Source organism: Corythoichthys intestinalis, chromosome 21 (genome assembly GCF_030265065.1).
Source record: "Corythoichthys intestinalis isolate RoL2023-P3 chromosome 21, ASM3026506v1, whole genome shotgun sequence".
Lineage (NCBI taxonomy): Eukaryota > Metazoa > Chordata > Actinopteri > Syngnathiformes > Syngnathidae > Corythoichthys > Corythoichthys intestinalis.
The window spans coordinates 10,503,765-10,647,773 of record NC_080415.1 but is presented as its reverse complement, the minus strand read 5'-3'; the positions used below and the strand labels follow the sequence as shown (position 1 = coordinate 10,647,773).

The window sequence follows — 144,009 nt, the reverse complement described above, 5'->3', positions numbered from 1 at the left end:
GGTTACATCACCAGCGTAGAAACGGAACTCGGTCATAATCTGGTGACTACCTGTATAAATAAATAATGTCAAATAAAATAAACTTTTACACTTAAAATTACACACTTTCATGAAATATGCAGGGTCCAATGACAGCGTCAAATGCAGGTTGCTATGGCAAAGGGGTTGGAGCCCCACAAGGGGGGTTGGCTACTGCGGTGTCATTGCAAATAGCCAATTCCTGTTGTTTCTGTGCAGTACATTTTTGCAGCCCTCAGGGGCCCCTGTATTGGCTGGGGCCCCAAGCAATTGCCTGGCATGCCTGTCCGCTAGCTCCGGCTCTGTGAATATGTTTGAATGTCTGTACTTTTCACTGAACCATTTTAAGGTTTGGGACACGCGTTCTCATAATATAGAATGAGAATTGACCAAATTTTGGTTATGTATATATGAAGCCATTAATTGACTAGCAATTGCAATTAGTTCAAGTTCCAGTTTGCATGTTTCCTTTTGTCACCAGGTATACGCTCCAGCTTCCCATGACTGAACTGGAGAAGTAGTATAGAAACTGGATGGATGGCTCAAAAATTGTCAATACAACTGTCTGTCTATCAATAGTGCCTTTTGAAGTATCTTTGCATGACAGTAAAAACATGGACGACAACCTCAACAAGTGTCATTCAGCAATAACGGTATGGTACGTTAATTGATTATGTTGAAAGCTGTGCTAAGAAGTGATGGATGAAGAACTCAATTTTTTTTTTTTTTACTTAAGTAAAAGTACAGATACAGGGGCAAAAAAGGGAAGTGAGTGAGAGTTTGAGCCAATACTCAAAGAAAGAACCAGAAAATTCTTTGACCGCTCACTTTTATTTAAAACTGTGCAAAATGGAAAAAACAAGCAATAAAATTGACAGCACTGTAAATATAAGCATAACAAGCTAAAAAAAAAAACCCTCTGAAATGTATCTTAACCACAGATTGCAAGCAACTATTGGGTGCTTACATACCATCACCTTTTGTACAAGAGTGTGCAACACCCATCTGAAGGCGCTTTGGTCTCATTGTTGGTTTTTAACTGGACGATATCTTGTTCACCTGCCTAATCTTAATTGTACAATAGTGTTGCTGCCTCTAGTGCTCAATTGCGGTATAGTTGCACGAGGCTTATCGATTGCGCCGTAGACATGAAAACAATACAAAACATAATGAAAACAAAACATACAAACAAATGTAACGTGTCACGCAGGCGACAATTTGAAAACTAGTGGATGAAAAAGTACAGATACATGTTGTCAAATGTAATGAAGTAACAGTAAAAAGTACCACTTCATATTTGTACTCAAGTAATGTGCAAATACAAAAATATGTAATTAACTACAGTTAAGAAGTACTTTTACTTCCTTTACATTCCACCAATGCTAAGAACAAACAAATCTTTTAAACATATTGACCGAATTACAGTATCTCAGGCAGAGACGATAAAAATTAAATACACTCATCTAACTGCATCTCCATACAAAGCAGTCTGTAAATATCTATCCATCCATCTTCTAAAGTAACTTAGATTTGAACTCAGAACCTTTTCAACTCTAAAATAAATGGACTAACCACTAGTCCAATAAACTGCTAATACATACAGTGGTATAAAAAAAGTATCTGAACCTTTTGAAATTTCTCACATTTCTGCATAAAATCACTATCAAATGTGATCTGATCTTTATCAAAATCACACAGATGAAAAAAATGTCTGCTTTAATATGCAAACAATGACAGAAGGGGTAAAAATCAGTAAGTGAATAATCACATTTAATATTTAGTGCCCCCCCCCCATCCCCCATGGCAGCAATAACTTCAACCAGACGCTACCTGTAGCTGCAGAACATTCTGGCACATTAATCACTAATCTTGGCCCATTCTTCCCTACAAAACTGATGTAGTTCAGTCAGATTCCTGGGATGTCTGGCATGAATCGCTGTCTTTAGGTCATGCCACAGCATCTCAATGGGGTTCAAGTCTGCACTTTGACTTGGCCACTCCAGAACGTGTATTTTGTTCTTCTGAAACCATTCTGAAGTTGAATTACTTCTGTGTTTTGGATCATTGTCTTGTTGCAGCATCCATCCTCTTTTTAGCTTCAACTCTCTGACAGACGGTCTCAAGTTTTCCTGCAAAAATCCTGATAAACCTTTGAATTCATTCTACCATTATTGTTTGCAAGTTGTCCAGGCAGCAAAACAGCCCAAAATCATGATGCTTCCTCTACCATGCTTGACGGTGGGGACGAGGTGTTGATTTTGGTGAGGTGTTCCATTTTTCCTCCACGCATAACATTGTGTGTTACTCCCAAACAATTCAACTTTGGTTTCATCAGTCCACAAAATATTTTGCCAAAACTTCTGTGGAGTGTCCAAGGGCCTTTTTGCCAACATTAAACGTGCAACCACGTTTTTTGAGACAGCAGTGGCTTTCTCTGTGGAGTCCTCCCATGAACACCATTCTTGGCCATAGTTTTACATATAGTTGATGGGTGCACAGAGATATTGGTCTGTGCCAGTCTATAGCAGACACTTTAGGTTTCTTTTCTACCTCTCTAAGTATTCTGCGCTGAACTCTTGGCGTCATCTTTGGTGGACGGCCACTCCTTGAGAAAGAAGCAACAGTGCCAAACTGTCTCCATTTGTAGACAACTTCTCTGGCCGTCGATTGATAAACATCCAGACTTTTAGAGATGGTTTTGTCTACCTTCCTAGCTTTATACAAATCAACAATCCTTGATCGCAGGTCTTCAGACAGCTCTTTTGCCATGATGCACATCAGACAATGCTTCTCATTAAGACAACTCTTACCAGGTGTGTGTTTTAGAGTGGGCAGGGCAGCTTCAAACCAATCATCAGTGATTGGGCACACACCTGACTAAAATTGTTTGGTGAAAATTGGTTTCAATTGCTCTTTAAGGCCATGTCCACGCGTTGCAGGGTACTTGGCAAAAAGAAGATAGTTTCTACTGTTTGAACTACCATCCACAAGCGCACACAGATTTAAACCAGGGTTCTTAAAAACGACGGGGAAGGTGAAGATTTGCAAATTCTGCGTTTGTGGCTTCATCATGTGGACACTGAAGATTTACGTCACTGGCTGTGACAAATTTTGTCCTCACGTCACACATGAGACCAATTTTTACATTTGGAGTATATTTAATAGGCGCTTTTTTGCTTCCATTTTTTTTTTTTTTTTACAAACTGTTGCTGTGCTTCTTATTGAATCATGGGTATTTTTTTGACAATTATTTTATTGTTTTGAAAGTACTTAAAAATGAATGAAAGCGATTGGGTGTGGTTTTTTCTTTTTTTTTCTATACAAACATGCAGATGTGGACGCAATTATTTTTCCCCGATGTATTAGGGCAGAATCCTTGTTTTAAAAAAAAAAAAAAAAAAACTGCTACGTGTGGACATGGCCTAAGTCTCCTTGGGCAGAGAGTTCACTTACTTATTTTTGCCCCTTTTGCCATTGTTTGCATGCTATCTTCATTAAAATATGAAAACCTATAAATGTTTGGGTGGTTTTAGTTAAAGCAGACACTGTTTTTACATCTGTGAGATTTTGACAAATATCAGATCACATTTGTTGGTGATTTTATGCAGAAGTGTGAGAAATTCCAAAAGGTTTGGATACTTTTTCATACCACTGTATTTGAATCAATACTTGGCTTTTTTGCCAGATGGAACTTCACAGTACTCTGGAATGCAGTAAAACATGCAGAAAAGTAGCTGAAAATTAGCATGTAACGTGCAACCGGACATGACGGCGGCCTCCCTACCTCCTTCCTAATTTCTTTCTTTGTCACTGACCTTTGGGAATCCTGATTGACTGACACTTAAATTCTAATCCAGCGGTTCCTTATTATACCACATTATATGCACCTTCTCGCTAATGAAAAAAGCAAACAAAAACAGGTCTGGCAAACACATATTTCCTGCGTGAGGGAGATCAATCATACTTGTGTGCTGCTGAAGGGACATTTTTCAATTTAACCTTTATATAATGTGTTGACTACATCAGAGAACACACTTAACATGAGTGGCATTTAATATAGCATAACACTTGCAAGGTGAAGCCCAGATGTGACCCTATTTAAATAGCGAGGGGGGGTTGTGGCTGAGCTTGAACAGAGCTGTCCCCCCACTCTTTTCATACACACACCCACAAACCCCTGACGCTATTCTAATTAAACACACCTTATGCCTCCTTTGCAAATGCCCCTCATTGATCGAGGTGCCCCCCAGCAAACGTCTGCAGCGGCGCCAGCGTTTATGGATCAGCAAGTTTCCATTAAGAAAGTTGTTGATGTCGAATGGCGGGCCATGCCGTGGATATATTTGGGTAAATTAACTTAGCATAAAGTGCTCCGAGGCTGCAGGGACCGGTAGCAACTAGAAAAGCAGAGGCCTGAAAAGTCAATATGAGAAGGAGAGGGAGATCGTAAAGCTACTGGCCTATTAAATAGCAGTATTCCTTTCAAATTTTGCAGTATCTTGAGCCAGCGGTTCATAATTGCTGACACCGACCGCACTTTCCATTTAATAGATGTTGATAAGTTCATTTAATGTGTAAAATGAGCTTAGGGCAAAAGGAAGTAGCGTTGCAGGTTGGATCACATTGGGAAAGCCACTGATGTGAGACGTTCATAAAATCATAAACACAAACGGGTCATTTAGTTTGAAGTGGCTGTGTAGAAGAAGGATACATATTTGACAATTATTTGTATTAGTTCTGAAAAGGCTGTTGAATTATGCGCAATCATGACAACATTTATTCAATGTTATTGTTAGCCATCTTTAGACGGAATTGAATCGAATTCAATTCAAACGCAAAGCATTGGTTGCAAAGGCTTAGGTTTGGTCTCAATATTGGTCGGGACAATATAACAGCATAACCTGGCATGACCTGCATGTACACTTTTTGTTGAGGACGGGAAATTAATAAGACCAAACAGATTGGATGAAAGTACTACATTTCTCACCAATGAGAACAATGAGAAAAATGATTAATGCAAAAAAAAAAAAAAACAAAAAAAAAAAATCTGTATTGATTTATACTAATGTTCACAGTGCAAATTTATAACGTCTTAATCTTTTCTTAAATCTAGTCGAACAATTTTCTTCACCTTGTTTTGCGTTTTAAAGGCTAGTTAGCATATTAACGCGTCCGATTCTTCCACTTACTTTTAGTAAATATTACCATTTGTTCTTATTAAGTCCATACATCTAAGGTCTGTCATTTTTCAGCTAAATCAAGAAAAAAATACCTTCAAATAATATTTTAAACAATATCTATTCTTGAAGAAAATTTCTGACATGTTAGTTTTAAAATTAAATATATATTGCTTAGAATAAATCTGTTAAGCTTATTTTCAGCTAGCTATTTTTCTTATTTTAAGAAATCTGAGTAAAATCTACTTGAAGCACTGGCAGATAATTTCGCTTATTTCTAGTAGATTTACACCGAAAACAAGGGAAGTTATTCATTCATTTATTTTCAGTTTTGAGGAGGTGGCTTTTTGCAGTGCATATGTATTGGTTCAGGGGATACACCATTCGATTCAAACCTTTGTTTTCAAAAACTACTAAAGATTTTGAAAAATTCCAAAATAAATAATCATTAGCAAATTTAAATTGCATTATTTGAACACAATTTATATTAACATACCTTACAAAAGAAATACAAACTTGTTAATCATCTGTTAAGTTACCAGGAATGCATTAAAAAAAAAAAAATCTTATTACCACTCAAAATTGTCTGTCTAAATAATTCTATCTAAAAAAAAAAACTTCTTAGTCATGTAATAACAAAAATAAATAAAAATGGAGCCTTCCTTCAGGATTAACACTACAGTTTTTGTCCACAAGTACAGCCAAACTCAACAAAAATGAAAGCTCCCTTGGGCTGCTTTAATAAAACAAAAATTAAAACTGGGGAGAAGGGGGTAAACCTTGGTTCACTACATTTCTTACAGCTGAGCAGAGTTCACTGTATTTCTCACAGTTTAATTAACGTTAACATAGTATTAGACAACACATACAGGAGGACACTTCTCCCGAACCAGCTTCCTACTCAGGTAAGCAAGTTCACACAGTTTATTGTAATAGTAATGCTAACTCAGATGCAGATCCGACTTTCAGTAGCAAAATTAGTTGTGCGTTTCCTTTTCCACCTTTACAACAATTACTTTTTATTTCACATACGGCGGATGCTAGCCGGGAGGGCAAGTCATCAGCCAATCAAAGGTGTGTTTAAGGGGAAAAAATGTACTGGCACATTCAGCAAGTGAAAAGGGAAAATGTAAGTCTGAACATAATGAAAATAATTCACTTAATAATGGTAGGGTCAATTCTATCCTTACAACTAATGACAAGACAATATAAATGTCCCATATACAGTAACTGAACACATTATATAACGCAAACAAGGTTGCCTAAAAGTTGGTGGGGACAATTTGACCATCCTAAAAAGTTGGTAGTGTTTTGTCCCTACCGTCTCTATGCAAAGCTACGCTCTTGGGTTGATATGTCATCTTTAAGATCCCTTCCCAACACCTGGAGTACCTCAGCACCCCACTCCTCGCACCACTGTTGGCACTGGCATTTTTGCCAGTACTATTTAATGAAGCTGCCAGATGAGGACCTGTGAGGCAACTAATTCTAAAACTAGAGGCTCTAATCTACTTGTCTTCTTGCTCAGTTGTCCAGCAGGGCCTCCCACTTCTCCTTCTACGCTGGTTAAAGCCTGTTTGTGCTGCTCTCTGAAGGGGGTAGTACACATCGTTGTTGGAAATCTTCATTTTCTGGCCATTTCTCTAATGGTATAGCCTTCATTTCTAAGAACACGAATAGATTATCGAATTTCACCTGAAGTTTCTCTTTTTATGGCCATTTTGAGAGTTTAATCGAACCCACAAATGTAATGCTCCAGATACTCAATCAACTCAAAGGAAGGTCAGTTTTACAGCTTCTTTGACCAGCTAAACTGTTTTCAACTGTGCCAGTCCAATTGCACGAGGGTTTTTCTAATAATCTATTATCCTTCTAACGTAATTAGCAAACACAATCTACCATTAGAACACTGGAGTGATGGTTACTGGAAATGGGCCTCTATAGACCCTACCCACCGACGTCACAAAATCACACAATCGCTGTATTGTTCCGCCCCACTGTCCGTCATTTTGTGTCTGTATTATCAATGGTCTCAATTGATCGAGCAATTTATAATGCATTTCATGGAAGACCCGGTGCTTTCGGATGCCGTAAACTCAATGGATGCGTTGCATAAAAGGCGTTATGTGGAAAAGCTTCAGTTTATCCATTCGCCAGATCCATATTTGATGCCTAAATCGATGTTTTTCGACCCGCTGTCTTCGCCGTCTTTGCCTGACATCTGCTAGCTACCCTGATATTTACAACTATCTTGTCCACACAAAATCAGCCTATTCTCACGAAAGTTTGAAAAACTTTAAGAGCTTGGAGGCTTATAAATACTTCGTTGCTGGTTGGGTGAAACAGGTCCTCGTCCACGAAAATTCGGCAGAAATCTATCTTGTGCTTCGAAAGGTGAGTTACGAAATTTTCAATTCAAAATCTTTTGTTCTTGCTAACATCCACTGTCAAGTCTAATGTATTTCATGTCATTTGTCAATGGAGCTAGGGCTTTTAATGTTTATATGGTTTAGCAATAGCACTCTCACTACATACAAACGCGTATGTTGTCGGCGATTAGCCTAGCAATGATCTTAATTGTGGTTGTCAGCCCAAAACCCTCTAAATATATATTAAATGCATCTTACCAGATATAAAATGACTACTACATAATCTGTGGTAATCGTTTGGAGCCCAATTTTCTCGTCGAATTGCAGCAGCCCATCTCGCTCTCCTCACCAGTGTTCGGCCATTTCTTACTACGCGGCGAAACACAATGCTCAGGGCGCTTGCGCATGCATCCACACGCATGCGCACATCGGTTAGAAGCGGCGAGTACTCACTATTTTTGTTTTTATTTAGTTATTTAGAACCTTTTCACTGCCTCAAAGATACTTTTTGCATGTACTACCCTCTCATACTTTTAACCATTGTGTTATTTTGTGTTAGCTTTGAAGCAGTTGACCACATTAGTCACGTAGTGTATTTAAACCGCCCTTATTTAATATAACTACATTTAAGTATTTTCTGCAGGCATTTTTTTAGTACGTTATTCCTATATGCATCTAAACAAAACAAGTTTAGAGCGCACGGTAGTACTTTAGGTGTCAAATTCGACTAATGTAGGACGTTTCGCCGATGTAGATAATTTGGCTGAACACCGGGTCTCTCGGAATCCGGTAGAACTTCAAGTCTCTCCGTCTATCTTCTCTGTTATTGCAACCGACCGCCACACACGCCTTCACCATTTTGATTATTAATGTTAACGAGCAGAAAAACACGCCGTAAATAGGAGGAATGTACGTAGCCGTAACAGGTAAACACAATGTGTTGACGGACAATTGGGCGGCACCAGTCAGGAGGGCGGAGTTGTGACGCCCCTGCAATTCTGTCAGCTAATGCTCAATTTCTCCCAGAAAATGATTGCTATTACAAATACTTTGGTAGTAATGAATTTATTTTGCTTGCAATGAAAAAACACAAAAGAGAATGGAAAAAAATTAAATCATAATCGTTTTAACCCTTTAACACCGAACATGTCGGCAGCGACGCGTTTACGCATGTCGTCTTTGAAGCTTCGTCACGCTGTAATTACGTCACCCACATGCCGCTGGTTGGTCTCATTTGAAAGTGCGGAAGTTGATGTCCACACCAGTTTTTATTTGAAGTCAATCCACCAAGAAAAAGATAGTGTCATTTGAGTTTTATAGTTTTATTGCACTTATAAATATGCATTAAAACGCTGCATGGACCATGTATCTATCTCCATATTTCCATCATTTCTTGTCCTTTTTCAAAACCGAAAGCAGCACAAAAGACTACATATCCCAAGATACGTTGTGATGTCAAGAAGGACGAACCGAATGTGAACATTTTTAATAAATTGCCGAGCTAGGCGCCAACTAAGGAAAAGGAGGCATGAACACCGGTTGGATTGCGCGAGCGACATTGAAACGTGCAGAAGGAATCGAAAACTAAATTTAGCACAAGCTAATGCATTTTTCATCAACTCAAGGAATATGATGAGCTATATTTGTCGTTTTCCTCGGATTAGTTGGCGTCTCGGCGACTAGAAGTGACAGCAGCGCTCAAATGGCAGAAGAGTAGGCTGTGTGACGTTCTACGTGACGCAGCTCAGTTCAAAAACAAACTTTATTGAGTGCGCAAAAAAACTTTATCAGGTCGCATGCCTGAAAAAATTTAATTGAACTGGACTACCTGTCAATATTTTTGAAAATACTTTTTTTTCCATGTTATATATATATTTTTCTTCACTATGAATCTTTTCAATTTTTATATAGATGTGTGTTCGAGAAGCTTGATTGCATGTACGTATACTTTAGATAAGGTGATGGGTATAATACCTAACTTCACAAAGAGATATCCTCCAAACCCTTTTTGTGATAGATGATATATATCATTTTTTTCTCACTATTTTGCACTGTATATAACCTGTTTTGACCATAGTATGTGTAAAGGCCAAAAACGCCTATGACCATACCCGCTGTTTGTGTTGAATAGTCAAACATAAAACTATTCAATCTTATTTTTTTCTATTGAATGTTTATCATAACAAGTTGAATAAGTATTATCAAGCTTCAAAACGGTTGGTCGAGCATGTTTGGTTGTCAATGGGACACCAACATTACAAATTTTGAAAAAATATTTTGGGATTTTTTTTGTCTTTTTGGGTCCAAAATGTGGATTATAATTGGTCAGTGAAGAAAACAACAGTTTGGACATGAAGTTCAAAGTGTCCTGAAAAAAGGGACCCAACTTGGCCATTGTGAACAATTTTTTCTTTGAAATATAAAGGCAACATCAAATGCATGCAAATTCGGCCAAAATAGGCTTAGGTGTTAAAGGGTTAAACAAAACTCAAAAAATTGGGCAGACAAAAGTATTGGCACCCTTTGGAAAAAATCATGTGATGCTTCTCTAATTTGTTTAATTAACAGCACCTGTTCCTTACCTGTAGCACATAACAGGTGGTGGCAATAGCTAAATCACACTTGCAGCCAGTTAAAATGGATTAAAGTTGACTCAAACTCTGTCCTGTGTTCTTGTGTATACCACATTGAGCATGAAGAAAAGAAAGAAGACCAAAGAACTGTCTGAGGACTTGAGAAACAAAATTGTGAGGAAGCACTGACAAGCTCAAGGCTACAAGTCCATCTCCAAACACCTGAATGTTCATGTGTCTACCGTGAGCAGTGTCATGAATAAGTGCAAAGCCCATGGCACTGTGGCTAACCTCCCTAGATTTGGACGGTAAAGAAAATTTGACGAGAGATTTCAACGAAATATTGTGCGGATGGTGGATAAAGAACCTCGACTAACATCCAAACAACTTCAAGCTGTCCTGCAGTCCGAGGGTACAACAGTGTCAATCCGTACTATCCATCGGCGTCTGAATAAAAAGGGACTTTATGGTAGGATACCCAAGAAGACCCCACTTCTGACCCAGAGACATAAAAAAGCCAGGCTGGAGTTTTCCTAAACTTACCTGAGAAAGCCAAAACGTTTTGGAAGAATGTTCTCTGGTCAGATGAGAGCATTTTGGGAAAAGGCATCAACATAGAGTTTACAGGGGGAAAAAAAAACGAGGCCTTCAAAGAAAAGAACACGGTCCCCACAGTCAAACATGGCGGAGGTTCCCTGATGTTTTGGGGTTTCTTTGCTACCTCCGGCACTGGACTGCTTGACCGTGTGCATGGCATTATGAAGTCTGAAGACTACCAGCAAATTTGGCAGCATAATGTAGGGCCCAGTGTGAGAAAACTGGGTCTCCCTCAGAGGTCATGGGTCTTCCAGCAGGACAATGACCCAAAACACACTTCAAAAAGAGCTAGAAAATGGTTGGAGAGAAAGCACTGGAGACTTCCAAAGTGGCCAGCAATGAGTCCAGACCTTAATCCCATAGAACACTTGTGGAGAGATTGTAAAATGGATGTTAAGAGAAGGCACCCTTCAATTCTCAGAGACTTGGAGCAGTTGGCCAAAGAAGAATGGTCTAAAATTCCAGCATAGCATTATAAGAAAGACATTGATGGATACTGGAAGCGGTTGTTCGTAGTTATTTTGTATAAAGGTTTTGCTACCAAGTATTAGGCTGAGGGTACCAATACTTTTGTCTGGGCCATTTTTGGAGTTTTGTGTAGAATTTAATTTATTTGTTTTTTATTTGTATTTATTTATTTATGATTTAATATTTTTTCATTCTCTTTTGTGGTTTTTTTCATTGCAAGCTAAATAAATTCAGATATTACTACCAAAGCATTTGTAATTGCAATCATTTTCTGGGAGAAATTGAGCATTATGTGACAGAATTGCAGGGGTGCCAATACTTTTGCCCAGCAGTGTATGTAGATATTGCATTAAAAACATTTGCTGCTAAACTGGCATTTGTTCATAGATAAACCGCGCTGGACTATAAGCCGCAGCTGTCGTCACTGTATTTCGGGTATTTACACCAAAAGGTATTAACTGGTAACACTATTTGACAGCAGCATCATAAGACCAAAAGAACCACCATTAAGCTTTGCAGTCAATTGGTTCAAAGCTACATGGTTGTTCATTGTTTCAAGAAGCTTAATTCGGCTATCAGTGCTCCCTTGAGGGAGGCAGTCAACCTCTGCTGCCACGTGCTGTCAACACTGTTGTCTTCCAACATACCTCCTAGCATGCATTGCAGCACTACAGATGTAAATGACAATCAAAATTCATGTTCTGTGCTACTTATTTCTTCAGTTACTGTTCCACTTGTTTCATGCATTGCTAGTTATGGTATTTGGTAACACTTTACTTGACATTGGCGCAATAAAACTGTCATAAGACCATCATAAATATGACATGACACTGCCATGAGCATTAATCAACGCTTATGACAGATATCATTTTGTGTTAGCGGGCTAATTATCTCACTTTTGAATGGATGTAAAAGATCCAAGCTGGACATAAATGGATTTGGTGACATAATTTGCCAGATAACACTTAATGACATCCGTCATATGCATTCATGCCCATAATAATGTCATGTTATAATTATAGGGTCTAAGAAGTGTTACCTATTAACCCAATTAATCAACAAATAAGCCGCACTGGACTATAAGCCACAGGATTGAAATTGAGGGGGAAAAAGTAGTGGCTTATATTTAGAAAATTACGGTAGTTATTTACCACATTAATAATGTATAGAGTGTATTTCTGATTAGTTTATGTTATTTTTATTGAAATAAAAACCAGTGCTTTTCTTTCAAAAATGAGGAAACTTCTAAGGGACCGAAAACTTTTGAACAGTAGTGTATACCGTCAGGATATTGATGATTTACAACCCTAGTTCCTGATTTGACAAATACAAAATTGTCCTACTCATGAGGATTAAGTGTGTGTTCCTACATCAAGAATATTGAATACATGCTCATTTCTTTCTATGGAAGTGAAAAGAAATCATATCTGCCCCAAGCTAACAAGCATCATTGAAATAGCCTCAGGTCATTCTCACACATGTGCACGGGCATGCAAACACATTGAGTAAGTTAGGGCACCAAGAAGTGTGTGCGCATGTCAGTAATGAGTAAATCAACACAGCATGTCAATCATCGGCCGCTGGGCGACGTGCTTCCATTTTTTCCCCTTAGATTTGTAATTGAGATCCTGCGGTGGTTGGTTGACTACAGAGTAAAAATGTGACTGGGAATGACTGGAAGCATTTTTATATGAGTTTAATAATGGGAAAAATAAGTGTGACATTTAAAATCAAAATACAGCTTGAATATCTGCCAGAATTCTGTTTAAATTTGCCACTTGTCATTTGGTAAACAGGTAAACAGTGTTGCTTTACAAATTCATCCTCAACTCAAACATTTACGAATAAACACGAAATAACGTATTTAGGATTTAGAACATACATGTTTCTAATATGCATGGGTTTACATTTTTGTAAGGTATTGTGTTTTTTTTTTTTTTAATCTTTATGTAGTTTAGAACAAGCATTCAAAAGGTGGTCAATCATATTGAGTAGCAGACCAAGTTGTGGGTCAATAGGGTTGCCAACTGTCCCTTGAAAAACGGAATCCCATATTCAGAAACAAAAGTATGCGTCCCGTATTGAGCTTTCAAGCAGGGCCAGCCCTGGGCATAGGCGAGCTAGGTGGTTGCCTCGGGTGCCATCTAGTGGACGGGGCGCCAAATTGCTTTGCGGGGAAAAAATACATAGAAAAAAATTCTCATGCTATGCGTTCCAAACGTTTTCTAACATGTGAAGTCCAGTTCAATATGCTACATATTAAAAACATTTGCTGTTTGCGAGCTGCTATTTTGTGACACAGACGAGGCAGGGAGGAACAATTACAACATGTAAAAATATCCACTTCATATACTATGCCAATTAATGGCAGGTGATTAAAGCTAACTCAAGGTTTCAGAACAAAACTAAAGCTATCACATAAAAACAGACAAAGTAGCATCATTAGCAATTAAAGAAGGAAATGAAACAGTAACTGAAGAAATGATTTGCACAGATCATGAACTTTGAACGATATTTACAGCGCCACATCACATCCTTGGAGGCATGAGACTATAGACCCTACTCACCAATGTCACAGAACGACATGTCGCTGTATCCGGCCGCCATATTGTCCGTCTTTGTTTATCCGTATTCTCAATGGTTTCAATTTGTCGTGCAATTTATAGTGCAATTCATGGAAGCCCCGGTGCTTTCAGACGCTGTAAGCTCATTGGATGCGTTGCATAAAAGGCGTTATGTGGAAAATCTTCAGTCTATCCATTCGCCAGATCCATATTTGATGCCTAAATCGATATTTTACGACCCGCTGTCTTCGCCCTCTCTGCCTGACATCTGCTACCCTGATATCTAAAACTATCTTGTCCACACAAAATCAGCCTATTCTCACGAAAGTTTGAAAAACTAAGAGCAGCACTCTAAGCAACATTACCCCGTGTGACTCTTTACTTCCAATTTTCTAAAATGGTTGACTGCGATGGCCGACGCTTCAAGGATAGGTGGATATTGGACTATTTCTTCAATAAAACACGCAACAACTGTGTCTGCCTCATTTGCAAAGAGACAGTCGCTGTTTTCAAAGAGTTCGATGTGACGCGATAATGATATTACCGAACAAGACACGCTGACATGTACGACAACATTACAGGGAAGATACGCAGATACGCAGCGAGAAATTATAGCAACTTGAAGCTAGTTTAATTTCACAGCAGCAGTATTTCGCAAGAGCCTGAGTGTCGAAAGAGAACGCCACAAAGACGAGACTGTTGAAATTATGAATTAAAAAAAATAATAAAGCAAATGTGACACACAGAACGGCTTGCTAAAATTTGTTTAAATATATTGTTCTATGTAAATCAGCCAAGGTAGCCCCCCGCATTTTTACCACACCAAATCTGGCCCCCTTTGCAAAAGGTTTGGACACACCTGTTTAACTGATGATCCGTAGACGAGGCCAGCTTCTTTCACTTGGTACCAGCTAAATATTATTCAAAATGTAATGATGGTGGTAGAAATAAGCATCTTGAATTTGAAACTGTATGTTGTCTGCGATTAGCCTCACAATGATCTTAATTGTGGTTGTCAGCCCAAAACCCTCTAAATATATATCAAATGCATCTTACCAGATATAAAATGACTACTACATAATCTGTGGTAATCGTTTGGAGCCCAGTTTTCTCGTCGAATTGCAGCAGTCCATCTCGCTCTCCTCTCCGGGTCTCTCGGAATACGGTAGAACTTCAAGTCTCTCCGTCTATCTTCACCACCACACACGCCTTCACCATTTTGATTATTAATGTTAACGAGCAGAAAAACACGCCATAATAGGAGGAATTTACGTAGCGGTAATTCGTCAACACGACGAGTAGACGGACAATATGGCGCGGAGGCGTGGTCGTGACGTTATGTGATTAGGGTCTATAGCAGCATTATGTTGCACGACAACAGTGTTGGCAGCAGGTGGCAGCAGAGCTTGTATCTCACTCCCCTAAGTGAAGTGAGAGTTTACATTGAACAGTGATGGCCAAATGAAGCCTCTTGATGAATGAAGCTTTGTAGCCAATTGATTCAAAGCTTCATGATGGTTCATTTGCTGTATGCTGCTATCAAATGGTCTTGAAACCCAAGAGGTGAACAGTGTTGGAAATTCGATGGCTATTTGTCTAAGAAAATGATATGGATGTGCTTGTGTTACTATATGAGCAACATTCAACAAGTGGAAGGTTCACCAAATCCGGACCTCGAGGCCACCTAGCTTGTCGTGTTTTCCATGCAAGGGCCTAGGTTTGCATAGGGACGGTAGGGACATAACACTACTAATGTTTTAAGGTTGCTCAAAGTGTCCCCACCCACTTTTACGCAACCTTATTTGCATGACATAATGAATTCAGTTATATAGGTAATTTAGCTTGTCTTCCCATGTTGTAAGGATAGAAATAACACTACCAGTATTAAGTGAATTACAGTACTTACAAAATGTTCAGACTTACATTGACCCCTTTTCCCTTGTTGAATGTGCTAGTCCATTTTTCCCCTCAAACGCAAGTTTGATTGGCTGATGACACGACCCCTCCCCTCCCTACACACACATGCGTTCACAGCCAGTGTTCTGTCCAGGGGTGCACATAAGTGGTCCACATGCGCGCATGCGTACTGGACGTAGACAAATGCGCTGGCCCTCAACGGCTTCCATACGCTTTTGCGTACCGATGGCTGACCACTGTATTTGCGGCGGACACGAGAAAATAACTTCTCAAAATTTTGAAGAGGCAGGCCACACTGAGTAATTACTTTAGTGATGGGACGAAATGAGCCGAGGTTCCGAAGCTTGTGTCGAGTAATGGGAGGGGGGTTTCCAAGAAGCTTGTAGCGAGGCGCGCTTCATTTCGGCAAAACCCGGAAATGATGACGTGGGAAGCCTCGCCGGCGGCCGGCCGGCGGCCGGCTGAATCTCGTGAGTGCTTCGGAAGTGATCCAATGTTTGGCGCACATTGCAAAAACAGGACAGACTACGGTATAAATTGGTTGCAAAATGCAATGGCGATCGCCTGTTATCTCACATTTTGTGGATTTCGGGCTCCTGTACTTGTTACATCTGTGCGCAACAGTGTTCCCCCACCCCCGTCAAAAGACAGACAGACGACAGAGACGTCACCGGACCTACTGAAAAAAGGACTTTTGCTGAAAAGTGGCTACAGGAGGTACCATGGCTAGAAGCAAATGATGCTCGCACGGAAATGCGGTACAAAATGTGCCGTGAGAATCCCAATGTCGCCGATAAGAGCAGCGCATTTTATGTAGGGTCAAAGAATTTCAGCCATCCAAACTTTGAAAAGCACGAAAAAAACAGAGAGCATGTGGCAATTAAGCAAACTATCGATGTCAAACAGGACCCCACTCGCCCTATGGACAAGTGGAGGAATAAAGGTAATGAACAGCGACATGCACTGACAAACGTGTTTTTGCTCGCATTTTACAAAGCTAAACATGCACGTTCAATGAGGTCTTATGAGGAGGATATCCCACTTTTAAAAAGGCTTGGAGTTAATGTGTGAGCCGCATAATGCCCTTTATTTTGAATTGGTGCTTCTTATTTCTTTACATTTCACTTCAAAGTAATGGCAATTTTGTTGTGCCAGTTGATGTTAATCAACCATTAATTGTTAATATAATTAATTAAAGTTAATTGGCTCTAAGTAAAGCTTGTCATAAATTTATCGCATCAGGCGGGTCAGCTCTCAAGCTCAATGAGGACCAAGTCACATCTCCAGGTCCTCCTCTGAGAACCTGGGCAAAAAAATTATGTGCACCCCTGGTTCTGTCAAAATTTTAACCCTCATAATATTTTACTCCCGAAGCGTTTATGGTGGTGGATAAACCCTTTCTTTACATTCAGTTGGACTCTCAATGTTATTCAAAGATACTAAATAAACAACTTACATCATAAACATAGACGTGCAACATGAATATGGCATAAATAAATGCTTAAAGACACGGCGAAGACGTTAACAGTGAGAGAGCGGCGTGCAATTGAGTTGTGGGCAGCCACATGGCAGGATGTGTCTGAGAAGAACTTCCATAATCAAACGTAAGTAAATATGCCTTTCTTTATCGAAAGTTTGTAGTGTTTACTTTGGAACCGCTGCATTTGCGGCCATTTTCCTGGATAGTTAAGAGATGATGAACAAGTTTGTATTTCTTGTGTTTGCTAATATAGTTTGTGTTAAAATTTGGTTATAATATACAGACACTTATTCTGGAAGTTTTCAAAATGTTTCTTTAATGTTTTTTGAAAAAAAAAAAAAAAAAAAAAAGGTTTGAATCAAATGGTGTATCACCTCCACCAATACATATGCACTGCACAAACCCACCTCCTTAAAACTTTTTTTTTGGGGGGGGGGGGGGGGGGGGTGATTCCCTTGTTTTCAGTGTAAATCTACTAAAAATAAGTGAAATTATCTTTTATTTCTCAAGTAAGCGGCACTGTAGCTGAGTGGTTAGCATGTCCGCCGCACAGTTCTAAGATCAAGGGTTCAATCCCGGGCTTCGGCCTTCCTGTGTGGAGTTTGCATGTTCTCCCCGTGTCTGTGTGGGTTTCCTCCCACGTCCCAAAGACATAAATGGTAGGCTGAATAAACACTCTAAATTGTTTGTAGGTAGGAGTGTGTGCATGAATGGTTGTGTGTTTCCTTGTGCCCTTCGATTGGCTGGCAACCAGTTCAGGGTGTACCCTGCCTACTGCCCATAGTTAGCTGGGATAGGCTCCAGCACCTCCGTGACCCTCGTGAGGAAAAAGTGGCATGGAAAATGAATGCTTCAAGTAAATTTTACTCAGATTTCTTGAAATAAGAAAAATAGCTAACTGAAAATAAACTTATTTTGAGAAAAAAAAACAGTTTTTATATTTCATATTAAAAAAAACTTGTTTGTCAGAAATGTTCTTTAAGAATGGATATTGTTTAAAAGTCCAAACGTTATTTGAAAGCATTTTTTTCTTGACACGTTAATTTATTAACTACCCTTTAACACTCAAAACAATTATTACACTAGATTTAAGAAAAATTATCAGATAAAGATGTTATAAATTTGCAGTGTGAAAGTTATTATAAGTCAATACAGATTTATTTTTGCATCAATCACTTAGCCTATCAATTAATTAGGTTAATATTGGTGAGAAATGTAGCCCTGACCCCTGTTCACCCAATCTGTTTGGCAGACCCGTGCCATCCATAAGGCGAGCTGGGCAAATGCCTAGGGGCGTTGCAGCGTCCAAAAGGGCGTCAAGAAAAATGTTCAAATAATATTTGATGATAGCAGTATTCAAAAAATTATACAAAACAATAAAACAAAAGAACAAAACATATCGCAATAAGTCTTTAAATAATAATGAAATCATTTTTCCAGTGGGCCTTCTGCCCGTTTCACTGTTTCCTGTGATGCGGTAATTTTACCACAGACCCTAGTCCCAATCACCACCCAGCAGACCAGCGAGCTACCTGAGGGTGCCATTTTTAGCCTCCACAATTGAGCGACGTTACGTTGACAAGTCAACCTCATGAAAAGACAAAAGCCCTCTGGGTTGCATTTTAGAGAGAAGAAAAAGAAGAGGAGCATAAATGTAAAAAAAAGACAGAGGTTTGTTGTGATGAAAAAAACTTTTCAATAGCATAAGCACGTATACTTAGCGCAACTCCAAGCTAGCGGTTATTTACATAGCGTTTATATGACATACTGCTAAAGCTAAATTATACTGTATCATGAGCCAGGCTGTTGTTTTAGAAACATTTTCAGTATTCAGCCAGCTGTGGATTAGTTTCAGTTAAGTTTACTCTCCCTCCCATTTTAGAGAAAGTTGGACAAAGTGTATGGGGGACTAAATTTGCCTTGCTGATTTTCATGTGATGTGAAGCACTTTTACCTTGTTTTAAATGGTCCATTCAAATAAATTTGCCTTGCCCAAAAGTGCCACGGTTAATTAAATAAATGCACCAATAAATATGCAAGTAATAATTTCACAGTTCTGTGGTATGGGGGACTAAAGGTGCCATGGATTTAATGGATAAAATGTGTCATTAATCCATTAAAATGGCAATCCCGTTCATGTTAAAAAGTAGTCAATTTATATTTTTTTGCTACCATATATTATTTAATTCATAATTATTGGATAGTCCTGTGTAATTGCAGTGCTTCAAGAATTTCTTTTCACTACGCCCGTCAAAGATAAGTGGCCAGATCCAGTATACGGGTACAGTAGGCTGCAAGAATTTAGGTGTTATTATCGTGATGTCATGCTGGTTTCACGATCAACAGCTATTTCACTAATATCATGTAACATTCCACTCTCTTCGCTTTGTAGATGCTCTTCTGAAATATTTTTCTTCCACCTCTGTACATCCTGGGCCATCTTTTACAGCCAACTTATCCACATCAGCACCAAGTCCAAGCCCACCAAGTCCAGTACCTTTCCACACACAAACTGCCAGTGGAGAAAGAAGTGCACCTTCCAAAACAATTGTCATATGACAGTGCAATAAATGCTTTTGCATCAGTGAAGAAAAGGTGAGTAAGGTTATAGGTCAAGGTGAAAAAAAAAAAAAAAAGAAGTTAAAAGTTAAAAAAAAGTTACATGTTCTGTGTGTCTTATAGGTTTGTGCGGGTGGGTGTTAATCAAATTGTAATAACAATTGTAATTTATTTTGTTATGTTTTTTAAGTGTTTTTGAATAGTTATTAGAGCATTTTTCTTTTAATCTTTTAATTTCTGCATTTGTTCATTGTTGTCTTTTTTATATACTAAATTACAAAAGAGATAATGTGCTTTTTCAGTGTGAGTGTTTAAATATACGTGGTGAAAATGGAGGGGGGGGGGGGGGGGCGCCAACAAATACGTTGCCTAGGGTACCAAATCTGTCGGAATGGCCCTGTTGTTTGGTCTTATTAATGTCCCGTCCCAAGCAAAAAGTGTACATGCAGGTTATGCTGTTCTATCATCCCTACCAAATTTAGAGACCAAACCTACGCCCTTGTTTCCATGTCTCTCTCCTCTAACACACCTGAATGAAATGATTACGTCATCAGCAAGCTCTCCAGAAGCCTGATAATGATCCTGATTATTTGATACAGTGGTGGTGGAGGAGGGATACGTGGAAAACACGACAGGGTAGATGGCCTCGAAGTCCTGTGCTATAAGGATAATTTGCTATTTATTTATATTTAGAAATAATAACTTTCCCATAGTGTTTTCATTGTAAACTGTACACCCTTTAAGTTAGGGATGGGAAAACCGGTCCCCAAGAGCCACAGTGGGTCCTGGTCTTTGTTAGAACTGATCCAGCACAGGGAGTTTAACCAATGAGGGGTCAGGGGAAGCAAGAAGCCCCTGACTGCAATCAACTGATTGCACTTGTAAGACACCAGATTGGTGAAAAGGTGTCCTCTTGGTGGGTTGCAACGAAAACCCGCACCCACTTTGGCCCTTTGTGGAATAGTTTGGCCAGCCCTGCTTTAAGTAGTGGGGGGGCTTCTAGCAACACTTTTGCCAAGGGAACCTAGTCACCCAGTGCCAGCCATGCTTTCAAGGGACGCACTTTGTCCCGGATTATCATGATACTCGAAAATAGAATCTTATTTGTAGAACGAATCCTGGCATGATGCTTTACAAGTATATGCAGGGAAATGCCATCCACCGCCTCTACTGCTTTTTGACCAATGAGCTGATGAAACAATGACAATACGAAAGCCATCTCATCTCCCTGGTCAATGTACTGTCGCTTGCCACGATGATAACGGAAGATAAGAAGTTTGAGTGACGTTTGATTAAAAAGCTTGTTCAAATGATGATCATGTGTTGTGTTGTTCTTCTCTGTGTACTTTAACTAATTGTATTGTATTTTTATATTCTGTCAATTTCATTCATATTTCCACATATTGAGTGATCATTTGTGAAAACATGATTGCTGAGGGGACTTTGAACACACCTAAGTTGTTTAAAAACAACAACAAAAAAAGTTTACCTCAGAGAAAAAAAAAAAAAAAATGGCCAAAATCACACATATGAAAAAAAGCTCAGGACCTTAAGGGTTAAATTATAGTTTTCATTTTAGCAGGACAGATGTTAAAGTTATTGTAGTTTTTTTTTTTTTCTCTCTATTAAAATAAATTGCTGATTATTATTGTTTTTCCGTGTGCTTACATCACTCAAATATGGACCTAATTAATTCAGGTTTGAGTAAAATTATTATACTATTATAATTGCTACTAAAAAAAACAATCACTTTTCACATACAAAAAACAATAATGAAAGGGTGAGGGTTATCCGGCCAGCTGGCTCTACCAATGAGGTATGCCGTTTTTTTTTTTCAGGGCAATGGAAACCCTAGTCACACAGCTATGGAGGTAGATTCTTGTGTTTATTATTCAATCAAAAAAAAAAAAAAAAAGGTTGCTTCAATCAATATATACTAGTATATTTTCAATCAAAAAGTTACTTCAATCAAAAAAAAAAATGTTGAATGCATTAATAAAGTTGAGAATAAAAAAAAACCTTTGAAAACTTTTTTTTGATTAAATTTATTTATTTTAATTTTTTTTTTTGAGGTGGGAGTTTTTTTTTTAATTGAAACAACTTTTTGGCGTGTGGGCCACATTTTGGCTTGGACATTTGTGTCTTTATTTTTCAATCAAAAAATAAATTGCTTTCAACAAAAATATTTTCAAACGAAAAATAACTTTAATAAAAAAAAAAAACAAAAAAAATGCAATCATAGAAAAAACGTTTTTGAATGCAAAAAAATATTTTAACTTAAAAAACTCAAAATTTTTCATTGAAAATGTTTTCATTGATTGAAGCAATCCTTTTTATGTTGTTTGGGCCATATTATGGATAGGATATTTGTGTCGAAATCATTCAAACTCCCCAAAAAGTTGCTTCATTAAAAAAAAAAAAAAAAAAAAAAACATATATATATATATATATATATATGTATGTTTTTTTTTTTTTTTGATTGATTGATTGATTCAAGAGCAAGCCGTTTTGAACTCACTTTTTTGACTGCACTTTTTTTTTTTGAAGTGGAAAAAATTTTCAATGTAGTTTTTTTTTTTTTTTTTTTGATTGACTCATTTTGAGACAAAACAACAACAAAAAAATAAACCAAAGAAAAATAGTTTTCAAATGTTTTTTTTTTCTGTCTCAAATGTATTCTTTTCCCACTTTTTTCTATTAAAGTGACTTTTTTCAATTGAAACTATATCTTTGGATTGAAGCAAGTGTTTTGTGATTGAATCTACCTCCATACACAGCAGGACCAGCAATCTGTGTGCCATTGACATGCATTGCACCAAAGCGCAGTTGACTCTCACCCTCGGCATACCGATCACTCAAGTGTACTTCTTTCACTATTCTACCAGTAGGAGGCGATAGAGGGTCATAAGTCATCATCAATAAAACCCTCAGACTCAACTGGATGTTACGCTGCTAAGGTTTTATTTAGTTCATGCAGAAGTCAAACAACACAAAATGAAATTCACACACATTAGCATTTTCCCTCTCTAGTGTCCAATGATGCACAAAGACTTCTCCAGGGTAGCGGGTGTGTTCAGCTACAATGAGGACACATTGGCATAACTTGCCTGAAACAGGACAAACATGACAGCAATGTACGAGGTGTGTCACACAACACAAATTCCAGGACTGGTGTCACAAAAGTACCAATAGAAAATCCAAATTACATGCTTCCTTTTTAGAGTCGTACTTGGTGAAGCGTCGACAAGCGGTCACAACTCTTTCACACTTTCGACTTGATCAACAATAATGAAAACATGCAGTTTAGATTTACAGTGTATCATAAAAGTGAGTACACCCCTCGCATTCCTGCAGATTAGTGCTCAGACCATACGCCACACTCTACATCAAATTGGTGGGCATGGTTGTCACCCCAGGAAGAACCCTCTTCTGAAGACTGTACACAAGAAAGCCCGCAAACAGTTTGCTGAAGACCTGTCAACAAAGCACATGGATTACTGGAACCATGCCCTATGGTCTGATGAGACGGGCGGTGTACTCACTTTTGTTGCCAAAGGTTTGGATATTAATGGCTATATTTTGATTTTTTTTGAGGGGAAACTAAATGAACTCTATTATATAACCTGCACACAACTTTTCATTGTGTCAAAGTGTCATTTTGTCAGTGTTGCCCCATGAAAAGATACCCTTAAATATCTGCAGAAATGCGAGGGGTGTACTCACTTTTGTGATACACTGTAAATACCTTCAGAGACACTCGTCCTGGAAATTATCAGACACTACTTCGTATGTGATTCTTTACAAAGTTTAAAAAAAAAGAAAAATAATCTTCATGACAATGACAGGCAATGCTTTTGTTTACATTCAACCCACAAAAACACCAACAGAAACAATTCACAATACATCACCCAGCATTGATGTATAAAACATATCTGACTCCATAAAAAGCCACAAAAATAAACGTCGATCATTTCCACATACGCTCCTTGAGCAACAAAACCACTTAAAATACTCATCTTAAGGTGGGGATGAATACAAATAAATTATTTCAAAACTCCCAAACTGAATTAATTACATCCAAGCGCTCATCCTTCAGCTGATTTATACACAAAGTTTAAATGTCACACCATAGCCAAAGTGCACGCTTGCGCTAAGGAACACGTTAACTCCCGTCAATGAAAGGTCTCATTTGTAGCACATGAGCTCATTTTTGGTGCAAAGGTCATAGCCTTTTATAAAGACGTCAGCATACAACATGTGCACACAAAAACTGCGCGAACAGCACAAAAGTGACAATGACATATCTGCCTGATAAACTCATTCCCCTTGCAGTATCCCTACACATTTGGTCTTGAACTAAAGAAAAATAGAACTGCCCCTGAACCTTTTCTCTCAGCTTTAAGACGACACAAACAACCCAAGTAATTTCATGACATACAAACATCTGCAACACACAAAAAAGGGCTGATTCGGCCCCAAATAGAACAACTATCCCAAATAAAACAATTCAGTTTGCAGTTTGTCAACAGGTTCACTTCCCTTGTGCAGTCGGGTGCATTCGTAATCATACAGCAGCCAAGAAGCAAAGGCTCATGAGCCATCCCATCCCTCCCTCATAGAATTCAACTGTATATTTAATTTCTCATGTACATACGTAGCATGAAATGTACATCATAAGGACATTTGTCATTTACACATTTACACTTTAACTCATAACTTGCAGAGGAACTTAACGGAAACGCAATATTGCCGTAGGAATGCTAGGGACTATTAAAACAAACCAGAGAGTTGAGCAACAAAATATATATCACTAATCATGTGCTAATGCATGCTGGGAAATTTGGGGGCACTGTAGGTTAAAGGGGAACCCATGTACGTTGACATGCTAGCATGTAGACACATACGGGAACGAAACTGTCCTTTCATGCTACTCATCCCCTTTTTTAAACATATGAAAATAGACCATTTTGTTACGTTTTTCCCTTTTAGACTCACAGATTCCCTTTCTATGAGGACACATTACTGTAGTAAGTACATCAAAATAGTGTTATTCGACATGGTTTGGTCCAAGCCATCCTCTCGCGGAAGCAGACGTCTACATAGCGAACAAGGTGTCCTCCGGCCTGTCCGGTTTCTTGTGGCTCGGGGTTTCCTGCTCTGTGCTAGGGTCGCCGGACGGCGGGGATGGCATACTGGCGACCATCTCTGCAGCTTTGGCTCGCTCCTCCAGGAACTTGTCGAACTCTGCATACACACAAGCAAATATAGTGACATACAAATTATTTTGCTACTTTTCACCAATGCAAGTGGGCTCCGTTTATAAACAGGGATTTACCGAAGAGATGCGAAAAAATATCGAAATCAGGGGCAGAACTTAGGGGAGTGCTGGGGGTCCGACCGCACCAGGGCTCGGGCCTCTAAGGTGGTGGTGGTTGGCCCAGGGACGGGTCAAACAGAGATTGTAAGCAGTGCTTAATTTGTAAATCATAAGGTGCCGGAACGCAAAGTACATATGACAGCGCAGGGATGACTAGACACGCACAGGTCCCGGAACACAGGCAAAAACTGCTGTCAAAAACAACACGCAAATGCCCACTTGCCATACTGTGGGACTTACAAGCCTCAATTTCAGATAATATCCATGGTATAAATGCTATGACAACAATTTACAATTATTTTGGCTTTTCTCTGCACAGCACGGGCAATTGCCTACATAACCACATTTACCGGTCTGAGTCCGAATCTGAATCCGGGTGGCGCTGAACCTGACCAGCTGCTGCCACGGTAGTAGCCTTCTGCTTGGCTGGCTCCCCGTGAACCTGGCTACCTGCTGTGGCACTAGCCTCCTGCTGCACCTGCTTTTTGCTGCAGCTTCCCTGTTCGCCGGCTGTGGCTTTTTTGACTCGTTTTGAATCTTCCTTTTTTTGAAAGAAAAACTGTAAATTCAATTGCCTTTTTGGCATGTTGAAATAATGTTTAATCCGATTCCTGGCTGCGTGCTTTCCAGATGCCGCCGAAGTTATTATTATTTTTTTTAATGTCGGGGAGGGGCGTAATTTGTCATCACCAAATCTCCGACTCTTTCAAATGACGTTTTTTTTTTTTTTTTTTAAATAAACAGCATACAATTCTTGGAATTTTTTTCTGTAAATGAATTTATGCACATTATTATTTTTTTTTATGAATTAAAAAAAAAAAAAAAAATTATATAACATTATGGGTTCTTATTGGTGCGCCAGCACGACGCTCCGATTGGTGGACTGCATAGCCGCCCGCCAGTGACTTGTTGTTTGTTTTGCATTAGGGTGGCGGAAAGAAGAATAAAATGAGGAGTAAAAAGCGTCAAGGTTCCTGTGTTATTTTCGTTGCCAAGCTTTCACCTAGCAAGTGTTACAATTTAAAGCAACTGTTTTCTGTTAAGCCCAAATGCTCGATGAAAAGTTTGGGCAACCATGACTTTAGAGTGGTGGTTGGTTTCCAGTGTTATTTAATGTGTGCTCCATGCTTCAAGCTACTGCAAGTCGTGGCGTAATGTACTGAAGAGGGCGCCAGCATTAAAGGAGACAATCGTCGCTTTACGCTCTCCTCTAAATCACCCGGCATATTATTATCATGAATATTTACACTCTAAAGGTGCTGGAACGGACCAAATAAGTCCCGGAACACGTGGAGTCTAAAATCAAGAGGTACCGGAACATGTTCCGGCATGTTCCGGCACAAATTAACCCCTGATTGTAAGTGTAAAGTATAGATCAACCGATGTGGGTTTTTCAGGACCGATACTGATTATTAGGACTAGGGTTGTTCCGATCATATTTTTTTGCTCACGGTCCGATCCCGATCGTTTTAGTTTGAGTATCTGCCGATCCCGATATTTCCCGATCCGATTGCTTTTTTTTTGCTCCCGATTCAATTCCAATCATTCCCGATAATTTTTCCTGATCATATACATTTTGGCAATGCATTAAGAAAAAAATGAATAAAACTCGGACAAATATATACATTCAACATACAGTACATAAGTACTGTATTTGTTTATTATGAAAATAAATCCTCAAGATGGCATTTACATTAAATAACATTCTTTCTGTGAGAGGGATCCACGGATAGAAAGACTTGTGACTTTGTATATTGTGACTAAATACTGCCATCTAGTGTATTTGTTGAGCTTTCAGTAAATGATACTGTGGCCATCCCAAATGCATGATGGGAAGTGGACCCATGACCCATGTGCGTCGTGCTACCAATGGATATATCTTCTCTGCTTTGGGAAACATCTTAGGGTGTTAAGACAAGATCAATTGCCATCTTGCTTCCCGACATTGCTTCCCATGATATTTCTAATCATAGGGAGAAGGATTGCAAGGCTTTTGCCAATTAGAGGAAGGCTCCAAAGGCTGCCGAAAGTCACTCTACTCATTTTGCGCTGCCTTTTATCTCTCTATAGTGGTAAAACAGCGTTATTACAGATTGAGCGCTACAATGAGTAAGAGGGTCGTGCAGCGCATACATTAATTGCGTTAAATATCTTAACGTGACACATATTTTAATTAATTAATTGCCACCGTTATCGGGATATTTTTGTTAACCCTACTATAAGCCTAAACTAAAGACTTTGGATGAGTGTAACATACTATGTCTGTAACGTTAAATACAATTAGAAACGATTTAAATAAAATATATATATAATAAAAACAGGCATGGCCGATATTTTTTTGCCGATTCCGATACTTTGAAAATGACGTGATCGGACCCGATCGATCGGCATCGATGCCGATCGATCATCTCTAATTAGGACCGTAATTTTCGCACTGTAAGGCGCACCTGACTATAGGCTGCGACACACCAAATTTGACGCGAAAACGGCATTTGCTAACTGATAAGCCGCGCCGGACTCTAAACCGCAGCTGTCCTCGCTATATTATGCAGGCATGAAAATGGGTCAGGGGTTAAAAAGGTGAGAAGAGGAAATACGCAGGGCCGCTGCCAGGGATTTTGAGCCCCATGAAAAGATATCACTTTGGGCCCCACCACCAGTGCTGGGACACCCACACACATTTAGAGTATCAACTATGTAATTTCCTGCATTCTGGTGAATCTTTACACACTAATTTGTGCATTTTCTGCATTAATTTAAGATGAAAATGTATTTAGAGTGGGGCAAATAAGTATTTAGTCAACCACTAATTTTGCAAGTTCTCCCACTTGAAAATATTAGAGAGGCCTGTAATTGTCAACGTGGGTAAACCTCAACCATGAGGGACAGAATGTGGAAAAAAATCCAGAAAATCACATTGTTTGATTTTTAAAGAATTTGCAAGTCATGGTGGAAAATAAGTATTTGGTCAATACCGAGAGTTCATCTCAATACTTTGATATGTACCCTTTGTTGGCAATAACAGAGGCCAAACGTTTTCTGTAACTCTTCACAAGCTTTTCACACACTGTTGCTGGTATTTTGGCCCATTCCTCCATGCAGATCTCCTCTAAAGCAGTAATGTTTTGGGGCTGTTGTTGGGCAACACGGACTTTCAACTCCCTTCACAGATTTTCTATGGGGTTGAGATCTGGAGACTGGCTAGGCCACTCCAGGACCTTGAAATGCGTCTACTAGGCTAGCTACGTTCATACTGCAGATCTTAATGCACGAATCCGATTTTTTCATGTTTTTCCGACTCGAGTGAGGCATTTACTTGACAGTCTGAACGGGACAAGTCGCATAGAAGTGGACAATTTCAAATCCGATCTGGGTCAGTTTTGTATGTGGTTTAAATCCGATCTGAGCCACATTTTTCCAGAATGTGGCGGCGGTCTGAACTGTCAAATCATCCAAATCGAAATTCATGCAGCAATTATGTCAGCAAAGAGCGAAAGCCGCACGCAAGACGGCAGCGAGGTAGCTGGTCAAAAGAGTTAGCGCCTAGCTTGAACTCGGCTTTTACTATGCAGGAGGCTGGGTTGACCAGTCATAAAAAAAAATACAATGAAAAAAAAGGATAAGCCTGATAATGTGAGGTTTCTTTTTGCGCCAAATGAACAATATTTCAGTATTGCCTACATGGGTCGGGGCAAACTGACGCACACACTGCATGTACAGGGCGTAGTTATTCGTTTTGATGCTTCTGCTTTCACCCCTAGTTCACTTTACTGTATTGCACTGTCCTGTACATACCTTCACTTGTAACGCCCTCCTCACCGTCATCGCCTTTCTGTAGACAAGAGATAGGGTTTTACTTCTGGTTTTCGACACTGGAAAAATGGTCCGATTCATAGTGGAAGGACGCTTAGAGACAACATGCAAGCTTTTTTTTTTGTTTTTTCTTTTTCAAATACACTGTCTTCTTCATTGTTGAACCACTCTTGGAGCCAACATGCAAGCAGTTTTTAAAAATACTCACCAAAAAAATGTCAGTATCATACTAGTGAAGAACCCTTGCCATTCCAGCCAAAAGCGTATTTGTTAAAAATTCCACCAATGTGCATCAAAAGAATTAAAAGACCCGAAAACCCACAGATGGATGTATTCATGGAATAACAGGATTGTAGATTTGTGTAAAATGAGCTTAAGTGAAAACTGGGACTTCAATTTATTAAAAAAAAAAAAAAAAAAAAAATCAATTTGCAACATTATGATGAAGTTAAATGTTCTAAAGAAATTTTAAAAAATAAACAGGGTTCGTACACCTTCTTCATGTGCTAATTCATGTACAATATAATTTTCTCAAAAGTCGATAGTGCACCTTATAATCAGATGTGCCTCACATATGGATGAATATTAGTTAATCATGGCATGAAATTCCCTTTACACAGCTTCATCTAGTGGATGCATAATACAACCCCAAGGATTACTACTACTGCGCCTTATAATTCAGTGCACTCTATATATGAAAACAGTTTTAAACATAATGCAACCCCAACAACTACTACTACTGCGCCTTATAATTCAGTGCGCCCAATATATGAAAACAGCTTTAAACATGGCCATTTATTGAAGGTGCGCCTTATATTCCAATGCGCGTTATCGTACGGAAAATACAGTTTTTAAGGACTTTCAAGACCAATTTTCCATTTTTTTCCAGTAGCTTTTAAACCCATTATCCCATTCCAAAAATTATACTGTTCTTATTTTTTTCAACAATGGAGCAGAAATACAATATGTTGCCTTCTCACAAGTACGCAAACATCTTCCAAAATATTCTACGACCTGGAGGCTCGAGAAATTTAGTTTGAAAGGTGTCGAAGATGACAAATAACACCAATTTGATCCACTTCATTTAGTTTGAAACCCCCTAGGGAGGGTGCGTTCCTGGCGGCAGTGAGAGTTTTGTGGCAAACTCTGAGCGCTTCCATGATATCCACGTAGTGATAGCATGCTGCTTGGTGGATGGAAACACATAAGTCATGGCCGGTGAAACCTTGATAAATGCTCTTTTTTGAAGTTTGGGATACTCCTAAAATGACTCTCACTCCTCCAATTGCTAATCTAAATGAAATTGCGGTGTATTTTTGTGTGGAACTGTAGTTCACAACAACAACAAAAAAACAGTAAAGCTGTTTACAAGGCTATTACACTCTCCTTCTCTGTAAAATAAGTGTGTTTTCTTGTGCACCAAGGAAAGTTGATCGAGAACCAGGTGAGTGGGCAGATTTCTAGCTATTAAACTGCGACTCGCAGAGGAGTGTGACGGTCACTGAAAATAAAGTGCCAAAAAGAGGAACTGGTCGTGCAATAAAAATATTGCGCTAAAAGTCAGCAAATGCACATATATGCAATTCAATACTACTTTATTTGGATACTGTTCGCTTGATTAAACTCCAAACAATTCAAATGCACTGTACTCTTGGAAGCGACAATGTGATGCGGGACATTAAGGGAAAGCAACTTCAGAATGAGCGTGTAGCAGCGAGGAAGCAAATATATTTTATTTTTCGTCGTTTAATAATCTATATTTTTAGACAGTGTGCTAAGAAATATTGCGTGCCTAACATGATTTCAAAGACCTGTACGAACCCTGCATTAAGATACACCAAATACAGATACAAGTCACTATCAAAATTGCCCAGCCATCATCCTTGTACTGAGAACTGATAGATTCAGCGAACGCTCATTTTTCACAATATGCTCACACTTTAATGACTGTTGGTTCGCACAAAAACGTGTTAGCAAAGTAATCTAGGTTGTTAAGATTGAGAGATCAGAGGAAAAAACAATTGTGAGTGGATTAAATTACTAAAAAAAAAAAAAAAAACAGTACAAAGGATAAAACAGAATGGAAAATAGAAAGAGGATGCAGAAATAATACAAAATGAAAACAAAAATCATGATGGGCTCACCACATCAGTACTTAGCCACTCCTCTATGTCATCCATGACAGAGGACTGACCTCCCAAACACTAGAGGGCGAAATTGAAAAGAAAAAAAAAAAAAAAAACAGCCCCAAAACACAAACATGAATATGATTTAATGCAGCTGTTAAAAAAATTGATAAAATGATTAACAAAGGTGAGGTATGGTGTCATTGTAAACCATAGTAACAAAAAGAGAAGCATTTTAACTACAGGAAGTCCCCGGGTTACGACGTACCCGACTTACGTGATTTCGACTTTACGACACCGGAGTCTCGTCCGCCATTTTGTCTCCAGTCGTTTTTTTGTTTTTTTTTTAAATAATATTGACTTTTGTTTTGTGAAGCATACTTTTATTTTGGCGCAGGAAGCATAGAGCAGGTGGTACTACGTCTACACTAGGACGGATAATGGCTTTGAACATGTAATTAGTTGGACTAAACGGCATGTCGGCCGCACTAATTGTCTATTATCCGGATTAGTTTGATAATGTAGGCAGGTAACATTACCCGCAACCTAATATTGACTGCTGTCTCCGTACAACAACTGGAAACTAAGGAAGTAAGATCATGCAGTCGCCATTTTTAGTACGGCATGACGGCATCGTAAACAATGGAGGCGGACGATCACGACGTGGCATTCCCGCTCCTTTTAATGTTTCCACACATTTTTCATGAACCTTCAAACTACGTCACAATAATATGCTTCAATTCAGTGCCTATTTGTGATCCTCCCATTGCGAATGACGCGGAGATGAGTTTTTTACAGAGCTCGACTCTGATCAGTCAGCTTTGGGGCTGGCTCCTCCAAACTCAATGCCGACTGAATATTAGTATATAAAAATGTGTAGAGGAAAATTAAACCCCGAAAAGTTATCTGCATGGTACCCCCAGTCAAAGAGGCACGCGATCAAATTTTTTCATGACATTTCTGCCTATCAAAACTGTCGCCACTTCCAGGATCGCCACTGTTATGCACAAGCACTCCTGTTGCGGCTTCCAGGAAATATACGCAACGCCACACCATATGTTTCTAATAGTCATCTTCCAAGTAGTGACAGCGCAACTGAGCATCGATTGTAACATCCCAAGTAACGATGTCAGGCTTTCGTTGTTTTCTAAAGATATATTTAAATCACAACTCGGCAACTGTTCGTGAACAGCGATCACAAAACGGAGCTTCTGACCCCTGGTCTAGAAAATGTAGTAATTTAGAAATTTCACGCCGACGAGTAATGGGTTTCCGGTTCAGAGGTAAAACGCACGGGTGATGACGTAACATATGAGGCTGCTCATTTGTACACATAATTAGTTTTCGCAAATGCAGGCGTACCTTACAGAAGTGTGTGTGTGTGTGTGTGTTGGGGGGGGTGCTTAAACGCACCCAAAAAGTAATTGCGGACAGGTATAAAAATAGTCGGCAAAATACCCTGGAGAAAATTATGTGTCCTAGTGTGGACGTAGCCTAAGAGCGATTGTACATAAGAAGGAAACCATATTTGAGGAGACCTGCACACAAGAAGAAGAGCGCATTTGCTCCCATGAAGTCGCACAGCCGAGTGAGAGAGAGGGGACAGATTATACAGCTGCGAGCCTATGTGCACATGTTTTGCTTGTGAAGCATCTACTTTTGCACTGTTTATTGTGCATTTTTAATTGTGGTCAAATACTTGGGGTGAGTTGATCCGATTGTTATTGATGATTTTCGGACGCTAACTGATACATGCTTATCGTTTGTGTGGATTGCTATTGCTGTATCAAAAGCTAGTTATAGATGCAAATCTGAATTTCTGTTGTTGGGGAAAAAAAAAATCTAATTTTTATTTTAGTTTCATTCTGCAAATGTTGATGTAATGAGCACACAAATAAAGTCGGCAAACCACACGGATGTCTGACAGTCATTTCAGAGCTTAGCTCGCTGTCTAGGACCCAGCTCCAACTTCTTGACAAGGACAGTACGATGTCGATAATACATGTTTTTGGATAGTTATTTTGACATTTATTTTTTTTTGGGGTAGTTAAAGGGTTCCGACTTTCGCGGAAATTCAGTTTACGTCGCCAGTGTAGGAACAGAACTCGTTCCCAACCCGGGGACTACCAAAAATTAGGTGATATATCTACTGATTTAAATAGGTATATCAGGTTAACAGCAGCAATTTACACGTACATTTCAATCTGTACTAAGTGACTACAGAAGTGGACAGAGCTAATGCCTATTTTAAATCTATTAAGGCTAATCAATTCAGCCTTAAAAAAAATAAATGAAAAAAACATTTTTTTACTTCACTTTTGCAAATGAAGACATAATTCACACATCTTGTATTTTTTTTTTTTTTTATTCTGGGATTTTCCTTTACTTTTTCATCAAGTTAACGAGGTATCCACTTACATCAAATGTGGGGATTTTTAATTATAACCTCAATTTGTATTTCTTTACTGTTTTACCAGAAACTTTTTTAGCAAATTGAAAGTAAAGAGAAGTTTTAAAAAAATGTGTTTACAAATAAATAAATAAATAAATAAATGAAAATCATTATCTTGGCAACTCTGGCTGTGCTGTTGTAAACTAGCTTCTTTTCGCTGGTAGCCAAGTTTTAATGGACATTGCACGTCACAGAGGATGCAGTATGACTGTTCACTCAGCCCTACTTGTTAGTGATATCTAAATTTGAAATAGCAATCAATACATATGTTATATACCTATGTGAAATGATTCCATAATGGTCATTTTAATATATTGATTTAGTAACATTTCGCAGTGTTTGTTTCAGGGTGCCATCTTTGACTACCCGCACCTACACACACAAACAAACTTTAATAGTGTTTCAAATGAGACTAACCACTCCTGCTCGTGGCTGCTTGACGTCCATAGTGGGAGGAGGAAGAACAGCAGCAGCACCAGCAGTCTGGCCGTCCTCTGCCGGAATCCTGATAAAGGATGCACATGTGATGCATTATAAGTGTTTTTGTGTCATGTTGAAAAACAACTGTGGCCCTAACTCTCTCTGTACCATGGGCTGCTTTCACATGGATCAACTTTGAAAGAAAATTATGACAAATTATCAAAGCTACAACTCACTCTTAATTAAGAGTGCCACATTTCGTTTTTATTCAATAAACTCATGCCATTTTGGGTGTAGTAGGAGATAATGGCACCGAGAATGCATGACTAATTTTGATCTGGTCGCCGTCGTCACAGAAAATAAAACGTTTATCATACTCTGACGATCAGTATATGTATATTTTAACATACAGTGCTGCTCGAAAGTTTGTGAACCCCACAGCGATGGTCAGATTTTTTGTAAAAAAAACTAAAATAACCTTATTAAATGTTAAGTTATACCCAAATCCACAATACTGACATTCCAAATAATGGACTGAAACAAAAGAAATAGTTATATTGTCATTCTTTATTTAACAAAAGTGGTTGATTTAAGAAAAACTCAGATATCATGTGTGCAAAAGTATGTGAACCCCTTCAGTTAATAGGATATTGCGCCTCCTTTTGCAGAGATTACCTCAACCAAACGGTTTCTGTAGTGACTAATCAGCCTCTCACATCTACTTTGGGGGATTTTTGCCCATTCTTCCTTGCAGAACGCAGTCAGTTGAGAGAGGTTTGATGGGCGTCTGGCATGAACTGCTCGCTTCAGGTCCCGCCACAGCATTTCAATGGGATTTAGGTCAGGACTTTGACTAGGCCAGTCCAGAACACGAATCTTCTTCTTTTTCAGCCATTCCTTGGTTGTATTGCTGGAATGCTTTGGATCATTATCATGTTGCATGATCCACCTTCTGCCAAGCTTTAACTTCAAAACAGATGGCGTCAGGTTATGTTCTAGGATTTGACAATATTCCTCAGAATTCATGATTCCCTGGACTATGTGGAGTTGTCCAGGTCCTGAGGATGAAAAGCAAGCCCAGATCTTGACATTCCCACCTCCATGCTTCACTGTTGGGAGAAGGTTCTTTTGGTGGTATGCAGTGTTGACTTTTCGCCAGACATGGCGGTTTTGGTTGTGACCAAACAGTTCAATTTTGCACCTACATCAGTTGATGAAAACTCTTTTTAATTTAGTCTCGACAACACAACTGTTAAAAAAACAAAAAAAAAAACAACTGAATTGATTGATTAGGAAATCAGGTTGAAATAATAGAAAATTCCAAAATGTTGAGGGGGTTCACAAACTTTTGAGCAGCACTGTATGTGGCATACCAAATGAAATGTGAACGAATATACAGTCATGTGAAAAAATTAGGACACCCTGTTAAATATTCAGTTCTTTACTAAGAAATGTTCAGATATCAATGTCTGATCTTGTTTTTCTTTATCACTGGAAAAGAAAGTGATTTAATTGTCGGTAAACAACAAAAATTAACCCTGTTTTACTCATTAAACCAAATATATCAACGAAAATGCATATTCTAACTGAATAAAAACTGAGGACACCGTACCACCTAATAGCTAGTTTTACCACCTTTGGCTGAAATAGCTATTGTGAGACGCTTTTTGTAGCCATCTACCAGTCTTTGACACCGGTCTGAAATAAGTTTGCCTCATTCCTCAACTCAGAATACTTTCAACAGTGAAATGTTTAAGGGGTTTATTGCATGTACAGCCCGTTTCAAGTCACCTCATAGCATCTCAATGGGATTAAGATCTGGACTTTGACTCGGCCATTCCAGTACTCTACATTTCTTTTCAGTCAGTCATTGGTGGATTTACTGGTATGTTTTGAGTCATTGTCATGTTGCAGGCTCCAGTTTCCCCTCAGCTTTATTTTATTCACAGATGATCTCACACGTTCCTTAAGAATTCATGGTGGATTCTAAGATGGTGAGCTGGCCAGGTCCGGCTGCATCAAAGCATCCCCAAACCATGACACTTCTACCTCCATGATTCACAGTTGGTATGAGGTTCTTTTCCTGGACTGCTGTATTGGGTTTACACCAAACATGTCCTCTGTTCTGGTGTCAAAATAATTCAATTTTAGATTCATCTGTCCAAAGAACATTATTCCAGAAGTCTTGGTCTTTGTCTACATTCACTCTAGCAAACCTCAGTCTGGCCCTAATGTTCTTCCTGGAGAACAAAGGTTTCCTCCTTGCACACCTCCCATGAATGTTAAATTTGTGTAGTCTCTTTCAGAGAGCCTGCTGTAGGCACCGTGATGACAATTTAGGGTTTTTGGAGACTTCTTTTAGCATCTTGCGGTCTGCTCTCGGGGTGAACTTGCTTGGACGGCCAGACCTGGGCATGTTGGCAGGTGGTTTGAATTCCCTCCACTTGTAGACTATTTTCCGGACGTATATTCTTTTGAGATCTTTTTAAATCCCTTACCAAACATATAAACGTCTACAACAGACATGTCCAAAGTGCGGCCCGGGGGCCAAATGCGACCCGTGGTAAAATTTCATCCGGCCCCCAGCCTCTGTCATAAGATCAATAACGTTTGGCCTGCACACAGACTTAATAAATTGGTCAGCATTACTGCTACCAGCATATGAAGTAGCTTACACAAATTCTGGTCCTCTAACTACTAAAAGGCAGCCCTTTAAGCAACATTACCCCGTGTGACTCGACTTCCAATTTTCTAAAATGGCAACAATCAACAACAACAAAAAAGTTGACTGCGACGGCTGACGCTTCAAGGATAGGTGGAAATTGGACTATTTCTTCACTAAAATACGCACCAACTGTGTCTGCCTCATTTGCAAAGCACCAGTCGCTGTTTTTAAAGAGTTCAATGTGAGGCGATATTTCCAAACAAGACACACTGACATGTACGAAAAGATTACAGGGAAGATACGCAGCGAGAAATTGAAGAAACTTGAAGCTAGATCCCGAGAGTCAAAAGAGAACGCCACAAAGGCTAGTTGCGAGATTTTTGAAACTATTAATTTAAAAAAATATAAATATAGCAAATGTGACACACAGAATGGCTTGCTAAAATTTGCTTAAATATATTGTTCTACGTAAAGTACGTCAGCTAAGGTCGGCCCCACACAATTTTACCACACCAAATCTGGCCCCCTTTGCAAAACGTTTGGACACCCCTGGTCTACAATCTTCTTTCTGAAGGCATCAGACAGCTCCTTTGATCTCACCATGCTGTTTTCTCTAACTTCAACAGTCAGTCACTGTTGAAAGTATTCTGCGTTAAGGAGTGGGGCAAACTTTCTTCAGACCAATGTCAAAGACTGATAGATGGCTACAAAAAGCGTCTCACTGAAGTTATTTCAGCCAAAGAGGGTTACACCACCTATTAGGTGGTAAGGTGTCCTAACTTTTTCCTGTTAGAATATGCATTTTTGTTGATATACCCTACCATTCAAAAGTTTGGGGTCTAAGCGACACCAAACTTTTGAACCGTAGTGTTTCATATGGGATTTTTCATTATGTACACTCCAAACTTTTGAACAGTAGTGTATTTGGTTTAATCAGTAAAACAATGTTAATTTTTATTGTTTACCTGCAATTAAATCACTTTATTTCCCAGAGATAAAGAAAAACAAGTCCAGACATTTATATGTGAACATTTCTTAATGAAGAACTGAATATTTAATGGGGTGTCCTAATTTTTTCACATGACTATATGTCCATAAGTGATTTGATTTTATGTATTGTTAATTATTAAGATTGCCTTACATCATGTTCGGTTCAGGGAGCGATCCAGTCCTAGTTTGAGCAAACACGTCAAACTCGTCCTGAGAACCTGGAGGCTTGCAGCTGGTTAAAGAGCTCAGAGTGCTGCTCACGCTCTGTGCGCCAACATCTGCAGGAAACAAATACAAAATACAACTAAAATGGACAAACTAGCACAACTCATTCAATATTTAAAGATGATTCATCGATGATCTAAAATAGTTTGATTTTTCAAAAAGCTCCAGTCATATCTGTGAATGAGACTTGGATATAGTGTATTTGGAAAAACAGTGGAATCACGCTTATTGGCCTTTCACTACACACAAATTCACTTTTGAGTTTTTTTTTTGCAAATGATTGACATTTATTTCCTCTTTTTGTAATGCCATAAAATACCAAAAGATGGCGCCCTAGCCCAGGCTGAATGGAAAAGCAGAAATTGGTATCATGAAAAGCAAGACCATGTACAACTTACATGCAAGCTTGCGGTACATATGTATAAAATGAAAATACATTTAAATCATATCATATGCAGGAAGTCCATTTTGAATTATAAACTTGTAAGGCTGAAATAAATTCACTTTGGGGGAAATCATAGTTTATGGTATATTTACAGATTAAAAATTTAGTGTAGGCAATTACAAATATTGCATCGCCATCAAACCCTTAAGGCGGAGTTTATTGTCGTAGAAAATACCTAGTCCAGCTAGGCGAGAGGCCAAAGTGGCTGGAGAGGATGGTCTCCCGGCGTCAGCAGTGACGTTCGGAGGTAAGCTGGTCGGGGCTGGCTTGTTGCTGACCACTGCTGGCGAGGCAGGGCCCAGATCTATCAGGTTGTCCTCCGTCGCTTCACTTAAGACCTGGAGGCAAAAGGAGAAACAAATATTTGAATAAATGTCTCAGCACTAAAACTGAACGGACAAATGCTGTCACAATTAATGGTGATAAATGGTTGATGACATTTATGCAACACAAGACACTGGCACTTTTGAAGGGTGGAAATGAAATCTGATGTAATTTAGCGCATGAAAATGTCTTCAAGATAAATTTCTTAAGGGGTTGTATGTTTTTATTTTCCCATATTATTGGTAATTTGGACTCTTACATATATCATGTAACACTGGTGTTTCCCCCCCTCCCATTAAACAGGCTCCAAAATCCCCTCAAGAAGAATAGAAAGGGAAAAGAAAGGGCTACTGGATAGTAAGCGATACAAGGAAGAGGAGTCAAATTATTTTCCATACATTATTACATACTGATTGTATTGCCATTTAACTCTATTTTATACAGTTGTTAACTGGTCAGGGCTGCAAAGGCGAGACATGCCATGTGGTGTTGATGCCCCTAATATTTAACCTGGTCACAAAAGTCCACGTGGGGTCTAAGTACTTAACAGGGTAGTGATCTTTTCGGGAGGCCGACATTGGTTTTATACTTGCCTGTCTCAGCTAGCCACAGAAACAGAGGGACAGAAAACAGGAGGAAAAGAAGTAAGAGACAATGAATCCAATCACATGCTTGAAGGGTGACAGCGTTCACTACAATTCTGCATTGTATATACGATGTCTCAATTCAGAGGAAACTCAACAAAGCAGAAACCAAATTAACAGGGGGAGTGTCTATTTGATAATATCCGTTGATAAAAGGTTCATATTTTCTGAATGCAAATGATGAAAAACTGTGGGGTAATGGCTGATTCATGTTTTTATAACAGGGGTGTTAAAAAAATGATTCTGAGCTATATCGCAATATTACGTCATGCAATTCTCGTATCGATTCATAACCCGTCTGTATCGATTTTTACAAGTGTGTTTTTGGTGGAAATAAACAATTCAGTGGCTGCACTTCTACTCACATCCACTAGTTGGCAGCGTGCAGCAGCTTTGCCTTAAAGTCTGCTTAAGTAACAACAACATTAGACTAATACGAGTAGAGATTTGTGTACGTCACCCTCTAGTCGTTAGCAATCATTACTGGGGTGTTTACACACCTATAGCAGCCCAGCTTCAGTCAATGTAAACAGTAGAGGTGGGACTCTTTGGGCACCTAACGATTCGATTACGATTATGATTCAGAGGCTCCGATTCGATTATAAATCGATTATTGATGCACCACAACCCCGCCCCCTTTTTAATTTTTTGTACACTAGTTCCAAAATTGTTCAAAAATCCTCTCGGGCTAAACAAACTACTATTTCAGTATCAAGTTAACCGTTAAAAACAGTAAATAAAATACTCAAGTCCCCATTCTGTATCGGCAGCTTTAAACTATATTTAATTCATTTAATGTTGTGAATCAACTGTTAAAGTTATTAAAATTGCTCCCGTTATTCCATAATTTCCCTTCTGTCTACTTTCGACATGAAAGTTTTAAAACTGTTTCATCATTTAAAGATAGATTCAAGTCAAGATTTCGTCGTTTATTTATTATTATTTTTTTTTAGATAATTTCCCCCCAAATTGATATACAAATATCGCAACAATCATCTACAAATGTAGTACCGGGATTAATCGGGACCTAATCGAATCGTGACCTCGGAATCGTGAATCATATTGCCAGATATGAGGCAATACACACCCCTCTTATATACAGTGCCTTGCAAAAGTATTCGGCCCCCTTGAACCTTGCAACCTTTCGCCACATTTCAGGCTTCAAAAATAAAGATATAACATTTTAATTTTTTGTCAAGAATCAACAACAAGTGGGACACAATCGTGAAGTGGAACAAAATTTATTGGATAATTTAAACTTTTTTAACAAATAAAAAACTGAAAAGTGGGGCGTGCAATATTATTCGGCCCCTTGCGTTAATACTTTGTAGCGCCACCTTTTGCTCCAATTACAGCTGCAAGTCGCTTGGGGTATGTTTCTATCAGTTTTGCACATCGAGAGACTGACATTCTTGTCCATTCTTCCTTGCAAAACAGCTCGAGCTCAGTGAGGTTGGATGGAGAGTGTTTGTGAACAGCAGTCTTCAGCTCTTTCCACAGATTCTCGATTGGATTCAGGTCTGGACTTTGACTTGGCCATTCTAACACCTGGATACGTTTATTTTTGAACCATTCCATTGTAGATTTGGCTTTATTTTTTGGATCATTGTCCTGTTGGAAGATAAATCTCCGTCTCAGTCTCAGGTCTTGTGCAGATACCAACAAGTTTTCTTCCAGAATCTTCCTGTATTTGGCTGCATCCATCTTCCCGTCAATTTTAACCATCTTCCCTGTCCCTGCTGAAGAAAAGCAGGCCCAAACCATGATGCTGCCACCACCATGTTTTACAGTGGGGATGGTGTGTTCAGGGTGATGAGCTGTGTTGCTTTTACGCCATACATATCGTTTTGCATTGTGGCCAAAAAGTTCAATTTTGGTTTCATCTGACCAGGGCACCTTCTTCCACATGTTTGGTGTGTCTCCCAGGTGGCTTGTGGCAAACTTTAAACAGACTTTTTATGGATATCTTTGAGAAATGGCTTTCTTCTTGCCACTCTTCCATAAAGGCCAGATTTGTGCAGTGTACGACTGATTGTTGTCCTATGGACACACTCTCCCACCTCAGCTGTAGATCTCTGCAGTTCATCCAGAGTGATCATGGGTCTCTTGGCTGCATCTCTGATCAGTTTTCTCCTTGTTTGAGAAGAAAGTTTGGAAGGACGGCCGGGTCTTGGTAGATTTGCAGTGGTCTGATGGTCCTTCTGTTTCAATATGATGGCTTGCACAGTGCTCCTTGAGATGTTTAAAGCTTGGGAAATCTTTTTGTATCCAAATCCGGCTTTAAACTTCTCCACAACAGTATCTCGGACCTGCCTGGTGTGTTCCTTGGTTTTCATAATGCTCTCTGCACTTTAAACAGAACCCTGAGACTATCACAGAGCAGTTGCATTTATACGGAGACTTGATTACACACAGGTGGATTCTATTTATCATCATCGGTCATTTAGGACAATATTGGATCATTCAGAGATCCTCACTGAACTTTTGGAGTGAGTTTGCTGCACTGAAAGTAAAGGCGCCGAATAATATTGCACGCCCCACTTTTCAGATTTTTATTTGTTAAAAAAGTGTAAATTATTCAATAAATGTTGTTCCACTTCACCATTGTTTCCCACTTGTTGTTGATTCTAGACAAAAAAATTACATTTCATATCTTTATGTTTGAAGCCTGAAATGTGGCGAAAGGTTGCAAGATTCAAGGGGGCCGAATACTTTTGCAATGCACTGTATGTTTTGTTGTCAAAAAAATGGTGGGTGCAGCTATATAGTCAGATGAGGTTTACAGTCCGAAAATTACAGTACTTAATATTTCTGTGTCTTTGCCAAGTTTCCAGTAAATTAGGATTTAAAATCAGTGAATGACAAATCACAAATCATACATTGTAAAGACTGCTGGCGACATTTAAGGCCTACTAGATGGAACCTTAAAATAGCCATGGATGTAAAAGTAGCACTGAATGATAGACAGATGATGACCATGTTTCCCCACACCTAAAGTATTGACTCACCCCATTGTTTACACTCTGAGCTGTGGACCTTCCAGATCTGAACCGCTCGTATCTGAAGTAAAGAAAGGACAATGGCACAGGGGAGCCTGGTGTAAAGCTGGTGACACTATAACAGAGTTTGAACCTTTCGTAGCGCAGGAAGATGTTATTGAGGTCGTCGTTTACGTGCAACAGCTCTTCAGTCACAGCCTCATTTGAGACACATGATATGAGCTCAACTATTCTTTGCTGCATGGCTCTACATGTCCTGTTCAGCTCCTGAAACAAACACAAGAGTATATGCTCATTAGAGATGCGCAGAAGCATTTCAATTAGGGCTGCAGCTATCGAATATTTTAGTAATCGAGTAATCGACTGAAAATTCTATCGATTAATCGAGTAATCGGATAAAACATATTTTTAAGTGAAGAGCAATTATAAATATTCATGAGAAAACAAGACATTTCATCTAATATTGAACCATTTTCAGTCAATCAATCTGTCTTTATTTTCGATATACATTGTTAAAAAAACAGCCAACAATTGCATCTCAGATGTAACTAGAATTAAAAGAAAAGACTAATTCCCTGCTTTCACTCAAAAAACTTTTAGATCTTATTAAATATATATATATATATATATATATATAAATATATATATATATATATACATACATACATACAGTGGGGAGAACAAGTACCCATTGGCAGTGTATCAAATACTTGTTCTCCCCACTGTATATAATATACATTATACAGTGTATATATATATATATATATATATATATATATATATATATTTCTTACCTAAAAATGCCATTACGCTTGATAACACACATCACTTAAAAGTTAGGATTTTTTCCCACGTGTTTCAATTGAATTTCTATTTGTGTCAAGCCATTTTTAAGTTCTAGTTAAGTTTTAAGTTAGTCTAAACTGTAAGTCCTGATAGGATTTTGAATTTTTGCAGTGTTCAAAATAAATGTATGATACAGGCTGTATTGGAGCACATTAGGGACCAGTGCTAATTGGTGTTTTATCCAGCAATGACTACTAAGCTAAAATTGATAGTTAGCATTATTAAGTTTTTGTTTTACACCCTTATCACTCCACAACGCAACGCTATGTTATGTTAAAGCCTGAATATAAGACACGTTAGCCACACATCGCCAGTGGTCATAATTATTAGAAACCTAGCCCTCCGCAGGGCTAACGTTACGTGAGCTAGTGACAGTAACGTTAATCTTATTTATTAGCGATTAGCGCTCTTTAGCGCTCTACTGCTTTAAGATGGCGGCTGTTTAGTAACGCCGCTGACTCTGTCATTTCGCATCTAATTCAACATACATGTGATCTCTATGAGACGCATCAGACGCTACCTGCTACCAACGTAGCATCATGCGGGCTAGTTTTTAGCAACGTCCGCGTCGTTTGTAGCGGCTGTCGGCTGCGGTAAGTTTTTTTTCTTTGCTCCTTCCTCTACGCACGTGACATCAGTGCGATGTCCCGCATTAAAAGTAGTCCGAGCAAAACGGAATGCATAGAGCTGTCAAAATAAACGATTACCCGAGGTGAATAGAATTACTCAGATCAGTTTTTAAACTCGAGTTACTCGAGTTGCTCGAGTATTCGTTTCAGCTCTAATTTCAATATATACACAAGGGCTCCAGACTACGACCAAATAATCGGATTTTGCGACTAAAATTAGAGTAAGTACGAGTATTTTTTCATCCACTCGCACATGCATGACCAGTGAAATTGCGTACTTTTTCATACTTTTTGAGAAAAAATGTCTTTTCAGAGTAGTTTTTCCACACAATACTTTTTATTTTTACTTGAGTAGATTTGTGATTGAGAAACACTACTCTTACTCCGTTACTTTGGGCTACACTAGAGTCATTACACTTTTAGAAATAATAATAAAATAATAATAATTTGTTAACAACTGCAATCTGGCTAGTGCCTCTTGACTATTCGGAGTAGAGATTTGCGTACGTCGCCCTCTAGTAGTTGGCTGCCATAACTGGGGTGTTTGCACACCTATAACAGCCGAGCATCAGTCGATGTAAACAGTAACGTTAGCTGCTGTTAGTGTGCTACGCGCGACAACGTCTTTGGACAGCTTTTTTACAGGGAAGAAGCCACCTACTATGCCAGAGGAGGAGCCTACAACCAAGTCCGTTCTGCATCCTGTGTGGCTAAAAGCTAGCAAACGAGGCAACAAAAGTGAATGCACTTTATATCTCATGGCGAACTGTATTGCTGAAGCCAAGAAACCCTTCACCATTGGAGAAGAACTCATTATACCTGAAACCAAAGATATTTTTCGGAGAGAACTCTGTTAATGATATGGTGAGTTACATTTTCCCTGCACTTAATATTTGTTTTTAGTCCTGCCGTGTTATTTTATAGTTACTGTAATTTTCTGCCAGATATTGCCGGTCAGTGGTGCAAAAAAGATTGGGGACCACTAGGCTATAGTACAGTATAATAATAACAGTTCATTTCGATGAAGTTGTGCTGAGAAAAAAAATATACCATTATTTTTGAAAAAATCAGACATTGTAAGCAGTTACTCACAATGTTACTCATTACTTGAGTATTCTTTTCAACTAATACTTTTTTGCTTTTTTTTTTTTTTTGGATGACTAATTTTACTGGAGTAACATTATTTAGAAGTATCACAATTCTTACTTGAGATAAAATTCTTGACTACTCTAGCCAACTCTGGTTATAATTGGAGTAGCATGAAAACAGCACTTGCGAACAATGGCGAAAAAACAATATGTGACTGCTTTCTTTCCAAAAAAAAAAAAAAAGCCGGCAATATTTCAAAGGAGGCTGACGGGTGGAATGAGTCCGATTTAGGGGCTCTACATACCGGAGGCTATGAGCTATGGCGTAATGCATCATCATCATTGAACTGAAAGCCAACTCAAAGGGGTGCGATGCGACTGCAGCGGCAAGCGATAGCGACTCGAACCGCCCTCAGTGTGTGCGTCATTACTCGTCTCTTATTAGCTAGGAATTTGGAGGGCATTTTAAAATTTCTGGACTTTTCTGAGCCCCAACAACTTCCCATCGCGCCGCTTTTTTTATTTATGTCATAGAATTCATGCTGAGAGATATCATCAAGTATGTGTCGGTCGCACAAAGCTAAAATAATACGCTCCTCCATGTTGAGAAAGTGTGGCGAGTGGATGTCAATTTCCGGGTTGGCCAGTGTCCTCGCAGGTGATTTGTCGATCAATAAATCAGCTGCTGATTGTTGTAGTACCAGGTGACAGCGACAGAAATAGAACAAAATTCCCATGTTAACCTCATTTCTAAGCAGTATACTGGTTCATGTCAAAACTGATAGAGAATAAAATATAGATTCATAAGTTTGTAGTTTTATGCATTTATTATGCAAGTATATATCGGTTAAACAGTGAAAATTAGAGAAAACTTTGTCGGTTTACATTGTGCGGCCCTGAATATTCTGCTTGCGCCCCTAAAATGTTAAGTTATGAGCCACTGTGCTCCCAGTAAAAAATGTTAGTCTGGAGCCCTACACACATACTCGAACAATTATAAGGGTTTGTCTTGCCTGTAGTAGCTCATAATCTGAAGTGTCTTCTTGTCCTGGGACCATCTCAGTCAACATCTCAGACATGACCTTTGTATTTCCCCGAACAACATCCAGCTCACTGCGCAGTCTGCAAATCTAACCAGGGAAAAAAAATGAAATGACACCCATCACTGGAAAATCTGCCTATTGCTGCTCTTTTTTCGAATAATTGTAAGAATGAATCAACAAAAACAATCAGTCACACTGCATTGTGCCAGTGGAGTATTATGTTTTTCCCGATGCGTCTCGTACTGCACCTGTTCAGGTGTTGGGTTCACGGCTCCAGAAGGGTGAATGTTGGGAACCTGAGGGTTTGTGTAGGGTTTTGAAACAGGCTGCTGGACAGGTTGGGAAGGAGCGGTGTATTTGTGTAGAGCTGAGTCTCCTTCTGGAGCTGATGCGGTCTGGTAGAAAGCAACAAATAACATGAGAAAACCATTCAGTTGCACTTTCCAACAATTGTCTGCTTGTGTGTGATGCCCTCCTACCCGCTGAGGTGTATGAATCGGTGACAGTGTCTCAAGGTCAGACAGGGGGAACTCGATTCCCTTTCTTTTTAGTTCTTCGTAGATTTGAACAACACCTGTGAGATCTGGACTGCTCCTAAACGCATCGGCCCATGCCTGCAATTGTAGAAGACCAATGTTTTAGGACCAATGTTTTAGGGCAGGAATATGCAGTGTAGACCAGAGACTGGTCTTCAGTCAATCATAAGGTGCATAATGGGTAAAATGTAGAAAAACAACTTTTAAACTCATTTTCACAACGATGGGCAAGTTAAGATTCTCCAATAAATGAATCATCACCGTTTTTGGGAGGAATACATTTCTGTTTTTATTCTCACTGTGCAGCATAAGTAATCATCACAACCCCATCGTTATGCTAACTGTGGGCACTGTGCGGCATACGTAATCATCACAACCCCACCGTTATGCTAACTGTAAATATTACACTTAAACACAAAATTATTGCGCTATCATGATTAAATGGTTGATACGTGTTCATTTTTAGCATATGCAAAAGTGCAGAAAAAAGTACGAGATTAAAAAAAAAAAACAGCCTTGTTTTCAAATTACTGTAATTTTTTAACTATAAACCGCAAAATTGTTGTTGTTTTTTAAAGATAATAAGAACATCGGTAACCATGCCAAATATATGTTTGCACATCTTTAGTGCCTCAATGTAGTTAGCCTAATGCATACCTGTCAAATCGTATGGCTAAACACAAAAGTAAAAAAGAATAAAATAAATAAAATAAACAAATGAATTGTAGCGTCTAAAAGGCCAACGCCAACTTCATTAGGTTTATCAATGATTTATTTGCAACCAAGAGCACAAACATGTCTACCGTAAGCAGTAGCTGACGCCAATAAAACAAAAACACAACAACAGCCTTCGCTCTCACTCGTCCAGCCCTTCCTAACGCTCTCTCCAGTCAGATATGTGATATGCAGTAAGTCAATTTATCGCACGGTAGGTAAAAATGGGGTCGCTAATTTTCCCGGCTGCGATTTATGGTCGCGTGCGTGCGTACATACATATGTGTGTGCGTGTGGCGTGTGCACACGTGTGTGTTGATTGCATATGAGAGTCCAGTAGCTTTCACAGATGTTTATTGACCATCAACACGCTGTAGAATGGCGTACCGCACGCATGCTATTTTTAGACCGTGACGTCGCATCATAAAGCGGAAGTAAAGCCGAAGTGGGACATTATAGACCCACCCTCGCATAGAAACAACGTAATTTGTGCCACTTTTCTCCGGTAATCTTTCAAAAACGAACATGCCGATCACGCATGGCTTTTTTGGAACTTGTAGAAACGACTTTAGACATTACGACACATGAAGGATGTTTTCTTCATACATTTCCGGAAACCAAAAACTCGGGAGGAAAATACGTGAAGACCGAATCAACTTGCGCAGACTTTAACACAGGGGTGGGCAAACTATTCCACAAAGGGCCGCAGTGGGTGCGGGTTTTTGTTCATACCCAGCATGAGGACAGCCTTTCACCAATCTGGTTTCTTACAAGTGCAATCAGTTGATTGCAGTCAGGTGCTTCATGGTTCCACTGAAACCTCATTGGTTAAACTGTCTGTGCTGAATCAGTTGCAACAAAGACCAGGACCCACTGCGGCCCTCGAGGACCGGTTTGCCCACCCCTGCTTTAACACCAGCTCGGTGAATCTATTCACATTTCATATGCAGTAAACATTTTGTTTGGTTGGCATGGTCTTTCAGAGGACAAAAAGGTAAGCCATTTTTATATTTTTAACTTATTTTTTTAGTGTAACGTTGTGCCGTACTGCTTCTGTCTGACAATGAATGACCTGAAAAAATTACAATGGTATCTGACTGCCACGTTACCGTTTCTGTTATATATATATATATATATATATAATTATATATAATTAAAAAAAACTTTAGTAAGGGGGAAGTGTAAATTATAGAATTAAGATTTGTTATCAATGAAAAAATTAAAAGTGTTCGTTGGCTGTCACTGAGTAGCATTTGCGATCGCTACACAAAGCTAACTAAATTACCCCCAAGAACGATCAGAGACATAGGACAACCATAGGATATATAAGAAAGACAGGGCTGATGGTAAAGGATAGCTTGTTGAAACAGGAGAATGTCATTGTCAGTCGCGTCAATAAAAAAGCTAAGGCTATGCTTAGGTCGGCTCGTTTTTTTCGTCTTTTTCAGCCTTCGACACTCAAGCCATCTCTTTAACTGAACATTTTTATGTTCTTCCAAATCTTTGCCAGTGAATTTGGCACCAGGCACATCATTTTTGGAGAGAATTGGTAGGTTTAGCTCTGTAAACATCTCCTCCGTACACGATTTCCATTCATGTCCTATTAGGGACAACCGGTGGCTTGTCCCTACTTAGCATCAGTAGCTAACGTCATGAATATTAATGAGCGGAAGTGACGTGTTGCTTGCGGTACGCCATTAAAGTTCAGACATACAAAATAAGGAAACACTTCTCTATTAAACATTGTAAAACGTTAGCCTCGCTACATTGAGGCTAACGGAAAAAAGACAATGTTCTAACCAACCACTTTAGCCTGCTATAAAACTTTGGAAGTCTTCTCCACAAAGCAAAATTGCAGTTAGAAGTTGGATTAAAGAATTTGTGAGTGATGCGAACAAAAGACAAAAAAAAATCCATTACTGATACCACATGCATGACGAAAGCATAGTGCACTTTGTTTTTATTTCTTTTTACTGAGTGTAAAGCTTACTGTTAGTGGCTTAGCAAATGTACTTGCGGTGAACATTTCAAAATAAATGCACGTCATGTTAAGATTTCTGGAGGCAATCGCATATACTACAGATTCTACACTAAGAATAAACTTAAAATGACACCTATTACAAAAAAATCTGATTGGCAATGATAATATGATGTAATAAATGATAATAATTTGGGTTCAAATTTGTTGCACGTGCACTTTGCTGGACAAAATGACAGTCATTTTGGATAAAATTAACACTTTTAATGGGCTCTCTAATTAGCAAACAACAAAAATGACATTGGGTTTCTCACCTATTTCATATTCCGCATCTAACTAGTTTTAAAATGACTCATTATGCATTGTGTTTTTCTTAATATTTATACATTTTCATTTAGTTTGGGTTGTATTTAGGAATTAACAATTAACTGCATTTGAATAGGTGATTTATTAGGATATATTGTCACTATGTGGTTTAATAGGTTCAAAAAAAAAAACAAAAACGCAATAATATCTCATATCGGCAATAATTTATGAGACAATATATCGTCTAGTAAAATTTGTTATCGCAACAGGCCTAGTTGCAATCATATTTAATATTGCATTCAAATCAAATTTTAAAAATTATTAACTGTAAAACAAAGTCATGTTAATGTGTTTTACACACACACTTCAATTTTAGATGTCTAATGGTTTTGTTTACGTATTAAAGTAATTAGTTCTGTTTCATAAGGGAAACCTTGGGCTGAGGTTGACAGGTATGCTAATGGCTTGAAAAACACTGCCACTGTATGCCTCTCTCTTGGAATGATGCCGTGGCCAACTGCACGAAATAGGAGTGTTGCAAGGTTACACGAGCCGAGCCTGGTAACATGAGCTGCACTGGGTTAAGCGCATAGAGCTATTCACCTCTATCTGACTGCATCTTGCACAGTTGTTGCACAGCCTCATAAACCAGCCATAAAACACTGCTTTGAGCACCTGTACCTCAATTAACCTCAAACTCACTGAGCTGTTAATGAATAACCATTTCACCTTTGCAGCACATGAAATATGTCATTGCATATATGCCATGTACCTCACACAAGTATGAAAAAAAACATTAAAAGCCCATAGATTTTGATCTTACCTGGATCAGGGCCAGCACTTTGTCTTGAACTATGGTGGGAGGGTTGTTTTTAGGAGAGATGATTTTAACAAGGACGCCATCAACAAAGTCTCTGCTTGTGACTAGAGAATGAAACCGGTGGCCACAGTTCTTTACACAAGTCTCCAGCACCTGATAGAAGTAGAGGGTTGAAATTGTCAAAATGTTGCCTTCTCACTCTCATCTGGTAAATGTTGAAAAAAGTAATAATAACAACATCTTTTGGCCACACTTTTAATTACAGTGGCATGTACTTTCACTCGTGGATGGACCATATTGACCATAGAGCTGGGAATTAAATTCATTATAAACATAGATAGTGTAGTGGGCCAGAGGCAAGGGCACATATGTCCTAGTTAGTTGCTCAAAATAAGAAAAATGTGACATTAAGCTAATCTCAGTAATGCAAGAAGTGACTAAACACCCAAACATTCAGTAAATAGGTGTGGTAAATTTCATTTAAAAGCTGTCAATATATTTGTCTGTAAGGTTACCTAATTCCTGAAACTGAGTGATTTCAGTTGTGTATTTTTTTATTTCGCCAACTTCTTTTTTTTATACTTGGCAGGCAGAGTATGTCGAGCATGCGGTGTGAAAACTGTGCCAAACAAATTCTGTGTGGCAACCGCTAAAGTGGATATCCTGGAAGTTACTTCTTACTTGATGTTGAAATGTTACCTAAAATGTTGTCAGGTTTTAAGATAGGAAATGATAACATGTAGGAGGTTAACCAAAGTCCTAAGAATACATTGAAGAATACAGTAATTTTGTTCACTTCAGCGCTGTACTCACCGTTAAAGCGAGCATCACTTCTCTGTAGTTCCTATTGCCATTCAGTCTTTTTTTCACTGCCCTAATTGCGTCCTTTGGCCTGCATGCAAACACAGCATATAAAAATTTGAGATCGACCGATATGGGTTTTTCAGGACCGATACCGATTATTAGTAGTTAGAGGGGAGACATTTTTGATCATTTGCAGTAAAGTATTAAAAATGGCGTAAAAAATTAATAATGCAAACACTGAACTTCATTGAAATGCTTAAAGCATGTTTATTGAACCACACTAATAGAAAATAATAGCAAATAATAGGGGGTGTTGTGGTTCAGTGGTAGACTAGTCCTTCCACAACTCAGAGGTTGTGGGTTCGATTCTCCGCCCTGAAAGTGATTACCTCGTCTAAGTCCTGGTGCTGCGTCACCAGTCGGTAGATGAGGATATAGTGTGAAGCACTTTGAGGTAGGCCTGCACAATACAGTTTGAACATCACCATTGCAATGTGCGCATGCGCAACAGTCCCATCGCCATCGTCCAATTGTTTTTTTTTGTTCTTTTATGTAAATGTTTGTTTTTCTTCATAAAGCAGTAATTTTGCCCATACATGGCTTCCTAGATCCATTTTATATTCACCACAATCTTCATTATTCACATATAAACCCCCTTAGCTTGGGTTAAACGGTATTATATGAATACTAGGGATGTCCCGATGGCATATTTTTGCGTCCAAGTCCAAGTCACCTGGCCAGATCAAAGCAACAAACCTGTCAACCATCGTTAACTTTAAGTACGAAACGCCAGCTGCACTGCTGACCAAGAAAAGCAGTTTGGTCGCACTGCTTAGCAGAAGGGAAGGTGAGGGGCTGTACGAGCATGAATCAGAAAAATATAATGTTTTAAAATTAAAAAACGATCCTTTTCATTCCGATCTTCTGAAAAATGGCGCGATCGGCCCAATTTCCAATCATGTGATTGTATCGGCACATCTCTAATACAATGTGGTCATAGCAAGTTAACCAAAGTCTTCCCAAACAGAGCTAATCAAGTCATCTGATGAAAATTCTTCTAGTTTTAATATTGCAATATATATAACGCAAACCCTTAAAATGTCACAATGTCATTTTTTCCCAATATAGTTCGGCCTAACTTTGAGGGCTTTAAAAAGGGTGTAGAAGCGCAATACAACTCCATTTACCATTACAATTTAACCAATCAGAGGACATAGTGAATACTAGAGACAGCAGGCAGGAGAGCAGCGCACCGGCATCTGATCCGAAATAACCAAGTTGTAAATTTATTATTTCAAAAGGGCCGATACCGATTTACGTCAAATTTCCAAATATCGGCGCCTGATAATCTATCCCTAATAAAAATATGCCCAAAGCATTTTAAATAGGAAGAGAACTTGCAAATCGAGAAATCAATTCTATCAGTCAATGATTTTCACAAAGCTGGTGTTTACTTGTATACATACTAGTAATAATTAACTCCTGGACATGGATTGTTTGACTATTGATTTCATACAATGAATGCCTGGAGAGGAAGATATGCTTTGAGTAGATTATAAACTGACATGCAAAGGCTAAACTCATCTAAACAAAATACAACCCACTAATCAATCTCTGGACTTCATACAAGTTTAACCATACAGCAAGATAAGCAGCGAGGCCTTGTGCAAATTGCAATTGCACATGAAGAGACATGCTTCAAATATAATATGAGGCAAGTGTTGCAAGCTGCAACTATGTCACCTTAAAGCACCAACACATAAGAGAGTTGAGCAATTTCTTGACTCTTGAACTGTCTGTGTGCTCACCCGTCTTCTGTTTCATTGATAATGTCGCATATTTCCATGTTAAGAGTCCAATCTTCACTTGGCAGCGACCCATCAGTTGCTCTTTCTGGAATAAAAATACAGTGACAAAAAAACGCGATGACGCCTGTCACAGAAGAATGGATTTAATAAGCGATGACTAATGGTAGCTACCTACAAGCTAAGCTAGCTAGGTAGGTAGCGACTCAATACGCCAATGAATGAGCGAAGGGCTTTGCAAATGATGTCTACGTCAGACTAACAACCAAACCCTATAAAAAAATTTAAGTGTTTAATAACATGTAATTCGTGCAATTATAACATGTTAACTACTTGTTAGCTAGGCGGCTAACGGGGGTAGTTTAAAGAGCCCTGTCTTTAGCCTAGTGCTAGCTTTCAAGTAAACAACATCGGCACGGATTCCATGCGTTTACAAAACGTAATCACATATTTAAATACATTGTCGTTTTGGTGATGTCTTCTTACGTACCAATGCAATGCCCCACTGGGGTAGTGAACGGATTTCCCATAAGGAATTCCATCTTGGCCGTCAACAAACAAGTCAGTCCAGGGAATGATGTTGCTACATGAGGAAACTTCCAACATGCCCAGCCCATATCATGTCATTGGTCGAGGAACTCTGACCTTTAATGCGATTGGTCATTCGTCACATCACTCATCAAGGCTTGACGATTGTAAATAAAGGGTCCAAAGGTCCCAAAACAGTAAAACGATTTTTTTTTTTAAAACTGTACAACTGTACTTGGTATTAAATATATTCTAAAATTTCATTATGTAAAGTAGCTCTACTTGTGTAAACGATGTTTGCAATGTTAAATGAGCAGATTCAACTGAATGTTTATTTCTTGCAGTATTTTCTGCAAATGCATTATTCAGAGGAAACAATGCATACTTTAGTGTTTAATTAAAAAAAATAAATAAAAAAAACACACACAAAACCAATTTAAATATGACAATATTTCTACAGTGTTTGTCCCATTACCAAATTAATCAGTGTGCAGTCTCACATTACCACCATATTTCACCCCAAATATGCAAGGTTGGGTTCCAAAACACACGATTTATTGATTATTGATTTATGATTTATTACTTAAAAAATAAAAATAGACATTATACCTCCATTCACTCAATGCAAAGTGTCCAAACAAATCAGTTAACGAAGAACTGGAGACTCAGTGAGTGTCACGCTTAGCGTCTGTCATATTGGCACACAAAAAACTCCCACTGATGATGTGTTTTACAGGGAAGGGATGACCACAATAGATGACAGACTGAGCATACTGTATGTCAGTGACAAACAGAAGTGTTTAGATAACTTCTTTGTCCAAGTCAGACACTGTCGAGTGTTGTCAGTTTGGCCGGACATTTGCATTCTACTCTTCTTGCATGCAAGCTTCTTCCTCTCAATCCTGCAAAAGTTTGCGTTTGACAGTGGAACTCTCAGACGAAAGGTGTACAAACAGAGCACCGGCGGCAGTGCGAGCCCTCAGTTCATACATGTCATAGTCGTGGGCCCACTCCACGTTCCCCCAGCACTGAATCTGTTAGGGAGGAAGAAGATAGCTAGTTTTGCTAGGGGGAAAAATCATTGCTGCAGTGCAAAATAATGCAGAAACAAGGCTCGTGTAAGAAACAAGTGCTCTCAGTCTAACTACTTAAGGCACCACACCACAAAATTACAAATTCATATGTAACTAATTTTCCAATGTTTAAGAAACATGTAATGAAAGGGTAAAATCAAACAGGAATTGATATATTTGAGACAGCTCGGTGTAACTAAGAATGTGATTAATAGAGGCAGTGTCATAAGGTTCATCGAGATAAGGGCAGAAGCACTGATAGCAAATCTAAAGTGCATTGTTCCACTTGCATAAGAAGATTATCCAATAAGAAGCCCTGTATTTTTAAAAATCTGGTTTAAGATACGCAATACAAGATTAGTTTTTATAATGAATGTAACAGTGATTCCCAACCAATGAGTCATGATACCTCATTAGAAGTCTTGCAGGCTAATGTTAATCACCGATTTTACTTAACATGGTCAAAATGAATTGTTATCTGTTAAAAAAATATATCATTAACTATCAATGCTAGTCATTTCTATAATAATCATGCATGTGTGTAATACGCTTTTCTGTGGAACGTTCAACAAAAAAATAGTTGAGAGTTTATAAATACAATATCTCGAGTTTCAACACAAAAGGTGGAAACAGCTCGTCATATCACTCGTAATTTAATTGTATTGTTGCTTGAGGGAAAATGTGTCAGCTGCAAAATGATTCAAAAACAAAAACACTCTTACACTAGCCTGCATGACCTACCTGGTATTCTTCCTCCAGCCTGGAGAGTAACACAGCCTTCTCTACACTTAGATATCTGTCAATCATCCCCAATGATAACACCACAGATTTCAGCTGGGTAATTACATACTCAAGTCCTGCACAGAAGAAAAAAATACTAAAGGCCTTAAATGACTGTAACATTAACATAACCATTCGAAACTTAAGTCAAGCTACTGAACTTCACATTAGCAATTTGACAACGACAGTTCTTGTTACTAATTATACAATTTATGTAAGCAAGCATTCAATTGTGTGCAAATGGACTCATTTACCTGTCAAAGACCAGAAATTGTACGATTTGAGATGTTGGCAGAATGTGTCTATAGTTGCCTGTGGGATGTCCGGGCCCATAATACTGGACGAAGAGCCGATAGTGACGTTATATCTGGAATGAAAAGTCATTTACTGCATTCATGTTTAGATAAATTCGAAATCACACAGTAGACATGAGGAGTGGGAACGTCTTGGTACTTAACGATACGATACGCGATATAATGTTAATGATAACAATCATCTCATGATATGGCGGGACAACGATTATCGATATTATTCTATGACAGGGGTCGGGAACCTATGTCTAGCAAGCCATTACATGGCTCTCTGCCAACCTGTCATCTTAAATGTGTAACCCGCCGGCTCGCTTGACATGAACCAGCTACGATGAGATGATGGCACATTCGCACATTAATCTTGGACACTTCAAATGTGCGTCGTAATAATATGCTTCAAGTCGGGTCGCGCGGAGATGGGCGAGATCACCTCTTGCGTCAAGTCACCAGCGGCAGGGTCGGCCCCTCCCGACTCGATGCCGAGCGAACTGGAGTATATAAAAAAATACATAGGGGAAAATTAAACCACGAAAGGGAATCATGTGGTACCCCAAGTCACACAGACGCACTTTTGCCTTCGTGACTTTTTGGACTGTCAAACTGAGCGAGACTCACGAAACAACCACCCAGAGAGCCTCCGCCTTTCTCGGCCACTGCTATGCACACGTCCCCGTGACCGTACCCGGTTGTGGTTTCCGCTTCCAGGAAAAATAAGCGGCACCACACCATGTTTCTATTTGTTATTTTCCTTGTGGTTGAGTGCACAACTGTGCAACAATTGTAACAACCCAAGTAACGTTGTTAAGACTTTCTTTGTCATTTTCTCAAGATTTCAATCGCAACTCTGCGACTGCTCGTAAAAAAAAAAAGAGCAGAGTAATGCATTCAAATGCGTTCATGAAAGAAACATTGCTAACAAAACGGACTGACAAGCTGGCAAAAGAACATAGAATATACATTATAGAGTGTGTGTTTATATACTGGTCCTTCTAAAAAAATAGCATATTGTCATAAAGTTCATTATGTTCTGTAATGTACTGATAAACATTAGACTTTCATAATTTTACATTCATTACACACAACTGAAGTAGTTCAAGCCTTTTATTGTTTCAATATTGATGATTTTGGCAAAAAAGTCAAGAAAAAACAAAAATCCCTATCTCAATAAATTTGCATTTCATGAAAAGGTACTCTAAAGAAGCTACTAACCTAATCACCTGAATTAACTAATTAATTCAAAACCCCTGCGAAAGATTCCTGAGGCTTTTAAAACTCCCAGCCTGGTTCATTACTCAAAACCGCAATCATGGGCAAGACTGCCGACCTGACTGCTGTCCAGAAGGCCATCATTGACACCCCCAAGCAAGAGGCTAAGACACAGAAAGAAATTTCTGAGCGAATAGGCTGTTCCCAGAGTGCTGTATCAAGCACCTCAGTGGGAAGTCTGTGGGAAGGAAAAAGTGTGGCAGGAAATGCTGCAAAACCAGAAGACGTGAACGCACCCTGAGAAAGATTGTGGAGAAGGGCCGATTCCAGACCTTGGGGGAAGTGCAGAAACAGTAGACATAAGTCTGGAGTAGAAACATCCAGAGCCACCGTGCACAGGCGTGTGCTGGAAATGGGCTACAGGTGCCGCATTCCCCAGGCCAAGCTACTTTTGAACCTGAAACGGCAGCAGAAACGCCTGACCTGGGCTACAGAGCAGCAGCACTGTACTACTGCTCAGTGGTCCAAAGTACTTTTTTCAGATGAAAGCAAATTTGGCATGTCATTCGGAAATCAAGGTGCCAGAGTTTGGAGGAAGACTGGGGAGAAGGAAATGGCAAAACGCCTGAAGTCCTGTGTCAAGTACCCATAGTCAGTGATGGTCTGGGGTGCCATGTCAGCTGCTGGTGTTGGTCTACTGTGTTTTATCAAGGGCAGGTTCAATGCAGCTAGCTGTCAAGAGATTGTGGGGCACTTCATGCTTTCATCTGCTGAACAGCTTTATGGAGCTGAAGATTTGATTTTTTAGCATGACCTGGCACCTGCTCACAGTGCCAAACCCACTGGTAAATGGTTTACTGACCATGGCATTACTGTGCTCAATTGGCCTGCCAACTCTCCTGAACTGAACCCCATAGAGAATCTGTGGGATATTGTGAAGAGGAAGTTGAGAGACACCAGACCCAACACTGTGGATGAGCTTAAGGCCGCTATCAAAGCATCCTGGGCCTCCATAACACCTAAACAGTTCCTCAGGCAGGCTGATTGCCTCCATGCCACGCCGCATTGAAGCAGTCATTTCTGCAAAAGGATTCCCAACCAAGTATTGAGTGCATTGCTGATATAATTGAAGGTTGACTTGTTTTGTATTAAAAAAACACTTTTTTGTATTAGTCGGATGAAATATGCTAATTTTTTGGGATAGGGATTTTTGGTTTTTCTTGATTTTTTTGCCAAAATCATCAATATTAAAATAAAAAAAGGCTTGAAATACTTCAGTTGTGTGTAATGAATCTAAAATATATGAAACTCTAATGTTTATCAGTACATTACAGAAAAGAATACTTTATTACAATATGCTAATTTTTTTTTTAGAAAGACAAGTAAATACAGTACATACACATAGACACACACTGTATGGCTCGTGTGGAATAGAATATGGCTCTCTCCGTCTAAAAGGTTCCCGACCCCCGTTCTAGGATTTTCTACAAAACAACTAATAATCTTTTCATCCTTCTGCAGTGAATTGGAATGAGTTTATCACTGGCAGCCCCCCAATCCATTTGAACTGATGGCAATGAATGATTCGCTGCCATCCCTCCCACTTCAAACAGATCAGACATTTATGGCGGTCGAAGGCAACCAATGAGTTCCATTTGAGCACATTTGAGGTCATTTGCTGCTGATTTTTTAGTCACTTCCTGTTGATTTGGCGGCATTTCCGGGTCACTTTCTGTTGATTTGGGGTTACTGAAAAGGAAGTGACCCAGGATTCTCCCCAAATGAATAGGCAGTGACCTGTAAACACCCCAAAAATGGGGAAAAACTGGATGCGAATGCTCATTCAAATCTCCCAGTCTAAATGACCTAGCGCTGTCTATGGCAGACAGTACGCTAACGCATTCTAACGGAAGATTTTGGTAGCAATCTGTTGGTTCTAAATGGATAGGATACCTAGCGCTGTCTATGGCAGACAGTACGCTAACGCATTCTAACGGAAGATTTTGGTAGCAATCTGTTGGTTCATTTTTTTTCTTTCTTTTTTTTAACATTGACACCTTTTTAAAACGATATATCGATTCTTAGTAGGAGTATATCGCTAACCTTTTGGGATACAAAGTATCACAATATATCACCATTTCGACATTTTGTCACACCAAGAGCAGACGTACAATCTAATGAGAGATACCACATAAGAAACACTGCTTTATGGTCATCTTAAGTAGCTAAACGTGAGGGACAATATTTTCTACAACATGGCAAATTAGATCTGCAGAGACAAATTTGTTAAAATAATCAACTGCATCACTGAGAAATGGGCACAACTGCATCACTAAGAAATGCGCATTATTAGCTTTGTAAAATATTGTTGTTAACAAAGACTACCTGTTCTCAATCCATTGCAGTACAGGGTCCCACTCATTCTTCTGAAGATCAACCAAACCATAAGGCTCATCCACTCTGTAACTATAGAAAGTATAGAAAACAACTGAAGTAATAAAGATTTGATGTTTAAATTGTTCCTTCATTCCGTATTTCAATATTTTTCTATTATTCATTGACACAACTATTACAATTCAGTTCAATTTACTTTACAAATATAAGTTGAAATGGCCTGTGTTTGTAACATACCAAACAGTGTCTGTCTCCAGAAACTTTAAAGCAGCACTGATCATTTGGTCCTTGTTGCGCTGTGTAGGATTGTCAAGAGCTGTGTTGCAAAGTGTAGTCTGCAAAAAGAATGGCAGCACAATCAATTGTAACTATCTTTGAACACACTTTGCATATGGCAGCTATTTTTATTTTGTGGGCTAAATATTACATTCACATATATAAATTGCATTTGACTTCTATGTCAATGAAGAATTTGTCTTACCAGATGCATCGTGTAAAACTTGAGCGTATCCCTTTGAGCATCCCACTCAGTTGCCACGGCAATGGCAAGGGCTTCATTTGGCACTGTGAACAGTTTCCCTCCAGGAGTTTTCAGCTTCCTTCGGTCCAGGTTTATTTCAAATAAACCTCCTGATTGAGAAAATTTATAAGATAACAATCTTTTGCTTTATCTTGTTACTTGTTTGTTCGATCATGGCCTGAACAATGACAAACACCAAATAAAAAGGCTGGATGATAGTAAAATTATACGAAACATGGGAGCCTAAATAATTTGGTTTAGCATTTATTTACTAATGAATGCAAAATGTAACCATGCTCATCAACACCGACGCCTATGATGACAAGGGACATACATCTCATCTTTATACATGTATACAGTGATCCTTCGCTACTTCACGCTTCAAACATCGCACCCTCAGTCCATCACGGATTTTTTTCCATTAAAGACCAAATGAGAAGTAATTTCATAAAATGCCAAATACGGTCACAGTTAAAGTAATTAAACATTGTCCAACAAATAAAGCATGAAAAAATAATTTTATATGTTGTATATTTGAACCCGGAAGTGATACGTCACACCGAGAATAGCGATGGCAGCGCTCCATACTGCCGCCATACAAAGCCATTCAAACAATGATTCAAACAGCAATATAAGTAATAGATCGAGCGCAAGTGAGGAGATCCAAGTTTTTAAAGAGTTAGAGGAAGAGGAGGAGGTTGGAATTTTATGTTGGACCGTACATGTATTAACCAGACGCTAATCAGGATGCAAACAATGTGCCCAGACTACCTGCCATGGAATGGAGACAAGAACCATAGAGATTACAAGATTGGTAAGATATAGGCTGTTATTATTCTTATGATTTGAAGCATGTCAGGTAAACAAACCACCCACTACTGCCTGGGATAAAAGAAAAGTTTTGACGAATCTCCGATCATGTTGTGGAATGAACAGTAGAAGCTAGCGACGTTAGCTTTTATTTACCTGACATGTTTCGGCAAACACTTCCGCCTTCGGACCCTCTGACAAAGGCGGAAGTGTTCGCCAAAACATGTCAGGTAAATAAACCACCTACTACGGCCTGGGATAAAAAAAAATGTTTTGACAAATTTATAAGTGTGGGCAAAATGAACTCAATACAACTATGATCGGGGATTGCCACGAGTTAGCTTTCGGCTAACGTCGCTAACTTCTACTGTTCATTCCACAACACGATCGGGGTTTTGCCTCAAGTTACCTTTCGGCTAACGTCGCTACCTTCTACTGTTCATTCTACAACAGTTGGCAGCTCTGGATTGACAAAGTCATCAGTCATCTATCCAAAAATCACACTTACTTTTTTGCAAATCCTTGATCATAAGCAGACCGGTTGAGGAAGCAGGCATCTTCGAAGTGTTTGTAGCAGAGAACACTACTCGATGGCATGAAATTCACTCGCTTCGTGCGAATGAAAGATGTCCATTTACGTGCCCTGCTATCCTTTGGCCACTCATACAACTTTTCTTTAGATTGAGAACAATACATTGCCACACAACGCCGTGGCATCTTAACGAGAAGCAATACTGTTCTATGGCAGACTTCCCTCGCAGTTCTCTGTGTGACGTAATTTCCGAAGATTGTCGAAGAAAAGCATTTTTGTTGTCAAGGGGGTTGCTATGGGTTGAACAAAGAATCTGGAAGGCTTGCGTTAAAAAAAATAATGCAAATATGCTTATAATTGTTTAGCCATTGATATTATTCAAAATCACGGTTGGCCAACCTTACTTCACATTTGGTCTTAAAGGAAAAAAATGCAGGATTTTGTAGATATGTCCCATCCGATCACGTACAGCCTCTCACTCTCCCTCCTGATGCTTTTCTTTCTCACCAGGCAGTTGCAGCTTGTTAAAGTTAACGATGAGTGACAAGGGAGCTGCTTTTTAACTTGCCAAAAAAGCTTGCGAGTACTACCTTTCAAAGGCGCCGACTTGTTTACCTTGTTAAACATTGGCTGTAGTGTGCTATGGCAACTCATTGTGTTGTGTGCTGTTCTACGCAGCATGAGTTAATATGAGAGGATTTTAATAAAATATACTTTGGGGAAAAAACATGTATTATGCATCTCTTTCCAAAGCTAAATCTCAATAACATATCTTTTTTTAATGTAAATAAGCTACACCTTTACTTTGCAAATTTCGATTATCGCGGGGGGCGATCCACATTAACAGCGTAAAACGAGGGATCACTGTATTGGGAACATGCGTGATATGCACATACCTTCACCTTGGGATATCGAGACGTCCTGATAAAATCGTTTTCTCTCTGGAAGCGATAAAGCATATGTTTTGTTGAATCTACTTCTGGTTATAAAGAAAATCATCAATGTAGTCTCTTACCTGTTGCGGCTGACGATGAGTATTTAAATGAATATTTGAAGTGCTGATGATTTGGGTATATTTTGCACGGCGACAAGGCATTACCCAAAAAATTGGGGAGTCTTACAAGGCATTTAAACATTGCAGCAATTGATATGAAGTTGCTGTTTACGCAGAGCTAGGTTAGCTAAGAATCACAGACACGCCGGGTTGTTTCACCTAGACAACCAAATGCCACATTTTTACGTGTCTATTTCAGAGTATTTGTATCGCATACACATCTGTAAGGTTACCCGTTAAATATTTCTATCTACTGACAGGATTTTTCATCTTGATTGCAGCCCTATCGTTCAAAAACACTCGTGTGACCTTCTGCGTCTGTCAGGCTGATGTGGGGGATAGTATGGGACCTGTAGTTTTCTGCCAGACTGTGTGTACGCTAATGCAACACTAAACAACTACATTCTAAAACCGTGAGTCTTTCCGCTAACTGAACCAATGAGAATAAATCATCTAATCATGTTGAAAAAGAGTAGCCAATGAGAGGTTCGTATACTCGCCCTACGTCGTTGCGTCCAAGTCCATTCACGTTCCTGGGAGCTCAGTCCCTGACAAGCTACAGCGTTCTGGTTTCAAGGGGATTTTTTGAGGAGGCTGGAGGACCGCTTCAGCCCCTCAACGCCACTTTGTGGACCCCGACATCACGCAGACGGCTTTTGGCCAGTGTCGGTGCCCAGCCAGTGAAGAGGGAGCAATGCCTGTCCCTGCTGGATACATTAGCGACTCCCAGTGTGCGGCCTTCGCATCCTCGGCCTCGCTTATCCCTCCGCCCCCGATCAACACCCGACAGCCCGGTGTTGTCACCTCGCTGTTGTATAGTGGCTCCAAGTTCAGGGGGCACCAAAAAAGCAAAGGGAACTCGTACGACGTTGAAGTAGTGTTACAGGTGAGCGTTTGAAATGACATTTTTCACGTCTAATGTAAACTGCGAGGAGCATTGGTGAGCTGTCAAACGGGGGTGTGATGATTGACAGTTGGAGAATCAATGAGCATAGGCCTAGCTCGCAGGGTTAGCAATCGGTTAGCACTGACAGATGTCACACTAACAACCTTTACAACAATTATTATATTACGACAGTTACGACACATTTCACACAGAACACCTAGGTTTCATCTCATTGTGTGAAAAAACAATTCAGATTAGTTCTTTACGCACTCAACCGCATGTGTTATGTGCTATATTCGCAATGGCGTCATATATTAATTTAGTTTGGAATTGCTAAATGCTCGTTTGTTTTCTATTTCCTTCAAGCATGTTACCATGGAGGACTCTTACCTCTGTGGTTACCTGAAAATAAAAGGACTAACAGAGGTGAGTTGGGCTATTTTCTCTATGACTTGCATCTGTCTGTATTCAGTGTTATTAGCAATTTCCCTTCTCATGGTTACTATGAGTCCTGACATAAATGTCATCCTCAGAAGTCTACCGAATTTAGGTTAAAGTCAAGAAAACTAAAATGATAATGATACAAATTCTCATCTTTCCCATTTGAAATTCAAACAGTTCACAAAATCTTGGGGACTATTTTCCAAATTCTTAGAGCCATTTTCTAATTTCTGCACATTTTACAATAAATGTCCCCTCTAAAGAAATGTTTTTCATCCTTCCAGACTTTTTTCACTGTTTCAAATAACTCCAGTCACAAGTCCCACATTCTAGATTTAATTAATTTTGCAATTCCATAAGTTCCAGTATTTCAGTCAGTTCCAGCTATTAGGTTATCACTATTGACATGTTCTCTTCTATAATCCTTCGCAACAGTCGACATAGTGTGCTATAATTGTCAATTTAACTGCACAGTTATGCAACTAATGGGCCGTCTACATGGTGACGCTCCAAGAATACGACATATTTCCTGTTTGCATTTACATGGTTCTGTCTCCATTCGAACGATGTCGGAATTTCCCATGAAAACGATGTAGTATTCATGCCAGGCCATAGAGGGCAGTGCAGTTTTTCAACGTGACAGCCAATGATGCATTTCCTTGACAACAACCTTCTCAGCCCGGAAAACTACATCCCCCCCACTCAAAGCAATGGTGTCCCTGCATGTTTTTTTCTTTAGCTTCCAAAGGCACAAAAACACTAACATAAAATATAGTTTTGTCAAAAATATTATAAATATTAACAGTAAATTGAATTCAACGTTCCGCCGTGTTTGCCGTTTTGCATATTTAGTAGCAACGACTGTGCATGCACAAAGTGACAGGTGCGCGTGCTGATGTCATCGGAGCGAGAGAGTTCCATTCATATGGTTGCAAAGCAAGCCCAGCAATCAAATCATTCCGCCTTCTGTTTTTGCCATCACCGTGGAAAGGCGAGGTCATTCCACAAAACGCAATCATTGCTTCTTGGTGTCGTAGCGTCACCATGTAAACGGCCCCTTAGAAAAAGTAACACACAACCGGGCTTATGCAGGTATGGTTATGGCTAACTACTGTCTGGTGCTGTCACCTCCTACCAATTTTTAACTTTATAATCTGAAGAGGATGACCTATATGTAGGTTAATTTAAACGGTTTGTTGGGCAGGAATACCCAACTCTAACCACGTTTTTCGCTGGAGAGATCATCAGCAGAAAACGGCCATTCCTCACCCGGAAGTGGGATGCAGATGAGGATGTGGATCGTAAACATTGGGTAAATATATATAAATGCTTAAGATGTTTTATGTTCTACATGAATCACATCCGACCATTGTTTGTCTGTCTGTCTCCAGGGCAAGTTCCAGGCTTTCTACCAGTATGCAAAGACGTTCAACTCGGATGATTTTGACTATGACGATCTTAAAAACTCAGACTACATTTTCATGAGGTGGAAGGTAATGCTTTGTTTTATTGCATGAGTGTAATGGTGAACTGTTGTTAATGCCAGGTTATTAATGCTTATCATTAGGAGCAGTTCCTGGTCCCAGACCACACAATCAAAGACATTAGCGGTGCTTCCTTTGCTGGATTTTACTACATTTGCTTTCAGAAATCCACAGCAACGATCGAGGGCTACTACTACCACAGGAGCTCTGAATGGTAACTACCACAAATCTGTTATTCTGTATTTGTTTTTTCAAACCCTTATAGAGCAAGTCAGTGGCTGCCATTGACGGTGCAAGACATTCAGTCCATTTTGACTGGGAGGACTGTGACGTTTTTTCCATTCACCCCTTCCAGTCAAAATGCATTGGACGTTTAGCGCCGTCCACGATGCTGAAACATGATACACAACAGTCACAATCAGACCCTGTGTTTAAATCAGTGGTCAGCAACCTATAGAATAGAAAGCCTTTATTGTCATTGTGCGGAGTACAACTGCATTTAAAGGTTCGTCATAACGTGCACTATACTAGTATAAAACAAAAGCAAAAGTACAGAAAGGCTAATAGAAAAACACAGATTACAGTGTACATTTTGGGAATGAAGTGAATAAGTGACTAGCAGCAAGTGGTTATGTAGTGGTAACAAGCAGCAAGTGGTAATGTAGTGGTAACATAGTGCGTATATGACAATTTACAGTACTCAGATTAGGAGGCAGATTGCTGCTATATTTGATAGTGCAAATGACAGTTTGTGCATAGATATTGATGTATCGGTGCAAAAATGCTATAACAGTGCAAATATTGAATAGACGGTACCCAGATTAAGCAGTACCCAGATTAAGATGGATGTCTGAGAACATATTTAACATTCTAGCACTCAAAGAGTCATTTCTATGTTATTTTTATATGATATATACACTACCGTTCAAAAGTTTGGGGTCACGGGGAGTAATAGCGTGGCTTCCACGGCACTCAGTTGGGACCCCAATGTCACACCCCCGCCTCAGCGCGGAGGCCGGCCGCTGATCGCTTCCGCGTCGTGACTCTCATGGCGGGCAACCCAATAGCCAGGCGTCAGATCGGCGAGTGCTCGGTCTGTGAGGCGGGGGGCACCGGCAGCCGCGGGTAAAAGGTTTCCCGTGTTAGGTCTAATTAAGCGGCAGGCTCTTGGGTGGAGGGGCGCGCCTCACATTGAGCCCGCCGTCTGCCAGCGCGTTATATTCGGCTGGGCCTTGAGCTGACGGCCGGCCGGACGAGTGGTGGGCATGATTCTTGATTCTTCAAGCGTCTCAGAAATACAGTGATCCACCGTTTTTTGTGGTTAATGGGGACTAGAACCCGCCGCGATAAGTGAAAACCGCGAAGTAGCAACCCCCCACCACCATTTTTTTTCTTTTTTTGTGCTTGTTCAATGTATTTATTCAGATTTAGCATTGGAAAGAGATACATATAAGACATGTTTCTTCACTTTTTTCTCCGAAAGTATAATAATAAAAAGAATATATATATAATATGTTTTCAAGCACTTAGAATGTAATAATTATGATAGGTTTTAAACGTGTTACTGTCCCACCGAATTATTTTTAAACAAGAATAAAGTAGTAGGAAAATGCTTGGATTTATTAAATGCTTCATAGTGAGTCTACTCAAATCCTCTCAAGCTGCTCATTTAGTTAAACGATGATTGACGCATGCACAAACTTTTTCGATGATTGAATTTTTGAATTGAAGTAATTTTTCTTTTGATAATATATTTTTTTGTTTAAAGCAACTTAGTTTTTGATTGAAAGAAAAAAAAAACACAAATGTCCTAGCGAAAATGTGGCCCAGATGCAAAACATTACTTCAGTCAAAAAATAGTTTTGAAATGCTTTTTATGTCTCAAATTTATTTTTGCATTCCAACACATTTTTTAATTTGAGGTGACTTTTTTGATTGAAAATATACATTTTGATTGAAGCAACTTTTTTTCATTGACTAATAAAGACACAAATCCACCTCCATAGTTATTGAGGGAGAAAGAAATTAAGAAACCTTTAAAAATAAAATCCACCGAGGAGTCAGATTTTTTAAATTTAAGATTTATATTTGACTATGTAGATATGCATCTTAAGGAAAGGAGGTTAAGTGATTAAAAAAACAAAAACAAAAAAAGAGTTTGAAAACAGCTAGGTGAATAGCACAATTGGTAGGAATAACAGTTTGCAAGGATAGTCAGGTATAAAATACAACAATCAAACACAATAACTATTATTTTTCTATACAATTTTATGTAATTATTAGGTGCTGGATTTGTCAAATACGGATAATAATGAAATAATAGTTTTGAAAAAACTGTGCTGATGGTGACTCAGTGACAATCTGATGTGATTTGTTGAAGTTTTGATGTAGAGGTTGAAGGACGAAAAGAGGCAAAGACCGACTGAGTCACAGCCAGAAAGTAATGATGACAGTGTTGATTTTGATTCCCCCCCCCCCCCCCCCCCCCCCCCCCGCGAATTAAAGTATGTCACAGTCACGGCCAATTATACTGTAAAGCTGCATGGTTAAACTGGAAGTTATGTTGTTGTCAGGTGTATTAAATGCTTGTTCATGTGCCCCTTTTGAACCATGAGCACCTGCCCCTCCACCAGTCTCTGCATGGCCCTGCTCCAGTGTTCTAATGGTAACTCGTGTTGGCTAATTGCGTCAGAAGGATAATAAATGATTGGAAAACCCTTGTGCAATTATGTTGGTGGAGTAGAAAACAGTTTAGCTGGTTAGAGAAGCTGTAAACCTGACCTTCCTTTGAGGTAGTTAAGTATTTGGAGCATCACATTTGTGGGTTTGAATAAACTCCCAAAATGGCCATAAAAAGAAACTTTAACTTTCATGTGAAATTCAACAGTCTATTCGTGTTCTTAGAAATGAAAGCTATTCTATAAGAGAAATTACCAAAAAAAATTGAAGATTTCCTACAAAGGTGTGTACTACTCCCTTCAGAGAGCAGCATAAACAGGGTTTAACGAGAGAAGAAAGAGAAGTGGGAGGCCCTGCTGCACAACAGAACAAGAATGGGGTCTCTAGTTTGAGAAATACAGTAGATGCCTCACAGGTCTTCATCTGGCAGCGTCATTAAATAGTACCCGCAAAAAGCCAGTGTCAACGTCTACGTGAAGAAACGACTCCGGAATGCTGGCATTCAGAGCAAAGTGGCAAAGAAAAAGCCATGTCTAAGGCTGGTCAATAAAAGGAAATGATTAATATGGGCAAAAGAACACGGACATTGGACAGAGGGTGATTGGTTTGTCTGTCAATAGGTTTTTCCAAAGTTTAAGGTGTTTGGATAACAGAGATAACATTTTGGGAGACGTGTAAAGATGCTGGAAGAGCCATCTGTCAAGCATGGCTGACTTAATTTGATAGTTTGGTGTTGCTTTGGTGCTTGTAAAGTGGGAGATTTGTTCAAGGTAAGCGGGATTTTAAATAAGGAAGGCTATCACTCCATTTTGTGACGCCATCCCATACCCTGTGGACAACACTTGATTGTAGCTAATTTGATCCTACAACAGGATAATGGCCCAAAGCACACCTTCAAATTATGCAAGAACCATTTAGGCAAGAAGTAGACAGCTGGTATTCCCTCTGTAATGGAGTGGTCAGCACAGTCACCAGATCTCAACCCCATTGAGCTGTTGTGGGAGAAGCTTGACCCTATGGTATGCAAGAATTGCCCATCAAGCCAATCCAACTTGTGTGCGGTGCTTTGCGGTAAAGTTTTTTCCAGATTACCTGAACAAATTAACAGCTAGGATGCCAAAGATCTGCAACGATGTAATTGTTGCAAAGGGAGTATTCTTTGAAAGCAAAGTTTGAAAGAGAAAAGTATTATTTCAAATAAAAATCCTTATTTCTAACCTTGTCAATGCCTTGACTATTCTTTGTATTCATTTTGCAACTCATGTGAAGAATAAAAGTGTGACTTTTCAAGGGGAAAACACAATTCTATACTTTCTATTCATTTGCAACTCATGTGAAAGATAAAAGTGTGACTTTTCAAGGGGAAAACACAATTGTTCGGTGACCCCAAACTTTTGAACGGTAGTATATACCTACTGTGCCGCCATCGAAATTTATTATAAGGTTGGCTTATTACATAAGTTTGTTAAAAGAATACTCACACATATCACGAATTCACTATGTACAGTGACTGTTTCACTTGTAAGTTGTATTTATTAGTCTTTACGCAATTCACAATAATGGCAGCACTGCCCGTCTCCCAGCCTGCTTTTTGGTGCTATTAGACTGAATGGAGCAAAGACTTGTAGGTACAACCTCGTATTGAAAGCAGGGCTGTACATAGTTGCTGAATCCACGACCCGCGTGAGAGTTCTGTTAATAAAGCTATAAAGTGAGCCTGTCTTTGTCTGCTTACTAAAGGGAAGCTGATTTCCTTTGTTAAATCCATCAAGCGTCATAATACATTTTAAACAAATGCTCTCTTTTTTTTTTTTTTTTTTTTTCCAAACACTGAGCCACATGCGGCTCTGGACTTGCGGGTTGGTGACCTCTGGTTTCAATATTTTTGACGTCTATTGTTTTGCATGCAATGAGTTAATGCAGGTGTGTTTTCATGACACTTGATGTTCAACATCTCGGATTACAAGGAAATTCATGTTGGCTCACATTCCGTCATTCTCGCTTCCTTATACTTGAAATTCAATATTGACAATTTCACATTGCCAAGTGGCACCCATGCCAGCTTGCTCAGGTTTAATATTAGATGTTTTTACTTTATAAAGGTGGGAATCATTAATAGCCAACAGAAATTGCCAATGTCATACTGTTACGTCATTAGCAACATATAGTATTGTCTTTTTTATCCAAGTCTTTTACTATGATACTATGCAGAGGGCTGTATGTTTAGTTCTCAACATGAGAGTAGACTGCCCGGTTCAAATCTCCTTTTGACAGTCTGTCACTTGGGTAAAAATACAATACATATTAAAGTGTGGGAATTTCTGGGTAGCTCTGTACGAGTTGCGGTACGAGGCTCATGATAACAATTACCTCACGATATGGTGATACATCAATTGTCAATACATTGGTCAGGAACTCATTCTACATTATTTTACGAAACAAATACAGTGATCCCTCGCTACTTTGCGCCTTCAGTCCCTTTTCCTTCAGTCTTTTTTTTTTCCAATTAAAAAAAAAATACTGATGAGCTGTCCTGAGCAGATCGCGTAATCTCACTCTCCCTCCTTCTCCCTGCTCTTTGTTGGTCAGGCAGTGAGTGCACTAGAGTTATGTATTAAAGTTAACAATGATTGACAGACGTTGATATTTGATCTTGCCAGAAAGCGGGCTTCCAAGCGCCGCATGCGTCAATCATCGTTTAACTTGTTAGACACTAGCTGTGGCAACTCATTGTGTGTAAGTGAGCAGCTGGAGCGGATTTAAGTGGTCCCAATGAAGCATTTAATAAAGCCAAGCATTTTTTTTTGCTTTATTCTTGTTTAAAAAATAATTCGGTGGGACTGTAACATGTTTAAAACTTATCATACTTATTATATTTGAAGTGCTTAAAACAATTTAGTAACATGTATATGTATACATACATATATATATATATATATATATATATATGGTAAGTACTTATATCGCGCATTTATCTATATTGGTACAATGGCCAGATCGCTTTACATTAGCACACATTTACCCTTTCATGCCCACATTCACACACCAATGGTGCTGCTGCCAACCTATTGGGGGCAAATTAGCATTCAGGTGGGTTCTGGTCCCCATTAACAGCGAAAAACGATGGATCACTGTAATAAATAATATAAAAGCAAGCTCTTTTCATTCTCTTGCTGAGAATTGAAATTAGTATCTCTTGAAGACGTCTAATCTGTTTGAAGTGGGAGTTTGCTGCCATCCCTCCCACTGAATTTGTGTTTAAAGGAGACTATGCTTTTATAGGCATGGGTTTATTGATGTGGTTTCTTTATAACAAGAAGTGAGACAACTTTACTATCCAACAATAAGTGCTAATATCCTTCCCTAAAACACAATACAAACGGACCCTTAATATACTAATTAATGTAATTGCTAACTAGCTTAGCGCTCAGTTCAAAGTAATATCTCATCAACAAAGAAGACAAACAATACAATTGGCTTCCTTACCTCTGCTGGAGGCACACTGGATCTAAGAACCCAAAAGATAATTTAACTCTGGACACGTTGTAATATTATTCATTCAGCAAACCAACAGCAATGGAGCAGTGAACTCCCTCTCTTACTCTTAACCATTGGCACACACGCGCAGCCTCACGTTACACACTAACAAGGACTAAAACGGGACTGGTCATAGCTGTCGGCAAAAATTGATGATGAAATTAGATGGCAACTAATTTATTAATTGATTTTAATCGAGTTAATGCTAATGAGCTAACATATTCAAGTGGAAGATTTTCTTAGGAATCACTTCCTTTCTTTTAAAGAACAACATCGTTTCTTGGCAGGTGCATATTCATAAACTTTTGTGATGCAAAGTATCACGCTATATCACCATTTTAATATGTTGCCACAGTACAGAATGTTTACAATATGTACCAGGGTTCACAGTATTTCTTCTGAGTATTATTCCTCATCTCGAGGCTCTCCCTTTTGTAATATGTTCTTTCTAAACACTCAGGTACCAATCTCTGAATCTTACCCACGTCTCCGAGCACAGTGCTGGCATCTATGAGTTCCGGTGACCTCGGCTTGCATCGTGGATCTTTTGTTTGATGGACTTGAAGCGAAGCAGAGGTCTGCAGATGCTACTGACACTGGAAAAGGACATCAAAAACTCTTTAGAAGACGCGCCAAGCGCACATGCTTGTCAGTTGGACGAACAGAGGACATTTGAATGTATGTGTTATGGATGATCTTTTAAAAGAAAAAGAAAAAAAAGGAAATGCAATTGTGCTCCCTGGCTGGAGCTTCTTATGTCAGAACCAGAGTCGCAAACCCGGATGTGGTTCTTACCCGCCGTCTTATGTTTAAAGTTCTGACTTATGTTTTCTAATACTTGGCACACTTCCTCAAGACACTTTATAAGCTAAGTTGGGACAGTCGCTTTCTCAAAGCTAAGTGCATATAGGCATTTGACTAGGCTGGGACAAGGATTCCTAACGGGGGTCTGCTTGGCTCAATAAGAAACAAGAAAGAACCGGGACTCTTCAGGTTTAAGGAATGGAGCTTTATTAAGCCCGTAAGCTTGACACGGCAGTATATACAGTATTTCATTGATGCTGGTCCTTTGTTTCTCTATCAAAAGGATATTTTTGAAATTTTTATCGGAAAAGATGGGCACTTTGCGGGACTCTCATGCCCCCTCACCCTTCATGTGGCTGACATGCAAAACAAGCAACTTCCCTTCCCTTGTGTCCACCATATTTGCTTTTAATCAGAAGTAATTGCCGTGGATGTCGTTATATTGTTACATTTGCACAAAGAGGAATTACAGTACTTGTTATGAAAGCTCACATGCCCTAGTACACAAGCTCAAAGCTGTATGATGGAGAAAAATAATTTTAGCTACTTTAAAAGTGTTTTAAGTTTTTGGGGCGATGAGAGACAAGTCAATCACGTTTAAGTATTATGACAGAGTATTTTTTACCCAGCTCTGTGGTCTGCATTATAGAGCTTTGTATGTGTCACTTTTAACTTATGAACCCCCTCCCAATCTTTTCCATCGACGTCTCTGACTATGCAACATGTTCAACATAGCACTCTCCCAACATCAAGCCTCCATTTTCAGAGATTTTATTCTATCCTTGAGTATATAAAACGAAATATAATAATCTTATCTTCATTAAAAGGAAATATTTTTGTTAAAATACCAATGAAGTCCCGAATCATGTTCCCCCGTCATGTGACTGTGCCATGTTTTTAAAGTTTATCAGAGTTGTTTTACAACAGATTAAGATGTGTTTGCTTGAGATTGATAAATTGGATTGATTGTATTGAATGGACGGCGGATTTGAAAAAGAAATCATATCAAAAACAACCCTGTGTTCTATGTGCGTGATTTTACAACTCTTTAAAATGAGGGCTCAAAATGACTGATGCTAATCCTGCACAACTAGAATAGCATCAGAATTAGAGGTCGACAGATATATTGGCCGGCCGATATATCGGGTCCAATATATAGATTTTTTTCCGACATTGGCAGATTTACAAAAAAATCTCCTGATTTACAAAAAAATTAGCCGATTAAAAAAGGATTTTGATCAGGCATCTGTGTGAACAACTGCCGCTGACGGATGGTGGGACCCCGGAAGGACCCCCGCAGCAGCTTGAAGGAAGTCAGGCTTGCCTGTTGTGTTAATATTGTAAGAAGAGAACATGCAATTTTGCTTCAGCCTTTTAAGGCGTTTACCGATTGATCCTTTCACTCTAAATGTAACTTGTAGCGTGTTGTCACTAACGCGTTACTGTAATATGATTACTTTCTTTCAGTAACGAGTAATTTAACACATTCATTTTTACAAACCTGTAATCTGATTAAAGTTAGTTTCCTTAGTGTCTGTGCGTTACTATTTTGTTATTGCCTCATAATGTATGTAGAATGACGAATATTGTAGTCATGTAGGAAGAGCATTTTGAATAGAAAATGTTCAAAAGGTTCCCGTTACGTGTTTGTTTCCATGGTAACCGCTCACAGTTACTCCCTGTTTTGGTCTCGAGTCACGTGTTTTGGGACTGATAAAGGCTTGTGCCAGCGCGGGTGCACATTCGAGCCGAGTGCAGCCACCTGTTGAGATGTGCGAGGGAATGTTGAGCCGTGTACATCCATGAATGAACGCGAGTATTTTTCCTTCATTCTGGAGGATTTCAGCGATAGATTGGAGCTGCTACATGCGCGGCCGTCTCGTAGCTTTGCTGTTACAACAGGGAGTAGTCATTGGTGAGCATTGTTTACATTATATTCGTGTTGCACATTTATGCCATGAGGTGACATGTTCGTTTAGCATCTTTGGGATGTGTAAGTCCGATTGAGTGTATAGTGCTTAGTTGCCACCACGTTTTGTGGCCAAAATGATCGCGTTAGTGTACAGCGTACTTCTGGGTTGTGCGCGCGCATCCGCGCCCACCCCCACCTTTGTGCTTATTGCACTATGCAATTCATTTGTGTGCTGTTGATTATTGTGCAGTCAATTTGCATTGTTTTACATGGGCACTGATATGCCGTTAACTCTAAACCCTTACCCGAAATTCAGAATTTTTTACATTAGGCTTAATCTTTGAGTTAGTGAGAGTTGATTTCAACAAATTCCATGCAGTTTGTCAGTTATTTGTTAGATTCAGGGCTCCGGAGTGGCCAAGACAGCGTGAGTCAATGGTGGTTGAAATCAACTCCATCGACTAATTAAACTTCCGCTAACTCGATGAATAAGCCTTATGTGAAAAATTCTGATCTTCCCCTTTAAATTCAATTATCGAAAAAGTCAATTAACTTGCGATGACATATTTCTGTTGTCATATTGACAACAGAAATATTGATGACATTGATATATCATTATGTTTAGGCGGCAAAAGGAGAACAAATGGTAAAAAGTAACTGATAAATTACGTTAAAGACCAAATGTGAAGTAATTTCATAAAATGCCAAACAGGGTCACAATTAATGTAATTAAACATTGTCCAACAAATAAAGCATGAAAAAATAATGTATATGTTGTATATTTGACAAAATAATCGCGTTTCCGAAGTTCGAGCCTGAAAGGGGACGAACCCGGAAGTGATACGTCACACTGAGAACAGCGATGGCAGCGCTCCATATGGCTGCCATACAAAGCCCTTCAAACAATAATTCAAACAGAGATATAAGCGATAGACAAGCGCCAGTGAGGAGATCCAAGTTTTTGAAGAGTTGGAGGAAGAGGAGGAGGTTGGAATTTTATGTTGGACCGCACATGTATTATCCAGACGCAAATCGGGATGCAAACAATGTGCCCAGACTACCTGACATGGAATGGAGACAAGACCCATCGAGATTACAAGATTGGTAAAATATAGACTTTTATTATTTTTATGATTTGAAGCAGGTCAGGTAAATAAACCACCTACTATTGCCTGGGATGAAAGAAAAGTTTTGACGAATCCCCGATCATGTTTTGTAATGAATAATAGAAGCTAGCGACGTTGCCTTTTATTTACCTGACATGTTTCGGTGAACACCTCCGCCTTTGGATCCTCTGACGAAGGCGGAAGTGTTCGCTGAAACATGTCAGGTAAATAAACCACCTACTATTGCCTGGGATAAAAGAAAAGTTTTGACAAATTTATAAGTGTAGGCAAAATGAACTCAATACAACTATGATCGGGGATTGCCACGAGTTAGCTTTCGGCTAACGTCGCTAGCTTCTACTGTTCATTCAACAACACGATCGGGGTTTTGCCTCGAGTTACCTTTCGGCTAACGTCGCTACCATCGTTCCACAACAGATGGCAGCTCTGCTTTGACAAAGTAATCAGTCATCTATCCAAAAATCACACTTACTTTTTGGCAAATCCTTGATCATAAGCAGACCGGTTGAGGAAGCAGGCATCTTCGAAGTGTTTGTAGCAGAGAACACTACTCGATGATGGCGTGAAATTCATTCGCTTCGTGCGAACGAAAGATGTCCATTTACTTGCCCTGCTATCCTTTGGCCAGTCATACAACTTTTCTTTAGATTGAGAACAATACATCGCCACACACCGCCATGGCATCTTACCGAGAAGCAATGCAACAATACTGTTCTATGGCGGACTTCCCTCGCAGTTCTCTGTGTGACGTAATTTCCGAACATTGTCGAAGAAAAGCATTTTCGTTGTCAAACATAACGAAAATATGCTTATAATTGTTTAGCCTTTGATATTATTAAAAAACATGGTTGGCCAACCTTACTTCACATTTGGTCTTTAAAGCAACTTAGTTATTTTGATAATAAAGTAATCAGTAAACTAACTCGATTACTTTTTTGAGGGTCTGAAGACGGTACACAAGAAAGCCCGCAAACAGTTTGCTGAAGACATGTCAACAAAGCACATGGATTACTGGAACCATGTCCTATGGTCTGATGAAACGGGCGGGCTTTCATGTGTACCGTCTTCAGAAGAGGCTTCCTCCTGGGGTGAAAGCCATGCACACCAATTTATGTAGAGTGCGGCGAATGGTCTGAGCACTAACAGGCTGACCCCCCACCTCTTCAATCTCTCCAGCAATGCTGACAGCACTCCTGTAATGAGTCACATGACATTTGGAGCGAAAATGACAAGCAGTACTCAATTTGGACATTTTGGGATGTACGTAGTTTCTAAGGGGTGTACTCACTTTTATTGCCAGGGGTTTGGATATTAATGGCTATATTTTGAGTTATTTTGAGGGGAAAATAAATGAACTGTATTATATAAGCTGCACATAGACAACTTTTCATTGTGTCAAAGTGTCATTTTGTCAGTGTTGTTCCATTGAAAGATATACTGAAAAATATCTGCAGAAATGCGAGGGGTGTACTCACTTTTGTGATACACTGTATGTACCTAATTAATTTAGATTTGAGTGAATTATAATATTATAATTATTAATTTTAAAAAAATCACTTCTCCCAAACAAATATATAATTGGATAGGGTTATCGGGCCGGCTGGCTCTACCAATGAGGTGTCCCTTTTTTTTTTTTTTCAGGGAGTTGGCAACCCTAGTAAAGGGATAGCCAAAGGTGGATACAAAGGGTTCTAAAATTTGACTTGGAGCTTGACCAGAAACCGATGGATGGGGTGTTTGTGCGAGCTAATATAAATAAATTGGCAGAGACCCTCCCTCACGTTGAATTACATTAGGGAAATTTAGTTGATTTCCCTTTTTTTTTTATCAGTGCCTCATTTCACGCTTACATTTACACCATTACTGAGCGTGCACATAACCCAGACTGGATGCAACGAAGTCAAGCAAAAGTGCTGCTGACTACACCATCGGTGACTTGAGAACACAAATGATATTAAGTGGAAACTGAATAAACCGTGCCTTCAGGGAAATCAGGCAAATTAATACTAAGAATTACTACACGCACAAGTGAAAGCTAATTAGATAACCACTTCTCCTTAATGCTGATTGAAGGTCAGGGGTTTCAGGGGAAAACCCCGATAGCAGGTGACTGTGGGCCCGGTCCGGCGCCAGCTAGACACATTCACATAGCAATCACTGCTGAACGTCAACATCAATCTGACAGTCCAAATGATAGGTTACGCACTGTTCCAGGGCAGACCGTGCAGACAGGACACGCTTAAAATCTGAAATTTAACAGTCGACATGTGACGTCACAACAACGTGCACCGTGAAGGCGTGGATCTGCGCTGCAACAGTAAAACTCGCAGCAGTCAGGACACAGCGTCTTAGCAGATGGCAAATTTTTATGGTGCTTTATTCAAAGTCATAATCTCATTTTGAAGACACTGCTTGACTGTAGGGCTGTCCCAAACGACTAATTTTCTCCCGATTAGTCAGCCGACTATTTTTACGATTAGTCGACTAATCTAATAATTAAAAAAAATTAAAAAAATTTTTGGGGGTTTTTGTTTACTAATTTAGCAATGAAATTTTTGTTGACGCTTATCAATTCACAAAAAAACATATTGGAACACTTAAATTATTTATTAAAGTACAAATAAACACGTAAATAACAATAATAAATCACAAATAAACAATGAGTTCAAATGCTGATAGAATTAACTAGTGTAGCATCCCGATTGAAAAGGTGGTCTCTTAAACTGATGGTTTACAACTTTTATTCCATCCTTGATGTAATCACACCGTAAGAGCTGCGGTGCACACAAATAAAACAACACAATTAGAAGTTAGCAAAAACTTTTCATCTTTTTCCTTTTAAACCTTATTTATATATCAATGAATTGCCTTTACCTTAATTTATTACCTTATCATTGACAATCTCTCCCTTGAGTGCAATCACTGTATATACTGTATATATTTATGACCTTTTAACCTTATATAATTTTCTATACCATAAAATAAACCATAACATGAAATAAACCTTTCAGTTAGCATTAAGGACAATACTAATAGCACTTATAAGCCCATTGTCAATGAAACATTATTATTCAGTATGGCGACAGCACCCTCTCGTGTACAAAAATGAAAAAAAAAAAAAAAAATTTAACTGGGTGACGGCGCTTGAGGTGTTTATTCACGGCCGACGTGCAGCCAAGCTTGGCATTGAAGAGACAGGACAGAAGAGTGTACCCTCCATTGTTTCTTTGAAATAAGTCAATGTTTTGGACACTCTGGTGCGCTTTTTTTGGCTTTGTGCCGCTTTCCCCGCTTGCATACAGAGCATCCGACATTCTGAACTTTCCACGCATATATTTTTTAACCCTTCGTTAGCCGTCGACGGGATGTTGTACTCGTCGACGGATTTACGTCATCGATGACGTCGACTATGTCGACTAGTCGGGACAGCTCTACTTGACTGTTAAACAAATTATTCAATCAAGCATTAATAAAATGGCCGGTGTATTTAAGTGATCTGTCTTGTCTCCAAGTTAATTCAAAATTTGTTGCAGAACAACACAAGGAGGGAGAAAGCATTTTCTCTGTATTGCTATAAATGTTTCAATGTTGGAATACTGTTAGGGCCCCTGCCCCCTGAGCCCCGCTCCTCCTCGTGTTTGTGTGTCACCGCCTTAATTGCAGGATTGGACAGATGGGTGAGCCTGGGACCAGGTACTGGTGACCATTGTCAGCCGCTTACTTGAACCGGTGCTTGGCCTCACATCATCGCCATATCAACGACTCAACTGCACGAGTTTGTGTTTCCAGCATTCAGCTTGCAAAGAATTGTCATCCTGGTACTGAGCTCATTTCTCTTTTTTTCCCACTAGATCCTGTCTGCTTGACCTGCCAGAATGCCTGCCTGCCCGTTCACCTGTTCTATAAACAAACTGCCCACTGGATTCTTCGGACACTATCCACCACTCCCTCTAATCGTCAATTAACTCTTGTTACCACTGCCAGTTTGCCTCCTTTCTCTGCGCTTAGGCCCCCCGTGCCCCAGAACTTAACAAATACAATACGTTTTTTACAGTCTAAAAATGGGTCATATTGAATGTGGAGTTGCTTGTGATAATAAAAAAGAAAAATGGTGAAAAAAACAATTTTTGTAATGTTACAGTTCATTCTTATGTTAGCATTAATAAATGGCATGAAAAAAAGTGTGATTCTTGCTTTTTTAATTCAGACATTTATTTTGCAACATAAACACTTAATAATATGGTACATTGAACAAAATGGACCCCAAATTTAATAATGAATACGCTTCTGATACAAATCTGGCCCTGTGCTTGCCCAGGTTAAGTAATATCTGTGCCATATCTGGGCCATACATTAATGTGGTTTCTGCTACTTTGGACCAGTTCTGGCCCAAAACTGTTTGCTGATCTGGCAAGTGAATCCATATTGAGTTTAGCGGATTGTTCAAAAAAGACACTGGGCCGGATCCGTTTTACGAAATTGGGCAAAAGTTTGCAGTACATCTTGCCCATGTATGCTCCAGTTATATTTTGCTATCTGGGAATATACCCGTTACATTTATACATTATTTGTTCAGATATTGTGGTAAATCACTCTTAGAAGGTCTGATATATAATACAGTACTTGATGTTAATGTGTGTGACTTAGAAATGTTTTCAGGTATGAACTGTCAAATTTTATAATCCATTCACCACAATTATAATTGCACATCTGTCAAAATGACATCTAACCGCAGCAACCACCCATGTCTGTTACATAACTGTTAAATGGTTCATAATTTAACCGTTTGTGATTATCTAATGGAAAAACGTTTTCACCCAGTTCGTGATGGTGACTACCCAATGAGGGGAAAACTTACTTACTTGGTGAAAATTAGTTGCAAGTGTGCAACTTTCAGACGCAAACTTAAACCCAATCGTATGCAAATGTCAGCCACATGTGCTAGTTTTAATTTGATCCTTGTGGTATTCGGGGTAGAGATGCCAACTTCCTGAAAATTAAATGTTTTTCAAAGGACGGTTGGCCACACTAGTTCGGGATTTCATGTGCGCTGCAACCAATTTTAGCTGATATAATAACCTGCGATAATTATTTCATTTCATGATTATCCCAACTTCTGTATATTGACATTTGTTTTTATTATGGATAATCCATTCCTGACATTTCTTTCTGGTTTAAACTTTGAGGAAGGTCACAACGTACCTGCTGGCACCAAAAGCTCGATATTGGTAGGGACGATATAACAGCATAACCTGCATGTACACTTTTTGCTGGGGACGGGACATTAATAAAACCAAACAGAATGGGTGAACGACGGTCAGGGCTACATTTCTCACCAATAAGAACCTAATTAATTGATAGGCTAAATGATTAATGCAAATAAAATCTGACTCATACTAACCTTCACTTTACTTCTGAGTAAAATTTACTTCTGAGTAAAATTTACTTGAAGCACTAGCAGATAATCACACTTATTTCTAGTAGATTTACACTTAAAGCAAGGGAATTAATTTTTTTTTTTCTCCTCCAGTTTTAAGGAGGTGGGTTTTTGCAGTGCATATGTATTGGTTCAGGCCATACATCGTTCGATTCAAACCTTTGTTTTCAAGAACTACTAAAGAAACATTTTGAAAATTTACAGAATAAATGGTCTGGATTATATCCGCAAATTTAAATTGCATTATTTGAACACAAATTGTATGAACATACACAAGAAATCTTGTTAATCATCTCTTCAGTATCCAGGAATGCTAAAAAATAAACATTTGTCTTAATACTCAACACTCAAAATTGTCTGTCTAAACAAATAAAATATGACAACAAAAACGTCTAAGGAAATAATAAAAATAAATAAAAATAGAGCCTTCCTTCAGGTAAAACACTGCTGCTTTTGTCCACAAGCACAGTCAAACTCAACAAAAAAATAAAAGCTCCTTTGGGCTGCTTTAAGACCACATAAATAAAATAAAAGTGCAAACTGGGGACAAGGGGGTAAATCTTGTTCCACTACATTTCTTACAGTTTAATCAATGTTAACAGTAGAAAGTATCCAGGAAGATATTTATCTCAAAGCAGCTTTCTCCTCGAGTTCAATGAATTCGCATGGATTAAATGTTATGCTAACTGTGATGTAGGTTGGACTTTCAGTAACAAAATTTGTGGTGTGTTCCCCACCTACAAAACATTTACATTTATATATGACTTACAGTGGCTGCTGCTGGCGGAAAAAAACTTCTAATACCACACATCTTCGAAGGGGGCGTAGGAGGTGACATGTTGTAATTCTGGGGGTGGGGGGGTTGAGTATTAAGTCATCAGCCAAACAAAGGTGCGTTTGAGGGGGAAAAATGGACTGGCAAATTCAGCACGTGAAAAGAGGTCAATGTACAGTAAGTCTGAACATAATGAAAGGACTGTAATTCACTTCATAAAGGTAGGGTCCATTCTATCTGTAAGTGCCTAAATAACATTTGGATAATCATTTATGTTAATTGTACATAATTTAATTGGTTCTATGACACAAGTTGTTAATTGTTATTTGGTTAAATAAGACAGGCTTGTTATTTGTTTATTCGGGTTTGGTGGGACGTGCTTGTGACATCATTTCGTATGATATAAATGTAGAACGAGGCCTGTTTTGGACGAGTGACTCGGCGTGACGGCAGGAAGAAGGAAGCAGAAAATAAGTCTTAAATAGCGTTATTATGTGAATTAGAATCATATTTTGAGACGATTCGACTATATACAACAATTTAGCAAATCGCAGATGACGAGAAATTAGTCTTTTAATCTGCCGGTTAGCCACGCCTACCATTATAGGGCTCAAGCGTCCCCAACAGGTGGATGACGTCAGCGGGAGACTGGGCTCATCGGTTTTACTATACAGCCCATTGAGGGGGAATTATTCAGAACAAGGAAAACGTGACGAAGAGAGCCGCAAAATGTCATTGTTTCAGTCTCTCTACTCCAATATTTTTACAGGATATTCTTTTTATCCAAGTATTTCTCCCCAATAGCTAAATAAATGGCTTGAGATGGACCAGTCAGCCTGTCGAGGGGGAACTATTCACAACGAGGAAAACGCGACGAAGAGATCTGCAAAATGTCATTGTTTCTGTCTCTTTACTTCAATATTTTTACAGGATATTCTTTTTATCCAAGTATTTTCCCCAATTGCTAAATAAATGACATGGTCATGACAAATAACAGTCTTGTGCTAAGTGGAATATGAAATATTAAAAATGTATTTATTCAGTGCATGGCAAAATTACTCCATAATGGTCAAAACTGTCGACTTCACCTTTACTGTCGCACTTCCCGAACGATATTTTATGACACCTAAATCGGACATATGTCATTTCCCTTCCCCGGCTTCTGAGAATGTAAAAAAACCAAGAGGCGTGACAGCTATCCGACATGCTAACCCGAACCAAGTGATGTTTCAAAGTCTTCGAAGCGGAAAATCACACATAACTAGCCCGGATTATTTGACATGACGACTGGGTTGTCGATTGTCATCGTGGATCGGCAAACAGCCCGGCGGAGAGCAATTTACAGCTCGTTCCCCGGAGGAGGGCGGCTGCAGTTGTTGTGCAGCTAACGTGCAGCTAATGTGCATGAGGAGAGCTTTTTACATGGCTATCAATGATCAAACGTAAGTAGTCCTTTATTTAAAGACAGTTTGTAGTGTTTACTTTGTAATCGCTGTATTCGTATTTGACATAATACAAAACAAGATGTTTACTCACTTCCTCGTAAGTCCAGTGGTCCCACAGTAGTAGGGCTTGTTTTGGCCAATATCCACGGTGAATGGGAACCTTTTGAAACTCCAAAAAGGCGCACACGCCTCTCCCTCATACAGCAAGATTTTTCTGCAGCCGTTTGGCTGGCGTGATGCGAAAAATAAACATATTAATCCGAAAAATTAGCTGAATCCGTTGTCCTCATACACAACAGTTGGCTGTATAGTGGAGTCCTTCTCCCGTACACGTCACAGCGCCCTCCTCCTCAATGCAAGACCGAAGCCGGAAGTCACTCATGTTCATGGCGCGGGATAAAAAAAAAAAACTAAATAAATATAGCGATCGCTTCCACGCACATCCAAGCGCTCCATATCATTCAGGAGCATAAAATACGGTGTGTATTATGAAATAAACATGCTTTTTCGTGTCACAGGCACTTTAAGGATAGAGCTCAGATAGTTTTTGACCTACGTTCTTCTACATTCTCTCTTTCAATCGATCTCTCAGTTACTTTTTGGATGTCAAGCCGTGGATTATTTTTTATGTTGCATTAAATTAAATTAAATTAACGTAAGGAGCTGCGTGAGAGTTTTTCTTTTCTTCCCCGCTGTCTTGCAGGTACGAGGAAGAAGGAACGTTGTGGAAACTACCCTATCCTTACAACATATGGGAAGACAATCTAAATGACCTATATAACTGAACCCATTACATTATATAAAGGTGGTGGGGACAATTTGAACATGCTGAAAAGTTGGTAGTGTTATGTCCCTAACATCCCTATGCAAACCTATGCCCTTGGCTGGCACTTAGTGGGAAATAATTCATTTAAACACACAGTCAGATGCCCTGTTGTTTTATATTAAGCAACTGTACTTAACACCATGACCTGCGAATGCAGGTCAAAATGTCAAGATGAGAACTAAAAGGCATGCACATTTGAGATGACATGTCAAAAGTTGTATGTGGCAGCGGAGCAAACAAAAGAGAGCAAGAATCCAGACCTTGTGGAATGCCACATTAACTCAAACAAAGAACCTTTTTGGGCACAACTTTGGGAACTACTTTCATACTGCTCTTGGGAAATGTATCATGTAATTGCCATTAACCCAGTTGTTAACTATCAGGTGGCCATAGGTTACCGCCTCACCTTAATTTCTATTTAGATTAAATGGATGTGTCTTCCCAATTTATACAATATTGTAGTTGCTCAGGATCCAAAATTCCCTTCTCTTCATTAGTGGAGACTTGCAAAGCAAACATTTGTCATCTCAGAAAAAAAGGTCTCTCGTTCTCGCGACGGTCTGCATTGTGACACCTTTGCATTTAGATTACCTTTTAACATTCCGGCCTCAGGAACCACTTACATTACAGGTATTTTTGTGACAGACTGGAAAGATGGCTGGAATGAGTCATTTCTTTTACGTCATGTGCTGGGGAAATTCATGCCATGAAAGGCGAGGTTACAAAGGTTATGACATGCACTACCCTGTTTTCATGCGCCTACTAAATCTTAGAAAAAGTATGTTTTAGACCAGGTTTTGAACTGGTTCGCCCTCAATTTACAGGCGTTATTCAATTTCTTTCTATTTTTAGTCCTTAATCTGCTAGGTGGAAAAACTCGTTTGCTCAGTGGAAGGTTGACTTATATATGAGGAAGTATAACAGGTTATATAACAAATTTTGACCTATTAATAAAAAATGCTATCAAAATTATAAGATTTTTGAATTGGAATTAGCTAAAATATTAGCTTTCTACCATAAATACAGTGGTATGAAAAAGTATCTGAACTTTTTGGAATTTCTCACATTTCTGCATAAAATCACCATCTAATGTGATCTGATCTTTGTCAAAATCACACTGATGAAAAAACTGTCTGCTTTAACTAAAACCACCCAAACATTTATAGGTTTTCATATTTTAATAGTATGCAAACAATGACAGAATGGGGGTTTAGATAAGTAAGTGAACCATCACATTTAATATTTTGTGGCCCCGACTTTGACAGCAATAACTTTAACTAGACGCTTCCTGTAGCTGCAGATCAGTCTGAAACATTGATCAGGACTAATCTTGGACCATGCTTCTCTAGCAAAATGCTGTCAGATTCCTGGGATGTCTGGCATGAATCGTTGTCTTTACAGTAAGTCATGCCCCAGCATCTCAATGGGGTTCAAGTCTTGACTTGGCCACTCCAGAACTTGTATTTTGTTCTTCTGAAACCATTTTAAAGTTGATTTACTTCTGTGTTTTGGATCGTTGTTTTGTTGCAGCATCCATCCTTTATTTAGCGTCAACTGTCTGACAGATGGCCTCAGGTTTTCCTGCAAAACATTCAGATAAACTTTGAATTCATTCTTCCATTAATGATTGCAAGTTGTCCAGGCCCTGAAGCAGCAAATCAGACCCAAATCATGATGCTCCCTCCACCATGCTTGACGGTGAAGATGAGGTGTTGATGTTGGTGAGCTGTTTCATTTATCCTCTACGCATGACGTTGTGTGTTACTCCCAAACAATTGAACGTTGGTTTCATCAGTCCACAAAATATTTTGCCAAAACTTCTGTGGAGTGTCCAAGTGTCTTTTTGCAAACATTAAACAAGCATCAATGGTTTTTTTCTTAGACAGCAGTGGCTTCCTTCGAGGAGTCCTCCCATGAACATCATTCTTGGTCATAGTTTTACATATAGTGGATGTGTGCACAGAGATATTGGACTGTGCCAGTGATTTCTGTAAGTCTTTAGCAGACACTCTAGGGTCCTTTCTACCTCTCTGAGTATTCTGCGCTGAACTCTTGGTGTCATCTTTGGTGAACGACCACTCCTTGTGAGAGAAGTAACACTGCCAAACTCTCTCCATTTGTAGACAGCTTCTCTGACTGTCGATTATTAAACATCCAGACTTTCAGAGATGGTTTGGTATCCATTACCAGCTTTATACAAATCAACAATCCTTGATCGCAGGTCTTCAGACAGCTGTTTTGACCGAGCCATGATGCACATCAGACAATGCTTCTCATCAAGACAATTCTTACCAGGTGTGTGTTTTATAGTGGACAGGGCAGCTTTAAATCACTCATCAGTGATTGGGCACACACCTGACTTAAAATGTTTGGTAAACATTGCTTTCAATTGCTCTTTACTTCTCCTGAGGCAGAGGGTTCACATACTTATTTCCCCCCCTTCTGTCATTGTTTGCATGCTATCCTCATTAAAATATGAAAACCTATAAATGTTTGAGTTGTTTTAGTTGGAACAGGAACTGTTTTCATCTGTGTGATTTTGACAAAGATCGGATCACATTTGATGGTGATTTAATGCAGAAATGTGACAAATTCCAAAAGGTTCAGATACTTTTTCATACCACTGTACACGGATTTTGAATCTTAAAAATTAGCTTTTGTTAGGGTTTGTTTCCTCCTAGTATGACTTGTCCCTGTGATTGCCCATTGATTTCACTTGTTGTGCCTGCTCCTTGTATATCCACCAAGCTGCTTCCTCTCATGTCACCCTCCCGTGCCTCACTGTCTCCATACCCCTTGTCTGTGTACAAAAGATCTTTTTTGTTCAGTCCTTGCTGCGACATTGTCCATGTCTATATCTGCGTCATAGACCTCGTGTATGGCATTACATTTGTGCCACTATTCTGAGCGAGCAATTAAGCCTGTCGCAATATGCAATAATTCCATTTATCGCAGGATAAATAAAAATGAAGTCGGTAATTTTTCCGCTGTGATTTATCGTCTCGCGTGCACGTGTGTGCGCGCGTGCGGCAGACATGCTGTTAAAAGTTCGGATTCCTTATTACCAATTGCGCAAAATGCATCTTCGTTCCAGGTCCGGCAAAAAATTGTTCAACGTATACCGGCCGCGTCAGTGCTCCGGATTGACTTTGGACCATCTCCGGCGTGCCGATGTTGTTGACGTGTGGGCGCTCCCGTCAGGGGTGACATTTCACGCGGGGCGGCTATTTTTCGGCACAACACCGGATATTTCAGTGGCAGAATAAGAGTGCTGTGCTTCAAACTCGTCCTGTTTATGAAAGTCGATTGTCATATGCTGGTGTTGTGCAGTAATGAGTAGATGTGACTTCTGTGGCGTTTGCTAACTTTTTTAATGCGTGCACACACTAGATATCATGAAATAGCAAACTAGATGTGCTACGTCCCATGCCATTGGCTACGTGAGCCCAGAGTGATTATGGGACACGTAGTCCATATACTACATCGATGAATTATAAACCGCCATGACTGAATGGAAGTTAAGAAGGCCAAATCAATCAATTCAAGTGACTATAGATAATGCTGCAAATATTGTTAATGCAGTACGTGACACAGATGGATTCGGACCACAAATAGGATGACTTGCTCACGTAGTAAACTGAACTGCTAAGAGAGCTGTAGCAATCAACAGTGTGCCCCGCCTCACTTTACAAACAGTAAAGATTGTTATCAGCACTTTTATACTAAATTTCTCCAGATCAGTAAGAATTAAGCACATAGCTATTATGCACTAAAAAGCATGTTTATATGATGGCAATTTAATATTTGCCCGTTTGCAAATTAAAAAAAAAAAAAAAAAATACAGTTTTTTTTTTTTTTTCAGAGCATTAAATGTATTGAATCGGATCGAAAATCGTGTCCCCCGTATCGAAAATCGTACCGAACCGTGACTTAAGTGTATCGTTGCATCCCTATGGAACACCATTGCAGAAGTTATGAGGGGGAAAATTTTCATTTGCCTAAATGCTTAAGTTGTTAACTGCAATTTTTTTTTTTTTCTTCAAAAACACATTTTATTTATTCTGTGTTTCTGTGCGGTATTAATATTGTTGTCTTTTACGTAAGAGGCATGGTCTATTGTTTTTAGTTGTGATTTCTTATCGCGTTTAAATGGGTGTACTTGATCTATTAATACATACTGTATTCTCACTGTGTTATTGTAAATAGGTTTTTTAAAAAAAATGGGGGGGGCGCAATAATATCGCATATCGCAATAATTTATGAGATAAATTATCGCACACTAAAATTTGTTATCGCGACAGGCCTACGAGCAATTTAAGATTTTGAGCACAGAAAAATAGATTTTGAACGCGTAAAAACATATAGAGCGAGAAATAATTGAAAATCAGGATTTGCCCACATTATTCTAATTTGATTCATTTTGTTTGGGTGTTGTTAATCTTGTGATTCAAGCATTGGGTTTTCCCAGCAGTGGCTATAGATTTATACATAGTGATAGGTTCTTATCTGAAGACTCCACCTCTTTCTTCACACAAAGGATTTTTTCTCTATACCCATGCATTTGATGCAACATAACAAGAATGAGGAACTTTTTTTTTTTTAATCTCATACATGGTCCTACATCCATTTATTTATTTAATTTTATAAGAGTTACATTAAGATTAAACAGATGCAATTCCTTCTGAAAAGAAGTACAAACATTGGAACGCTGCTTCCTTTTTCTTCAGTTTGTTTGTTTTCTCTGTTGAGTCATTTCTAAGTGCCAATGAGTTGTTGTTTTTTTGCTTTATTTACACTTGTAAAGTGCTGAAGTGCAGTGTTGAATAGCACTTAGACATGGTCACAAAGGCTCATGATTTATTTCTGGATAAGAAGACTACTATTCTACCACCTGAGACTCACCACGCCCAAATTTATACACCTACACTGATGTAGCAGAATCTTTTCAGTCATACACGTGCTAGTTTTACTCTGTTCGTGGGGATTTCACATTCATATTTGCACATGTTGAGCAGATGGATTTGAATGAAATAAATGCCATCCACCTGGACAGGTCCGGGGCCAAGACAAAGAGGCAGTTGTGAAAGCAGGCTATATCATGCTAAAATTATGTCATACTCTAAATTACATACTTCAATGACTTGAAAGTATATTCATTGTAAATGATAGGTTTCCAAAAACAAAATTAAAAAATTTAATGCATTAAAAACATTTTATGAGAAGGCATTTTCTTTTCAAATTTGTAATCTGCAATTACGAACACATTTATTAACACCTGTATTTCCTGAAGCATTCACATAGTTCCTCTACTTAAAGTGTGACTGTCCGCCTGGAATCGAGACAAACACCAGTTTTTTTCCATTACCCGTTACATCACAAAGAACAATAATATGGATAAATCTATGTATAGCTAATAGAATTACAGTATATACTCTAACTTATACATGCTAATTGTTTGTGTGGATTGTTGTTGCTGTACCAGCAGCTAGTTATAAACGCAAATTTGAAATGCTGTTATTGAAGATGAAACTGATTTAATTTCATTTTTATTTTAGTTTCATTCTGCAGGTGTTGATGTCATGAGCAGCTTAATAACGTCAGCAAACCACACGGATGTTTGACATCATCATTTCGGAGCTTAGCTTGCTGTCAAGCTAGGACCAAGCTAGGTTTCATAATGATATTGACTGGTCAGATTCAACCTTCAGTGCGCCACGCCTTCAAGCAGGGCGCCATCTGACAATCCGCTTCAGTTATTCGCAGTCGGTCGCAGCAACACACGCCGGATTTATGTTAAAAAAGTATGAAAGCTGTACCGCATGGAAACAGGAGGGATTGTCTCAGGAGTGATTTGTTCTTGAATTCAAGGTAATTATTATATTTTTCGTACCATGCATGCATTTTGAAACGTTGTGAAAAAAATCATTGGGAGAAATTAGCCGCTAAAGCATTGGCATTATACTTCGCAATATTTACGTAAAATAAATGCTACTTGCATGTTCGAGACTGTTTTGTATCCATATCTATTAAGAATTCAGGGTTTTAAGCATTTATTCACAAGAATTTTCACCGGAAAAAGCTCTTTGTTTACATATGCCGGCCGCTAATTTCCTTACTGACTAGCCTCATAGTTCGCAATATTTACGTAAAATAAATGCTACCTGCATGTTTTTTTTTTTTTTTTTGCTTTTAACCAATATTCGAGATTGTTTTACATCCATAACAATAGAGAATTCAGGGATTTAAGCATTTATTCACCAGAATTTTCACCGGAAAAGCTCTGTTTATATATGGTGGCCGCCACATTGACAGACTAGCATCGTACTTCGACATATTTACGTAAAATAAATGGTAACTGCACAGGATTTTTTTGCTTGTAACAAAGAATCGAGACTGTTTTACGTCCATATCTATAAAGAATTCAGGGATTTAAGCATTTATTCAAAAGAATTTTCAACGAAAAAAAGCTCTTTGTCCGTGATTCCACTCGGTCAGCTTTGACGGCCATGCCAACAATGCAGACTTGGCGCCATCGTCTTGGCGAGGACGGTACAATTACGTATAATACGTGTTTTTGGACAGTTGTTTTGAGAATTTGGAGGTGCTTAGGGGTACTTGAAGAATTTTGACTTACGTGAGAATTCGGTTTACGTCGGCAGCATAGGAACGGAACTCGCTCGTAACCCGTGGACTACTTGTATATCGTATACATTTTATTGAATTACTATTTCATTTAGCCAACAATCCTGGCACTCCTGACACACTTTGTATCACTCCTTATCTTGTGTGGTTGTAAACCATCAGGGCCAGCTAGATCTAACTATATACTATCATAAGCACTGACAACATTTACAATGTAAAGTTATATTGATTCCTTTAAATAGTATGAATTTATTCCAAAGTACTTATCTTGAATGGATTGCTCCATACCCTAAATAGAATGTGAATTTTTCCTATTTTCTTTCAATTAAAAATTGATAAATAAATAGATAAATAAATAAATGATGATGATTATAAATGCCTTCAAAGGATGTGGGACATTTACTTATTGTTGAATTATTTCTTTGTACTGAATTATTCTTTTATCACATTTTATCCTGCAATTGCCACATAATAATGTTGTTTTAGGAGGTGTGTTAAAGTGGTTAATTTGGGTAAGTCCCCACTTACCGTTCAGGAAAGAGCTTTGTGTTTGTTTTAGTGCATTGTGCAGCTTTTCCCTGTGCTTCCTTATGGGCTGACACACACACAAAAACGTGATGTGCCCCTTGCCCAATATGGGAATCCTCACGTGGCTTTTAAACTAAGGTGTTGACATCTATTCTAGAGACACAAAGCTGAAAGGACAGTACTGACCTTTTAATTGATGCTGTCCAGAAGATGGATGCTGTGTGCGGGTCTGTTTGTATTTGTGACCAAAAGAACTCCTGGCATGACATCATACAGGAAAAACACATTCACAGATTAGTGGTTGAGATAAGCTACTCAAGTAAGACTTTTTCATGGTGTCTTTGAAGAGACACCTGCTACTCACTCACACACACACTCAGACGCCAGTCAGCCCACACGCACACATATGCAGAGCTCTCCACGCCAGTTGCTGATAACGAATATTGCTGCCACATGATGAGTGTAGAGTGATTTCACGTGCATAAATTCAATAATGCTGTTGGGAGTCCAGGAATCCCTCAAGTTACTACAGAAATAAAAACATGTGACTGGAAGGTGGCGGTCAGCTACAAGCAGAGATGTGTAAAGTAGCCAAAAATATTACTCAATTAAGAGTAGCATTACTTCAACATAATATTACTCAAGTGAAAGTAGTCATCCAAATATTAGGTACAAGTAAAAACGTATTCGGTTAAAAAGAATACTCAACTAATGAGTAACTGCTTACAATATCAGATTTTTTCAAAAGAAATTTAAGCAATGGTACAATAATTTTTGGACTATAAGGCGCACTTGACTATAAGCCGCCACCCATCAAATTTTAAACGAAAACAGTATTTGTTCATAGATAAGCCGCTGCTGTTCTCTCTGTATTATGGAATATTTACACCAACCGCTAACACTTTATTTGACAGTGGTGTCATAAGACTGTCATAAGACCGTCAATATTATGACATGACACTGTCATTTAGTGTTATCCGGCAAATTATCTTAATTTGAATGGATATAAAAAAATCTGACCTGGACATAAATTAGTTAGTGACAACATTTGCTAAACCCTAACCCTAACCCTAACCCTGGCTCAAAAAGACTCCTTATGATGAGCAACATAAATGAACCCCAGTTTCCCTTGCCCGGACGCGGGTTACCGGGGCCCCCGTCTGGAGCCAGGCCTGGAGGTGGGGCTCGAAGGCAAGCGTCTGGTGGCCGGGCCTGTCCCCATGGGGCCCGGCCGGGCTCAGCCCGAAAAGGCAACGTGGGTTCCCCTTCCCATGGGCTCACCACCTGTGGGAGGGGCCAAAGGGGTCGGGTGCGTAGGGAGTTGGGCGGCAGCCAAAGCCGGGGGCCTTGGCGTTCCGACCCCCAGTTGCAGAAGCTAACTCTTGGGACATGGAATGTCACCTCTCTGGCAGGGAAGGAGCCTGAGCTAGTGTGTAAGGCAGAGAAGTTAGATATAGATATAGTCGGACTCTCCTCCACACACAGCTTGGGTTCTGGTACCAATCCTCTCGAGAGGGGTTGGACTCTCTTCCACTCTGGAGTTGCCCATGGTGAGAGGCGCCGGGCAGGTGTGGGCATGCTTATTGCCCCCCGGCTTGGCGCCTGTACATTGGGGTTTACCCTGGTAGACGAGAGGGTAGCCTCCCTCCGCCTTCGGGTGGGGGGACGGGTTCTAACTGTTGTTTGCGCTTATGCACCGAACAGCAGTTCAGAATACCAACCCTTTTTGGAGTCCTTGGAGGGTGTGCTAGAGAGCGCCCCCTCTGAGGACTCCCTCATTCTCCTGGGGGACTTCAACGCTCACGTGGGCAACGACAGTGAGACCTGGAGGGGCGTGATTGGGAGGAACGGCCCCCCCGATCAGAACCCGAGTGGCGTTCTGTTATTGGACTTCTGTGCTCGTCACGGTTTGTCTATAACGAACACCATGTTCAAACAAAGGGGTGTCCATATGTGCACTTGGCACCAGGACACCCTAGGCCGCAGTTCGATGATCGACTTCGTAATCATGTCATCGGATTTGCAGCCGCATGTTTTGGACACTCGGATGAAGAGAGGGGCGGAGCTGTCAACTGATCACCACCTGGTGGTGTGTTGGCTCCGATGGCGGGGGAAGATGCTGGCCAGACCTGGCAGGCCCAAACGTATTGTGAGGGTCTGCTGGGAACGTCTGGCAGAATCCCCTGTCAGAAAGAGTTTCAACACCCACCATGTTCTGCACCTCCATTGTTGAGGCGGTCGATCAGAGCTGTGGCCGTAAGGTGGTTGGTGCCTGTCGTGGCGGCAATCCCCGAACCCGCTGGTGGACACCAGCGGTAATGGATGCCGTCAAGCTGAAGAAGGAGGCCTATCGGGCCTTTTTGGCCTGTGGGACTCCGGAGGCAGCTGACAGGTACCGGCTGGCCAAGCGGAATGCGGCTTCAGCGGTCGCCGAGGCAAAAACCCGGACATGGGAGGAGTTCGGCGAGGCCATGGAAAACGACCTCGAGGAAATTCTGGTCCACCATCCGGCGCCTGAGGAGAGGAAAGCAGTGCACCATTAACACTGTGTATAGTGAAGATGGTGTGCTGCTGACCTCGACTCGGGACGTCTTGAGCCGGTGGGGAGAATACTTCGAGGCCCTTCTCAATTCCACCGACACGCCTTCCTTTGAGGAAGCAGAGTCTGGGGACTCCGAGGTGGGCTCTTCGACCTCTGGGGTTGAAGTCACTGAGGCGGTTGGAAAGCTCCTCAGTGGCAAGGCTCCGGGGGTAGATGAGATCCGCCCGGAGTTCCTAAAGGCTCTGGATGTTGTAGGGGTGTCGTGGCTGACCCGTCTCTACAACATCGCGTGGACATCGGGGACAGTGCCTCTAGATTGGCAGACCCCCTTTTTAAGAAGGGGGACTGGAGGGTGTGTTCCAATTATAGAGGGATCACACTCCTCAGCCTCCCTGGTAAAGTCTATTCAGGGGTGCTGGAGAGGAGAGTCCGCCGAGAAGTCGATCCTCGGATTCAGGAGGAGCAGTGTGGTTTTCGTCCCGGCCGTGGAACAGTGGACCAGCTCTACAACCTCGGCAGGGTCCTCGAGGGTGCATGGGAGTTCGCCTGATCAGTCTACATGTGTTTTGTGGATCTGGAGAAGGCGTTCGACCGTGTGCCTCGGGGAGTCCTGTGGGGGGTGCTCCGGGAGTACGGGGTACCGAGCCCCTTGGTAAGGGCTGTTCGGTCCCTGTACGACCGGTGTCAGAGTTTGGTCCGCATTGCCGACAGTAAGTCGAATTCGTTCCCAGTGAGGGTTAGACTCCGCCAAGGCTGCCCGATGTCACCGATTTTGTTCATAATTTTTATGGACAGAATTTCTAGGCGCAGCCGAAGCGTTGAGGGGGTCCGGTTTGGTGACCTCAGCATGAGGGATGAGATCCTGCCCCAAGTGGAGGAGTTCAAGTATCTTGGGGTCTTGTTCACGAGTGACGGTAGCAGGGAGCGGGAGATCGACAGGCGACAGGCAGTAATGCAGACTCTGCACCGGTCCGTAGTGGTGAAGAAGGAGCTGAGCCGAAAGGCAAAGCTCTCGATTTACCAGTTGATCTACGTTCCTACCCTCAGCTATGGTCACGAGCTTTGGGTCGTGACCGAAAGAACAAGATCCCGGATACAAGCGGCCGAAATGAGTTACCTCCGCAGGGTGTCCGGGCTCTCCCTTAGAGATAGGGTGAGAAGCTCGGTCATCCGGGAGGGACTCGGCGTCGAGCCGCTACTCCTCCGCGTAGAGAGGAGCCAGCTGAGGTGGCTCGGGCATCTGGTTCAGATGCCTCCCGGACGCCTCCCTGGAGAGGTGTTCCGGGCATGTCCCACCGGCGGGAGGCCCCGGGGATGACCCAGGACACGCTGGAGAGACTATGTCTCCCGGCTGGCCTGGGAACGCCTTGGGATCCTGCCGGAGGAGCTGGTTGAAGTGGCTGGGGAGAGGGAAGTCTGGGCTTCCCTGTTAAAGCTGCTGCCCCCGCGACCCGACCCCGGAACAAGCGGAAGATAATGGATGGACAACATCTGCCAGATGACATTTCATGACATCTGTCATAAGCATTAATTAATGCCCATGACAATGTCATGCAAGGGCGTAGGTTTGGTCTCAACATTGGTAGGGATGCTATAATAGCATAACCTGCATATACACTTTTTGCTGGGGACAGGACAGTAAGAAGACCAAACAGATTGAGTGAACGGGGGTCAGGGCTACATTTCTCACAAATATGCTGATGTGTTGCCTATGTAAAAATGAAAAAAGTTAAAACTGTTATTTTCAAGGGAGAAAATTGGGGAAATCCCCCTTTCTTCATATAAAGGAAACAAGCGGTTGTGTTTTTTGTGTCTGTTATTTTTATATATATTTTTAGGGGTGTAGGGGGGGGGGTGTCTGCATAGGCTGCAAATAAAATTATTTTTAAATGAATGATGGAGGAAATAAAATAAATGTATTTTAATTAATGAAGAAATGCACAGTTGAATTAACATTAACGGTAGAAAACACATACAGTACAGAAGGACACTTATCTCTAAGCTGCTTCCTGCTCGAGTTTTGCAGGTTAGCAAGTTCACACAGTTTAGTGTTATGCTAACTGCGATACAAGTCGGAGTTGCAGTAGCAAAATTAGTGGCGTGTTCCCCACCTGCACAACATTAATGAAAAATTCTCATATCCCTCGTCTTTGAAGGGGTGGAGGAGGTGGCATGTTGACATGTATTTCTGTCGGAGTTGTGTGAGTGTGCGTGTTTGTTTGTTCTAGTCATCAGCCAATCAAAAATGCGTTTGAGGGGAAAAAATTTATTGGCACATTCAGCAAGTGAAAAGGGATATGTGTAAATCTGAACATAATGAAAATACAGTAATTGACTTAATAATGGAAGGGTCAATTCTATTCTTACAACATATGGAAAGATATTATAAATTATTATCATTAATAATGATCATCAATTATAATCATTATATAATTCAAATAAGGTTGCTTAAAAGTTGGTAGGGACAATTTGAGCATCCTGAAAAGTTGGTAATGTTATGTCCCGACCGTCCCTATGCAAACCTACGCCCTTGGTGTCATGTCATAATTATCATGGTCCTATGACAGTGTTATGACGCTGCTGTCAAATAAGTTACATATTAACCTAAATAAATCAACAGTAAGCCACACTGGACTATAAGCCGCAGGATTCATTATGAGGGAAAAAAGGTAGCGGTCTATAGTCCGAAAATTACGATATATATATTTTTCTCAGCACAACGTCATTTATATGAACTGCTATTATTAATCATATGCTGTACTTAATACCTAGTACATGACCATATTAGGCCAGAAAAAATACACGAAAATGATCAATTTCTGACCACAAAAATCTACAGAAATGAAACATCCTCTGTCCAAAGAGCATAAGTGCCCTGTAGTGGAAGAAACATATTTCCTACCATGACATTAAAACAATCTTATCGCCTGGGAGAAAGGTTGTAATCAGCGCTTCCGAGTACAGTGGTACCTCTACTAAATATCCTAATCTGTTCCAAGCCCCCCCCCCCCACAAACTCAGACACAAATCTTTTATAAAGCATTAAAATTGCATCAAAACATGTAACAAATACGTGTTACAAATAGATTGTTGCACAATAGACATACAAGGATCATTGTGGATCATGTGAAAAAACAAAGAACAAAGAATAAAAGTTTATATAAACTCACGTAAAGCTGTTGGAATGGTGAATGAAGAGGACGCTGGGATACCCTTATACACATACAGTAGAGAACCGTCTTAGATCCCCGATGAGGTGTATCGTAACCGGAAAATTCTGCATGTAGAGACGTTCATAAGTAGAGGAACCACTGTACTGTTGACGCCAGCGCTCTATATCAAATAGTTTATTTTTTACGGTGCTTTAAAGACGCCACGTGAGCAAACAAACCTCCGACTGCAAACTAGTGCGTGGTCATGTGATTGTATAGTTACGTCTGATTGGTATAATAGAGCCATATAATTATTGTTGCGATGTTTCTGTTTAAACTGGTAGAGCCACTGAGGGCATCTCTGGCAAAAATGAAGTAAAATCTAATATGTACAATAAAGAGGAAACATGTAAACTTTAGCATTGCCCAAAGTAGCAGTAGCAGAATAAGAGTATTGATTCTTCTTCACAAATCTACTCAAGTAAGGAGCAAAAAGTATGAAGTGACAACACTACACTAAGAAGTACATTTCTCTCAAAAAGTTACTGAAGTAAATGTAACGGAGTAAATGTAAATGTAAAGCATCACAAGGTAACTTTTCCATTTTGGTCGATTTTAGCGACGCAGGTGGACAAAAGTGGTAGTGTTTTGCCTTAAGGAAGACTGCATTTCTCATGAGGACCTGCACATAGCGTCGTAAAATCTTGATCTCCCCGGCACCTGCAGATGGGTTAAACACATTTCTGTTCCCAGCGGCAGTGTTAAGATGAACAGTAATGAGGAAATGAATCCAGTAGTTGCTAAACAATAGCATATGACGATGTTGACAATGAGAAATGTTTGCTTTTGTATTATATTCCCCACAGGCCCTTTTTTTCGTCTCCTCGGACAAAATGTTTTCTCTTTTTTCCTATGCAATTTATGCAGAATTTGCGCGAAAGCATTCGCATCGACTTCCATCTTTAAAACGAATAGGGAAAGAGGAAAGTGACATATGCCGTAAAGCAGTCGGTAGTTTTTTTGTAGTTTTTTTGTGTGGCAGGGTTCACCCTCCTCAAAGTTCATTAGTACAGTGAAAGCCATACAGACCTCCTCAAGAAACAAAAGAGTTGTCATTCAGCTAGCTGTCAGTCGACATATAATCACAAATGTTAGTAAAATATTTTATAATGATTGAAAAGTTACCTAGTGTTGCTATAACTGAATGGGTATACAGTGGTATGAAAAAGTATCTGGACCTTTTGGAATTTCTCACATTTCTGCATAAAATCACCAGTAAATATGATCCGATCTTTGTCAAAATCACACAGATGAAAAAAACAGTGTCTGCTTAACTAAAACCACACAAACATTTATAGGTTTTCGTATTTTAATGAGGATAGTATGCAAACAATGACAGAAGGGGGGAAAATAATTAAGTAAACCATCACATTTAATAATTTCTGCCCCCCCACCCCGGCAGCAATAACTTCAACCAGACGCTTCCTGTAGCTGCAGATCAGTCTGAAACATCGATCATGACTAATCTTGGACCATGCTTCTCAACAAAACTAGCTGTTCCATTTTTCCTCCACATGTGACTTTGTGTGTTACTCCCAAACAATTCAACTTTGGTTTCATCAGTCGACAAAATATTTTGCCAAAACTTCTGTGGGGTGTCCAATTGCCTTTTTGCGAACTTTAAAGGGCAACAATGTTTTTTTAGACAGCAGTGGCTTCCTTCGTGGACCCTCCCATGAACACTATTCTTGGCCATAGTTTTACATATAGTTGTTGTGTGTTGTGTCTGTGCCAGTGATTTCTATAAGTCTTTAGCAGACACTCTAGGGTTCTTTTTTACCCCTTTGAGTATTCTGCATTGAACTCTTGACATCATCTTTGGTGGACGGCCACTCCTAGGGAGAGAAGCATGAGTGTCAAACTGTCTCCATTTGTGGACAACTTCTCTGAATGTCAATTGATGAACTTTCAGACTTTTAGAGATGGTTTTGCATCCTTTCCCAGCTACATACAAATCAACAATCCTTTTTTTTTTTTTTTTTTTTTTTTTTTTTTTAAACCTGTCCTGTTCAGCTGTTTGACACAGAGAATGGAAGTCTAAGTGCCCGGGTTGTCTGAACAGTTTTAATGTTTCACATTAAGAAACTGATATATTCCCATTGTGATCATTCAAAATACCTTTTTATTATGACAAAGCAGCGAACAGGAAGGGATTATGGGGGGACAGAAGAAAAGCAACACAAGAGAAGAAAGAAAAGAAACACATACACAAACAACAACAAGAAATACATAGAACATCTAGACTAATTATTAATATGCTGGTGCCATCGTCAGCGAGATGTATTTCCGGTTTACACCATGTGGGGGCCTATTGGCCAGTGAAAGAGGGGGACAGGAGTGGGGGTGTCTATAAGCTAAGTGATTGAAAGAGGTAGAGTCTACACAAATCAGTTCTGTGATCTAGAACCCAGTAATCATGTGAATCTCTTATGAATGTAAGCCCGTTGGCGATCAACCCTACGCCGCCCCATCACCAATCCCGGCACCCAGACCCCCAACCCGGAGCACGCGAGCCCCACCGGACGCGCGACAGCCACGCAGACGGGCGGAGAAGCCGCGCGGGAGCCGACCCAGGGCCACGGCCCCCACCCAGCCAGCCCGGGGAGGGAGGGTGGGCGGGGGGTCGGGGGCTCAAGCGCAGCTCATCCCTCCTCCCGCAGCCCAGCAAAGGAGCCATCGCCCCCCCCCCCCCGGGATCCAGGGTGGTCCCCCGGGCCACAAGCGCACCCATCAACCGGCCTTCAGGGATGGCAGGAGGGGACGCACCACCAACCCCACGTCTATCCCCACCCCCGCCCGCCCACCCGGGCCATGAGCCACAGCCGCAGCCCCCCAACCGGCACGGCACGCCACGGGAACCCCAGCGGCCCACTAAGCCCAAGGCAGGGCAGGGCCCCCCGCCGGTGCAGGCAACACCCCACTGATACACCGGCGCCCAGCCAGCGACCCGCGACGGAGCGCAGGGCGGATGCCCAGTCAGAGAAGTACAAATCAACAATCCTTGATCGCAGGTCTTTGGACAGTTCTTTTGACCGAGCCATGATGCACATGAGACAATACTTCTCATCAAGGCCTTATCAGGTGTGTGTTTCATAGTGGGCAGGGCAATAGTGGGCAGGGCAGCTTTAAATCACTCATCAGCGATTGGGCACACACCTGACTTAAATTGTTTGGTAAAAATTGGTTTCAATTGCTCTTTAAATCTCCTTAGACAGAGGGTTCACTTATTTTTCCCCTTTTTGTCTATGTTTGCATACTATCCTCATTAAAACACGAAAACCTATAAATGTTTGGTTGGTTTTAGTTAAAGCAGACACTGTTGTTACATCTGTGTGATTTTGACAACGATCAGATCACATTTGATTCGGATTTTATGCAGAAATGTGAGAAATTCCAAAAGGTTCAGATACTTTTTCATACCACTGTAGACCTTAAATCAATGTAAATCTCCAAATCCTATGAAGTTTGGATTTGTGTAACATGTAAACAAAGAAAAATATTCTTACTTTGAATGGGGCAGAGGCAACAAAAGACTAGGAAAGCGGAGAATCCCTGCTAGTTTAGAGGCAAAAACGAAAATTGTCTGAGCCTAAGCTACTCTGTGATTGATGCAAACCGACGCAAAATATTTTAAAAGTCCACGTTTCACACCTCATTTCACATTTGCTTGATGATCTTAGATATTTAGGTAGGGGTGTTGTACAGAAAAGATGGGAGCAAATACTTTTTCACAGCACACACCCACTCTACATTTATCCTCCCAGCCTCTTTCCTACCCAGTACAATACACGGGCTTAGAGCATTTAATGTTGTCTTTATGGTAATAAACACGCAAAGCCTTAAATGACTTCACAAAACGCTAGGTATGCAACAGCAACAAAAGGCAAAAAAAAAAAAAAAAAATCGTTACCCAACGTGTTACATAACCACTTGAAATTGGTACTTAAAATTTGTAGATCAGAATGCAAGCAATTCCTTAAATGACACAAAATCTCTTGGTATGAGGCGTGTCTCCCAGAAATGAAATGAAAATAGATCATCTTCTTTTATGATGCATGCCATGCCCCAAATTGTAATAACTTGAAGAGCAGGAAATTAGATGAAAATAGATGATCTACAATCTTGATTTTCCGTGCTGGAAATATGCCATGCCCTACACTCAAAAAAATGGGGTGTTGAACTGACATAAAAAAATTATGGAAAGAATTTTCACCTGATAATATTGCTTTCCTTCAGCATTTAGCAATTGTGTCCTTTTAACATAAAGCATACATGTCTCGCCAACATTAGGCACTTATGTTGCGTGAACATAACGCACTCTTCTCTTGTTGAGCCAACATAAGGCACTCATGTTCACCCCAAAATACATGTTGAACCGACATTAAATAAATACATAATTTGCACCTGATTAAATTGCTTTCCTTCAGTATTAAGTGTTCTTTTAACATAAAGCACACATGTTGAACCAACATAAGGCACAACTACGGCTGTCAAAGTTATTGTGTTGACGGGCGGTAATTAATTTTTTAAATTAATCACGTTAAAATATTTAACGCATTCACAGAACGACCCACTCATGCATTGCTGCAAACAGACTACAATGGCACCGTTCTACACATACATAGAGTTAAGAGGCAGTGACAAGTGAGTGGAGTGGATGCAGGCATTCATTTGGACCTTTCTTTTATTTTAATCTAAAGCTTTGATGTGTCTTCCACAACAATACTAACTATTGAAGCGAGCAATGTGGGGAAGACTGAGACGATATAGTATTTGCAGCCGCTACACACAGTCATGGTTACCCACTTCCCATCATGCATTTGGGCAGAACAGTTTTGTCACAGCATTATCTTTTACTGAAAGCTCAACAAATACACTACATGGAAATATTTAGTCACAATATACAAACTCACATTTATCCTTTAACAATCTATCCGTGGATCCCTTACACAGAAAGAATGTTAATAGTGTTAATGCCATCTTGTGGCTTTATTGTTATAATAAACAAATACAGTACTTATGTACAGTATGTTGGATGTATATATCCGTATTGTCTTATCTTTCCATTCCAACAATAATTTACAGAGAAATTTGGCATATTTTAGAGATGGTTTGAATTGCGATTAATTACGATGAATTAATTTCCAAGCTGTGATTAACTCAAATAAAAATTTTAATCGTTTCACAGCCCTAATTTTAACGTAAATGGCCGTCAATGGCATCAATTTATTTATGCCTCAATGGAATCCAGTACATTGGCATCAATAGTAGTGATATTCATGATAGTCAATGGCATGGACGTACATAGCTGTCAGTGGTATTGACTTACTTAGGATCCACTTCAATGTCAATGGGCTGTAATGGTAAGTGGTAAAAAATCACAACCACCTATGTTTTCCTGTCATTGAAAATGAAGGGAAAATGTTTGCCATTAAAAATGAATGGAATTCCGGTCATTTTGATATTTAAACGGTGCCGGTCGGTCAAACGGTTTGGAGTCTCCAGTGCGCCGAAAAAATGTGGATAATACGATTACGAAAGAAAGAAATATAAATAAAGTTGAGGAATTATACTAGCTTGACCTTTGCCTTTCAAAGTCTCATCTAATAAAAAATCTCTTTTCACATACAAAATAATAATTCAATGGTGACGGTACCAATGAGGTGTCCCTTACTTTTTCAGGGAGTTGGCAATCCTACTTTTAAATCTCGCGAGAAATCACGAGACTATTGCAATTAGTTGGAAAGACACATTACCATTATGTTGCATCAACAATATCTAATCAAGCTCCTCATTTACTGTTCATGTTTATGTAGAGACTGCATGATTTAATCGTGCTCACCTTGGAAACATGATGGTTTCTTGCTGAAAATGCACACTGTCTTTTAGTAAACTTTACAACCTGCCTGATTTATTTTTTTCGAGTGTAAATGACACACCTTGCACCTTGACACATACATTGCAAAGCATGTCACTACAGCAAAAAGGCTGTTTCTTAAAAATTAGATGAAAATAAACCAATAAACGTCATTTTTCGACTATAAACCGCTACTTTTTTCCTACGCTTTGAACCCTGCGGTTAATGATTCAGAGCACCTTATATATGGGATAGACAACCGTGAAGTTGCCCCCCCATCAGACGCAAATTTATATAAAAATGATGTCAATCTTTTGTGTTATGTTTGTGCTGTAAAAGGTTTAGTTTGTGCTGCTGTCGTTTTTTTTTTTTTTAGATATTTACAATTCTTTTATAGGTCAATCTGAGCTCAACCAGCCCCCCATTTGAGTATTTCGAGTGATGACGTTAATTGCAGCCCCTCCATTGGGGGAGTGTACCAGCTTTCTCAATTACAGAGGTGTGTCCCAACAACTAGCGCAAATGTAGCACAAAGAAATGGCATCCTTCGGGTCCATCTTCAGGACTCACAGCCCCCTTTTACTGCAAAATGGACCCGAAGAGGTGCCATTTGTTTGTGCTACGTTTGCGCTAGTTGTAGGGACACATTAAGAGAGTTGGTACGCTTCGTCAGCCGCGGGAGTTGGATACGGAAAAGCTGCAATTGACATCATCAGTCGAAATTATTATCGTAATATCTATAAAACGATAGCAGCACAAACGTACATTTTTACAGCATAAATTAACATGAACAAAGCATAAACGATTGACATCAGTTTAAGCCATTTTTTAATCAAAATGGGGAGCTGGTTGACCTCAGATGGACTGATAAAAGAATTGTAAATATCTCAAAAACGATAGCACACAAAAAACTTTTTACAGCACAAGCGTAGCCCAAACGATTGACATTTTTATATCAATTTGCATCTGATGGGGGGCCAACTTCACAGATATATGGACTAGCAGTATGGCCCAGAGTTGCCAGGCATATTATTTGTGCTGGGTTTTTGGGGCCAAGGTTTGTTAAATAAACACATAAGAAACCTCGAAATAAGGGCTTCCCCATGATTTTGTATAGTAGCAGTATGGCTCGGCATTTCTTGGGTTTGTGTAACGTGAACGCAATACAACCGAATGGCCGATCAAACATACTTTCTTTGGAGATGCCGCTGCAATGTACACTGTAAAAAATTGCTGTAAATATACGGCCAATTTTGAACACTAAAATCCCGTTTTTGTGTTAAACAGTTTATTACTGTAGTTAGCAATGCATTGTGGGTTACCAGCATTAAAGCAACAAGACAAATGCTGTAAACGGTATGTTAATGTTTCAATTACATGACACTACCAAATTTTTTGGAAACTGAGTTTTGACTGGAAATTTGGAGCATGGTCAGAAATCTCACATCTTTTACATTGTGACAATATAGACTACGTTTTTTGCCAATTTAAATTGAAATAACTAGACACCGCAAATAATTTGCCATCAAATCCTGGAGGACATAATTAGTCATAATTTGGATGTTGGAGACTCTTCAGAGGATGACTTTAGATGACATTTGCTGCTCCTCAATGCTTGTTCTTTAACTTATATTGGGATTATGTGTACCAATTTATAATCGGTGAGTTAATTAAGTCTTACTCATATTACCTAAATTATAGTATATCAAACTAAAGTTCTGAGGATTGCTGGATAGCGATATATAATATTGATGTTAATTCATCTGGAGTGCCAGTAGAGGGGAGTTTTCTATTGTTTTGCAAAAGATGCAGCTGAGTGAATTTTTTGGGGAAATAAATAAAAGGCGTTTGCCAGTGCGCGGTTAAAAAGGCAAAATCCATGTATCCAACAGTGGAGTTACAATACGATAAAATTTATTTTAAATTATTTATCTATTTATATTATTATTTATTTAATACATTTATTATGTTTATGTTTTGATTGTTAGTAGTTTTAAATGTTGATGTTAGCTAAATGCATTAGCGTTAGCTGTAGCGGATGATGTATGGGAGTTGAGCCTCAGACTACAACACAATCACATCGATGCAAACATCAGACTGGATGTTTTGTTGACCTGTAGGCTATATTATTATATTGTTTGACGTCGCCTCCATTCTATTCTACTCATATATTATATGTTTCTTGTTGTATCCCCACTCTGATCTAAACTGGCCCTTCTTCAAAAATTGAAGTATTCCATCACCCTGAAGGCTGATTTATGCTTCTGTGTAGCGGTGACGGCGGACCTACGCCATTAACGCAGATCCGATTATGACCCTATGCCATAGCCTGACTGGCACCTCCAAAAAGTCCTGACTACACATCACGTCAACGCGCTTGACGTGAATGTCGAAGGACTGTGATTGGTCCGCTCAGAACATTGTCTCCGATTCAGCACAACAACACCATTTTCAAACATTCGCAAACGACTTCATTGTCGCCTACACTTCAACATTTGTATTGACAACATTTGTTGTTTAATATTAATCAGCTGCAGCTGCAAATGCACGTTTCATCTCCATTGCCATTGCTGTCAATGACTGGTGGAAAATAAAGGAATTTGACAAGAGTCCCCCAAAACCACACAAAAACAAAGCCACACCAATCTAGTGGTATGGCGGTGAATTACTGTGGAAACGTCACTGGCTGCAACAAACTTTGTCCCCACATCACACATGAGACCAATGTTTACATTTGGAGTAAATTAGGTGCTTTTTTTGCTTCAGTTTTTTTCTTTCTTTTTACAAACTCTTACTTCTTCATATTGAAGAACCCATGCAAAGAATGGGAGTATTATGGACAATAATCTTTCACGTATTGTAAAGTCAAACCCTTATAAACATCAACAAAAAAAGCATTTAGCAGACAACCAGGGTGTGAACTGGAAAATCACTGGCATGCAAGCACTATGGAAACGATGCACAGCTGGAAGAGATTGGCCAATCAACCCATGAGCAACCCAGAGCTATAAAAGCAGGAAAGGAAGATGGCAGCCTGGTTTGGCTATTGACACTTGCAGTCCTGTGCAGCTGGATACGTTGGCAAAAGATAACCAGAGAGGCAGCCGGTAAACAGCAGAATTAAAAGATGAAATGTGCCAGCAGCGGCCATTAGCACATGGCTTGACTCACCGGTGGAAATGTTTGGACAATTGTAGTATATTGTTTAGGGGTAATTTGGGATTTGTCCTTGACCGATCACCACTTCTGACCCAGCCTGTGCTGCCTGACCTGACTACGTCAGAGTTCCAGCCCAATCAACTTGCTCAGCCTGTCCTGCTTGACCAGTATATGCCAGCACTCCATTGAGCTCAACCTGTCCTGCTTGACCCGATTGCGGCAGATCTCCAGCCTGCTCAGCCTGACCTACACGACCCGACTGCACCATCTCTCTAGTTCCTGTCCGTTTTCACTGCCTGCCAACACGATGAAATAAAACCTCTGTTTTGCACCTGACATCAGCATTTTTTTCTGTACTAGATGGAAATATATGCATTCATAGACTGTAAAGTCATTTTCCCAAATACCGTTAAAAGACAGTATATCGTTAAAAATGCAGCATACTGCAGCTCCTCAGTTGCCTGCTCTTTACTTTGAATTCTGGTAATACAGGAATATATAGTTTTTCCTGGATTAGACTACTACTGTTAAATATTTTTGGTAATGGCAATCCTGCTGACGGACTTTTACTGTATATTTTATAAACACAGGAATCAACTGTTTTTCTGGATTACGGACTATTACTGTGAAACATTTTTACATTACCAAGACTGTAAAGTAACAGTCTGGTAATGGTAATCCTGTTGACAGACTTTTACTGTATTTTCTATAAATACAGCAATCAACAGTTTTTCTGGAAAAAGGACTATTACTGTGAAGCATTTTTGCATTACCAAGACTATAAAATAACAGTATATAAATGGCAACCCTGCTGCCAGCTCTTTACCGTTATTTTACACTGAAATTTTTTACATTGTAGCAATGGCAGAAGGCTTTTACATCACTATGTACAGTATTGTGGCAAGCTACTTGGAGAAGAATAAGAGAGACAGTTTTATGTTTCACACTTGCTGTTCTTGTGCCTCATACACTGCACGACCCCAAGAGACAGCGCCTTATTGAACAGAAACCACCAAAACATAACAACTGCAACCACCACTCTCAGTCATGGTTGCTGCATCTATCCATGAAGCATTGCGGGTGTAACACATAATAAATAACAGTCGCTAGAGTATACATATCCAGCAGAAATGAAACCATTAGCAATATTCAGAATTTTTTTTTTTTTTCATCCAGCATCTTGTGTTCAAGTGCTCAAAGCTTGCCTGGTATATCAGACTCACCGCTGTTCCAGCGATTGAGTCTGGCGACCGTCCGGCGGATCAAATTCCGAGGGCGGAGCAAGCCACAGCAAACAGACAGCGGAGTGGACCAATCAGCGATGGGCAGACGTGACGTTGTTAAAGCGACAAGTAATTAGCGTGAGCGGAGAATGTTTATTCAACATGGCTAGCGCGAGCCATGTTGGCTGTTGTCAATGACGTGTTTCGATGTGTTTTCGGTAATTTAAAACTGGTTTTACCGCGGATTGGAACATATTCTCGGCTCTCCCGTTCGCCATCTGTGTTGTTGTAGAGACGACTTTTGGGCGCGCAAGAGTAACGTTACTTGTTAAGATCACGTCACGCAAATAAACAAATCTTATTGGACGATTGATTTTGTACCTTGCTCGAGAGGCCGTTAATGGGCTGGGTCACAGACTATTTCTCACAGTGTTTGAAAAATACAGGGAGTATAGTCTGGCTGTGCCAGGCAAGCTCAAAGCCACAATGGATCATCGCAGCACAATTAAATTTGTACATGAAACCGTAACGTTTGAAAACCAACTCCGACACTGAAAGAGACGCATCTTTTGCCCAAAAGACGGCACTGTTACCTCCACAATCAGGTATTTCTTTGCTAATTTTGGGAGTTTCGAATTAATTTTCTGCACTAAATGGAGGCCTACAGAGCTCAAACCCATCGAAGAACACTCCATGAAACAAAGTGCAACTATGCAATATCTTCCCAAACGTTTTAGAGTTCATAAGGAAGGAACACAAACACAGAATGCCCCCCCCCCCCCCACACACACACACACACCATCACACACCAACAAAGTTCCATTCATATATAAGTACACTGGAACCTCGACATACGATCGCATAGACATACGATTCTTTCGACATCCGACAATAAATTTGACTCGTCATTTGTCTCAACATATGAGGTGTACGTGTGAGTGAACTGGCTCGACATTATGGCCGGGCACCTTTGACCACCGTTCGCCAGTCTCTCTAAGTTAAGGTGAGAATAAAAACAATTAAAAAAAAAAATCCAATTGTTATTATTATTATTTTAACATCAGTAAGGAAGTTGCCAGCTTCGTCAGCTTTTTAATCATTTATTTCAGAACTATATTTCAATACATCTACTGTCCGCCGGAGCTGACGCTAACAACATGAAAAGAGAAAATAAAACCTTCCCACTCTTCTTCCACACCTGTCTCACTCTCTTGTCAGTCACACGGTGCGTTCAGGAACAGTATGCAAAACACAACAGCCACATTAGAATCCAATTCGTTACATTATTATTATTAGATTATTATTCAGATTTTTATTCATAGTTCATTTGTTTTGCTATGTGTAATTGCTATTTGTAATTACAGTATTTATTAAGGATTTAGCATAGGTTTTTGGGCTGTGGAACTAATTAATCGGATTATAATGTATTTTAATAGGGAAATTAGCTCGATATATGACCATTTCGAGTTGCAAACCTGGACCTTGAACGAATTAAATTCGTATGTAGAGGGACCACTGTATAGATTAACCAATGAACCTAATTTACGGACTATAAACTGCTACCTTGATATGATATTGAATTGCAAAAGTATCGATACTCAGTTACAGGTCACCGATAGTTCAGTGTCATGGAGTATTTTATTTTATTTTTTTTTGCACTACTCTTGATAGTTATGGAGGTTATTTTTTGCATTTTCCTTGTTAACTCATCAGCTGCCTTTGACGGTGCTAGGCGTCCAATGCATCCCCTACTCATTAAATTACATTACTCTAAGTATTTCTTGACACGGTCAGACATCAGGGTTCCAATTACTGCATTCAAGTGTTATCTTTGTTGTGGTGAATGGTGATGCAGTGCAATTCTACACTAGCAATCATTAACACAATTCAAAAACATTCCAACAGACACAAATCACATGTGCAGTAAAAAGAAAGTAAAAGTCAGTCATTGCATTGAGATGTTCACAGAGGGCGTACAAGTAGGGAACTGCCCAAAATGCCCAATCAGGAAGTAAAGGTATTTTACCAGAACTCTACTTGTTTCTTTTGATGTAATACAAACATTAAATTATAGCACCAATTTATGTACTTTATATTGCTCTTAGAATGATCCTTTCATGGTCCTTTGCTGTTAATTCTTCATGGCCCTCTTGATGTCATTCAAGTCTTTCAAAACTGATTATATTGTGGATTTATTTAAAAAAAAAAAAAAAATGCCCATATTCCTCAAACAATAAAGTGGAATTGGCAAGAGTAGAAAAACGTAGGTGCTAAGTGATCATTAATTTTTATTTATTTATTTTTTTTTAAATCCAGAAGTGTCAATGTGTTTACTCAATTTATTGCCCACTTAACCCTTTCATGCACAATTTTCAGAGTATTGTAGATAAACTAGTATATTTCCATTCATTCACACAATACATATCTGTTCATTTCAAATGGTTGTACATTTTCATAGCTGTGTGTTATTTACAGTACAAAGACTTCTGCTCTTTCTGTTTTGTCTAGCTATGGGCAGCACTAGGCTGCTGCTTAAGACAGGAAATATAAACAACATATACACTGCTGGCCAAAAGTATTGGCACCCCTGTCAGATAATGCTCAATTTCTCCCAGAAAATGATTGCAATTACAAATGTAATAGTTTGTAATTTCTTCATTTATTTTGCTTGCAATGAAAAAACACAAAAGATAATGGAAAAAACAAATTCAGTCATTATCATTTTTCACAAAACTCCAAAAATGGGCTGGACAAAAGTATTGGCACCCTCAGCATAATACTTGTTAGCACAACCTTTAGACAAAAATAACTGCAAACAACCGCTTCCGGTATGTATCAGTGAGTTTCTTACAATGCTATGCTGGAATTTTACACCATTCTTCTTTGGCCAACTGCTCCAGGTCTCTGAGATTTGAAGGGTGCCTTCTCCAAACTGCCATTTTCAGATCTCTCCACATGTGTTCTATGGGATTCAGGTCTGGACTCATTGCTGGTCACTTTAGAAGTCTCCAGTGCTTTCTCTCAAAACCATTTTCTAGTACTTTTTGAAGTGTGTTTTGGGTCATTGTCCTGCCGTAAGACCCATGACCTCTGAGGAAGATCCAGCTTTCTCTGGGCCCTACATTATGCTGCAAAATTTGTTGGTAGTGATCAGACTTCATAATGCCATGCACACAGTCAAGCAGTCCAGTGCCAGAGGTAGCAAAGCAACCCCAAAACATCAGGGAACCTCCGCCATGTTTGACTGTGGGGACCGTGTTCTTTTCTTTGAAGGCCTCATTTTTTTCCCCTGTAAACTCTATGTTGATGCCTTTTCCCAAAAAGCTCTAGTTATGTCTCATCTGACCAGGGAACATTCTTCCAAAGCGTTTTTGGCTTTCTCGGGTAAGTTTTGATAAGCGCCAGCCTGGCTTTTTTATGTCTCTGGGTCAGAAGTGGTGTCTTCCTGGGTATCCTACCATAGAGTTCCTTTTCATTCAGACGCTGACAGATAGTACAAGATGACACTGTTGTACCCTCGGACTGCAGGACAGCTCAAACTTGTTTAGATGTTATTCGAGGTTCTTCATCCACCATCCGCACAATCTTTCGCTGAAATCTCTCGTCAAGTTCTCTTTTCCGTCCACATCTAAGGAGGTTAGCCACAGTGCCATGGGCTTTACACTTATTGATGACACTGTGCACGGTAGACACAGGAACATTCAGGTGTTTGGAGATGGACTTGTAGCCTTGAGATTGCCCATGCTTCATCACAATTTTGCTTCACAAGTCCTCAGACAGTTCTATGGTCTTCTTTTTTTCTGCATGCTCAATGTGGTACACACAAGGACACAGGACAGTGGTTGATTCAACTTTAATCCATTTTAACTGTGATTTAGTTATTGCCACCGGCTGTTATGTGCCACAGGCAAGTAACAGGTGCTGTTAATTACAGAAATTAGAGAAGCATCACATGATTTTTCAAAGGGTGCCAATACTTTTGTCCGGCCTATTTTTGGAGTTTTGTGAAAAATGAAAATTATTGAATTTTTTTTTTCCCATTCTTTTTTGTGTTTTTTCATTGCAATAAATACAACCAAAGCATTTGTAATCGCAATCATTTTCTGGGAGAAATTGAACATTATCTGACAGAAGGGGTGCCAATACTTTTGGCCAGCAGTGTACACTGGCTGAGATTCAGGGCACTTATCTTGGGGTCACCTCGTGATATTTTATGAGGTGTGTCCTAATCAATCAGCTTTAAATTACTCTTTCCCTAAGGAATGTACTGTATATATATTAGCCATAGGCGGAGTTTGACTTTTGGGGCAGGGGGGGCACAACATGTTGATGACCCCAAAACGCAGTGTCAGCAATAAAATTCACTGACAAGAGTATTTATAATAAGTTGACAATGAGCGTTTTTTGTTTCCCATCATTCTTGAGGGGAATTCTAAATCAGGTTGCTTAGGCAATACTTTTCGCCAAGATCGTCATCCATTGAATATGGTACTCTCGCCGGTGTCGTGCCAATGTAGTTACCCCAGTCAAAAATTGTATCCTCTGGGCGGAGCCATATGGAGGTAGATTTGTGTCTATATTATTCAACCAAAAAATGTCGCTTCAATTAAAAAAAATGTGTTTGAATGCAAAAACTACAAAAAAAAAATGCATGTGAAAGCTATAGGACATTTGTGTCTAAATCATTCAATCCCCCCCAAAAAGTTGCTTCAATTAAAAAAAAAAAAAAAAAAAAAAAAAAAAAGATATTTTCGATCAAAGAAAAAAAAATTTTTTTTTAAATATATTTTTTCTATTTTTTGTTGTTGTTGTTGTTGTTGTTGTTGTGAAAATTCTATGCAAAGTAAATGACCGTCTAAGGTGCTTGAAAAAATAATTTTGTCCCATTATAAAAATATATTTTCTTGTTCATTTCATTCTTATTTTGTTGCAATTTTATTGCTTTACAACTTATATATATATATAGGAAAGTATATAGGAAAGTTAATTGCATGCAATGACACTTTTTGGACACCAGGGGGGGGGCTGGCCCCCCCTTAAAATCCGCTTATGATCTTAGCTGATTAATGCTTTCTTTTTGTTCCTGAAATGTGTGTCGTCATCTCCTGTTCATTATGAGAATTAAAGAACTTGTAAAATGGAAATATTGACTTTTTCTTCAGTATTCATTGAACTTATTGGCTGCCATTGACGGCGATAGACGTCCAATCCACAATAGAACATAATTTTGTTTGTTCTATTGTGTGAAGTGAACATCATTTTGTTTGTTCTATTATGTGAAGTGAACCTCACAGTCAAAATGGATTGGACGTCTATCGCCGTCAATGGTAGCCAATGAGTTAAATAGGTAAAATGTGCATGAAAGGGTTAAGTGGACAACAAAACGGCTAAACGTATTGACCTCCCTCTGGATTGATTTTTTTTTTTTTAATTATCCCTCAGCACGTACATATTTCGACTAGTGCCAATTCCAGTTTTGTGACTCCGCCCACGAGACGCACTATATATAAACCGAGAGCAGCTACTATTTCTTGCATTGCATGAGCGGCTTTGCTCAAGGTTGAAACCACTTTCATCCGCATAAACGTGACTTGAACAGCGCATCATGCCCGCGGAAAAGCGCTTTGTGTTCTCCGCTCGCATTATTGGAGCTGTGCAGAGGCAGGCACCGAAACTTAAGGTGAGTGCAAGGCTCCAAAAGTGAAATTGCAGTGCCAACATATCTTTGCAGTGATGGTTTTCCCTTATTTTGCTCGAAAAACTCACTTTAATCTTGTTTTAGGTAGTCTGAAATGTGCCCCCCCCCCTCCCCCCCGTGTAGTTCTTATTTATAATCTATCTGATCTCTAATTGATGTGACAATTGATGTCAAATAAATGGATTTGCAATCTCGTTAATTCCATGAAATATTTATTAATTTATTTTGGCCGCTTTACAGATGTTCATGATATCAGTGCTTTGGTCAGATGAGAATGAAGTGATTGTCTATAGGTCTTTTGAAGATTTCAAGAACTTTCACGTGAGTTTTCTTTCCCTTTTGTGTAATAGTTTTAAAATGACGCCTCTCACTCTTACAAAATAAAGATTAAAAATGTTATTTCCCCTCTAAACAGAGGCAGCTGAAAAAGAAGTTTCCTCTCTTCAACTCAAATAACAGCAGAGTGATTCCCAAATTTAAAGGTAAGATCATTTTTAGCTACTTTTGTAAGAATAAAGAAAAACAGGGATGGGATTGGACTAGTTTATGGTACAAACAGACTGAAAAGGTTGGTTGGGTAAACAAAAGATTCGCTCTCATTCATGAGTATTAGGTTACAAATTAGGCATTACATATGTTTTGTTCTGTTCACGGAACATAATACAATGCAGTGCAGTGCTGTGTAGTGTAGCGTTATGAAGCAGTTTTTCAAATAATAGTTACCGATGAATAATCATGATATTTCGTCAGGTGTGGGTTGAGTAGCCAAAAATATTACTCAAGTAAGAGTCATAAGCGGATTTTAAGGGGGGCCCAGGGGGCCCAGGGCCGTCCTGGTGGCCTAAAAGTGTCATTGCATGAAATTGACTTTCCTATACATATATATATATATATATATATATATATATATATATATATATATATATATATATATATATATATATAACTATATATATATATATATATATATATATATATATATATAACTATATATATATATATATATATATATATATATATATATATATATATATATATATATATATATATATATATATATATATATATATATATAACTATATATATATATATATATATATATATATATAACTGGCCCCCCCTGGGCCCCCCTTAAAATCCGCTTATGACTCTTACTGCAACACAAATGAATGAAATGAACAAAAACATATTTTAATAATGGGTCAAATTTTTTTTTTTGAACAGATCTTGTGACTAGCACCTTAGACAGTCATTTGCTTTGCATATAATTTTCAAAAAAAAAAATAAAATAAAAATAGGGGAGGGCATTTAATTTTTCAAATAATTTCTTGTTTTGAGTGAAAATATTTTTCTTTGATTGAAGCAACTTTATTTTGGATTGAATGATTTAGACACAAATTTCCTACCCATAATATGGCCCAAACACAAAAAGAATTGCTTCAATCAAAGAAAACCTTTTCAATGAAAAATTAAGTGTTCAAATGCAGATTTTTCAATCTCAAATATTTTTTCGGATCCAAAAATGTTTTTAATGATTGAAATTTTTCTTTTTTTGATCGAAGTGATTTTTCTTTTTGAAAATTTATATTTTTTGAAGCAACTTCTTTTTTTGATTGAATAATAATTCAATCAAAGAAAAATAGCTTTCACAAGCATTTTTTTTAGTTCAAAATTAATTTTTCCATCCAAACACATTTTTTGGGGATTGAAGCGACTTTTTTTGATTGAAGCAACTTTTTTTTTTTGATTGAATAATAAAGACATAAATCTACCTCCATATGGCTCCACCCAGGGGATACAATTTTTGACTGGGGTAACTAAATTGGCACGACACCAGCGCGCGTACCATATTCAATAGTTGACGATCTTGACGAGAAGTATTCCCTAAGCACCCTGGTTTAGAATTCCCCTCAAGAATGATGGGAAACGAAAAACGCTCATTGTCATCTTATTATTATAAATATTCTTGTATTTGTATTTATTGCTGACGCTGCTTTTTGAGGTCATCAACATGTTGTGCCCCTCGTGCCCCAAAAGTCAAACTCCGCCTATGAGAGTTGCGTTACTTAAAATAACAATACCCAAGTAAAAGTAGTCATCCAAAATGTACTCAAGTACAAGTAAAAAAGCATTTGGTAAGAATACTCAAGTAATGAGTAATATTGTGAGTGACTGCTTCTGACTTTTGATTTTATTTTTTTAAACATTTTTTTTTCTATATGAACTGTTATTATTGTACTTTGAATAAGAAGACTATAACCTATTACATAACCACATTAAGCCAAAAAAAAAATATATATATATATATAATAAAAAACTGAAATGAAGCCTTATTCATCAAATGAGTCTGAGTGCCCTCTAGTGGAGAAAACATTTCCTATTATGAATGTAAAAGGATCATATCTCCAGTTTTCTGTGATCAATCGGTGCCAAATAAAAACTGGGAAAGCGTGTTAGGTAGGACTTCTGGAGCCGTCCCTTAAGAGGGGGGGTTCTATCATGTGCCAGCATATTGCATCTTACATCACATGTGCCAGCACACTGCATCACACTCATGCATCACAAAGCTTCCATCACAAAGACTTTGTGCTCCTCATTGTGTCACAAAGAACAACTGAGAACAGTATATAAGCCACGAACACATAGCATTCATTGTCAAGTCGTCGCGTCAGCGATTTAGCATACTCTTGCATGTCAACTGTCTATTACCGCTTGACCTGATTGTTTTCTTTGCCTGTCAACATCAATGAAATTCTGTGTCTGCGAGACGTAACTGGTTCCTCCGTCCCGTACTCGATAGAGAGGTTAAAACTCTAGCACTCTATTCAAATACTTATTTTTTACGGTGTTTTAGGGACGCCTCGTGATTAAGCAGGCCGGGGTGATCATGTGCTGCATTCGAGGAAGGTGGGAAGTCAGGTTTTTCCAACCTCCGACCAGGAAAAATGTTAAGGCAGTGCCGCCATTTTTCCTCCACTATTAGATCGCTTCCGAGAAGGCAGGTTTTCTGGAGATCAAAATGTCTTTTAATGGCCAAAATAAAAATCCACTTGTCTCGAACAACCATTTTTGTTATTTACATTCACTTGGAACACTTTGACGTCGCAACTGGTACCATCCGAGTGGGATAAGTCCAATTTTCCACATTCCTCGAATGCAGCAATAGAACGGCAAGCTTGAGACTGATTGGTATGATGCAGATTATTGTTGAGACATCTCATTGGTGTAACTCAGGGGTCCCCAAACTTTTTCCTGTGAGGGCCACATAACTTTTCCCTTCTCTGATGAGGGGCTGGAGTCAGTTTGTAACAGAAAAAGTGTGACGATTGCAGGAGTGCCTAAATGTAAAAATTTGTTTCTCAGAAAGCCACAATCAAATAACCCTTTCTGGATTCTTCACAGAACAAAAGTAAATAAAATAAAAATAATAATATAATTTAATATTATATAATATAATATAATTAGGGCTGTCAAAATTATCATGTTATCGTGTTTAATTAATCACGTTAAATTTTTTTGACACATTTAACGCACATGCCCCGCTCAAACAGATTAAAATGACAGCACAGCGTAATGTCCACTTCTTACTTGTGTAATGTCCACTTCTAACATGTGTTTTTTGGTGTTTCGTTGCCCTCTGCTGGCGCTTGGGTTAGACTGATTTTATGGGTTTCAGCACCCATGAGCATTGTGTAATTATTGACATCAACAATGGTGAGCTACTACCGGTAGTTTATTTTTTGATTGAAAATTTTACAAATTTTATTAAAACGAAAACATTAAGAGGGGTTTTAATATAAAATTTCTATAACTTGTACTAACATTTATCTTTTAAGAACTACAAGTCTTTCTATCCATTTAACAGAATGTTAATAATGTTAATGCCATCTTGTGGATTTATTGTTATAATAAACAAATACAGTGCTTATGTACCGTATGTTGAATGTATATATCCGTCTTGTGTCTTATCTTTCCATTCCAACAATAATTTACAGAAAAATAGGGCATATTTTATAAATGGTTTAAATTGCGATTAATTACGAATGTGGAGGCAGGCCGTATCTGGCCCGCGGGCCATAGTTTGGGGGCCTCTGGTATAACTGGTAGCGCCACTGTTGGCATCTATGTCCAAAAAAAAAGTTAAAAACTAGTTTGCAGAATAAAGAGGAAAAATTTAGCGACTAGTGTAGCACAAAGTAACGGAGTAAAAGTAGTGTTTCTTCTTCACAAATCTACTCAAGTAAAAGTAAAAAGTATGGCTTGGCATGGATAAATTATCCATAAATCAATTTGTCCACTTATCCTCAGTACTGTATTGGGTCTTTGGGGGTGCTGGCGCCTATCCTCGCCAATTTTGGGTGAAAGGTGACCCTGAAGTGGTTGCCAGCCAATCGCAGAGCACGGATAAAACCGAAACAAGCTTTCGCACACACAAGATTTATAGTGTTCAATTAAATGCATGCTTTTGGAATGTGGCAGGAAATCAGAGCATTCAGGAAATACCCACAGAGGCACGGGACAACATTCAAATTCCACAAGGTTGAGCCTTAAATTGAACCCCTTTTTAGCAGAGTTGTGTAGCGAACATGCTCACTCGTCATCACCGTGCCGCCTTATTCAAGAAATTGCGTAAAAGTGGGTGTTAAACATCCATGTCTTGCATGCACTAAATGCTAAACAGAACAGATTTAAATTTCACGTTAGTTCTGCAGCAATAGATTATTTTAGTAGTCGATTAATCGATAAACTAGTTAGTTCAAATAATTGAGAAATCGGATAAGGAACATAAACATTTAAATACCTGAGCTGAGCTTCAAACGGTAAAAAATAAATAAATGAGGACCTAAGTACGACAAAAGAACATTTGGCTAACTTACATAACAAAAGTCCGCTAGCTTAAATGCTATAACATAGACCTCATAATACTTGACATGACACGGGAAATGGGGCTGATCCGTAAGGGAACTATTTTCAAAAACTTCAGAAACAAATATTTTCCAAACCAAACTTGCTACCGACATAAAACCAAAACAGGCATCTACCTTAGCTATATATGAGTCTCCATGAGCAGCGGCATTAAAAAATTCAAAGTTGTTCCCTAATAAAATCCAGATTAAGTATTTTTCCCAGGTTCCTACTGGGAGCTCAAGGCTGGCGTAGTGGCCAGCATTGTTGGCATGGCTGTCAAAGCTGACTGAGTTGAAACACAGACAAAGAGCTTTTTCCGTTAAAAATTCTTGTGGATAAATTCTTAAAATCCCCAATTTTTTTATGATATGGTCGTAAAACAGTCTCGATTCTTGGTTGAAAGCAAAATAAAACGTGCAGTTAGCGTTTATTTGACGTAAATATGTCATAAGTACAATCCTATTCTGTTAGTGAATGTAGCTAGCAGCCACCTGATGTAAAAAGCTTTTCTGGTGAAAGTTCTTGTGAATAAATGCTTAAATCCCAGAATTCTTTATATAGACGTAAAAAAGTCTCAATTCTTGGTTAAAAACAATAACAAAAAACATGCAGTTAGCGTTTATTTTACGTAAATATGTCGAAGTACAATGCTATTCTGTTAGTGAATGTAGTTAGCAGCCGCCTGATGTAAAGAGCTTTTTCTGTGAAATTTCTTGTGAATAAATGCTTAAATCCCTGAATTCTTTATAGATGTGGACGTAAAAGAATCTCGATTCTTGGTTAAAAGCGAAAAAAAAAACGGGCAGTTTGAATTTGCTTTACGTAACTATGTCGAAGAATTATGCTAGGCTGTTAGCTCTTTGTTATGATAAGGGGGGTGCCACATTGGCTTTTTAGGTTGAAAATTCTTGTGAATAAATGCTTAAATCACTGAATTCTTTATAAATATGGACGTAAAACAGTCTCGATTCTTGGTTAAAAGCAAAAAAACAGGCAGATAGCAGTTATTTTACATAAATATTGCGAGGTATACAGCTGGTAAATTCTCCCATTGATTTTTTTCATAACATTTGAAAATGCATGCATGGTACGAAAAACATAATAATTACCTTGAATCCTCGAACAAATCACTCCTGAGACAATCCTTGTTAGCATGCGGTCCTAAATTCGGCTTTGTGCTCAAATGCATGTGGAGCGCAGTGAATAAAGGAGCTTTCAAGTCAAGTTTTTTTTTTTAAGTCTATGGCTATAACTTTTTTTTTTTTTTTTGATACAATGCTCTTAACAAATGGTTGAAACACATATTTCCGCAAAAAACGGCTAAATATAGCTATAAACTAAATTACGAATGCATTACAAAAACATTAACTCAAACAAAAACTTAGCTTATGTTGGTCTTAACAGGGAGCAAGTGGATTCAGCCATGTGAAATGAGTTATATCATATTTAGTGTTGCCACTCGAGGGCAGTATATCCATCTAAATTAATAAAACTTAATGCAAACACTTTCAAAACAACGGCAGTTTGATGAAAAGAATACTCGAGGCAGCTAAATTTAATTGGAATCTTTTTTCCAATCAAATTACTCGGCCTAATCGATTAATAATTGCAGCATTATTTCATATTCAGGCGATTTAATTGATCTTCAATTTTTAGATTCCAGGTCCAAAAGCTCAACAAACAATAGGAATTAAAACGTCCATCTTCATAACTAATTCCTTCTCCTCAGGGGAGACTCAAGCAAATGGCCTCCAGCAAAGCAAATCCAAGCGATACGTCCAACGAATGAAGGGCTTGGAGAGCTACTGCAACAAACTGCTCATGTGTGACCAAATGGTGACCCAGAGTTCAGAGGTCACCCAGTTTTTCACACCGCGCGACCACGACACGGAGCAAGATTTCACCAAGAACAGGTAAATTTTCCGTAATTATTTTTCAGCGTCGATGGTGAGACAAACTGACGGGTTGGTGTGTGTCAGCATCATGATCCTGCTGTCAGATGATAACTCGGGCGGAGGTGGGAGCGGAGGGATCAGTGGTGAAGGAGGAGGCTCCATAACCCACCCATTTGTCACCGAGACATACCGCTGCGTGGCCGCCTATGAGACCAAAGACACAAACAATCGCCCTTTTAAAGTGGCCATGGATGAAACATTGGACGTCCTGATTAAAGAGCCTTCTGGTTAGTGTACTACTTATTTATTAATTAGGATTCACTGCAATTGTACAAATCTTTTTTTTAAATAGAATTTATTTCGAACATGCAGTAAAAAAAACATACTGTAAAATAAACCACACTAAATTATTACCGTATTTTCCACATTATAATGCCCACCTAAAAGCAACCATTTTTCTCAAAAGCTGACAGTGCGCCTTATAATCCGATGCACCTTATACTGTATATGGATTAATACTGGTGTAGGAGACAGGTACTTTTTCTCGTAGGCATCGTCTTACTGTTTGCATTATTCTAACACACTTAATATAATCAATCAGGGAATAGTATCGTTTCTCGTAATAACTGTTTGACTGTTTGTATTACTCTAACACACCAAATATCAAATAAATAGCACTTATACCATAGTTTAAGGAAAACAAGCAGAATATAGGGTGTAAGAGATAAACAACACCTTCTTATCACCGAAGCCCAACGAGTGCGTCATGCAGCTGACTGAGCAAGAGTAACGCTGACAAGCCTACGTCTGCAAATAGTTTTCCAGACAGTCCAGAACAAATGGCGGTAAGCCCTGCCCCAACACAAGGAAAACAAATGCCCGATATCTAACTGATAACACGACGGACAAGACTCCAAGAGCCCCTTTGATGCTGAGGTGGATCTTTTACATCTATTCAAAAGCAAGATAATTTGCCGGAAGATGTAAAATGATATCTGTCATAAGCATTTGTCAATGCTGATGGCAGTGTCATGTCATAAATATGGTCTTATGACAGTCTTTTGGCACCACTGTCAAATACAGTGTTACCAAATACCATAACTAGTAATGGTGTAACGGTACATGTATTTGTATTGAACCGTTTCGGTACGTGGTGCTTGGTTCGGAACGGAGGCGTACCGACGAGTTTCTGACTTAATGTAACATTTACTTTTTGAGGCTGTGAGTCGATCGGGTTACAGTTTCTTTGTGTAGATTATATTTACTCCGTCTTCTCTACTATAATGAGGACCAACACGGTAGGACAGTATAACCCAGAAACGTCAACGGCGTGACAACGTGGCCGCCGCGAGAACACAGTGAAACGCGGGCGTTAAAGTCAATCAGCCAATGCACACCAGTCGCAGTGCGACCGCTTGTTAGAGGCGTCTCAGAAGCGGCTCAACATGACGCACGCGAAAAGAACGGCAGAGTTTATTATTTGACGCAAGACACGACCCTCCTGCATCAATACTACTACCGGTAGGTAGGATCGGGCAGACCGGAAGTCACTCGTGTAAAAATACGGTGGATCCGGTCGATTTTCAAACTAATATGCAATCGTAACCCACTTTTTGAGTCCATCAGATCTCTTGAGTGGTAGATCGGGGCACAGTTGACTTGTCTTTGTTGATTTACTGCTGTCTTCTCTGCTTTAAATTGGGGCACAGTTGACTTGTCTTTGTTGATTTACTGCTGTCTTCTCTGCTATAACAATAACCAAGACGGCCCCGTGTTCAATACGAAACCCTCCTACCACAACAAAACAAGTAGGAACTGATATTCACATAGGAACTAAAGTTATACAACATAAAATATACAATATAAATGAATACTACATCACATTTGTAAAATGTAAACACATAATAAAATAAATAATGGCCCATTTAAATAAAATAAATAAAATGAGCTAAAACACCTGTAATTAAATAATAATAATACACAGATCCTGCTTACACAATTAAATTCATTAATTTCTGTGTGGCGCTTTATCTTTAGAAAATCCACCAATAAAGCTTTTGAAAACCGTTCATCAGAAAAAAAAAAAGATTCATTGAGGCATTTCATTTTTAAAATACATGTTAAAATCATTGTCGTTGGGATTGCTTTTCTCTTTAGCACAGGACTTCTTTTTTCTTCTTTCTGTCAGAAAGAAAGCTGACCAATACACGGGGTCTGAAAGGAAAATTGTTGTTGGTATATCTTTAATTACCCGCTACTTTTTGAGCAGAATTATAGCTTTGTATAGGCTAATGTTCCTATTGTTGAAAGCACAAAGGTGTGTAATAAACAACTAGCACATTTATATTTTGCATTTTGTTTTCTTACTGTACCGAAAATGAACCGAACCGTGACCTCAAAACCGAGGTACGTACCGAACCGAGATTTTTGTGTACCGTTACACCCCTAATAACTAGCAATTAATGAAACAACTGGAACACTAAGTGAAGAAATAGCTAGCACAGAACTTGAATTTTGATTGGTATTTACACTTGTGTCGCTGCGATGCATGCTAGGAGGCATGTTAGACAACAACAGTTAACAGCAGTTGGCAGCAGAGGTTGACTGTCTCCCTCAAGGGAGCAGTGATGGCCAAATGAAGCTTGTTGAACCAATGAAGCTTTGAGGGTTCATTTGGTCTTATGACAGTCTTATGATGCCGCTGTCAAATAAAGTGTTACTAGTTAATATCTTTTGGTGTAAATATCCCATAATACAGTGAGGACAGCTGCGGCTCATAGTCCAGGCGGCCTATCTATGAACAAATGCAGTTTTTATGTCAAATTTGGTGGGTGGCGGCTTATAGTCAGGTGCGCCTTATAATACGGAAATTATGGTATTAGAATCGATTTTTTTGTTTTTTTTTAATTTTGAAAATAAATTTTAAAAGGTTCATGCGGATAGTTGTCCTATTTTGAATTACAGCAACTACATAAAAAGACACAATTTAAAAATACTTTTAGGACAAGTTATAAAACTTGACTCATCCGAAAGTTGATCCAGTTTTTCTTCTCAGACAAAAATGTGTGGCCTTAATGCAATAACTACTACCTGCCCGATCATCATTTCTGATATCATTTTCCTCTCCGTTTCAGGTTGGTGGTTGGTGGAGAATGAGGAGAAGCATATTGCCTGGTTTCCTGCTACTTATCTGGAAAAAGAGGAAAATGATAACAGTGGATTCCAGACGGAAGGTGTGGCATTTGTCTGCTTATTTCTTTAACTTCAGTTCTGTGTCACGAAGTAAATGTTTCGCAACTCTTTGTCATACTAAAAGGCTTTGACAATCAAACAAAAGATGCTTTTAGGGCAGGGACAGGTAACTAATTTTACACTACGGCCACAAAAGAAAGTGGTGATCTCTCCAGCTTGGTGAGAGCCACGCCAATGTGCCAACTTCAATTTCAGATTCATTTAATGTATTTAGATGCTGGCTGCCATATAAAAGGACACATTTCATATTTTATTTATTTTGACTTCATAGTCAATGTGGTCACGCTAAGAAAAAACATACTCAAGTAAAAGTACAAAAATACTTTCTCTAAAGTTTGCAACTAAAACTCTCCCGATGCAAAAATGTGATATACAGTATGTACATATATAAATATATTTTATATATATGGTGGAAAACACTCAGGTGACTTGATGTTCCGCTCTGAGACCCCCAATTTGGCCAACTTTCAAAAATGTCCGCTATGCATGTGTGACACATCATTCGAAAGCTTAAAATCTCCATTTTCTGGGGGGAGAAAAATTTTGAACAGGAGGGCATTTAATAAAAAAATTAACAGCGAAACCCTATCTGGAGGGGAGAGCACAAAAGAGCAGAATTAAAGACGCATGAAAGTGATATTATCGCGTACTTACCTTGTTTTGATCGAGTGTCAAGACACAGCTGTGAATGGCCACAGCTGGATTTTGGGGGGATTTTATGGGTGAAACATGGTAATAAAACAAGGGTTGCGATGCAGAAATCGCAGACATCAAGGAGTGGTCGAGATTTTCTTTTTCATATACAGTGGGGCAAATAAGTATTTAGTCAACCACTAATTGTGCAAGTTCTCCCACTTGAAAATATTAGAGAGGCCTGTAATTGTCAACATGGTTAAACTTCAACAATGAGACACAGAATGTGGGAAAAAAACTCAGAAAATCTTGTTGTTTGATTTTTAAATAATTTATTTGCAAATCATGGTGGAAAATAAGTATTTGATTAATATCAAAAGTTCATCTCAATACTTTGTTATGTACCCTTTGTTGGCAATAACGGAGGCCAAACGTTTTCTGTAACTCTTCACAAGCTTTTCACACACTGTTGCTAGTATTTTCGCCCATTCCTCCATGCAGATCTCCTCTAGAGCAGTGATGTTTTGGGGCTGTCGTTGGGCAACACGGACTTTCAACTCCCTCCGCAGATTTTCTATGGGGTTGAGACCTGGAGACTGGCTAGACCACTCCAGGACCTTGAAATGCTTCTTACGAAGGCACTCCTTTGTTGCCCTGGCTGTGTGTTTGGGATCATTGTCATGCTGAAAGACCCAGTCACGTCTCATCTTCAATACCCTTGCTGATGGAAGGAGATTTTCACTCAAAATCTTTCCATACATGGCCCCATTCATTATTTCCTTGACACAGATCAGTCATCCTGGTCCCTTTGCAGAAAAACAGCCCCAAAACATGATGTTTCCACCCCCATGCTTCACAGTGGGTATGGTGCAATTCAGTTTTCTTTGTCCTCCAAACAAGAGAACCTGTGTTTCTACCAAAAAGTTTTATGTTGGTTTCATCTGACCATAACACATTCTCCCAGTCCTCTTCTGCATCATCCAAATGTTCTCTAGCGAACCGCAGACGGGCCTGGACGTGTACTTTTTTCAGCAGGGGGACACGTCTGGCAGTGCAGGATTTGAGTCCCTGGCGGCACATTGTGTTACTGATAGAAGCCTCTGTTAACTGTGGTCCCAGCTCTCTGTAGGTCATTCACTAGGTCCCCCGTGTGGTTCTGGGATTTTTGCTGCCCGTTCTTGTTATCATTTTGACGCCGCGGGGTGAGGAGGGAGTTGAAAGTCCGTGTTGCCCAACGACAGCCCCAAAACATCACTGCTCTAGAGGAGATCTGCATGAAGGAATGGGCCAAAATCCCAGCAACAGTGTGTGAAAAGCTTGTGAAGAGTTACAGAAAACGTTTGGCCTCCGTTATTGCCAACAAAGGGTACATAATAAAGTATTGAGATGAACTTTTGGTATAGAGCAAATACTTATTTTCCACCATGATTTGTGAATAAATTCTTTAAAAATCAAACAATGTGATTTTCTGTTTTTTTCCACATTCTGTCTCTCATGGTTGAGTTTTACCCATGTTGACAATTACAGGCCTCTCTAATATTTTCAAGTGGGAGAACTTGCACCATCAGTGGTTGACTAAATACTTATTTGCCCCACTGTATTTAACCTTTTAAACGTTTTTTTTTTTTTTTTTTTCAATGTTTAGATCGATTAATTATCATCTAACATATCGGAGAAAATGCGACAGTAACAAAAAAAAAAAAAATACAATTCAGCAATTGTTATGAGGTAGATATCCGTGACTTTTTACAGACACCATTTTTTTCATTGTGATCTAATTTGTTTAGAAGTTTGAATAATTTTTTAAAGTCTTTTTTTTTTTTTTTTTAAACTTGACATCAATTAATGGGTCTAAGATAAAAATGACAGACTTTGAATAATAAATACAATTAATTACCTTTGTTTTTATGGCTGAGTTGAAACAAAAGCGGTTGCGCGACGTCTGTAAACGGGGGTTTCCTGGGTAAAACGGACAAATTAAAAATATATCGGGGGCTTAATGGGCCATGAATGTGATATGGCAGCCTATATGTAGAGATATTGTTCTATCAAACACACACACTTCTTTTGGCTAAAAATAGAGCAGTTTATTTTAACAAAGGGTGCTTTTTCAATCTTGTCTGTGTTTTCCGCCATATACAGTACATACTAGGGGTGCAACGGTTCAGTTAGCCCATGGTTCGGTTTGAACCTCGGTTTTTGTGATCACTTTTTTTTTTTTATTTTTTTTTTTAAACTGCCTATATTTTGCTTTTAAGAAAATGAAATAAACACTTAAAATGTAAACATTTTCGACTGTTAAAATGCCTCTTAGCTCTTTGGCTAGTGTAGTGACTGACTACTGAAATACACACACAGTAGTAAAATAGTTACTTGGCAAAGTAACTGGTGGTACCTTTCATGTTTTTTTTTTTTTTTTTCATTTTTTCCAAAAAAAAATGGAAACAATAAACAAAAACATAGTCACCTTTGCTATGTTTGGAGGTCATTTAATGTTGTGAATCAACCATTAAAGTTGATAAAATTGCTCCCGTTTTTGAATTAGTTCCCTTCTGTCTCCTTTCGACATGTGAAAATTTTAAAACTGTTTCATCCTTTAAAGATAGACTCAAGTCAAGATTTTGCCGATTTAGGAGTGTTTAAGATAAAAAGTTACTTAGGTTCGCTAGGAAGGTTCACTACAAAAGAGCCTTTCTGAGAAGTTTACTGCTCTAAAATGGCGGCTGTTTACTAACGCTACCGAGTCTGTCATTTCGTATGTGGTTCTACATGCATGAGCTATGGCTGCAGTCAGGAAATATTGGAGCCACCTAGCCTAGCATCGCGTTTGCTACAGCGTCACAACAAACATTCTTCCCTCTCCGTGTCTCTGATTTTTCACTAACACACATTGTCTCATTGCCGAAACGTTATAGTGGACCGTCACAGTTAGGTAGTAGCACTCTGTAGCACGGGACGTTCAACTGTCAGTGGTTAGGGCGAAACTATGTGCTTTAGCGAAATCATCTTCGATGGCTTTGCGTGCCATTTAATAAATGTCGGGGATTACGTTGTTGGAGAAATATGTCTGCGAGGGAACAATGTAATGCGGGTCAAGCGTTGCAAATAAATTGACGAAGTCCGCCGTGTGTTTTCACTGGTGTCATCTTCAGGGTTGTCCTGCTCTGAGAAAGTTGGGGGGACCGGAGTCATCTTTTAAGTGTTGCCATTAGCATAGGGAACAAGCGCTGAGCAATGCTTGCAAATTGTTCAAAATTTTTTTTTTTCAATATTTTCTCTCCCTCCGCATTGTAGTCCACGGGGAAACCGAAATGTTGCCACACCGCAGAATTGAAAGAAGCTGGGGCTTCCTCAAAATTCGGTCTCTCCACTCCTCCGCTCGCCATAGCTTTTTGTTTTCTTCCTTGTTTCACTTTCACTTCGCTCGTAAGCGAGAGAGGGCGTTACTCGGATTCTATTACACAGGTGCTTGACAGCGATCGGACATTTACTTGCGGGGCGGGAATTTCTCCACAGCTGTGCTTCACGTCACACACAGTCACACAGAGCTCGACCAATTCATTCCACAAGCGTTCGGAATAAATTAATCGCAAAACCGAAGAGGCGTGGTTCATAAAGGCGTATTGAACCGTACAGGGCGAACCGTATGGTTCGGCTTTGAACCGCAAACCGTTGCACTGCTAATACTGTACATACATACAGTATATACGGAGATCTGACTCACTATTCAAAGAAAGAACCAGAAAATTGACCACACAGTTGTATTTAAATCTGTACAGGATGGAAAAAGCAAGCAATAAAGTTGACTACTAACAGAAGCTTAACAAGCTCCAAAACTCCAAAACTTAAGCTTAATGGCGGATTGCAAGCAACTATCTGGTGCATACCACCACCTGTTGTACAAGAGTGTGGTGGTTTTTATTAGTCAATATCCTGTTCACCTGCCTAATCTTGTTTGTACTTGTGTTACTGCCTCTAGTGCTCAGTTACAGTATAGTTGCACAAGGCTTATCGATTGCGCCGAGGGCATTAGAATGAGACTGTCAAATCGCAATGAGAAAAAAAGAAAACAAACAAAATTAACGTGTAACGCAGGCGACAATTTGAAAAATTGTGGCGTTTAATAGTAGTAGTAATAAAATAGTAAAGTGTAGTTAAGTAAAACTAAAATGTATCACTTCATATTTATACTCAAGTAACTGACTGTCTCAGGAAATTAGAATATTGTGTATTCTAATTTCCTGAGACAGTCCTGTATATATACACAGGACTGTCTCAAAAAATTAGAATATTGTGTATTCTAATTTTCTGAGACAGTCCAGTATATACACAAAAGTGTACAAACAGTAAGTACAGTAACAAAGTACTTTTACTTCGTTACATTCCACCACTGGTATCGGGCTCCACTCAAATACAGTACATGCTTTAATCTGTTTTCATCACAACTTGGCTGAACCTGTTCTTCTGTGTCTTCACAGGTCCACTCTACTGTGCCGTGCGGAATTACTTCACCAAGAAGCACGATGAGGTGTCTTTGCCGATTGGTTCCGTGGTGGAGGTGCTAAAGATGTCCGATGACGGCTGGTGGCTCACCAGGTAACCAAATCTTTCCTGGAATTACAATGCTTATTGCTTTGCATCTCTCCATAAAAGCATTTCAACGTGTTTTTTTTGTTTTTATAGATTCAAAGGGAAAGTGGGCTACGTCCCTGCTATGTACCTTCAGCCCTACAACAACCCTCGGACAGGACTTTTCAGTTTAAAGAACAAGCTAAATAGATCCTCGCTCAACTTGACAATCAGCGGAGCCCCTCTGGACGCCTCTACTTCTTCAGTCCAACACACCAGGGAAACTCACGCAGGGCAAGGTTCTGGAGTCCAGTCCAGAGCTCGGCCAAGTGGGCTTGGTAATCTGGCTAAAGCCAGATCCATGGAACTTCTGTCAGAGACTCAAAATCAGACTGCTATTCCCGTCTGGGATGAATTCATCCACACCCACGTGGACGGTCACACTCGTAGCATCAGCACAAGCTCAAACGCAGAATCCAGCTTCTTCTCGGTCCGCAGCATGTCTTCACCATCCACAGTAGACGCGTTCCTACCCTCTCTTCAAGAGAGCGTGAACGTGAATAAGCGTAGGAACCAGGAACGCCGGAACTCCAGCGCTAGTTTTTTTAGTGATATAAGTTCTGGAAGTTCTGGGAGCTTCAGCTCCAGAGGCAGCGACATGGGCACGGTTGCTCCATCGGTGCCTCCAAGACCCAAGAAGGAGGAAATTATGAACAGGTGCTCCGCAAATACCCAAAAAGCTGCTCTGGCGACTAAACCCAACCTCCAGATGAGGCCTGAATCAAGAATTCACACTCGTTTGTAGGGATACAGTCCAAATACTTCACAATGGAGTTATGATTGAGATGTTTTACGCTAGCTAGTGCTCATTCATCACATTTTTAAAAATTCTGCATTTAACCTCTTTAGCGCCAATAACACATACGCCTGTACATAAGACGTATTTTACTGCAAAATCATCACCCCATTGATTCTAGAATCACCCGAACAGACAAGAGACGGAAAATATTCATCCAATGACATGATTTTACAATATGTAGATTATGGCAAGTGAAATATGTAGCTTCAATGAAGCACTGGGAAGAGTAAATAGGAGCAACACATTGGTAAATATTGTTGAAGTGGATTGTTGGATCTCAGTAGGTAAAATATTTTCTCATCACTGAATTCATCATTTTTCTTATTATTTGTTATTTTTTTTTTCTATTCACAGAAATTACAGCATCAGTTCATACTGAGATGTTTAGAAATACTATTAGCTGTTATACATTTCACAGGTGTAGAGAATGATCATTGTTGTGACTTCTAACTTTCATCATGTGTTAGGACACTTAAATAAACTTTTTACTTAAGTCAAAATGAGTTTGTTGTCTTTCGTCTGTTCAAAATACAAGAAATACCTCAAAGGTGACTTGGCTTACAAAGAAAAAAATTACATTTTTTTTTTTTTAAATAACATTGGATGCCACTTTACCAGGTTAGTTTGTTTGAAATGTTTATTGTCATCTTCATCGGTATCAATGGCAGTTGCAAAATGTAATATGATTAGCCCGAAGAAAGAAAGAACCAAAGAAAGACAAGGGCAGACGGGAGAAGCATATGCTTATCCAGACCCGTCCCCTTGCAGCCAAGGACGCACAATCAAACATGGTAAAGTTGCATACATCATACTACATGAGCTTTTGTTTTTTTTTCCAAATGAATTTTCTTCCCAAAAGTTATTGATTTGCCATAGCACTTAGCAATGTTGTCGATTAGTGTGAGTTCATTGATTCGGGTGATTGTCAGATTTTCCAGACGTGAAGGTGTTGGCCGGACATGGGCGTTGGTTTGGTGTTGGTCGCATTGTTGAGAAAATTCTGTCCAGTGAACTCCAGCTCCATCGTGTACGGTTGTTACAGTTCAGGCAGCAGGCACATAGACGAGCAGTTAATGATATGTGTTTGCTACAGGGCATATTTTCAGGGCGTGCAATGTTATGGCTATTTACGACCAATTCCCTCGCTTATCGACACTCCTCTCACACTCCCATAACTTTGTCTATGTCACTGACATTCCATCATCCATTTGTTGTGGGAACATTATGTTATGGCTGTGTGTGTGTGGCAGTAGTGTTATGTGTTATTACAACTGGTGTTCAAGTAGCGACTCAAAATGGTTTCTTTATAGGTAATTTAATCTGAACAGTTTTGAAGTTTATCAAGTCATAAAATTTTAATTGCTTGGATTTGATGTAGAGCTCATTTGTGTGTGCTCTGAACGGTGCATTGTGAATGATCCGAATCGCTTTCTTTTGAAGGATCAGAAGAGGATGAAGGTGAACCTTATGTGTGTGTCCACAAATTTCTGAACAGTAGCTAAGACGCGGCAAGATAAGTGCACTGTAGAGCGTTTGAAGAGTCGTCTCATCTCGGCTCATTCTGCCAAATAGCATGTATTTAGTTTTTTCGAGATTCAGAGATTTTTTTATTAATTGGCGTCGAACCATTGCTGCAATTTTACGAGTTCAGCATTTATTTGCTTAGTGAGACTTGTCAGGTCCTTTCCTGAACAAAAGCTATTGGTGTCGTCCGCAAAAAGTACCATTTTTAGAAGTACAGATGCTTTGTATAAGTCATTTATGTAAATGATGAACAGTTTCGGTCCCAGGACAGAGCCTTGGGGCACCCCACATGTGATTTGATGTGTAGCTGATTTACACCCATCAATTGTTACATATTGGGATCGGTTATGTAGGTAACTACGTACCCAATTTAGTACAACACCTCGGATTCCAAATCTCTCTAGTTTGTCCATTCAGATATTGTGGTTAACTGTATCAAAGGCTTTTTTCAGGTCCAGGAAAATTCCCACGGAGTATTGTGTTTGGTCAATAGCATCCGTGATAATTTCTACTGACTCCGCTAGTGCCTGCGCAGTGGAGTGGTTTTTCCTAAACCAATATTGGCTATCATGTAGTAAATCGTGCTTTGTTATGAATTTGTCCAGTCTGTTGTTGAAGAGCTTTTCGAGGATTTTGGATAATTGAGGCAGGATTGAAATGGGTCTATAGTTATTGAACTATGTTATGACTGAGTTATGTTGTGACTGTTTGCACGATAATTTGCGTTGAAAGTGCCACCAATGCCATTTTCGAAGCCAGTTAAGGTGTTACTTCTCTGGCTCCTCTGCAAAAAAAATGTTCTCATTCAGAAGCAGCTGACTGGCATTCCCCTTAATTTGCATCCTCTTTTTCCTGATTGGCTGTGGGTCAGAAATGGGTGGGTGTTGGCAATGCGTATGACGTAAATCGGAAGTTCAGAATTTTTGACGTTAGGGTTAATCTTCGAGTTAGTGGGGGTTTAATTAGTCAACAAATTCCGCGCAATTTGTCATTTTCAGGTCTCCTCAGTGGCTAAGCTAGCGCGAGTCAATGGTCCCATCTTAGCATGTCAATAAAAAACGATATGAACAGAGCTAACTAACATAGTCAAATACATTCAAAATGCACATCATTGTTCCAAATATCTATGCGGCCAAGACAATGTCACACTAGACTGCCGTAATTCATTTTTTTTACAGTGGTATGAAAAAGTATCTGAACATTTTGGAAATTCTCAAATGTCTGAATAAAATCACCATCAAATGTGGTCTGTTTTTTGTCAAAATCACATAGATGTAAAAACTGTGTCTGCTTTAAAGAAAACCACCCAAACATTTATAGATTTTCACATTTTAATGAGGATAGCATGCAAACAATGACAGAAGGGTGAAAAATAAGTACATGAACCATCTGCCTAAGGAGACTTAAAGAGCAATTGAAACTAATTTTTACCATACAATTTAAGTCAGGTGTGTGCCAATCACTGATGAGTGGTTTAAAGCTGCCCTGCCCACTATACAACACCCACCTGGTAAGAATTGTCTTGATGAAAAGCATTTTCTGATGTGCATCATGATTTGCTAAACAGAGCTTTCTGAAGAACAGCGATCAAGGATTGTTGATTTGTATAAAGCTGTGAAAGGATACAAAACCATCTCGAAAGGTCCAGATGTTCATCAATCAACAGTCAGAGAAGTTGTCTACAAATGGAGAAAGTTTGGCACTGTTGCTTCTCTCCCAACTAGTGGCTGTCCACCAAAGATGACGCCAAGAGGTCAGTGCAAAATACTCAGAGAGGTAAAAAAGAACTCTAGCGTGTGTGCTAAAGACCTACAGAAATCACTGGCACTGTCCAATATCTCTGCGCATACATCACCTATACGTAAAACTGTGGCCAAGAATTGTGTTCAAGGGAGGACTCCATGGAGGAAAGCCACTGATGTCCAAAAAAACGTTGCTCGTTTAATGATCGCAAAAGGGCACTTGGACACTTCACGGTCGTTTAGGCAAAATATTTTGTGGACAGATGAAACCAAAGTTGAATTGTTTGGGAGCAACACACAACGTCATGTGTGGTGGAAAAATGGAACAGCTCACCAACATCAACACCTCATCCCGACCGTGAAGGATGGTAGAGGGAGCATCATGATTTGGGGCTGTTTTGCTACCTCAGGGCCTGGACAACTTGCAATCATTAATGGAAGAATGAATTCAAACATTTATCAGGATGTTATGTAGGAAAACCTGAGGCCGTCTGTCAGACAATTGGGGCTAAAAAGAGCATGGATGCTACAACAAGCCAATGATCCAAAACACAGAAGTAAGTCAATTTATGAATGGGATCAGAAGAATAAAATACACGTTCTGGAGTGGCCAAGTCAAAGTCCAGACTTGAACCCCTTTGAAATGCTGTGGCATGACCTAAAGAATCATGCCAGACATCCCAGGAATCTGACTCAACTACAGCAGTTTTGTAGAGAAGAATGAGCCAAGATTAGTCCTGATGAATGTACCAGACTAATCTGCAGCTACAGGAAGCGGCTGGTTGAAATTATTGCTGCCAAAGGAGGGGGGCACAAAATATTCAATGTGATGGTTCACTTAATTATTATCCCCTTCTGTCTTTGTACTATCCTCATTCAAATATGAAAACCTTTAAATGTTTTGGTGGTTTTAGTTAAAGCAGACAGTTTTTTCATCTGTGTGATTTTGACAGGGTTAAGATCACATTTGATAGTGATTTTATGCAGGAATGTGAGAAATTCCAAAAGGTTCAGATACATTTTCATACCACTTTATCTTAGGCATGAAACAGTTCAAAATATTGGAAACTGAGTGCCTTTATAAATGGGAAACTATTGAAATTTGTTTCTATTCAATACTGTCTATCCACATACTAATTATAAACACTATCAGAAGCATTGACCTTCAATTACAACCTACAAGTGTTGCCTTTTTGTTTGTGGTGTTCCTTTGACATGCAGTGCAATTAATATGCATGACACTGGTTTACTGTGAATTAAATCCAAAGAATAAGAAGACATTTTTCTTCAAAAAATGAATGTGAGTGTTGAATGAGCAAAGCATATTTAGAAAGTGACAGATGACAAATCCTGTATTGGCTTGGTGACAGCTTTTAGGGATTCACAACACAAGTGATAATGACTACGAATAGAACTTCAAAGGGGAATGTGGTTTTCTATATTCGACAAGAACATTCCAATTGTTCTATTTGTGTCACAATAGAAGTAAAAGTAGGTTGGGACTGGAAAATTACTACTGAAACTAATGGGACTTCCACAAATGTAGTAAGTATGGAGACGGTTAGAATTTTTTTTATCTTTGAAAAAAAAAAAGAAAAAGAAAAAAAGGATTGCACCTATTTCCATCATAAAACCGTAATTACTTTAAAATTGTCTTCACTCCACTTTCTGAAATTTTAGCAACATTTAACATTTATACTGCTGAGCTGATTTTCACTGCTCACCAATGTGTGAATACCGATTTTCTTTTTTAAAGAGACAAATCACTGAAATAGTAGCACCAGCGCTGTTGATATTTTCATTTCAACACGTTGTCTTTACTCAGGCTTGAGCGATATTTGTTTGAAATATCGTTTGCTAAGCATTAAAACTTTAACATAGCCACAAACGTCTCAAACTTGTCATTGATACACACGGTCCTTATGTCAATGTTACCTATGAGTCACTACAGTGGACACAAGAATGTCATTCAATCCCCTACAAGGCGCTGATTAGCTTTTGCAGTAGCAGTGGGGAAAAACTTAAGAAAACAAAGGAAGGCTGGACTTGTCAAAAGAAAGGAAATAAGATAAGATGGTAGAACGTGCATTTTCAACATCATACAGTGGGGTAAATAAGTATTTAGTCAACCACTAATTGTGCAAGTTCTCCCATTTGAAAATATTAGAGAGGCCTGTGATTGTCAACATGGGTAAACCTCAATCATGAGAGACAAAATGTGAAAAAAAAAAAAAAACAGAAAATCACATTGTTTGATTTTTAAAGAATTAATTTGCAAATCATGGTTGAAAATAAGTATTTGGTCAATACCAAAAGTTCATCTCAATGCTTTGTTATGTACCCTTTGTTGGCAATAACGGAACCCAAACGTTTTCTGTAACTCTTCACAAGCTTTGCACACACTGTTGCTGGTATTTTGGCCCATTCCTCCATGCAGATCTCCTCTAGAGAAGTGATGTTTTGGGGTTGTCGTTGGGCAACACGGACTTCTCACTCAAGAACGGTGAGCAAAAATCCCACAACCACACGGGGGGACCTAGTGAATTACCTACAGAGAGCTGGGACCACAGTAACAAAGGCTACTATCAGTAACACAATGCACCGCCAGGGACTCAAATCCCGGACTGCCAGACGTGTCCCCCTGCTGAGGAAAGTACACGTCCAGGCCCGTCTGCGGTTCGCTAGAAAGCATTTGGATGATCCAGAAGAGGACTGGGAGAATGTGTTATGGTCAGATGAAAAAATAATAGAACATTTTGTTAGAAACACAGGTTCTTGTGTTTGGAGGAAAATGATTACTGAATTACACCATACCCACTGTGAAGTATGGGGGTGGAAACATCATTCTTTGGGGCTGTTTTTCTGCATGGGGACCAGGACGACTGATCTGTGTAAAGGAAAGAATGAATGGGGCCATGTATCGAGAGATTTTGAGTGGAAATCTCCTTCTATCAGCAAGGGCATTGAAGATGAGACGTGGCTGGGTCTTTCAGCATGACAATGATCCCAAACACACAGCCAGGGCAACAAAGGAGTGGCTTCGTAAGAAGCATTTCAAGATCCTGGAGTTTTTAATTACCAAAAACACATCGACACAAGTCATTGACAACAGTCTGTCTCGCGCTAGCCTTGTTGAATAAACGCAGCTCTCCTCGTATGTTTACTTCCGCGCGCAAGTCCCTCGTCCCGCCCATCGCTGATTGGTCCACTCCGCTGTCTGTTTGCTGTGGCTTGCTCCGCCCTGGAAATTTTATCCGCTTAATGGTGGCCAGACTCAATAGCTGGAACAGCAGTGAGTCTGGAGAATCAGGCTAGGAGTGGCCTCGCCAGTCTCCAGATCTCAACCCCATAGAAAATCTGTGGAAGGAGTTGAAAATCCGTGTTGCCCAACGACAGCCCCAAAACATCACTGCTCTAGAGGTGATCTGCATGGAGGAATGGGTCAAAATACCAGCAACAGTGTGTGAAAAGCTTGTGAAGAGTTACAGAAAACATTTGGCCTCCGTTATTGCCAGCAAAGGGTACATAACAAAGTATTGAGATGAACTTTTGGTATTGACCAAATTCTTATTTTCCACCATGATTTGCAAATACATTCTTTAAAAATCAAACAATGTGATTTTCTGTTTTTTTTTTTTTTCACATTCTGTCTCTCATGGTTGACGTTTACCCATGTTGACAATTACAGGCCTCTCTAATATTTTCAAGTGGGAGAACTTGCACAATTAGTGGTTGACTAAATACTTATTTGCCCCACTGTAAATCATTTGGTGATGATATACTACCTTAAAGAACAGCTGCCGATTTTACTTGAATGGCCCTGAAAAATAAACTAAATAAATGTGTCAAGCAAAGGGAACTCACATTCATTTTTATTGCCCTTAATGATCATAACAACTATCTAGTGTTGTTTTTCCTCAACGTTGATGATAACGAAAATATTTTGTCAACGAACACTTTTTTTCATGACGATGACGAGACAATAACGAGCTAAAAACATGTTTTGGGAGACTAAAGGCTGAGGTCTGCTTCTGCGGCACACCTACGCCGAAAAGGCAGACCCGATTTACGACCCTCTGCCATTAACCAGTGTTGTCAGTAACACGTTAATGTAATCTGATTACTTTCTTCAGTAACGAGTAATCTAACGCGTTAATTTTTCCAAGCCAGTAATCCGATTAAACTTAGTTTCCCTAGTGCCTGTGCGTTACTATTTTGTTTTTGCCTCATAATGTATGTAGAATGAAGAATACTGTAGTCATGTACGACGAGCATTTCTCATCGGGGGAAAAAAAAACGGGTCACGTGTATTACGATACTGTTTGAGGCTGTCTGCCACGGCGGTCAACAACATAGCATTCTGACGAGGCAGCGAGGCTAACAGTGAAAGGCAACCATAGGTGGAGTTTTACTTTTGTGGGGCTGGGGGCAAAGCATGTTGATGACTGAAACAAAAGTCAAAAGTTTGGACACACCTAAACATTTTTACGTTTTATATATTTTCCCTACTATTGTAAATCCTTTCTGAATACATCAAAACTATGAACGAACTTGTGGAATGGCAAAAAAAAGTGAAATAACTGAAAACAGGTTTTATATTCTACATTCTTCAAAGTGTCCACCTTTGAGGTGTCGCCAAACTTTTGGCCAATACTGTATATATACAGTACATATATATAAAACTGTTCAAGCTCAGTTGTTGTTGGTTGCGTTTGTAAGCTTAGGTTTACAGAAATTCTAAATACCCATCTTGCCTCCACAGGTGTAGTTTTGGCTTAGCAAGTTAGCAAAGCAAAAGCTAGTGTCTTAGGTGCTAGTCACATGATCTGCTCGAAAAATGATTTTGACCCATTATGAAATACGTTGAAAGGTTAGTGTTCATTTCAACAATTTTTGTTGTTTGTTTTATTGCTTTACAACTTTTATAGACAATATATTAACAGCTGGGTCTTTATTTTAAAGGGGAAGTTCAGAATTTTTGACATTAGGCTTTATCTTGGAGTTAGCGGGGGTTTATTTAGCCGTTGGAGTTGATTTGAACAAATTCCGTGCAGTTTGTCAGTTATTTGTACTCTCAGGCCTCCGGGGTGGCTAAGCTAGCATGAGTCAATGGCGGTTGAAATCAACTCCATCGACTAATTAAACCCCCGCTAACTCAACGATTAAGCCTTATGTGAAAAATTCAATTACATGCGATGACATTTTTTGTTGTCGTTTTTATGTTGAGGCAGCAAAAGGAGAAACATTGGTAAAAAGTAACTGATACGTTATTTTTAAAGTAACTTAGTTACTTTGATAATAATGTAATCGGTAAAGTAACTAGATTACTTTTTTTTAGGTGTAATCAGTAATCAGTAATTACATTACTTTTTTAAGTAATCTGTGACAACACTGGCCGTAACCTGTCGTGCACCTCCACAGATTCTTGAATAGGCGACGCGTCAACGCGTGGTGACGTGACACAAATGGACTGGGATTGGTCCGCTCAGACTGTTGTTTCCGGTAGCATGATATCACCGCCATTTACAAACATACAGTGTATCACAAAAGTGAGTACACCCCTCGCCTTTCTGCAGATATTTAAGTATATCTTTTCATGGGACAACACTGACAAAATGTCACTTTGAAGCAATGAAAAGTAGTCTGTGTGCAGCTTATATAATAGGGTTAATTTATTTTCCCCTCAAAATAACTCAAAATATAGCCATTAATATCTAAACCCCTAGCAACAAAAGTGAGTACACCCTTTTGAAAAAACGTACATCCCTAAATGTCCAAATTGAGTACTGCTTGTCATTTTCCTTCCAAAATGTCATGGGACTCGTTACAGGAGTGCTGTCAGCATTGCTGCAGATATTGAAGAGGTGTGGGGTCAGCCTGTTATTGCTCAGACCATACATCGCACTCTACATCAAATTGGTGTGCGTGGCTGTCACCCCAGGAGGAAGCCTGTTCTGAAGACGGTACACAAGAAAGCCCGCAAACAGTTTGCTGAAGACATGTCAGCAAAGCACATGGATTATTGGAACCAGCGCTTATGGTCTGATGAGACAGGCGGGCTTTCTTGTGGTGACCTAGTCGGCCAAAAACTGCCAACTTTTTATCGGTTTATGTCACATTTTTGGTTGGTGCACTTTATCATTTATCGTGTATAAATGTTTGCTGTGAGTCTGTGACTTACGGTATTGGCGCCGAATATAAGATGGCCCTGATTATAAGACGACCCCCTTTTTCAAGACTCAAGTTTGAAAAAAGACTTTTTGAACACCAAATTAAATTTTTAAACAGAAAATAATTACATCTGAATTCTGAAACAAATGATTATAGCAATATATTTGCGAGAAAAAGCATGTTATTTTGCCTCATTCAAATCTTAATACCTGAACATTTAAATATGTAAACTAAAGTGCAATCACATTTGTAAATGAATGGCTTCTGGTTTTTGAAATTGAAATAAGCCAATCTATTGTGATAAAACAACAAAATTGCAATAAATGCATTAACCATCAAAGTGAGGTCTAACTAACTGTAGTCGTGAAACAAATCTGAATAAGGAAAAACATTGCAATAAAATAATGCAAACTGGTTAAACTTGAGAGTAGCTGAGATCTGTCATCACGGAACATTACTCCTCAAGTTCAGCATTCGCTTAATTGATATCTGGCGCCATCTAGCGCCGGGAATGGGTATTATGTCTCGAGCCCGAATATAAGACGTCTCCCACTTTTTCAGTCTTATTTCAATGCAAAAAACACCGTCTTATATTCGGGCCATGCGATATTTCCAAGTCACACTTCAAGTATATGAAGAATATAGCACAGGTTTGTGTCAAAAGACTTGTTTTGATGTTTAATTTTCAACTACAGACAGTTCACACACTTGAAACATCATCAATGATTGAGAGTGCCTTGGTGCTTTTATAATAACGGATGGGGAAGGAGAGGAGTGGATGATGGCTTTCCCCACTTCATTGTGGCAACAATAAAATAAATAACAAAATCATAGCGGGCTGCCGCAACATACGACTGCTAACTTTCGCTTTCCCCCGTTCTTTCCTTTCGCTGCCTGTCACTGCTTCCCAGTCTGATCGCCTCATAAAGGACTGTTCTTCAATGTTGATGAGCTGAAGATCCACATTCAAGTACTCAATCTCCATTGGCATTGTTGTGCAACTGGAAGAAAACTATAGGAAGTCAACAAGAGTCACCCCAAACCGTACAAATACAACACCACACCCCTCTAGTGGCTTGGCGGTCAATTTCAAAGCAACGCGTTCTCTTGCTGCAGAACTATCGAATGCTCTTTGACGCTCTAGTCGCTACGCCGTCACCGCAATGCAGGAGCATAACTCAGGTTTAAAACTTAAGGAGCCTAATGCCAGTTTTCATCTGACGAGACAGGAACGAGACAAAAATGCACAATGATTTCCGACTTTTGTGAAGTGCTGCGCCCCCCCACCCCCACTCACAAGTGCAGTGTCCTCCAGTCCCAAGGCTTAAACACACAATAGGATTTGTTTTATCTTGGCCAGTACGAATATGCAATGTTTCTTTACCCTCTAAAGGTCTTTGCTGAGTGGTCTTTACAGACTAAATGCAACTCGTAGCGTTAGCATAGCAGGTTAGCATGTTAGCATTAGGCTAATGCTAACGGCAAGCGTCGTCATAAACTCTCGGACAACTTTTTCTACATACAGTTCGTCGCGTCCAGGTGGGTATAATTCATTGAAAATAATGTACTGTTTTCCTGCTGAGTGTGTATTATCACCTAGTCGATGTTGTCCCTGTAGATGCTACAATGTGTCTGTCAATGTTTATTGGATATAGTTGCAACTTGCAAACCTTTACTTATTTTTGGACCTTTACTTATTTTTGGTGTACATTTTTTTTTTATTTTACAGAGGAACATTTTTTTAGTAAGCATCAACTAAAACTAGAAAAAAAAATTGTCTTGCGTTTTCGTCAACAAAAACTAGACAAACATGGCATGGAGGTCTAAAAGACCAGGACTAAGACAAAAACTAAAAGGGCTGCCAAAAACAACACTGCAACTTTGACAAAGGGCCTGAGCCAATCCCAGCTCATCTAATTTTGGGCGAGAGACTGGAAAAACCCTGGAATGATTGCCAGTCAATTGCAGAGCAAACAGTCTATGGACAAGCAAACACTCACATCTAATTAACAGGTTCCAATCTTCAATTAAGCCAACATTAATGTACTTGGAATGTGGAAGGACATCCAAGTACTTGTTGAAAATAAAACTCAAATACAATAGTACCTCTGCTTAAGAACGTCTCTACATAGAGAATTTTCAGGTTAAAACACGCCTCAATGGGAAACTATTGCCTCTTTTTAGGACAGGAATTTCAGGATACAAAAAGCAAAAATACAGTATGGCTGGTACTGGCAGCTCCCAGAGTTTATTAAATGTAACATACTTATACAGTGGGGAGAACAAGTATTTGATACACTACCAATGGGAAAACCCATTGGCAGTGTATCAAATACTTGTTCTCTCCACTGTAGTTGCTCTGCCATTGGCTATTGCCTAGCATTCCTGGCATCCAATTGGCTAAGCGCAAGGGTGTCCAAACTATTCCACATAGGGCCGAGGTGGGTACTGGATTTCATTCCAACAGAACAAGATGACAGCTTTTCACCAATCTGGTGTCTTACAAGCAAGGGCACAGGTTTGGTCTCAACATTGGTAGGGACAATATAACAGCATAACCTGCATGTACATTTTTTGCTCGGGTTGGGACTGTAATAAGACCAAATAGATTGGGTGAACGGGGGTCAGGGCTACATTTCGAACGAATATGAATCTAATTACCGTATTTTTCGGACTATAAGTCGCAGTATTTTTTCATAGTTTGGCTGGGGGCGCGACTTGTACTCTGGAGCGACTTAAGTGTGAAATTACTAACACATTATTATATCATTTCACATGTTATTTTGGTGTTTTGGAGTGACACTGATGGTTTGGTAAACTTGTTAGCATGTTATTTATGCTATGGTTATCTGAATAACTCTATGTTATAGCTATGTTACGTTAACATACCGGCCACGTTCGCATTTCGTTGTTCATGCATCATGTTTCATGTTGTTTGATTTTCCTCATACATTCATGTCTGATGAAACTGTTACAGTGATCTTTGTGTGCGCCAATTGTTGCCACCATGTACACCTTAGCAATGTATCCTTTGAAGAGACTTATAAGAAAAGCATTTTGAGTCGCTACTCACACCAGCTGTGATAACACAAAATCACTTTTGCCACACACATAGCCACAACAAAATATTCCCACAGCAAGCAGACGAGAAAAAGTCAGGGACATGACAAAGCCATAACCTTGTGCGCCCTGTAATTATTCGAGCTGTTTGACTGGACGCTGAGTTACTAAACCCAGATTGTTGATTGGGTTTTTGTACAGTTTTGTGGCCATCTGAGGTATGTACCATGTCTGAATGTGCGTCTTTAGTTGTATGGGGGACGGGAAACTGATAAGCATATGCTTCCTCCCGTCCGCCTTTGTCTTCTTCTTCGGTTCCTTCGGGCAAATCATACCACATTTTGTAATTGTCAATGATTGTCAATGATACCGATGATGATGACAATAAAATTTCATTCATTCATTCATTCATTCATTCATTCATTCATTCATTCATTCATTCATTCATTCATTCATTCATTCATTCATTCATTCATTCATTCATTCATTTATGTAACATTATAATACTGCACACTTACTCAGCATGTTGTTCTCTAGTGTATTTGTGTTTTAAATTGCCTTTCAAGATGACATAGCTGTTTTATGTGTTGGATTTTATCAAGTAGCTTTCCCCCAAAAATGTGACTTATACTCTGGCGCGACTTATATATATATTTTTTCTTCTTCATTGCACATTTTTGGGCTGGTGCGACTTATACTCAGGTGCGACTTGTAGTCCGAAAAATACGGTAATTAATATGCTAAATCAGGGATCCTCATTACGTCGATCAGGATCGACCAGTTAATCACAACGCTAGTGTGGGTAGGTTGCGGCTTCCCCCCCAAAAAACATTTTTTTCTTTTAATGTTCATAGGTAATCATGATTATCTTGCGTTGCGTGAGCCACATTTGAGGTTATGCAGCACATGTCTTTCTCTAAGCAGTTTCTTGCTCACGTTTTTCTGGTTCTATAGTTTCCAGCAGAGTTCACTACATTTCTCACAGTTTAATTAATGTTAACAATAGAAAACACAAACAGAAAGACACTTCTTTCTCAGCAGCTTCCTACTCAAGTTTTGCAGGTTAGCAAGTTCACACAGTTTAATGTTATGCTAACTGTGATGCAGGTTGGACTTTCCGTAGTAAAATTAGTGGTGTGTTTCCCATCTCCACAACATTGGCATTTTTTAAAAATTACACACAGTGGTTGCTGCTGGCCAAAAAATACTTTTGATATCCCTCGTCTTCGAAGGGGGTGGATGAGGCGGAATGTTGTCGACATGTATTCCTATCGGGACTGTGTGAGTGTGAGCATGGGTGTGTGTGTCAGGGATGGGTCAAGTCATTAGCCAATCAAATGTCCGTTTCTTGGGGGGGGGGGGGGGGGGGGTCAGCTGCATTCAGCAAGTGAAAAGGAATAAATGTAAGTTTGAACATAATGAAAATAATTCATTTATTAATAGTAGGATCAATTCATTCCTTACAAAATATGGGAAGACAATCTAAACTGAACTCATCATACGCTGCTGGCCAAAAGTATTGGCACCCCATTCAACTTTTTCAGGTAATGCTCATTTTCTCCCAGAAAATGATTGCAAATACGAACGCTTTGTTTGTAATATTCATTTATTTTGCTTGCAAGGAAAAAACACAAAATAGAATGGAAAAAAATTAAATCATTATCATTTGACACAAAACTCAAAAAATGGGCCGGACAAAAGCATTGGCACACTTTGAAAAATCATGTGATGTTTATCTAAATTTGTGTAATTAACAGCACCTGTTGCTTACCTGTGGCACATAACAGGTGGCGGCAGAAACTAAATCACCAGTGCAGCCAGTCAAAATGGATTAAAGTTGACTCAATCTCTCTCCTGTATCCTTATGTTTACCACATTGAGCATGGAGAAAAGGAAGAAGACCAAATAACTGTCTGAGGACTTGAGAAGCGAAAATTGTGAGGAAGCATGGGCAATCTCAAGGCTACAAGTCCATCTCCAAAGACCTGAATGTTCCTGTGTCTAACGTGCGCATTGTCAACAATAAGTGTAAAGCCCATGGCACTGTGGCTAACCTCCCTAGATTTGGACGGAAAAGAAAAATTGTTTCAACGAAAGATTGTGTGGATGGTGGATAAAGAACCTCGACTAACATCCAAACAAGTTTAAGCTGTCCTGCAGTCTGAGGGTACAACAGTGTCAACCCATACTATCCATCGGCGTCCTAATGAAAAGGAACTCTATGGTAGGATAACCAGGAAGACACAACTTCTGACCCAGAGACACAAAAAAACTCAGGCTGGAGTTTGCCAAAACCTACCCGAGAAAGCCAAAACCGTTTTGGAAGAATGTTCTCTGGTCAAATGAGACAAAAGTACAGCTTTTTAGGCAAAGACATCAACATAGAGTTTAGAGGGGGAAAAAAACCCGAGGCCTTCAAAGAAAAGAACACGGTCCCCACAGTCAAACATAGCGGAGGTTCCCTGATGTTTTGGGGTTGCTTTGCTACCTCTGGCATTGGACTTCTTGACCGTGTGCATGGCATTATGAAGTCTGAAGACTACCGACAAATTTTGCAGCATAATGTAGGGCCCAGTGTGAGAAAGCCTCAGAGGTCATGGGTCTTCCAAGAGGACAACAACCCAAAATACACTTCAAAAAGCACTAGAAAATGGTTTTGAGAGAAAGCAATGGAGACTTCTAAAGTGACCAGCAATGAGTCCAGACCTGAATCCCATAGAATACCTGTGGAGAGATCTGAAAATGGCAGTTTGGAGAAGGCACCCTTCAAATCTCAGAGACCTGGAGCAGTTGGCCAAAGAAGAATGGTCTAAAATTACAGCAGAGCATTGTATGAAACTCATTGATAGATACCGGAAGCGGTTGTTCGCAGTTATTTTTGTCTAAAGATTGTGCTACCAAGTATTAGGCTGAGGGTGCCACTACCTTTGTCCGGCCCATTTTTGGAGTTTTGTGTGTTTAATTTTGTTTCCATTCTCTTTTGTGTTTTTCATTGCAAGCAAAATAAATGAAGACCAGTTTGGACATCCCTGGCTAAGAGGGACCTCTACTGTATCTGTATGTGTGTATCCCAGCGTCCTCTTCATTCGCCCCTCATGTTTCGATAGCTTTACATGAGTGTATTAACTTTTATTGTTTACTCTATTCGTTTATTTTTTACGTTTATTGTGCATTAATCTAATTGTAATATGTATTTGATACAC

At 39.3% G+C, this 144,009-nt stretch overlaps 5 protein-coding genes across 10 annotated transcripts in view; 3 read left to right on the top strand and 2 right to left on the bottom strand.

Moving 5' to 3' along the window:
• The window catches only part of foxl3 (forkhead box L3), a 12,029-nt gene extending 11,214 nt beyond the window's left edge, over nucleotides 1–815 (top strand). For both annotated transcript variants that reach the window (XR_009061702.1, XM_057825341.1), the window contains one exon: nucleotides 1–815. This exon is cut by the window's left edge and continues 2,805 nt beyond it. The gene's annotated coding sequence lies outside the window, so the exon portion shown is untranslated.
• Nucleotides 816–22,666: 21,851 nt separating this feature from the next.
• tom1l2 (target of myb1 like 2 membrane trafficking protein) lies at nucleotides 22,667–53,412 on the bottom strand. Of its 5 annotated transcripts, XM_057825930.1 has the most exons (15): nucleotides 53,262–53,412; nucleotides 52,775–52,859; nucleotides 50,976–51,054; nucleotides 50,166–50,315; nucleotides 46,288–46,422; nucleotides 46,057–46,203; nucleotides 45,779–45,895; nucleotides 42,336–42,469; nucleotides 42,212–42,263; nucleotides 38,411–38,573; nucleotides 37,717–37,843; nucleotides 33,908–33,995; nucleotides 31,057–31,116; nucleotides 28,895–28,931; nucleotides 22,667–24,966 (listed from the first exon to the last, which is right to left on the bottom strand). In XM_057825930.1, the coding sequence occupies exons 1-15, from the start codon at nucleotides 53,386–53,388 to the stop codon at nucleotides 24,818–24,820; spliced, it is 1,650 nt and encodes a 549-aa protein (XP_057681913.1). In that variant the 5' UTR covers nucleotides 53,389–53,412; the 3' UTR covers nucleotides 22,667–24,817. The 5 variants fall into 5 exon arrangements, with proteins under 5 accessions (XP_057681913.1, XP_057681912.1, XP_057681915.1 ...); XM_057825929.1 differs by having other exon boundaries at nucleotides 46,057–46,422; XM_057825932.1 differs by lacking the exon at nucleotides 31,057–31,116.
• Nucleotides 53,413–53,832: 420 nt separating this feature from the next.
• Nucleotides 53,833–65,831, bottom strand: atpaf2 (ATP synthase mitochondrial F1 complex assembly factor 2). The gene is made up of 8 exons (XM_057825934.1): nucleotides 61,941–65,831; nucleotides 61,822–61,866; nucleotides 59,545–59,693; nucleotides 59,301–59,398; nucleotides 59,055–59,135; nucleotides 55,407–55,519; nucleotides 55,114–55,229; nucleotides 53,833–54,333 (listed from the first exon to the last, which is right to left on the bottom strand). The coding sequence occupies exons 1-8, from the start codon at nucleotides 62,059–62,061 to the stop codon at nucleotides 54,196–54,198; spliced, it is 861 nt and encodes a 286-aa protein (XP_057681917.1). The 5' UTR covers nucleotides 62,062–65,831; the 3' UTR covers nucleotides 53,833–54,195.
• Nucleotides 62,494–73,294, top strand: LOC130909450 (glucose-induced degradation protein 4 homolog). The gene is made up of 6 exons (XM_057825935.1): nucleotides 62,494–62,865; nucleotides 63,232–63,291; nucleotides 64,511–64,618; nucleotides 64,698–64,799; nucleotides 64,874–65,004; nucleotides 71,467–73,294. Exons 1-6 carry the CDS (start codon nucleotides 62,674–62,676, stop codon nucleotides 71,528–71,530), a joined length of 657 nt encoding a protein of 218 aa, XP_057681918.1. The 5' UTR covers nucleotides 62,494–62,673; the 3' UTR covers nucleotides 71,531–73,294.
• Nucleotides 73,295–112,036: 38,742 nt separating this feature from the next.
• LOC130909792 (NADPH oxidase organizer 1-like) lies at nucleotides 112,037–128,687 on the top strand. The gene is made up of 8 exons (XM_057826649.1): nucleotides 112,037–112,175; nucleotides 112,434–112,514; nucleotides 112,609–112,675; nucleotides 118,831–119,014; nucleotides 119,081–119,283; nucleotides 122,131–122,229; nucleotides 127,360–127,477; nucleotides 127,565–128,687. The coding sequence occupies exons 1-8, from the start codon at nucleotides 112,101–112,103 to the stop codon at nucleotides 128,253–128,255; spliced, it is 1,518 nt and encodes a 505-aa protein (XP_057682632.1). The 5' UTR covers nucleotides 112,037–112,100; the 3' UTR covers nucleotides 128,256–128,687.
• The last annotated feature ends 15,322 nt before the right edge of the window (nucleotides 128,688–144,009 follow it).

Coding starts and splice junctions, on each gene's coding strand:
- LOC130909450 (XM_057825935.1), top strand. CDS start 62,674: ATGCCTGTCCCTGCTGGATACATTAGCGACTCCCAGTGTGCGGCCTTC. Junction 62,866..63,231: donor ACGTTGAAGTAGTGTTACAG/GTGAGCGTTTGA, acceptor ATTTCCTTCAAG/CATGTTACCATGGAGGACTC. Junction 64,619..64,697: donor ATGTGGATCGTAAACATTGG/GTAAATATATAT, acceptor GTCTGTCTCCAG/GGCAAGTTCCAGGCTTTCTA.
- LOC130909792 (XM_057826649.1), top strand. CDS start 112,101: ATGCCCGCGGAAAAGCGCTTTGTGTTCTCCGCTCGCATTATTGGAGCT. Junction 119,284..122,130: donor CCTGATTAAAGAGCCTTCTG/GTTAGTGTACTA, acceptor TCTCCGTTTCAG/GTTGGTGGTTGGTGGAGAAT. Junction 127,478..127,564: donor GACGGCTGGTGGCTCACCAG/GTAACCAAATCT, acceptor TTGTTTTTATAG/ATTCAAAGGGAAAGTGGGCT.
- atpaf2 (XM_057825934.1), bottom strand. CDS start 62,061: ATGTTTAAATGCCTTGTAAGACTCCCCAATTTTTTGGGTAATGCCTTG. Junction 61,867..61,940: donor CTCATCGTCAGCCGCAACAG/GTAAGAGACTAC, acceptor TATCGCTTCCAG/AGAGAAAACGATTTTATCAG. Junction 59,399..59,544: donor AGTTTTACACGATGCATCTG/GTAAGACAAATT, acceptor TTCTTTTTGCAG/ACTACACTTTGCAACACAGC.
- tom1l2 (XM_057825929.1), bottom strand. CDS start 53,388: ATGGGCTGGGCATGTTGGAAGTTTCCTCATGTAGCAACATCATTCCCT. Junction 46,423..50,165: donor AAGTGCTGGCCCTGATCCAG/GTAAGATCAAAA, acceptor CTACAATTGCAG/GCATGGGCCGATGCGTTTAG. Junction 24,967..28,894: donor GGAGGGCGTTACAAGTGAAG/GTATGTACAGGA, acceptor GTGTGTATGCAG/AGTTCGACAAGTTCCTGGAG.